This window comes from Haliotis rubra, unplaced genomic scaffold (genome assembly GCF_003918875.1).
Source record: "Haliotis rubra isolate DU_JTF1 unplaced genomic scaffold, ASM391887v1 Scf537, whole genome shotgun sequence".
In the NCBI taxonomy this organism is placed as follows: Eukaryota; Metazoa; Mollusca; class Gastropoda; order Lepetellida; family Haliotidae; genus Haliotis; species Haliotis rubra.
Genome location: NW_025767232.1, coordinates 246,633 through 366,639, shown reverse-complemented (window position 1 = coordinate 366,639; position 120,007 = coordinate 246,633). Strand labels below are relative to the sequence as shown.

At 42.3% G+C, this 120,007-nt stretch overlaps 6 protein-coding genes across 10 annotated transcripts; 2 read left to right on the top strand and 4 right to left on the bottom strand.

The window, feature by feature from the left end:
* Nucleotides 1-9,731: 9,731 nt before the first annotated feature.
* On the bottom strand, nt 9,732-31,693 carry LOC124253275 (probable imidazolonepropionase). 4 transcript variants are annotated; one of them, XM_046687015.1, is made up of 11 exons: nt 31,617-31,689; nt 23,937-24,006; nt 21,350-21,496; nt 20,891-21,040; nt 19,543-19,649; nt 17,796-17,860; nt 15,200-15,477; nt 13,888-14,113; nt 12,926-13,144; nt 11,790-11,950; nt 9,732-10,791 (listed from the first exon to the last, which is right to left on the bottom strand). In XM_046687015.1, exons 4-11 carry the CDS (start codon nt 21,025-21,027, stop codon nt 10,689-10,691), a joined length of 1,296 nt encoding a protein of 431 aa, XP_046542971.1. In that variant the 5' UTR covers nt 21,028-21,040; nt 21,350-21,496; nt 23,937-24,006; nt 31,617-31,689; the 3' UTR covers nt 9,732-10,688. The 4 variants fall into 4 exon arrangements, with proteins under 4 accessions (XP_046542971.1, XP_046542973.1, XP_046542972.1 ...); XM_046687017.1 differs by having other exon boundaries at nt 21,350-21,375; XM_046687016.1 differs by lacking the exon at nt 21,350-21,496.
* A 37-nt stretch (nt 31,694-31,730) lies between these two features.
* On the top strand, nt 31,731-58,484 carry LOC124253274 (histidine ammonia-lyase-like). Of its 2 annotated transcripts, XR_006892152.1 has the most exons (23): nt 31,731-32,044; nt 36,900-36,966; nt 38,108-38,138; nt 41,064-41,138; nt 43,922-43,994; nt 44,717-44,783; nt 46,049-46,086; nt 46,730-46,855; nt 47,019-47,158; nt 47,917-47,964; nt 48,064-48,115; nt 48,543-48,638; nt 49,110-49,205; nt 49,659-49,717; nt 50,793-50,873; nt 53,794-53,859; nt 54,428-54,506; nt 54,617-54,703; nt 55,144-55,278; nt 56,211-56,319; nt 56,987-57,056; nt 57,909-58,111; nt 58,321-58,484. XR_006892152.1 is itself a non-coding variant. In XM_046687014.1 (22 exons), the coding sequence occupies exons 1-22, from the start codon at nt 31,813-31,815 to the stop codon at nt 58,047-58,049; spliced, it is 1,968 nt and encodes a 655-aa protein (XP_046542970.1). In that variant the 5' UTR covers nt 31,732-31,812; the 3' UTR covers nt 58,050-58,170. The 2 variants fall into 2 exon arrangements, 1 of the variants encoding a protein (XP_046542970.1); XM_046687014.1 differs by lacking the exon at nt 58,321-58,484 and having other exon boundaries at nt 31,732-32,044; nt 57,909-58,170.
* A 9,416-nt stretch (nt 58,485-67,900) lies between these two features.
* On the bottom strand, nt 67,901-69,603 carry LOC124253251. Its single transcript, XM_046686991.1, has 4 exons — nt 69,524-69,603; nt 68,986-69,065; nt 67,977-68,185; nt 67,901-67,927 (listed from the first exon to the last, which is right to left on the bottom strand). Exons 2-4 carry the CDS (start codon nt 69,050-69,052, stop codon nt 67,901-67,903), a joined length of 303 nt encoding a protein of 100 aa, XP_046542947.1. The 5' UTR covers nt 69,053-69,065; nt 69,524-69,603.
* Nucleotides 69,604-80,569: 10,966 nt separating this feature from the next.
* On the bottom strand, nt 80,570-81,918 carry LOC124253250. Its single transcript, XM_046686990.1, has 3 exons — nt 81,686-81,918; nt 81,021-81,500; nt 80,570-80,698 (listed from the first exon to the last, which is right to left on the bottom strand). The coding sequence occupies exons 1-3, from the start codon at nt 81,836-81,838 to the stop codon at nt 80,570-80,572; spliced, it is 762 nt and encodes a 253-aa protein (XP_046542946.1). The 5' UTR covers nt 81,839-81,918.
* A 1,642-nt stretch (nt 81,919-83,560) lies between these two features.
* Nucleotides 83,561-84,340, top strand: LOC124253248 (tigger transposable element-derived protein 6-like). Its single transcript, XM_046686989.1, has one exon. The coding sequence runs from the start codon at nt 83,561-83,563 to the stop codon at nt 84,338-84,340; it is 780 nt and encodes a 259-aa protein (XP_046542945.1).
* Nucleotides 84,341-87,508: 3,168 nt separating this feature from the next.
* LOC124253256 lies at nt 87,509-89,804 on the bottom strand. Its single transcript, XM_046686997.1, has 3 exons — nt 89,723-89,804; nt 88,198-88,341; nt 87,509-87,888 (listed from the first exon to the last, which is right to left on the bottom strand). The coding sequence occupies exons 1-3, from the start codon at nt 89,784-89,786 to the stop codon at nt 87,695-87,697; spliced, it is 402 nt and encodes a 133-aa protein (XP_046542953.1). The 5' UTR covers nt 89,787-89,804; the 3' UTR covers nt 87,509-87,694.
* Nucleotides 89,805-120,007: the final 30,203 nt, after the last annotated feature.

Genomic DNA, 120,007 nt, shown 5'->3' with positions numbered 1-120,007 from the left:
AACACATACCTGTGTAAGATGTAAATGTACCCTATAACACATACCTGTGTAAGACGTAAATGTACCCAAGAACACATACCTGTGTAAGATGTAAATGTACCCTATAACACATACCTGTGTAAGACGTAAATGTACCCAAGAACACATACCTGTGTAATATGTAAATGTACCCTATAACACATACCTGTGTAAGACGTAAATGTACCCAAGAACACATACCTGTGTAAGATGTAAATGTACCCTATAACACATACCTGTGTAAGATGTAAATGTACCCAAGAACACATACCTGTGTAAGATGTAAATGTACCCTATAACACATACCTGGGTAAGACGTAAATGTACCCAAGAACACATACCTGTGTAAGATGTAAATGTACCCTATAACACATACCTGTGTAAGATGTAAATGTACCCAAGAACACATACCTGCATGCATACCTTCTGTAATATGTAAATGTACCCTATGCCTCGTACCTGCAGGTATGGCTTCTGTATGATGTAAATGTACCCTATGACACGTACATATATGCATGCCTTCTGTAAGACACAAATGTACCCATGACACGTACCTGTATGCATGCATACATTCTGTAAGATGTAAATGTACCCCATGACACGTACCTATAATCATACCTTCTGTAAGATACAAATGTACCCATGACACGTACCTGCAGGCATACCTTCTGTATGATGTAAATGTACCCATGACACGTACCTGCAGGCATACCTTCTGTATGATGTAAATGTACCCATGACACGTACCTGCATGCATACCTTCTGTATGATGTAAATGTACCCATGACACGTACCTGCATGCATACCTGCATGCATGTATGATGTAAATGTACCCCATAACACGTACCTGCAGGCATACCTTCTGTATGATGTAAATGTACCCATGACACGTACCTGCATGCATACCTTCTGTAAGACGTAAATGTACCCTACAAGACATACCTGCATGCATACCTTCTGTATGATGTAAATGTACCCTATAACACATACCTACATGCACACCTTCTGTATGATATAAATGTACCCTATAACACATACCTGCATGCATACCTTCTGTAAGATGTAAATGTACCCTTTAACACATACCTGCATGCATACCTTCTGTATGATGTAAATGTACATTATAACACATACCTGCATGCATACCTTCTGTAATATGTAAATGTACCCTATGAAACATACTTGCACGCATACCTTCTGTAAGATGTTAATGTACCCTATAACACATACCTGCATGCATACCTTCTGTATAATGTAAATGTACCTTATAACACATACCTGTGTAAGATGTAAATGTACCCATGACACGTACCTGCATGCATACCTACTGTAAGACGTAAATGTACCCATTAACACATACCTGCAGGCATACCTTCTGTATGATGTAAATTTACCCTATAACACATACCTACATGCACACCTTCTGTATGATGTAAATGTACATTATAACACATACCTGCATGCATACCTTCTATAATATGCAAATGTACCCATGACACGTACCTGCATGCATACCTTCTGTAAGACGTAAATGTACCCTATAACACATACCTGTGTAAGATGTAAATGTACCCTATAACACATACCTGTGTAAGATGTAAATGTACCCAAGAACACATACCTGTGTAAGATGTAAATGTACCCTATAACACATACCTGTGTAAGACGTAAATGTACCCAAGAACACATACATGTGTAAGACGTAAATGTACCCTATAACACATACCTGTGTAAGACGTAAATGTACCCAAGAACACATACCTGTGTAATATGTAAATGTACCCTATAACACATACCTGTGTAAGACGTAAATGTACCCAAGAACACATACCTGTGTAAGATGTAAATGTACCCTATAACACATACCTGTGTAAGATGTAAATGTACCCAAGAACACATACCTGTGTAAGATGTAAATGTACCCTATAACACATACCTGGGTAAGACGTAAATGTACCCAAGAAAACATACTTGTGTAAGATGTAAATGTACCCTATAACACATACCTGTGTAAGATGTAAATGTACCCAAGAACACATACCTGCATGCATACCTTCTGTAATATGTAAATGTACCCTATGCCTCGTACCTGCAGGTATGGCTTCTGTATGATGTAAATGTACCCTATGACACGTACATATATGCATGCCTTCTGTAAGACACAAATGTACCCATGACACGTACCTGTATGCATGCATACATTCTGTAAGATGTAAATGTACCCCATGACACGTACCTATAATCATACCTTCTGTAAGATACAAATGTACCCATGACACGTACCTGCAGGCATACCTTCTGTATGATGTAAATGTACCCATGACACGTACCTGCATGCATACCTTCTGTATGATGTAAATGTACCCATGACACGTACCTGCATGCATACCTTCTGTATGATGTAAATGTACCCATGACACGTACCTGCATGCATACCTTCTGTATGATGTAAATGTACCCATGACACGTACCTGCATGCATACCTTCTGTATGATGTAAATGTACCCCATAACACGTACCTGCAGGCATACCTTCTGTATGATGTAAATGTACCCATGACACGTACCTGCATGCATACCTTCTGTAAGACGTAAATGTACCCTACAAGACATACCTGCATGCATACCTTCTGTATGATGTAAATGTACCCTATAACACATACCTACATGCACACCTTCTGTATGATATAAATGTACCCTATAACACATACCTGCATGCATACCTTCTGTAAGATGTAAATGTACCCTTTAACACATACCTGCATGCATACCTTCTGTATGATGTAAATGTACATTATAACACATACCTGCATGCATACCTTCTGTAATATGTAAATGTACCCTATGAAACATACTTGCACGCATACCTTCTGTAAGATGTTAATGTACCCTATAACACATAGCTACATGCATACCTTCTGTATGATGTAAATGTACCCTATAACACATACCTGCATGCATACCTTCTGTATAATGTAAATGTACCCTATAACACATACCTACATGCACACCTTCTGTATGATGTAAATGTACATTATAACACATACCTGCATGCATACCTTCTGTAATATGTAAATGTACCCATGACACGTACCTGCATGCATACCTTCTGTAAGATGTAAATGTACCCATGACACGTACCTGCATGCATGCCTTCTGTAAGATGTAAATGTACCCTATAACACATACCTGCATGCATATATATACCTTCTGTAAGATGTAAATGTACCCTATGACACGTACCTGCATGCATACCTTCTGTAATATGTAAATGTACCCTATAAGACATACCTACATGCATACCTTCTGAAAGATGTTAATGTACCCTATGACACGTACCTGCATGCATATCTTCTGTAAGATGTAATAACCCTACAATTACCCTATGCATAACACGTACCTGCATGCATACCTTCTGTAAGATGTAAATGTACCCTATGACACGTACCTGCATGCATACCTTCTGTAAGATGTAAATGTACCCTATAACACATACCTGCATGCATATATATACCTTCTGTAAGATGTAAATGTACCCTATGACACGTACCTGCATGCATACCTTCTGTAAGATGTAAATGTACCCTATAAGACGTACCTACATGCATACCTTCTGCAAGATGTAAATATACCCTATGACACGTACCTGCATGCATATCTTCTGTAAGATGTAATTTTACCCTACAACACGTCATGCATGCATGCCTAAGATGTAATTTTACCCCTATGTATCTGTATGCATGCCTTCTGTACTGCATGCATGTACCTGTATGCTTCTGCTATGCAAGATGTAAATTCTGTTACCTATGACACGTACCTGCATGCATGCCTTCTGCAAGATGTAATTTTACCCTATGACGCGTCACTGCATGCATGCCTTCTGTAAGATGTAATTTTACCCTATGACACATATCTGTATGCATGCCTTCTGCAAGATGTAAATTTACCCTATGACACGTACCTGTATGCATGCCTTCTGCAAGATGTAATTTTACCCTATGACACGTACCTGTATGCATGCCTTCTGCAAGATGTAATTTTACCCTATGACGCGTCACTGCATGCATGCCTTCTGTAAGATGTAATTTTACCCTATGACACATATCTGTATGCATGCCTTCTGCAAGATGTAAATTTACTCTATGACACGTACCTGTATGCATGCCTTCTGCAAGATGTAAATTTACTCTATGACACGTACCTGTATGCATGCCTTCTGCAAGATGTAATTTTACCCTATGACACGTAACTGTATGCATGCCTTCTGTAAGATGTAATTTTACCCTATGACACGTATCTGTATGCATGCCTTCTGTATGATGTAAATGTACCCCATGCCACGTACCTTCATGCATACCTTCTGTAACGTGTAGAGGTAACCCCTCACATGTACCTTCATGCATACCTTCGGTAACACACAGATGTACCCTATGACCCGACCCAGGCATGTACCTGTACCCGTAACACTCTCTGGAATGTGGATGTACAATCTGACCGATTCTTTACTCATTTGCCTTCCGACTTTGATGTTTTGTTATGATGCTGGTGTGTCGAATCTATATGTCACCTATGTTCCGATGCTCTTCGAGGCACACAAATTACAAAACATCCCTACACTCGATGTCAACCCCCTGAAAAATATCCCTCCTCTTTCATTGTGTCAGAGACCACCCGAACTGCGCTTAGTTAATAAAACCAGATACCTAGATATAGTGGTCCTTGCTTCACGAAGAACGTATGTCAAGCACTGGATAGTTCAAAGGGAAATGAAACCATAAAACTGACTGAACAAAAGGATGTATCTTTGTAAGCCTAACGTCAAAGACAGGCTGTATGTGACTTGTCTGAGGTCTGTTGTGGAGCATGTTCTGCATTGTTCATCAATATAAACCACCATTAGTTATAACACGATGCTGGTTATGGCACAATGTTAATCAAATACCTCTTCCAAACACACCGGTGTGTTGGATCAAGACCAGTGGACCGGACTATTGACTTGTGACATAAACCAGGTTCAAGAGCAACCAACTGTAATGATTCTGATGAAATTTCAGAGATAAAGCGAAAATTCAAATTCATGGTTTACTGCAATAAATCAGTTTTGACACAGAAAGCGCTTACTTAATGCAATAAATTGCGACAGTTTAAATCAGCTGGTGTTTAAGGGTTTATGGGAGTACACAAATTAAACTGTTATTTATTGGAGAAAATTGAAGATTATACAATGGGTTTCGGTTGTTAAGACGACAGATCAAGTTTGCCTTTTCATGTTCAAAGTATAAGTTAACAATGTAAAATGTAGAGTGTTCAACGAGGGGTGGGAATGGCTGTGAGGGGCGAGGTGGGTGGCGGGGAAGGAATGTTCAACACGATGTCGCTGCTCTCTGTATACTGTTCTCCCATGTCTAGCTGGAACGGAAGTGATGGGGCTGATATGTTGAATGTTCCAAGCTGCGTAAAATGAGCTTTCCTTTGCCCTCCGTTCTCTCCTTCATCCACCTTCTGTCGTCCCATCTCTCTCTTCATCACTGTTACTTCTCCTTTCATTCTGCTTTCATTTTTCTGTTGAGTGCTTGAAATTATATTTCTTAAAAAATATGGTATTCTTTTGTTTCACTAGTGTTAGGCAGAACAAGGAAGTTTCACAAACGGTGATATGATATGTTCTATGGTATGAAATAACATGAGTCAGTTTAGTTTTAGGCCGTATCATGTGGGGAATCGAACCAGGGTCTTCGGTGTGATTAGTGAACGCTTTAATCACTACGCTAACTCACGACCCCTGAAATAATATAAAGAATCATTCATTTTCTATTGAACCCACTGACATTTAAAACTGAACTGGGTGATATCAGGTGTAGATGTATACCGAATGTGTGCACTGTACGTAGTTGAGGTCTGTATCTCTGTGTGGCTGTATGGTTGTGTGGTTGTGTGGCTTACTGGTTGAAGCCTTCGTTCTCTCGTCACGCCCGTCCTCTTCCTCACATGGGTGTGTGGCAAAATGCAGCTTAAAAATGTCTTTTTTTCGTGAAATCTAAACACAGGCCAACGGCTCCTGACGCGACTAAGGGACAGAACTACGCACGACTTGAGTCATGGCGGTACACGCATCCCCGCACATCGTACCAACAGCTATATCAGATACCAGAAGTAATGAGTAAGTGAGTATAGCAATATTCAAGTCACGGCAGGGGACACCAGAAATGGGCTTCACACAATGCACCCTGGTGGGTGAGTGAGTTATAGACGCGGGGTCGGGATTAATAGAAATCCGGATTAGTGAGTGAGTGAGTGAATTTAGTTTCAGGTCGCACTCAGCAATATTCCAGCTATATGGCGGCGGTCTGTAAATAATCGAGTCTGGACCAGACAATCCAGTGATCAACAGCATGAGCATCGATCTGCGCAAATGGGAACCGATGACATGTGTCAACCAAGCCAGCGAGCCTGACCACCCGATCCCGTTAGTCGCCTCTTACGACAAGCATGGGTTACTGAAGATTCATTCCAACCCGGACCTTCACGGGTTGTACTCACGTGGGGAATCGAACCCGGGTCTTCGGCGTGACGAGCGAACGCTTTAACCACTAGTCTACCCCACCGCCCCTCAGATACCAGAGACCGTCTCCGTGGTGTAGTGGTTAGAGCGTCCGGCCGGAGAGCGGAAGGTCGCGGGTTCCATCCCCGATCGCGTCATACCAAAAGACGTTAAAATATGGTACTTGTTGGTCCCTGCCTGGCGCTCGGCACTAATGGGTACAACAAGGACTGGTCGGCTCGGAGTCAGTATAATGTGTCTGAGTGGGGTATTCATGCTTCACTGCGGCATGGTATCTCAGTGGGCTAGCACTATAAAACCAGCTTCAGTCTGGGCTAGTACAAGCAGCCGCACATACACATACACACGCATGCACGTCGTCATATGAGCGAAATATTAAACCCAATTTCACCTCACCACAGATACCAGAAGTAAGAGGTAGACTGAACATGGCACTGGGAGTTAAAACGGCCAGTGACATTTACGACTGAAAGGATTCTAAAAATTACATGTTGAATACATTTTCAAAAACATATCATGTGAAGTGAGTGAGTGAATATGGCTGCACGTTCTTTCAGCAGGATTACGATCATATTCACTGTGTACTCAATGAACGATTGACTCAACGCCATACCTGAGAATCGAACCCGAGTGTGACTAAACACATTAACAACACGCCTACTTCACTATGTTCATACTGGGGACCCATTCCGCCAAGGATTTACTGGCTGTATATTATAAACTTCTAAGTAAGCATCTATCTAAAATGCCTCTGTATCCCTCTAACAATACAAAACCTATCCCCGACACACGGCGCTGGGAGATCGTGACTGCTATGATCACCATTAGGCAGTAATGGTCCTAGAAGAAAACGAAAACTGTCTACACCATCAATACATCATACATAAAGATTAGCACAACTATTTCTCAACGGTCTCAAACAATATTTCAGTCGGAACAAAACCTGTTAAGCTATCACGATGACTTTCAAGTTGTCTCCAAATCATTTTATTCACTGTTAAACGCTACGCACTCATTTGACATGGACAATAAGCATTTCGTCAGACTTTGATATCATGGAGCGACGTCTACGGTAAGAGCAACGTTTCAATATTACCTTAAGCCCTCACGTCAGTTTGGGAGAGCCTACTAAATTAAGACATCTATTTTCAATGCTCAAGTATGATATATGAGGCGTGACGCTCACACAGCCTTTTATTTACAGCCGTTTTATTAAAACCCAAACTGAAAGCGAGGATATAGCTACTTTACAAACGGGGGAACGTCCATCATTGTGGCGTTTTATGGCGAACGGACGAGGTGTGATTTGTTCAAATGATGAAATCTGTGAATATCCTCCGCGACCTTGTCTTTCGGACAGGTCAGGGTGTACACCTACTTTGTACGTGGGCACGTGCTGCTCCACTGACCACCGTATAGCTGGACAATTGTCCTATACCGTAATTGAGCTGTCGCTACGACACTAGGTGTCGCTGTATCTTATCGCCGCCATCTTGTATTGAGAGCCAATGGGCGGTCATTAACATCTACTTTACGCTTCACAGTCGCTACATCAAAGGAAAATGAAATTGAAGGGAGAGCGAGGACGAATAAAGAAATTAGTGGCAGTTAGTGGAAAGTGTTTAATGGCACTTACAGCCCAAAATACTCATAAACGCCGCCATGCCGCCATTTCATTTCATTCCAGGCCGAAAATATTGACCAAGGTTTGATACCTAGCAGACGGCGGCATACATCGCTACAGCTCATGCGCAATGACCTTCACCGCGGGACCGAACTATGATCGGTAGTCCCGCTGGGGTGACAGCGTGCATATGGTGGACTGTGACGCCGAAAACTATTCACCGTCCTGTGTGAAAACCATGTAAAGACCATGGGTCATTTGATTTGCTTTACATAAACTGCTACAAGTGAAAGAATTTTCTCTGAAGGCGAATAAGTCAAATATCATGGTAAAACAGGATTAGTAGAAGATTGAGTTGTCATCCGTTTTGGATGCTCTGGCTGACTTGAAGTGACACATGTTATACGTGTGTGTTGAGTGACGTGAAAACGGATTCAATGTATTGTAAGGAATTTTGGGAAAGGTTCAATCGTCTGGAAACCATTCCGGGGTTTGGAATGGAGGAAAGTTGTCTTGGTTCGAGGTCGTGTATACAACAACTGATCCATTAGACAAAATGTCCATTGTTAAAATGGAAAACTGATCCGCGACAGATTTTGATGAGATTTTGACTATATTCTAAGCATATTTTAGCGTGTGCGTATATGTAAATAAATGCAGGGGTCTGGCAGTGCGGTCTCAGACGCATGGGCGAGTACACGTTGAAGTCTTATACAACTTTTCCTATACATACTACACCAAAGAGAACCTCCGTGCAAGAATATCAGACTCAAGCGTTCTGTACAGATATCTAATAGCTCAACACTAACGTCACAACAACATAAAACTCAGTTAATTGAAAACAGAAGTGTTTCCATAATGTTTTTCAGAATCAGAAATTTTAATTTTGGCTTGGAAAATGAAGGTCGTACCAAGGTTTGAAAGTGCTTTAACGAAGACTTATATCGAAGATCTTAGTACATACATTGCTTTGTGTAAAACTGGACTTGTCTTTAAGTAAACTGGTCTATCCTATTCCACAAAGCGACCGTAGGGCTACGAGTATCGTAAGCCAATGTTAAACCATGAGAGATACGATGATGTTAGCCCCAGGTACACATTGAGTAACAGGGCCCAAATAGGTACCAGGATTACAGAGAGTTCTATTCGACTTCGGAAAGTGGAGATCTGATAGGCCTTGTATGGCAATCCAGCTTCAAGCTACCTGGCGGAACTTACGTATTCCATGCAAAACGAAATTCTGACATCATCGAAAGAAAACACAAGAAAATGTGACTACGTATATCTCCCACATGAGAATCAGTCATAGATCACAGGATCCACGGGCACAAACGAGTGAATATATTTTATAATATATATTGGTACATTTGGGAAACTAAACGGATTTGAGATGGTCCCAGTCTCCAGGAAAAACCCATTGCATAACAAAAAAGAAAGAAAAGGTAATGAAATAGGCTGATGTTTCAAAGACCTCTTGGAATTTAAATGACATGCTCTCTTATCCCCGAGTCTTAAGAAGAAGAGTGAGAACAAGATAGAGCCTGATTTATTGACGGAATTGATACACATCATTAGATCTAATTTGCCCATGTCGCCTCCGCCTTGTGTGCACGTGGGGGGACAAATGAGACCACGAGCCTTCATTCTGAGTGTTGAACATATCCGCCGACAGGTAGTTTATGATCGACGGTGATAAGAGTGATGGATGGCGCGAGATCTGGGCGACTATGGACGCCCGTGGCACGTGCTCCCTTCACGGAGTCTCAGCACCGATGCTGGTGACGATACCCGTGATTTATAATCTCCGCCGTGGTCATCACTGGACATCGAGCGGCCATAAAGTGATTCAAATTGTCTGGCTGCTTTTTTGATGTTTCAGATTTCAAAAGAGACTGACAAATGAGAGAGTTGCCCACCAATGATTACAAATAGCTGATGCGTCTTAATTATCTGCCGGCTGTCGGGTCCCCCTTAAAACTATTGAACGCATACAATGGGTTGGACATCCAACAGGATGCATTAGAAATAAAGATACTTTTATTTTTGCGTTTTCGGCAAAGCCACAAAAGAATAAGTATTGTTCTCAAGGACTATGGTATTGGAACATCGGTTAAACTGATGACATGAAACTACTCATGGACGAACAGGGAGTGAGTCAATGAGCTGGTTTTAGCGCCGTATTCCAGTTACATCACGGGGGGTCTGCTTAATGTGGGAGAAACGCCCGAAGAGATGCATGTCTCTTACCACTTTTGTGAAACCCATGACCATGTGTATGGAGCTGACAAACATTGAAACGTAACTGGGATTCCAACCTAAGATCATGGGTTTTCGGCGAACCCAAGGGTAGCTACTCTGCACAGCGATTCACACAGGTCAAGCATATAAGTAACGTTAAATTAACATTCAAAATCTGTTCCGTAAGAAGTCAACAAGCAAGCCAATCTTTGGCAAACAATACATCAAACAAACAAAACGTAGCGGATTATGACGTTGCGGATGTTGTCTTGCTGTGGACCACGTCACCGTGCCAGATGACGTGCTGAATGACGTCACTACAACCAAACTGGTAGATCAGATGTTCCCACCTGAAAAGGAAGAATACAACATGTCGGAATCACCAATTACAAACGTCGCAGTCTAGAGCTGTAAACCATGACGTCACTATCAAACCCATGAAGCGGCCAGGCTGAGTAACTGTTCTCATTGCTCTTTAGTGGCGGTGGGGTAGCCTAGTGGTTTAAGCGTTCGCTCGTCACGCCGAATCCGGGTTCGATTCCCCACATGGGTACAATGTGTGAAGCCCATTTCTGGCGTCCATCGCCTTGATATTGAAGGAATCCGCTAAAAGCGGCGTAAAACTAAACCCACTCATTCACTCACTCTTGGCACTTAAGAAAAAGACTGGACCCCGTTTCACAAAGCTTTCGTAGCGCTACGACTGTCGTACTTCCTATACTGTAACATAAACTTACGACAGTCGTAGCACAACGATAGCCAACGTTCCTCCAAGCGATCGTAGCGCTACGACAGTCGTAAGTCTATGTTAAAGTATGGGAGTTACGAACATCTTAGCGCTACGATTGCTTTGTGGAAGGGACCTTATTTACAGGCTGCAAGAGTGTCATTGGATGAAAAATTGCATCTTACCGCCGTGTCATTTAATATTAAATATATCAAAACAAATCGGAAAGATAAAATTGATAGCAAAATTTTCGAGAGCGAAATTCTCTCTCTCTCTCTCTCTCTCTCTCTCTCCATGCTGTGTTTAATGTTTAAAGTTAAATATTAAAAGTTAATTGGTGCATTTAGGTTTGGCTGAATTCTCTTCTGAAATAGGGTCCACTGTATTTCATAAAGGTGGGGACGTTTAGTAATTGAGCCAAAACGTACTTATTCGTAGATAACCAAAGAGTATTCCAAAGAATAGATCTGGAAGAATACACTGATCGTGCCACGTCCGTGTACCTAGTTGCTCGTGGTATCAACCATGGCCTTACTTCGACGAAACTGGATTTGTTTCAGGCCGCCGTGACATATCTTGTTTATTGCTGACTGCTATGTTACCCAGTGTTCATCACTGTACCTGTGTGCGTCCAAGACGAGAAGATTGGCCACTTTCCCCACTTCTATAGAACCGTGGCTGGACGACATGCCGAGAGCTGCGGCCGAGTTGATTGTACTGGCGCATAGCACTTCCGGCATGGACATGCGCAGATTGACACAAGCAAGATGCATCACCATCGGCTGCAAGAAACGAACGAACAAAATCATTACTGTAATATAAGTGAGTGAGTGAGTGAGTGAGTTTAGTTTTACGCCGCATTCAGCAGTATTCCAGCTATATGGCGGCGGTCTGTAAATAATCGAGTCTGGACCTGACAATCCAGTGATCAACAGCATGAGCATCGATCGATCTGCGCAATTGGAAACCGATGACATGTATCAACCAAGCCAGCGAGCCTGACCACCCGATCCCGTTAGTCGCCTCTTACGACAAGCATGGGTTACTGAAGGTTCATTCTAACCCGGACCTTCACGGGTTGTAATGTAAGTGTAAGTACAAACAAAACCTGACATCAGGCTGAATCAAGAGTACAGTATGCAGAAACAGGTTTACACAAAAATCAATTAGATAATTTTGACAATGTAACATTCTGGAACATGACCGTCCCATCTTGTCCAGAGTCTTTCAGTCAAGAAGGCAAATTTTTATTCGTGTAATTTCAGTACTTTTCGAGAAAACATTTCCTCACCCCAGGGCCTTAAATCTGTAGAAATGATTTTCGGACAAACACGGTTCCAATACTTCACACCAACGTCATGGCGGTAGATGATAATGCTTATATGGGAGTATTAAATTGCATTTTACTATAGGATTAATTAACTAATCTTGTGGCTTGTAGGCCAGTTCGAATCTCTGGCTTGGCTACCTTATTTAAACCACATCTAAAATGTTCCTCGGCTGTCACGAACATCGCAACCTGACAACTCATCTTTCCCATAGTTTACATTATTATAATGAAGAATATAAACACACACATTCCATGTTTGGTAGACTGTCGTAAAATGACCATCTAATTCGTCAAATTATATAATGTTCTACCAATAAAATGACCATTTGGTATTCTCTTCTTCAAACCAATGATCGAATAGTAATTTCTCTGAATGCCGTCCACGTGCTTTACATTATAAGCGTGACCTGAGGGCTTCTGTTCCTACCATTGATAAGCAATATGCATTCGGGTTGAAATCCGACCCCAGTGCAACTGCCACGCCTTCCGTGATCATCTGACGGACGGGAGGGGGAGATAACCGCAGTATATAGGCCGTCGTAGGCAGAATAACTGCCACAGTACCACTCCTTGCCATGGCACTGATACCGTCACGTGACACCTCTTCAAGATGGCTGATGGCAAGGGCACCGATATCAGCTCCCATCTACAACACAGTTGAACGTGATTGGTTTCCTTGATGAAAGCCTTACCTGACGATACACGATGGGCTGACCGTATTCCATCTGTTAGACTTCCGGGTGACTATTTATTTTGCACAACGCCTACACCAGTGTAGGAAAGATAACCCGTCCCAACGTCCGAGACGGGTGAATTTTGTGGAGGACGGGTTAAAAATAAATCTAGTCCGTCCTCATGTCAGGTCAGTTTTAGCAAACCAATGACATATATATAATGATAATAACCTTTTTGAATATTTTTATGTTTTATTTATATTTGGAGGACAGGCTAGATTTTGGCAGGACTGGTAAAAAATTTGACCAGCCAGTCCTGTGGACAGGCTAGATTTTCTGCATCTTTCCTACACTGCCTACACCCGGTATTTGTAAGAGGTTTCAATTCTGCTAAATGCCGGTACGTGGGCAAACCCCTAACTTACCGAATCCCCAATTCTACAGGCACAGAATGGGTATGCAGGAAACCGTCATTGATAAGTGGTAGGAGAAATATGTTAGCATGATGATCGAAGACCATAACTTCCCTTCCCACATGCATACAGTGGACGACATCCCCGCCCGGTGCCACACTGTTGGCGACTGCGACAAAACCACACTCACTCACTCCAACAAACTAGTAGCCATTGTATCCACACAATCCCCAAGTTAGTCGCTCTTATAAGACAAAAGTATGACGCTGGTGACCTAGTGGTCAATGTGAAGAGTTCCGTACCTCGGCGGAGTTCAGACAGTGCAACTCATCACCATGGAAGTTGACCTGTAACCCCGCAGCTTTCCCCGCCAAGAGTATATCACGTGACTGTGTGACGTCAAACACCCCTTTCTCACAGAACACGTCGATGTTGTCTACGTGGAGCTCGCCTGACGTCATCAGTTTCTGTATGGCAGGGAGCTGCCTCTTGATGACGTCATCCGTAGCCTCTGCCGCGGTTCGACCTCTGATAATAAAAAAACCCAAAAAATTTTCAAGGTGATCACAACATATGTACTTGGTCTGAAACATGAAATTATTTCTAAGAAAGAGAGGAGTTATATCTGAGAAATATCTCAAAGCTCCATTTGGAATGCCACTGTCAGTGTCCCAGTCACATTTGTCGTTTAACGTCAACTTGGGGGCAGCTTTCAAAAGCTATATATTCAATAACATTGTCTGGGCCTATTTTTGAAGTTTTCTTAGTAGTACGTGTCATACATTAACCTTAACTTACGACTATCTTGGCGCTAAGAGAGTTTCGAACATGGGATGAACTAACTTATACATGTTAACAGAGGGCACCTGGTGGAAGACAGCAGAGCGAAGATTGAAGGACAAAGAAGGAAAGTCTACGACTGATCCTAAAGCGCCCGATTACGAAGTAGTTCTATTGTAATTCATCAAATAACCAAGGAGTTGTTGAATTGTTACAGTTCGTGCGTTCACTTTGAAAGATAGTTTTCTTTTACTTCAGAACACACCTGCCCCACCTTAGAACATGGTGTATCTATTGTTGAAAATCGCTTGCCTATTTTAGAATTCCTCCGCTCAGTTGAGAAATTGTCTGTTTTTACTTGAGAGTCTCTCCTACGTCTGCTTTAACTAAACATCGTCTACAGGAACGATGTTTTTATGGATAGACAACTTCTTTATCGCAATTGATGCGACGTTGAGGTGTAGATGCTACCTCCGTTATCAAGCAGCACCGTTCATGTTCATCATACCAGGGGCGGTGGGGTAGCCTAGTGGTCAAAGCGTTGGCTCGTCACGCCGAAGACCCGGGTTCGACTTCCCCACTCTCTACAAAGTGTGATACCATTTCTGTGTCCCCGCCGTGATGTTGCTGGAATATAGATGCTTAAAGCGGAGGTTTTACCAAACTCAGTCAGGGTCACTCATCATACCAGCTTCTTAATCCACTCAAAGAAGATACACATCGTCTGGTTTTACTTCATCTCTTCGTGATACCATACTTCGCTTTATACTATATAGAAGGTCTTACTTCGGGACAGCGTGAGGTTTTACTATGGGACTATATAGATGGTCTTACTTCGGGACAGCGTGTGCGCCACAGTATGTACTGGACACGTCAATACTGACGCTCTTTCTTCCCTCGTCTATCACTCTCAACATCTTCAATTCGTTGTCCGTGTCCAGACCATATCCACTTTTACATTCAACCAGCGTGGTACCAAACCGGACCATGGCCCGGAGCCGACCACAGAACGATTCCAGTAGCTCCTCTTGCGTTGCCCGCCGGGTGTGGTCCACGGTGTAGTGTATACCACCGCCGGCGTTGTGCACGTCCATGTAGGACGCCCCGGCCAACTGTACACACATGACATAAACGTTCAGTTATAAACAAACAAACAAACAAACAAACAAACAAACAAACAGGGCCCCACTTCACAAAGCTGTCGTACCGCAACGACTGTCGTAAGTCTATATATGAAAGTATGGGAGTTTAATTTACGATCATCTTAGCGCTCAGTTCGCTTTGTTGAACGGGGCCAGGAAAATAAATCCCCCAAACACCCCTCCTATTCTTTTCTGACATCGAGCGAGCTAAGGGCAATCTCAGCTTATTACATATTCATCGAAAGAGGAACTGAGAATTCATAAAGGTGACGCAGCGTTAGCACAGGCGGAACAAGTCTTTGAATTTTCACAGAACGGCGTGACGCATTCGTTACGACTGAGATGGATCGGTGTATATATGAAAACGCACTTACATTTTTAAGAGGTGTGCATGTTAATTATATATACCTATTCTGTTCGTGATGCCATAGGTTACATAAAACATTAAACAGTTCAAAGGCAATAATATGTATTGTATAACACACACACAATGGCAGTTTTATCCTTGTCGCCGGTGTACGAAAACCCACTAAATCTACCAGGGTGGAGTGAGTGAGTTAGTGTAGTTTTACGCCCTTTTAGCAATATTCCAGCAATATCACGGCTGGGAACACCAGAATTGGGCTTCACTCATTGTACCCATATGGGGAATCGAACCCGGGTCTTACGCGTGACAAGCGAACGCTTTAACCACTAGGCTACCCCACTGACCCAGGGTCACGGAAGGAGGAAGAGGAGGGCACATAACACTCACTCACTCTGTCATTACCGCAATAAAACTCATTACATTTTAATGTGATATTCATATTGTCAGCCCGACTGCTTCACCAGCAAACACCACGTGGTGTCATTTCCATGAAGCATTCACGGATAAAGAAGCTATTTTGTGTTTTCTTGTTTATAAGCTTGATGAACATATCAAAATACACAGTGGTGAGAAGAATAACACAATCAGCAGGTGGCGAAGACAAGTTTGTGAGATGTGAAATTGACCATTCTAAATCTGTTACTGATCAGTGACCGCCATTGTAAAAACAGATGGAAACAGACAAGTGGATCACATCAGTCGACTATTCTGGGGTACATATGCTTGAACTCTTGGTTTTTTAAAATATAAATACATATAGTGCCTTCCCCTCATTAATGAAATCTTTAAATTTTGATAAAGCGATTTTTGTGTCCTGACACAATTACAAACTCTCGTTTCCCCAGCATCACAGATGAGTTGAATTTGTGATTTTACTCGATCGTTAGTTTTTCTAAATAGAGTTAGAATTAAAGAATAACTATATCTGTGCTTAACAACCTTTGACATTAGTTGACGAGACAGACTGAGTTTTTGAACAAATCTCAGTTTGCAGAAACAAATGTGATACTTTTAATCGACATACAGATGTGAATATCGCTGAAAGTACAAACTCGTTAACACATACTATAGCGTTACCATTAAATCGTCCACATTAACAAATGTCCGGATAAACGAGTCATGGGTAGTGAGTATTGACTCTGTCAGTGAGTGAGTTAATATTTAGCGTCACATCGGCAATATTTCAGCCATATCGTGACGAGAATAATTCAATTTACATCAATATTAAAATCAATAAATTTAGAACGTAAAGACCTGTCACCGAAAGACAGTAAAAAACTAGAGTATCACAGATAAAAATGTAAAACTAGTACGTTATCATAAAATTAAATCACTATAGACGATACAAAATACTACGGTCCTTGGGGACTTACAGTACTTTTGATACCTGCATGGACCCTAGCTGGATATTGACTCTGTCAACTGAAAACGCCCCTGTCATACGCCATCCGGATAAATAGATATCTGGATAAGCGAATAGTGGTTAGAGAGTATAGACGCGGGGTCGGGATTAGTGAGTGGGTGAGTGAGTTTAGTTTTAGGTCGCACTCTGCAATATTCCAGCTATATGACGGCTGTCTGTAAATAATCAAGTCTGGACCAGACAATCCAGTGATCAACAGCATGAACATCGATCTACGCATTTGGGATACGATGACACGTGTCAACCAAGTCAGCGAGCCTGACCACCCGATCCCGTTAGTCGTACGACAAACATGGGTTAGTGAAAATCAATTCTACCCCGGATCTTCACGGGTCCCGGAGTAGCGAGTTATTGGTAAGGAGTGTAGACGCTGAAATAGTTAACGTCCTGTCTAAAGGGGTCTTGATTGAACAGGTTTGGCTGTAAACGAGACCAGTTGTTGAACTGTGAATGCCACTCCCCCTGTCCAACCCACCATACAGACATACGTATTGTTACCTTCATAGCGAACTCATGCACCCGGTCCCCGGCCCACACAGGGTGGGTGTGGGCGTCCACTAAACCTGGAACAGAGGGGACACAGACACTACATACACTGAATCTAGTCGTTAAGACGAAAGGGTATGTCGTTACAACGATATAGTTTAAACAAAGGCGCACCTCATTTAAATGAGACAGTTTTCCGTTAAACCAGACAGCATGTTTCTTAAACGAGATTTCAAAATAAAGAGTGAGTGAGTATGGTTTTACGCCGCTTTTGGTAATATCCCAGCAACATCTCGGAGAGGGACACCAAAAATGGGCTTCACACACGACTTCGAACGCTATAGTAACTAGGCTTTCCCATCGCCCTCTAAATAAAGATTACTAAACGAGAAAATATTAAATATTAATTTTCTTTTTCAAATTTGGTCCTACATTGTATTTGGTTTTCATTCTGTACGACGTAGGTATCTTCAGTCGCTATTTCTTCTGCGGGTTTAGCTTCTGCCAACCAGTCCAACATCGTTTAACTTTATATTTCTTGAATTATTTCTCGCTCCATGGTTTGTTTGTGCTTCCGTGCAGATTCTAAACTAGCTACCATACACCACACCGGCTATGCTTTCGAAGTGTTCTAAGTTATTGCAAAAAGAATACATTAAATATATTTATTTCGTGTTTGTAAAATTACCATAATTTAATAGACTTGCATCTGAATGAAATGCCACTTAGATAGTGGTCAAATGTAACATGTTATATTTGGGATTACACTTTCTTAATAAAGTAGGCCTACGGATTATAGTAATTTTTCTGATTCGGGATTCGAATCCACACTCGTTTAGAATCGCCAGCACACAAAGTCAGCGGCCATGTGCGTTAGATCGCTGATGAACTGGCGATTAGGATCCCGGATGGTTCACAACCCACAAAGAGTACTAGAATATGGAATATACTGAGAAAGTGTTAATCCCAAATATCACATATGCTACAACTTCTATACAGCTGAAAGAAATATCTCAGCGCTCCTCAACACGAGCTCGAGAACTCGTGGCGCACGTGTGGATTTAGTCGCCGTCTACATGTGTGCAGGCTGTATCAGTATTAGATATGTTGTACAGTCAGATCGTACAGAAAGTTAAACGTTGTTTTACTCCGCTCTCCCCGAGTACCAGGCAACTTTCACTCCGTCGCATTGCTCATCCCTGAATCCCTAATACCACGTAAGAAGTGTCTTACATTGATACATTGGTGTGATTTGAAGTTAAATTACTGAAATAATATAAAAAATGTAAAATGTATAAAGAACCGTGAATGTACAAAGGACATATCTATAATTTTTTAAACCTTGTATTAGCGCACAAAATACGTTTACCACGTTAATAATATCCTCTAATACAGCGTACCAAGAAGGTTTGTCAGCCTGAATTCTGCGCTAGTTAAATATTTTTGTGCTTAAGTTGTATATTTAATCACAGTTTAAACACACCTGACTTCTCGGGCCCTGGTGTTTGACATGGATAACACTGAACGCAGTGTCTTTGGCATAAACACTACAAGACAGGACATATTCACTCACTCACTCATCAAGGAAGAAAACGTCTATGATCAGCTTTATGTCCGGCTTCTCTCCCGCATCACGCCGTGATGTAACTGACAAGCTGTTCAAAACGGCTCCAAAAACCCTCCTCACTCACTTACTCACTCACTCACTCTATCAGTAACACCACCACAACGAACACATAACACAACTGCGACTTGTCACCTGGCATCACACATCTCCGGCTAGCGTTGATGATGGTGGTGAAATCCTCCTCCCTGTACCTGTCTAGTATCTCGCTGTCGGGACCAATGTCGCGGATTTTACCGTCCCTGAAAAAAGCACAAATAAGTCTTTGGTAAGTCTTGGGTGTGCGGTTACTGCACAAATTGATTATGTCAAACTAAACCAACAACAACAATAACAATATTTTTATAAATAAATATATTTATGAAAAATACAATTTACAGATTCTCTCATGGATTGGTCTGTTGTTCCGTCATCCTGTTTCAAACGGGAAGCGGTACACCGATACTGGAAACACTTAAGTTTGATAACTTACTCCAGTTTTACATCCTAATTCAGCAGATGATAAGAAATGTTTTTGAAAGAAATTCACATGTGGGCATAAGCATCAAGGACAGTGCTAGAAACCGTCTACTTTGACCAGGAAGTGATATTTTGATCTGAGTTGACTGAAGTATAACCTGGAATATTACGTAAAACGACAGCGAATAAGATTTCATCTCTAAACATCATGGATAGTACAATATATGACAAGTTAGGCATGTATGCAAGACTTTGGACCCAAACAAAACCATCCTCGTTTATATATCCAGAAGATATTTTTTCTGCTAAGCTCCCCAAGCATGATGAAAACGGGAGTACTCTCCGCAACTGTTTATTATTCTTTCCCATGTGTTTTTGTTTTCAAAACCCAAGATCTCAAATCCGTAAAATTAGTTTAACTAAAGCATCAAACAGCGGACATTAATTTGATAGAACATATGCATGTACTTTATAACAATAACGCTTTGATTTGTGATTACTTTGATGGGTTCTGAAAAGGAATTATACACCTTCGAAAATGATTTCCATTGTAGGTATCAACATTTTCAAGTGATAAGTAACTGAAAGTTACCTTCATTCTCTTGACAGTTTTGGTACCCCCCAAAATCCAATTATTGTCTTTTAAAACCTAATCATTAATTTCTTTACCAATATGCCACAAATTCATTTAGGGTTTTGGCAAGTCGCTGATGATCAGTGTCGTATAAAACATACAGTGTACTTAAATAAATAGTACAGAATGCACCGATAACAATGTGGGCATAAAACCGGTCGAGTTTCGCGCAGTGTCGATGACGGATTGCACAGTATAGGGGGAGTAACTCTAAATTTCCACCTGGCAAAGCTAAGCAGGTATTTTATGACTGCTTCACCCACCCATTTCCGGAAACAAAACATCTAGAAATTCGGTAATTTCTGGTTCCAAGAATCGGAGATCCGGTGATGTTATAACATATCTGGCATTACAGCTGAACCTATATGAGTGAATAGTTGGAACACTTACAGCCCTACCACGATGCTATGGCCCCCTTCCAGTACCGCCACGTGTTGCATGTCCGTGCCATATAGTGCACGTGCACCTGTGTCTGTAACCTGCACGACCTGTCGAGCTGACCTGATCAGGAGTTTGTACCTCGCCATTCCTCACGCTGACCTGAAGGTTTAAGAAACACCGTATGTCACAACTAAAACAGACAACACGCTGGATCTATCTCCCATGTAAGTCGGGCCGTCACAGATACATGCCTGCGCATTATTATTACTACAGGTCATGACCCTCTTTGTTATTACTACAGGTCATGGACGTCAGTTACAGTTTATCATAACATAGGTAACTTTTTAATGCGATCTGTTTAATTACGTGAAAGTTTCTAATTAGGGATGAACCGGTTTCAGCAGGATGGGTATCTCTGACTGGCGACATTCTCACTGTACATGTGAGCGAGATTTCAAACTGACCTACCGTAAAACCCAAAACAGACGCCCGACCTGAAATGACGCCTGTAGTGATTGACTCGCGAGTGAGTGAGTGAGGGTTGGAGCAGTCTTCCAGTTACATCAACACGTGTCAGTTGGGAGGAAAGTGAGAGTCACGTTTTCAGATTAGAACCTATTCATTCAATGCAAAAAAACGCATGTTTTAATCAAAATACACGTTCCATTGTTATGGAAACTAAAAATGTTTACGGTAATTTGAAACGGTATGCACCGACTGTATGGTGTCTGTAATAAAGACGCCAGTCCGTCTATTCCAATTACTTTAGTCTTTATTCATGTAAATGTAGGCCATCGGCCCATGGTACAACGTTATACATTGGCAGCCTTCAAGCTGCAGCGACGACGATTGTTAGCATAGAAGATGAACATGGCAAGATTTCTTAACACAAGAGGAGTAGCATTACTCATCAGTCGATTAAATTTACGCAAGGTTGGATGGGTGAAAACACCGACAGGGATAAAACGTTTACGTAGATCATCATAGACAGTACAAATCAGTAAAAAGTGGTACTCATTTTCTACATAATTACAGGATCTACGGTAACCTATGTTGACCTGAAGTAGGTTATCTCCAGCTGTGTCCGTCCCAGGCCCATAAAGGGCACAGACTCCAGAGGCACAGATTACGTCCAGCCATAGGTTATCTGTTGTGTTTGTCAGATACTACTGCGTCTCTCCCAAATGTTCATAAACAGTTTTATATAAACTCACCAAAATGGTTTAAATAATATTCTATTACTGCTTTTTGCAGATGATGTTACCTTACTTGATGACACTGTTATTGGTTTACAAAGAAAACTTGATACATTGTATCGTTTTTGCTCAAAATGGGGTTTAGAAGTCAATCTTGACAAATCTTGTATAGTAGTATTTAGAAATGGTGGATATATCAAGAAATCAGAAAAATGGTTCTATAATGGAAACCAAATGAATGTTGTATCACACTATAAATATCTAGGTGTTGTTTTTTACCACAAAATTGATATGGTCGAGGACATGTGAAACACTAAGTCTTCAAGCCAAAAAAGCCTCGTTCCCTATATTTAAAATGTTTAAAGATCTTCCACATATATCTTTGAAAGTTGCTTCAGCAATATTTGATAGTAAGATATCCCCAATATTATTGTACGGTAGTGAAATCTGGGGGGCATTCATATCGTCCTCACATTGAGAAAATCCAATGTTTCTTTTTCAAACGTTTTCTGTGTGTTAATAAAAATGTTTCTTCCAATGCTGTACTTGGTGAAATTGGCAGGACCCAATTATGCGTTAAATATTACGGCAGATGTATCAAATATTGGTGCAGAATATTACATATGGACAATAATCGACATCCCAAATCATGTTATGAAATGTTAAAGCTGCAAAACGATAGTGGCAGCTGCAACTGGGTTACGTCTACTTTTATTCCGAACTGGATTTTCTTACGTTTGGATTACACAGGAATGTGGGAATATAGAAACGTTTATAAGTGAATTTAGACAAAGATGTCAAGATATTGAAATTCAAAATTGGCACTCTAGGATAACATCATCTTTTCTAAAAGACTATGGAGCAATCAAGTCCGCCCTCGAACCTGAAAAATACATATTGGAACTTTGTCATAACAAGGACCTTATACGCATTTTATGCAAATTCCGCTGTTTAAGCCATTAGTTAAATGTTCAACAACAACGTTATAATAATAATATAAATTCCAATGTATTGATATGTGACAAATGTGATTTTAATGTTACACAGGATGAATTTCATTTTTTACTTGTGTGTCCATTCTATTCTGTACAAAGAAAACTGTACTTACCTAGTTATTACCATACGTTTCCATCAAGATTAAAATTTAAACAACTTTTAACAACAACAAATGCACATCTATTGAAGTCAATAGCATTTTTTCTAAAGCGTAACTTGCCTGTAAGAAAATGAACTAATTACATTGTTTTTGTCTGTCCATCCGCACAATATTGTTCTTATATGTTTGTACTCTTGGCCATGTGGCCTCAAATACTGAATAAACTTCTTCTTCTTCTTCAAAACGGCACTGTCGGTGATAAAATATACATAAGTATACTTTTTAAACGCTTCTGGAAAGATTTGGTTTATTTTGGCTGTTGTTTAACGCCGCACTCAGCAGTTTTCCACCTATATGGCGGCGGTCTGTAAATAATCGAGTCTGGACCAGACAATCCAGTGATCAACAGCATGAGCATCAGCCTACGCAGTTGAAATACGATGACATGTATCAACCAAGTCAGCGAGCCTGACCACCCAATCCCCTTAGTCGCCTCTTACGGCACAACGTGGGTTGCTGAAGATCAATTCTAGCCCGAATCTTCACGGGTGCTTCTGGAAAGAACAGTCTTAATGTGAAATGGAGAAACAGATGGAGACAGACATTAGATATTCATGAACATACATTCTCACAGAACACCCTCAGACAGAGAAGTGTGTGGTGCTAGGGACAGAATACTGCCCCGGATCCTGCTCAAATACCCATGGAAGCACATTGCTGCTATAGTCTAAACATGTTCATCATCTACGTAGATAATACTTACATCTACATAGAAAACACTTTCAGATCGTGGGTGGTAGATGGAATATTGTGATGTGAAGTTCCGACCTTAGCTGAATAAAGATGAAACAAACTTTGGATATAAACTGACGAGCAAAAGAAAGTACACAGGTGTAATTGTTGCTGCAATTCCAAATTTGCGTTCTGACTAGTAAAATTATTGAAGACCACTGATAGTATAGAACGCAACCATCATGTTTCATTTGCCAAAATGCAACCAAAAACATCTGTGCGTGTTTTGCACGAATTTTCGCACGAGCACTTTTCTTACAGAGGGTATAAAACCTGTTTGTCTTGAAGACTGAACAATCACTTGACAAAAATCCCACGAGAAAAATGCCAAGATTGACGTCGGCGCAACGAGAACGGGCCACACGAATGTGGCAAATGGGTGCTTCCAATAGCCATATTGCAAGGACATTGGGTTGCACAGGACAAGCCATAATTCGGCTGTTTAACCGTACGGGCCTACCGACCGCTGCGTGGAATGGCCTTGACCTTCCAACAAGACGTAGGAACCGTCTGCAGTGGTCATCACTGCATCGCTGTTTATTGTTTCAATGTCATTTTGCTGATAAAACACGTGTATTGTAGTGTGCTTCAGCATAATTTTCCATTTCATCAATAGGTTTTGTTATTTTTATCTTATTAAAGAAACACAACCTGTGTACTTTCTTTTGCTCGTCAGTTTAGTTTATACAAATATCTATGCGATATATAATTATGTAAGTCTATTTACATTTGCCTATTTTCTGTATTTTCACAACTTTCTGAAATCATTTGGAATTTCACAATGTCAGCGTGAAAATGAAACAATAAACTAAACTAATCCTTTATCAAAACTTCGACACATTCAAGATTTACTTCATATAATCTTCAGACTTAATGAAGCCAGTATACCATGGTAAACCCGGAAATATAGTCGATTACTGAAGCAAACATGATCGTACTATACACCACTTTTCATCATTGTAACATCGGATTTTATAAAGCAGAGAATCTGATATCTGAACCGATCATACTTGTCTTATAATTGTGTTTACAAACCCCAATAAGTAAGAAAATATGCAATTGTTGTTGGGATTTCCTACAAAATTCATGAATTTGAAGTGTTTTTGAAATTATCAAGCATGTTCATGTGACCTTCAACTTGACCTTGAGCTTTAAACAACTTTCATGTCTCTGTTTGTAAACAGTTGAGTTGTATGTTAAACAAGCAATCACTGAACATATGCATAAAGCAAAATGTAAATGTGATCTTTGATTTATTCACATACAGACTGTCATTGAAAGTCCTGGCCGCCATATAGCTGCACGATATACCGAACATCATTGAAAAACGCACCAGTCTAAAATTGTCCATATTTTCATCAAGATGGATTTCAAATGCATGACAATTGCCTAGATCAATGAATATAACTAACATGAAGTCGAAGGGCATGTCCAGTTGAAAAAAATGCTTTTTCAGAAACAAATTCCTGTCCAACATGAATGAAGGGCATGTCTTGAATTCCAAAATGCTCTTTATCAACATGCATCCACATGCAGCCACGCCATGAAAAAAAGCGCGAATTTCATTCTGAAATCATACTGACTGTGACATTAAAAGCAGGTGTATGAGAACCGATTCTCATTGCTTCACTAACGATTGTGAAACGAGGACAGAGATGCCGAGGTTAACACCTCACGAAAGAGAACGTGCACTAGGCATGATTCAGGTTGGCACCAGCAGCAGGGATATTGCTCGACAACTTGGACTTGGCCACTCCACCATCGTTAGGCTTCATAGACGACATCAGTAGACATGCAGCACCCGTGACCTATAATGACCTTGGCAACAACGTGTTACGACGCTCCATCAGGATCGCCATATTGACCTTGTCCATATCAGTGATTGAACACTGCCGACTGCCAGGACTGCTGCACTAGTTCAAGGTTGACGTGGGGGTCATCAGCGCTGACTCCATGCGACGCCGTCTACACGCTACAGGGCTCCATGCTCGACGTCCTTACGTTGGACCAATTCTGACTGACAGACACCGTAATGAGCGTATACATTGGGCAAGCAGGCATTTTCAGTAAAGGTTACAACAATGGCATGGTGTCGTAGTCACTGACGAGTCACGTCTTCATCTACGTAATGATGACGGTCGATTACGTGTTTGGCGTAGACGTGGTGAACGTTATGCTGATGAGTGTGTGGTTCAGACAGACCTTTGGGTGGTGGGAGTATCATGGTCTGGGGTGGAATAAATTACAATCACAGGACAGCCTTCATGTCTGTCAAGGGAGAGTTAATGCCCTTTATTACCGTGAGCAGATTCTTCAGAACCACATCGTATCTGTCTTCAATCACCACCAAGATGTCCATACTTTTCAACAGGACAACGCACGGGCACACACAACAAGACTTTCCATGCAGTATCTGGCCCAGCAACACATCCAGGTTATTCATTGGCCAGCACAGTCGCCAGATGTATCCCCCATGGAGCACATGTTGGACGAAATGGGTCAAAGTCTTTCGCGGCGACAACAGATGCAAAACATCCGGGAACTTGTGGCTGGACTACTGCAGAAGTGGAATGTCATCCTCAAGAACTCTATTCGGACGCTTATTGACTCAATGTTGAACTGCATGTGTCAATGCAAATGGCGGTCACACGCGATATTGACTTTTCGATTTGACGCCACGTGTGTGATCCTTTCTGACTGTGGAACATTTCAATGAATGAGCGTCTTTTCTGTGTTGTTGTTTTTGTCAGTCGTCCATCTGTTATTATCAACTCAAAAAATATCTATTCCTTACACATGCTTTTAATAATCTGAACTTTTATAAGTGGTGCGTTTTCAATGATGTTCAGTATATAATGCATGATATAAATTAAATACATTTCTGTGATACAATCTAAAATGCATGGTAACCATGGAAACGCCCTAAATCCCACGTGTCCCACAATTACTGGTCTCAAATGTATTTTGTGAGAAAGCTGAGTCTGTGAGGTGTCTTAGATACATGGTGCTGTTCTTATACCATACTCAGTAGTTAAGAAAGATGCGAGGTAAAGCATAGAATTTCAAGCATGACTAGCAACGCAACCTTTGACCTTGACCTTCTAGCTTTTCTAGCACATAAAGAAACTGTGCATTGTCAAAATATTATCCCAGTTGATATGTACGATAACAATGTCAAAGGTACATATAAACTTTAATGGAGGGATCATGAGACCATAACAAGTCGGGAGAATTTCAATTGAAAAGTCAATCACAATGACGTCACGAGTCCACAAGCGGGACAGGGGTCAAACGACCATGTCACAAGCTAAATAACGGGTATGTCCACCATCGGCATTGAGAACAGCAGTGCATCGACGACGCATAGAGCCTATCAAACGTGCAAGGAAGGCTTGTGGGATGTCACGCCAGATTCTGCCAAGTTCTGTTGCAAGGTCAAGGACGTTATCTGGCGGATGAGCCCACACCAGTTAAGTTGCCCTGAACAATCACCAAAGGAGTTCTTTGGCGTGCTGTTATTCCACCCCAAATCATCACGGAACCACCACCAAAGCGATTCCTCTCCAAGACACAGGCCTGTGCATAACGTTCTCCCACGCGTCTATAGGCACGTTGACGTCCATCACTATGGGAAATGTTAAACCTGGACTCATCTGTAAAAAACAACATTTGTCCACCAAAACAAGGGTCTGCGGACATGATTTCGGCACCACATTCGGCGAGCTTGTCGATGACGTTGTGTCAGGATAGGCCGTATGGCGGGACGTCGTGGTCTGATCCCGTGATGACGTAAACGTTGTCGAACTGTGTTGGGGTGGATACGGCGAAGTCCTGGGATGGTTCGGGCAGTCATCACTGCAGTCTGAAACCTGTGGCGAAGATGTGTCACCCTTATCCATCTGTCCTGTCTTGGCGTTGTTACACGTGGACGTCCAGAACGTGGCCGATCGATGACGTCATTTGTGTTCTGGTAGCGTCTCACCAGTGCAGAAATGGTGTTCCGGTGGCAGTGGAAATGTGCAGCCACTTGTCGTTGAGACATTCCCCCACGGACCATCCCAGTGGCCTCATGACGTTGTGCAGACGTGAGCCTTGGCATGCTATGCGTTTCAATAGCCGTTTAATTTTTTGAACGATCGCAAGGGCAGGGGTTGAGCTTCCAAAGTGACAGTATTGTATGGCATTCATTTGCTCTGTTTCTCTTCCCCGGAATGCACGTGCAACAACGTATTGCACGTCTCAAGGACGAACCCACTGACGTCACGGAACGTGGCATGTGCATGCATGTTAGATACATGTCACTAATCTCTCAGTTTAAATCCTTATCTGTCTACACAGGTTTGATAAATTTAGATTTTCAATTTTTGTATGCACAGTTTCTTTATGTGCCTTGTATATATAGCAGTTATGTTCTGAATAATAGCATGATTGCCATGGAAATGTCCTTAACGTTAAAAGACAAGTTGCCTGACACTTTCAAGTCTGGAAACATTGCAATTGGTTTTGGGAAACTGGAGATTCCAAGCTTTCCAACCATACCAAATACATCTTGCTATACCGGTAGACCCATCTGCTTTACTTTGCCAGCAAGCTGGAGATTGCCACTGGTATTAAATTCCGTACCTGTTAAGAGGAGGCCGAGCTACACCCCTAAAAGGGGTGGTGGGTCGGGGTGGGTGGTTGGGGTGGTGGGGATATTGGGAGTGATGATAGCTGAAATGACCGTTTCAAACATGGGTTTCTCCCCTTGTTGCAAAACTGAATTATCTGCTTCTATCATTTAACATTTTCGAAAAGATATTAATGATCCCATTTGCGTCCAGCAACGTATGTATACATGATGACAATATGGGTTGCTTTTTGTAGTGAGTAACTTATGTTTAACGTAACAGTGTTATCCAGTGAGTGAGCTAGTTTAGATTTACGCCGCACCCAGCAATATTCCAGCTATATGGCGGCGGTCTGTAAATAATCGAGTCTGGACCAGACAATCCAGTGATCAAAAGCATAAGCATCGATCTGCGCAATTTGGAACCGATGACATGTCATCCAAGCCAGCGAGCCTGACCACCCGATCCCGTTAGTCGCCTCTTACGACATGCATGGGTTACTGAAGGTTCATTCTAACCCGGACCTTCACGGGTTGTTATCCAGCATTATCGCCCTGGACAGAAAATCGACGAGTCATGATCAGAGATAACAGACACGGAAGAAAGCATGACCAACGAGCATGTCATCGGTGAAGGGTGACACGTGATCATGCAAGCTTTGTTTGTTTAATGACACAGTCTGCCGTATTCCTGCTATGTGGCGGTGGTGTGCAAGCTGTCAAGTCTGGACCAGACAAACCAGTGACTAATATCATGAGCATCGATCTACGCATTTAGGTATGATGGCAAGCATCAGCTAGGACAGCGAGCCTGTCCATCCGACTCCATCAGTCGACTGTCACAGGCATGAACATACATTTAACAAACAGTTGACCTACTCCTTATCGCAGTCGACTCTTATAAACATGAGATACTGAGTACCTCTTCATACCCGAAACGTGTCGGTTGGGTAGCCTTGTGGTTAAGCGTTCGCTCGTCACGCCGAAGATTCAGGTTCGATTCCCCACATGAACCGACATTACTGGTGTTCCCCGCCGTGAGATTGCTGGAGTGATGCTATAAGCTTATTGGTTGTAAAACTATACTCATTCACAAATTATTACTATTACTGTTTCCGGTCATGTAACGTTTGGTGTAGGTATTACCATCCTCTTTTGTCGTTACGTTCAAGGTCATGATACAAGATCAAGGTCACAAGTCAGTAATGACAGCACAGTCATCACATGGAGCCTGTTTTCCAGTGGATCGGAACTTAAAACTTTTTTATCATTTAAACTTGAAATTCATAATCGATTTAGATTAATTATTACTCGCCAAATGTGTATTATCACCAAGTTTAAAGCTATACAGACATACACTAAATCAAGTGGACAAGTTCGACTGGGTCTGAACCGACGCCAGTCCAACCAGCTCATGTCTACAAAGTAATTATATACCACTGTTCATCAAGATATGCTTTTGGTATATGAACTGCACACGCCAATTTAAGCTGCGTCATCGACTACCCTTCAATTTTTTCAGTTAATATTGGTTTAGAACAGATACGCGTTTTTGGATAACTGTTTAGTGAGGATGCATTTTAATATTTTGTCTTCAGGCAACAAACTTCGCACTTGGGTGTAATCGGTTATGGAATCGCTGTGTACAGTCTTGCAAAGTTTTCGGGATATTAACTGATAGTACTATTTTTGTGAAGTGTTTCGACTTCAACTGTTGTAATACTAATCTACAAATACAAATTACCTTGCTGGAAAGCCATTGCCGTGAATTTAAGCTTAATGTAAATGCAAATAAAACAAAGGTTATTGTCTTTAAGAATGGCGGTAAACTGTCCAAATCAGAAAAATGGCTTTATAACGGAGACTACTTAGAAGGTGTTAAAGGATATAAATATCTAGGGGTATTTGCCAATACGTTGTCATGGTATCATCATGGTAATAGTGCTGCTTTACAGGGACGAAAGGTTTTTATGGGCATTTACAGTAATTTAAAGAAATTGGGCAATGTAAATTTCAAAACATATTTCAAAATATTTGATACAAAAATTAAACCAATTTTGCTATATGGGGCAGAAGTTTGGGGGTTTTCTCGGTGAAGCATTGGAAAAGGTTCACTTGTACGCCTGTAAAAAAGTCTTAGGTGTTAAATTAAATACCCCAAATGTGATGATCTATGGTGAATGCGGTCGCTTCCCACTTCATCTAGAAGCACAGATAAAGGTTATCAAATACTGGGTATATCTCTTGAATATGCCTGCATCAAGATTTCCTAAGAAATGTTATAACATGAAGTATTTGTTTGACACCTACGGAAAATCAAATTGGGTAACGAATGTTAGAAATTTACTGCCCAAAGTCATTTTATAATGCTTTATCGCAAAGATTAAAAGATATGTACATTCAGACCTGGAACTCATCTTTAATACAGTCGCCCAAATCCACTTTTTACAGTACTTTTAAATCTTTTTACCATACAGAGAAATACCTACACGATATTAATCTTAGAAAATTCCACGTTTCATTATCCAGATTTAGATGCTCTTCACATGATCTTATGATCGAGAAGGGCAGATATTATAATATTCCAAGAGAAAACAGATTGTGCAAATTTTGTGCACTAAATGTAATTGAAGATGAGTTCCACTTTTTGCTGGTATGTCCTTACTATGCTGATTTAAGGACAAAATATCTACCACAATATTACTATTTACATCCTACCATGTTTAAATTTAATTTTGATAATGAACTCTAATAATACAACTTATATTCGTAAACTTGGTATGTATATCCACCATGCTTTTGAACATAGAAAATAACGTTTGCAAACATTGTGATTGTATGCCATTATTGTTTTATATTTTGTACTATAGGCCTGTGGCCTCTTCAGTAATGGAATAAAGAGAGTTGACAATACTAATCTTTATGTTTCATATCAAATTAGTCACTGGTGGATATAAAACCGTCAACAAAATCCAAACGTTTGTTGTAATTCCACTATGAAATATATCCAATGTAATTTGTGACCGACATAAACATACTTACAATGGTTATTCTGTGTGGTGCCTGATCTGGATCGCGCGGTGTTTCCAACACAGCCCTTATCTGTCCACCACTGTGACGTAGGCATTGACGATAGGCTTTATAAGACAACATCTTGCCGATGGCAGCCATTGACAGAACACTGTTTGAACACTGATCGTCAACGTTATACTCTTGCGTGGGAGATCCGTAGTTTACGATGAAGCTTTCCCTGAGGATTAGGGGGGAATGGTTGGCGCTTCCTTGTAATGGCAAGGAGAAGATCTCCTGGCTTGGAGGCGAGGGGCTGAAGCGGTACTACAAGACGAAGAGCAATGTTGGTCATGCAGAGGAGACTGTGTATGAGATTCGCAAAGCTAAGGGTGGGGCTATACTGGACCCCGACGACGCCGTGAGGGACGTCCTGGATGACAACGACTTCGTCACTGTTGGTAGGTAACGACGGTAGACCGAAACTCTGTAAATGTTGTACAGTATGTATAATTTACGGCTGATTGAAAATCAAAATATCGATAATCGAGATGATGCGTATCTTGAGACTATATCGATACCCACGGGAGTGCGGAGTGAGCCTCTTTGAACAGTTTTTCAATCCTATCACGACAGTAACATACATTTAATAACTTCAGCTACCCCGTTATTATGAATTATATTCATAATATTTTGGAGGGAACGAAGTGTAATTTTAGAATGCTAATTCACGTAAAGGTATGTACGAATTAGATAAATTGAATCACGTAATTAATGACAAGGTATGAATTAAGCCAGGTCAAAGAATAGCCATAATGGCTTTCTTGTAAGGAAGCGTAACTATGATCTAGGGGCGGTGGAGTAGTCTAGTGGTTCAAACGTCCGCTCGCCGCGCCAGAGACCCGGGTTCGATTCCCCACATGGGTAGAATGTGTGAAGCCCATTTCTGGTGTCGTTCGCGGTGATATTGCTTGAATATTGCTAAAAGCGTCATAAAACCATACTCACTTCTACTACATTGGAGGAATGTTATGGGGTTCAGCTCTGTTGCCGTCTTACACCTCCTACTCCTGCGGTAAGTGAGATCTAAGTGGTAGCACAAATAACCTCTACCAGCCCTTGTCCAATAGGGAGGGAGGGGTTTGGAAAGACGAATTTGACTGACATTCTAGTCATGCGATCCATCCCCTCACTAACTTTATGCGCCTGTCTTAAGATATACAGGAATATAGAATAGCAGGTGTCGGCCCAGGAAAGCGAAATTTCAATATTCCCTGTTCCCAGTAAAGCGAAAACCAAAGTTTTGTTAGAAGTGCCGCGAATTGCTATGAAAACATCTTAACTGAGATGAAACTTCAAGTGATTCAAGTTTCAGCATGTACGTGACCCTACTTGTGAAAGGAATACGAGTGGCACGTGCAGGTCATAGTGACCCAACCACCGCAATCGACAATACTGTTAGAGATATCAGTGATATGTTCAGAGGTTATTCAATAAATCTGTCCTGAAACTACGCTAGAGTACACCATCCTACATGCTCTATGGAGAGACTGGACCGTATACATTAAAAAGTGAATAATTGCAGTTAGGTTTAAACTTGCTAGTAATGTACATACAAAAACATTTCTACCATGACTACGGTATCAGACGACGACTCACAATTTGTTTGGTCTTGTGTATTGAGTGTCCCGGGAACGCTAAATTCAGTGTTCACTGTAGCTTGACCGTTCCCGCGAAAGCGACACCTAAATTGAGGAGGTTTGGTCCAGATTTCGCTTTCCCGGGCCATAACCGAATAGCCAGCAGATGTTTTGTGAAATCCTGAAATATATTTTCATTTTCAAAGCTTTGTGTCAGAGAAACTTTAATGTGAACAACTAGTCCTCTGATATCTTTTCATGTAAATATTTAACTAAATATTTGAATTCTAAGATGCTTAGTGTCCTCGTCTTTCAACTATAATATACTCATGCCAATAATGGTTGTCACCCCCTTCAATTATTTTAATTGGAGAAGGTGTGTGGGGGGTTGGGGTGGGCAGGGGGTGACAACCATTATTGGCATGAGTATAGTTGAAGGCACTGTACTCTTTAACACTATAGCGAACTGTATTTCTGTAATAATTGCACCTATTCACCTTTGTTGCATAAATAATTATATTTTCGTTTGAAAATATCAGTGCTGTTGTAATTAGAAAGCAAATTATTGTGAAGAGCTGTAATTTCATCCCTTTATCATGCTGCTTATCAATATCCCACTAAACATATTGAATTGTCAATATCAAATGTAATGTGAATGATGTATAGAACACAGACCCGTCAGATATAATGTATTTAAACAGCATCTCAGCTCAGCTTCACATGAAATGCATAAGACCAAAAAGGAATATTCTACAAATATATATTTCACATTTTCATTTGTCTGGCAATATTAATTAAACCAATATTATATTTTCATTATTTCTTCTTGTTCTTCTCATGTGTTTTTAAACCGGGTGGGCCATGTCTGATAATACCCCCAACATAAAAATGCTGTTTTCTTTCACACCCCACTATTCTTCAATGGTTGCAGTGGTACGTTTACGTTCCATTGTCAGTTCTTATTAGTAGTTCCATATTAATGTACCGAAATGAAACTAAACAGCCCAGGAAAACTTATATGTCCTTTCACTATTGATCAGGTGGATTGAGGCTCAGTATTGTCCTATTACCTCGGAACTTGAGTAAGAATCCCTGTCATCAATGAGCGTTTGATGGAAGTTTGAATTTTGTCTTTGATGACCTTTTGGTCTGTTGATGAAGCCATTGTTTTCAGCTGATGAAATATCTTTTCCAACAAAGGTGCGTGAGAGAAATAACTGGTGATTTGGATGATAATCTTCAACATAGAGCCAACATCAGCCAGAACATTTTCATCTGCTTTGTTTCATATATAAATATTTCTGTGTTACGTGTTCTGTATAGACTTGGGGCTTGTGTTTCACCTGAATTTTATGAAGAACAAAGGCTTGAGTCCAGATACGTTGTAAGCCAAATGTTTACCATTCTTCAGTTCATCATCATCATCATCATCATCATCGTCATCATCATCACACATCATAGTTTCAAATCGCTATTACTGGTTTGTATTACAAGGGGGTACGCACAGTAGTTGGAACAGTGAAACAAATGCACGTGCGGGGCGTGATGAGCGTTAACTTAGACTACCGTAGAAACCAACACTTCTTGTTCTCGGGGTTTCATTTAATGTGCATACCCCCTTGTAATAGAAACCAATAATACCGATTTGAAACTATGATCGTTTGTTAAACAACTTTTATCCTAAGTTGAATAGAATTCTGAGATTTTAATGTTCAGTTGGCAAGGTAAAGTTCACTCTATTTGATTTACTTTGTTTAAAGTGAAATTCATCGGTACGTTTTCACTGCAAACAGACTATAGGTACACGGCATTGTCAACTTCTTTGAAGCTGTCCTTTCCACAAGATTTCCTCACTCCCGTGACGAAGGTTCTGCTTCGTCCTTCACCCGACTCACACCCATTTATATTTTGATATAAATGGGATAAGTTGAGTGAGTCTAGCGACTGTTTGACACCGTTGTCGGGGATGCCTCCGACTGGTTACCGTCCAACAGACGTTTGACACTGGCGTTAGTCACATGTCAAGTTCGTCTAGTGTTTATTTGTAATCGTTCTGAAGGATGAGATGTCGCAGAAGATCTCAGTTAGTCCACAGGCAAACTGTAGCGCAAATAGGTTGCGCAACAGGGAGAAAATGACCTGTCTTTTTATATGCAAGCGAAGCGAAGGTTGGCAACGTACTTCCCTCACTTCGGTTCGAAAAATATTTTTAATGTCAAAATAAAATATCACTACCATCAAAGGTAGACAGCCATTTCGTCACAGGGTTGTGCTCTCAGATTTCCAACCTCATATTTAATCATTACTCACGTAAAATATATTTTATTCCACATTTTAAGCGTCACTCGTGGCATATCAGATCGTTCTTCGCCTCCATTACCCCTGGCAGATTCCGGTTCAACGGAGTGAAGGAACAGGGGGGTTAACTTTCATTATTCTTGTTGAATCACACGTCCTTGCCTTCATTCACCCGCGCGTCAGAAGTGGGTTTTATTAAAAATAAATATAACGACAATTCTAACAATGATGACGGCAGATAAGATCAATAATCTGCAACAGTTTACTGGTAATATTGGGCAATATGATATTTCTTTTTAAATTCTGCTCATTCTTGTTCCTTCATTCCGTTGAACCGGAATCTGCCAGGGGTAATGGAGGCGAAGAACGATCTGATATGCCCCGAGTGACGCTTAAAATGTGGAATAAAATATATTTACGTGAGTAATAATTAAATATGAGATTTGAAATCTGAGAACACAACCCTGTGAGGAAATGGCTGTCTACCTTTGATGGTAGCGATATTTTATTTTGGCATTAAAAATATTTTTCGAACCGAAGCGAGGGAAGTACGTTGCCAACCTTTGCTCGCTTCGCTCGCATATAGAAGACTGGTCATTTTCTCTATGTTGCGCAACCTATTTGCGCTACAGTTTGCCTATGATCTGGCTTACTTCATTCTTTAGCATTAATTACAGTTGCATATTAGTGAGTACATTATAATTTGTATATACCTTAACATATAGATTTAGTATTTTGAAATTGCAGTTGGTTATTAAAATATCATGATTAATAATTCATAGTATTGGGAGAGGACACTGTTTGAGTTGGGTTTAAAACCTTCTATCTATTACGGATTGATTTAACGACCTTCGGCAGACCAGCATCATTTGGACTCTTGGTAATTCTTTATACCGACAGTTGGATTAACACCTCTGAAATCAGATCTATTTTTCTACCAAATCAGTGTTTGACAAAGATAACATATCTGTTATGAATCTTACATGTCAACTTTCCTCGAGCCTAGGTCAGGCCAGAAGCCATCTGTGATTCTCCCAGGACGACATCAGGTGCCTCGCACCCTACTGTATGTCAGCGGGAACCACCTAGTCGTGTTGATAAGCATTATTGTGTATTTTAATGTTTGTCCCACTGAGAGAGAGAGAGAGAGAGAGAGAGAGAGAGAGAGAGAGAGAGAGAGAGAGAGAGAGAGAGAGAGAGAGAGAGAGAGAGAGAGACATCAAAATGTCCTTCCATCAGGCATATCATCATCGTGTTTACGTCTACCAGTACAGATGCTTCCCCTTTCGTGACATCCAGTGTCCAAATTGTCTGAACTCGGAGTCGAAACGTTTTATCGTTAACAGGCGGAAAATGTCATATGTATTCTCTCTTGCAGTTCTGGACAGTGACATGTCAAGTCCGGTAACCGGACCGGCTGAGATCGTGTACATGGAGGAGAAAGTGTATCCTTTGGTTAGATCTAATATGGTCAAAGTCAAAGTCAAAGATATTTATTGTACTTAAGTCCTCCGGCCCATATACAAGTATTACAAGTATATATACAGCACATGTTACAGACATTTTACAAAAGAAATTACAGTTCAGTTAAGATATTGCTTCTAAGGATAACAGCATGTTTTACATAAAGCGCTAGATTACGTATTACATTTTCATTTTTGGAGGATAGAATGGAAACAAAGGCAGATGAAGGATATTTTAATAGGTGTATAGAATATTAGTCAACTGAAATATCCCATTCTACACATGACTGGTCAGGTCGGTGTGTACACTGTGGCATGGTATATCAGTGGGCTTCCTTTACTAAACCGGAATAAACCTGGACTACAAGTAGTCTCACAATCACACACGCATGCCTATGAACATTGCTGTATAAGTGCAGTGATATGGAAGGCAGCGTTAAATCCCATTCCCATTCACGTCGCCGTACAAGCAAAGTTTGACTATCCATCTAAATGATCATACATGTTTACACAAGATTACGCCATGAAACGTTTGTTTGGCTGTTGTTTAATGCCGTACTCAGCAATATTCCAGCCTGTAAATAATCGTCTGGACCAGACAATCCATTGATAACATCAAGAACATCGATCTATGCAATTGGGATACGATGACATGTGTCAACCATGTCAGCGAGGCTGACCACCCGATCCCGTTGGTCGCCTCTTACGACAAGCATGGGTTACTGAAGATCAATTCTAACCCGGATCTTCACGGGTTCACGTCATGAGACTTAATCCTCGCCGCATTACCTGTAGGTATTGAGGAGTTACCTTTGCTCACGAACAGAAAGTAAATCTAAAATCTAATAACTCTCATATAGAATGAATTGTACAGTACCTTTGAATGACCAATTATAAAACGGATGGTGGGATATGCCCCCTAACCCTCGCAAATTTGTTTTATCCAATTTCATCATATGATAACGGATGCGACGTTTATAAGCCGGTATCATTCGTAACTACTCGTGTCATTCCGGCAAGCGTGTAGGTCACGGAAAGAGGCGAGTAGTTACGATTGAGCCGATCTGACTGGGCAACACTACATTGTTTAAACTTCTGTTGACTCCTTGACCTGTATACTCAGACCTAAAGCCAGTGTGAAGACGGCATCAGATGTGAGTAGATTCCTATTACGTGAGTGAGTGAGTGAGTGAGTTTAACGCCGATCTGGAACAGTAATCCACTTATACCTAAACTTGGAGGAAAGCCCAAGTGATGCAGGTCTCAGGAATTTTGGTGAAACGGTCGAGGTGGCACACCAAGAAACACAATCAGCTCGAAAAGAAATCAGGACGAACGATCATAGGTTTCTGGCACGTCTCTGTAGATCGAATAGTACAGCCTGGTTCCCCTGCTCTGCTGCGCTACGCTTCAACACTGACCCCGGCAATCACTACCCAATGGCGGCCAATGGCGGCCTTCAATACCGGGATTTTTTCATAGCATTTTCATCGATACAGTGGCAAAGTATACGTCACCAGAACAACGGCCATCGTTACTTTTAGAGCTCGAAAAGGTTATTTAAGCAGTTTCGAGACACGAAAGTCCTCGTTACATGGGCGAAATGTAAACTATGACACACACACATGCACGCGCGCACACACACACACACACACACACACACACACACCATTCTCAACACCGACATGTGCGTTGATATTTCATGTCAGCTCGCTATTGTCACGAAATCGTACACATAAAACATTTATCTGAACGACCACATTGATTACATATACGAGGGGCGTCCCAAAAGTAGTCGGCCTAACTATGTTCTCGATGTCCAGTGTTAGAAAAAGCCTCCATTTTATTTTGAAGGAATCATTACCAAAGCCATATCCAAAATTTCACATAAGTGGGTAATGATGTTAACGACATATTAGTCATCACAACACATTGGGGTATAATATTTCTTTAAAAATTGCAGAAAGTGTAAAACGATCTGTCATTTTGTATCTCCCATTTTGTATCATCCCCATTTTAATCTTTCCAAAACATTGTGTCCAGATATTCAAGCTGGCACCGTTTACAATATATTGAGTGCTGACACTAAATTATGTGCTTATGATTACGTCATCTGAAAGGGGTTGGGTAGTGTCTCCTAAACAAGCTCTTTCAGTAAACATCATGGGGGAGTCACTTTAACAAGCGATTGTAGTTTCAAATTGGATTTTTATGCACTTTAATATCTATGTTTGATTCAAGAGGATTTCTGCCTATCTCAAACACACAAAATGATGTCTTGCATATTTTGTATCCTAAAGTTTGTGATGCATTTTTTGCAGATTTTGCGGGTTTTTGGGTACCAAGATAAAGAGTCAAACAAAATGGGGATCATGAGGCTGAAACATGTCAAAAGCAATTTGCTTGAGGTTGACAGATAATATGTAGCAAAATAAAACATAAAAATGGTTGCATTTGTATAAAGTTTCTAGGTGAGGCCGAATACATTTGGGACGCCCCTCGTAGTTAGCATCTTTATTTTATCAAATTTGGTTACGTATGTTTCGATGGTGTGGGCCCATTTTCACCTGTTGGAAATAAACCGAACGCCCAGTAATAGTAACTAGAACATTGTACCTTTGATCTGTAGTAGTGATGTTCAGTGGTGGAGTCGGATATTTGTCCAACCGACTGTATTTATGTTGTTACCACCTTATAAAACTAATTATGAATAGATCTAAAACATGTGAAACACATAACTGATGAATTCAGCCATCTATTTTTTTAACAATGTAAAACAAATGTCATTGCTAAATGGAATAATAATAAAGAACATATTTATTATTAATTTTCATCTGGTAATGTCATAAATCATTTCAATATAACACCCATATTATCTACTCTTCCATTTTTCATCGGGTTGATAACCCAATAAGTGTTTTGTTATCTGGCTGAATAATTGCTGATAACAAACTGCATGATTATGGACTTGTAGCAGATGTATTCTAATTACAAGAATTCAAAATGATGTATATATACTCATGCCAATAATGGTTGTCACCCTCTCCCCACCCCAACCCCCCACACACCCTCTCCAATTAATAAAATTGAAGGGGGGTGACAACCATTATTGGCATGAGTATATATAGCAAATGCATACTCTAATAATGGCTCCATGCCATTAAAATTACAGTACTCAGGACGGGTTTCATTGGTAAGAATTACCTTTAATTAACAAGCTCACAAATAATGGAATGTACATCTGTCTAGAAAGTTATTTTATATGTATTTTTATGGTAATGTATGTATTTTTATGGTAATGTATCTAATTTCATGGTAATGTTTTAACTTCATCAAACTGTGTATTTTTATATATTCAATTAATTAGTCCAATAATGTGTCAAAATCATTGCATTGGCCAGTGTATATGTGTGTATCTTTGTATACAGGTAATATCATTCACCATGATTATTACAATCATAAACATTTCTGAATAATGTTGGTATGTAACCTTCTTGCTTTGATGCTAGCTATATATAATCAATGTGGTCGTTCAGATACATGTTTTATGCATACGATTTCGTGACGAAATATCAACGCACATGTCAGTGTTGAGAATGGTGTGTGTGTCGCCTATGTAACGAGGACGTTCGTGTCTCCAAACTGCTCAATTAACGTGTTCGTGGGATGGGCATTGTTCTGGTGACATATACTTTGCCATAGTATCGATGAAAATGATAAATTATGAAAAGTTTCTAACCACCCGTTCTCGGATATTTCTGCAGTAAATATATGGCGTGTCGCCAAATAGTGAAGGCCGCCATTCTGTCGTCTTTGCCGGGGTCAGTGTTGAAGCGTAGCGCAGCAGACCCCGGGAACCAGGCTGCAAATAGTGGCGCATTAAGCGACTGGGCTAACCATATTCCATATTTTCCTTTAAGGTCAACGGACATATCGCAAATTCTAGATTCTATATGGACATGATTTAATAAATAACTACAGTGATGTCAACTAAAAATGACCGCCTCGCACTACATCCACATCCATTGATGTGGCGGTACACCTCGTCATGTAACAAGCAACGTTTCTAATGCCTTCAGTATATCTCGCTGGATGGAAACAGCTTAGCCGCGGACGATCTCGTGAGACTTGGGAAAGGAGAGTTTCTTGTGAAGGTGAGCAGGGCAGTGGAGGCGTGGTAGTGAGTTGAGGTGAAATGGGGTTTTACGTCGTGCTTGAGAATATTTCGCTCATATGACGACGTGCATGCGTGTGTGTGTGTATGTGCGGCTGCTTGTACTAGCCCAGACTTAAGCTGGTTTAATAGTGCTAGCCCACTGAGATACCATGCCGCAGTGAAGCATGAATACCCCACTCAGACACATTATACTGACTCCGAGCCGACCAGTCCTTGTTGTACCCATTAAAGCCGAGCGCCAGGCAGGGACCAACAAGTACCATATTTTAACGTATTTTGGTAACGCGATTGGGGATCGAACCCACGACCTTCCGCTCTCCGGGCGGACGCTCTAACCACTACACCACAGGAGGCGGTCTGGAGGCGTGGTAGTGGTAGTGGTAGTGGAAGGAGTAGTAGAAGTGGCAGAATAGTACAAATTGTATTGGTGGTGGTGGTGGTAATAGTAATAGTAGTAGTAGTAGTAGTAGTTTGTTGTTGTAGTAGTAGTTGTAGTAGTAGTAGTTGTAGTAGAAGTAGTAGTAGTTGTAGTAGTTGTAGTGATAGTAGTAGTAGTTGTAGTGATAGTAGTAGTAGTAGTGATAGTAGTAGTAGTTGTAGTGGTAGTATTTGCAGTATCAGTTATACAGTAGTGTTAGCGCAGCAACAGCAGAAGCAGCAGCAGTAGTAGCAGTACTAGCGGTAAGTGTAGTAGTAGTACTAGCGGTAAGTATTGTAGCAGAACTAGCGGTAAGTGTAGTAGCAGTACTAGCAGTAAGTGTAGTAGCAGTACTAACGGTAAGTGTTGTAGCAGTAGTAGCGGTAAGTGTAGTAGCAGTAGTAACGGTAAGTGTAGTAGTAGTACTAGCGGTAAGTGTAGTAGCAGTACTAGCGGTAAGTGTAGTAGCAGTACTAGCGGTAAGTGTAGTAGCAGTACTAGCGGTAAGTGTAGTAGCAGTACTAGCGGTAAGTGTAGTAGCAGTACTAGCGGTAAGTGTTGTAGCAGTACTAGCGGTAAGTGTAGTAGTAGTACTAGTGGTAAGTAGTAGTAGTACTAGCGGTAGTGTTGTTGTAGCAGTACTAGCGGTAAGTAGTTGTACTAGTGGTAAGTGTAGTAGCAATAATAGCGGTAATTGTAGTAGTAGTACTAGCGGTAAGTGTTGTAGCAGTACTAGCGGTAAGTGTTGTAGCAGTAGTAGCGGTAATTGTAGTAGTAGTACTAGCGGTAAGTGTTGTAGCAGTACTAGCGGTAAGTGTTGTAGCAGTACTAGCGGTAAGTGTAGTAGTAGTACTAGCGGTAAGTGTTGTAGCAGTACTAGCGGTAAATGTTGTAGCAGTACTAGCTGGCGTAAGTGTTGTAGCAGTAATAGCGGTAATTGTAGTAGTAGTACTAGCGGTAAGTGTTGTAGCAGTACTAGCGGTAAGTGTTGTAGCAGTACTAGCGGTAAGTGTTGTAGCAGTACTAGCGGTAAGTGTTGTAGCAGTACTAGCGGTAAGTGTTGTAGCAGTACTAGCGGTAATTGTAGTAGTAGTACTAGCGGTAAGTGTTGTAGCAGTACTAGCGGTAAGTGTTGTAGCAGTAGTAGCGGTAATAGTGTAGTAGTAGTACTAGCGGTAAGTGTTGTAGTACTGGCGGTAAGTGTAGTAGCAGTACTAGCGGTAGAGTGTAGTAGTAGTACTAGCGGTAAGTGTTGTAGCAGTACTAGCGGTAAACTAGCGGTAAGTGTTGTAGCAGTACTAGCGGTAAGTGTTGTAGCAGTAATAGCGGTAATTGTAGTAGCAGTACTAGCGGTAAGTGTTGTAGCAGTACTAGCGGTAAGTGTTGTAGCAGTAATAGCGGTAAGTGTAGTAGTAGTACTAGCGGTAAGTGTTGTAGCAGTACTAGCGGTAAGTGTTGTAGCAGTACTAGCGGTAAGTGTTGTAGCAGTACTAGCGGTAAGTGTTGTAGCAGTACTAGCGGTAAGTGTTGTAGCAGTACTAGCGGTAAGTGTTGTAGCAGTACTAGCGGTAAGTGTTGTAGCAGTACTAGCGGTAAGTGTAGTAGTAGTACTAGCGGTAAGTGTAGTAGCAGTAATAGCGGTAATTGTAGTAGTAGTAGCAGCAGTACTAGCGGTAAGTGTTGTAGCAGTACTAGCGGTAAGTGTTGTAGCAGTACTAGCGGTAGCGGTAAAGAAGTAGTAGTAGTAGTAAGTGCGCGGTAGCAGTAGTAGCGTAGCGTAGTAGCAGTACTCTAGCGGTAAGTAGTGTGTAGCAGTACTAGCGGTAAGTAAAGTTTGTAGCAGTACTAGCGGTAAGTGTTGTAGCAGTACTAGCGGTAAGTGTTGTAGCAGTAGTAGCGGTAAGTGTTGTAGTAGTACTAGCGGTAAGTGTTGTAGCAGTACTAGCGGTAAGTGTTGTAGCAGTACTAGCGGTAAGTGTTGTAGCAGTAGTAGTAGTAGAAGAAATGGATGTTGTGGTGGTAGTGGTGCTAGTAGTAGTAGTAGTAGTAGTAGTAGTAGTAGTAGTAGTAGTAGTAGTGGTGGTGTAGTAATAGTCGCACTATGTATGTGTTAAGGTGTTTAAAATGATAAATAGACCAGTGACATGTAAGACAACATCCGGTAATAGTTGCATCACGCCACAGTACTAGAAACAATATTTGCCGGAGATACGGACAATGTTCAACTTGATTGTCCACTTTAACACCTGTGTATTTATCCAATGTCAATGTAGTTCAACATAATATCGACACATTGTGGATGACAGTCATTAAGACAATCGTTAATGACCTTCCTTCCCCAGTTAACAACCGAGGCCGAACAAAACGTACAGAAGTCACGTGACCTTGTGGATGAGATACTCGCTAGTAATAAAGGTAATTTATGACATCACATCGCGATCATTGCAAAAAAAAGTGTCGAAGGAAACAGTTCACGCATTATCAATTACACACTTATCATTGATGGATATTAAAATGCAAAGTCTTTTTCAAAATTCGCCTAAAAATACGAATGAGTACATACGGTGTTCTATACCATGGCCCGGATTCGTAAAGCGATCTTATTTCCAGAATTGTCTGAAAAAGAATGAATTACCACCATCGACATGTTGCAATCGCTTTGTGGAAATTGTTCTAAGTCCATGTACATAACACGATTAAAGACTTTTAAAAAGTCAGTACCAGTGTTTATGGACCCAAGAGTGAGTGAGTGAGTATGGTTTTACGCCGCTTTTAGCAATATGGACCAAAGAAGAGTGAATGAGGTAGTTTTACGCCTCTTTTGCAATATTGCACGGCGGGGCCAAGTAGGACAATATTGACCGATGTCACGTTCATATAATTACTACACGGCCAATGAAAATGTGAACATTTGCATTTATGCAATGCAATGATATATATGAACTTTGATGAATATTGAAATTGGTTATTTGCTGCCCAGGGTGTTAAAAAGGTAAACAATGGTTACTAAACATCATCGAGTTCTGAGATACATTGCTCGGTCTCTGTCCGTCGTCTTGAGTCACGGGTAACTGCCGCTGGTGTCTACCAATCTAGCTTTTCATTTAGATTACAGACTGTGTTTCCTATTTTTCCAGTTGTCTATGGAATCACAACAGGATTTGGTAAATTTGCTCGGACTACCATACCTAAAGATAAACTTGTGTAAGTACATCAACACATCTTCTTTTACACAAAGTATAAATAAATAAAAGGAAATTGGAATAGTAAATAGCAAATACATCTGTTAGAGTCTCCTTAAAATACCGTTTATATTACAGTGTGTGTGAATTTAAAAAAGTATCTGAAGTGAATTAGTTACAATTGAGATACACCAGTACGTAATATATTTTTTACTAATATGAAAGTTGGACACGTCTACAATGCTTGCCCTACCACAGTACAAAAACAAGGGTCTCATGCTCATCTACAAAAGTTTGTTTGCGCGTTCTGCCACAGACCACAGACTTGACAATAGTTTTGAGATACATCCATCTTGTGTGTGCAAGCGTTACTGGTGTTTCGTGAAAAACAGGACCCGTGAAGATCCGGGTTAGAATATTGGCCTTCAGTAACCCATGCTTGTCGTAAGAAGCGACTAACGGGATCGGTGGTCAGGCTCGCTGACTTGATTGACACATGTCATCGGTTCCCAATTGCGCAGATCGATGCTCATGTTGTTGATCACTGGACTGTCTGGTCCAGACTCGATTATTTTCAGACCTCCGCCATATAGCTGGGATATTGCTGGGTGCGGATTAAAACTAAACTTGCTCACTCACTCGTGAAAAACAGACCTTCATGCCGGCCCGAGAGCCGAGGGTGAGAGGGCTGAGTGAGTGAGTATTGTTTTACGCCACTTTTTACAATATTCCAGCAATATGATGACGTGGACACGAGAAATGGGCCTCATACATTGCACCATGTGGGGAATCGAACCCGGGTCATCAGCGTGTATGATATGAAATTTAAAAAATAACACCTGTTTGAAATTACACGAAGTATTTAGGCAAAGGCGGCCAAAGCAGTTTCCCCGAGGTGCAGCAATTACATTTTGTTAGTTGTAGCAGGATCCGCTGATTTGTTCAAATGTCATATCGTCCTGACTATGGATCCTGATTTTCAGCAAATGCAATATTCGTGATCGTAGGTTTTAGCAACGGGACAAACATGGACGACCTGTGAAAGTCTCTTGTCATCACGCATTTAGCCACGTCATATTCTCACTGAAATGTTGTACAAGGAGACATAAAACCGTCACTCACTCATAAAGTGATCATCAAATCTTGAGTGTGTTAGTGTGCTTACGACGATTCTGACAGCATTTGAAAGAAGTTGCTTATTGACGATGTGTGAAATTGAATAGATTTCGTCTGTTTCAATAAAAATATGCAATGTTTAAACATGCTAATGTTTGGATTGTGTTGTAGAGAACTCCAAGAAAACCTCATCCGCTCCCATGCAGCAGGTATAGGACTTTCAGATTTTCTTCATAAGTGAGTGAGTGAGTGGGTGGGTGGGTGGTTCAGTGAGTTGGGTTTAACGCCGCCTTGAAGAATAATTGATTGTCCAGTTGTTCCGGGAAGAGTGAATGAGTGAATTTGGTTTTACGCTACTTTGCGCATTATTTCAGCAACCACCAGACACCAGAAATGAGCTTCACATATTGTATCCATGTAGGGAATCGAACCCCGGCTTTCGGTGTGACGAGCGAACGCTTTAACTACTAGGCTGCCCAACCGCCCAAGATGCGGGAAGAATAATCCAAAGTTTTGCATGTATTTGACGTTAACCACTTATAACACCCACGAACACGTGTATAAATTCGGCTGTTCCTGGAACGCCAAGGGTAGGTAACCCTGCATACAGAGCTGTAGTGCCCCAGACGCTGGGATTACGACAGGGTGAACGTACCTTCTAACTGGGCCTTAGAGAGCAACTATGTGAAGGATTGGGTTATTTTACATATGGTCCTATTGTAGGAATACAATAAAGTCACATGTACTTGCAGACGTGTCCAAAAAATACAACTATGTTTTTGAAAAATTTGGAAAAGAATGACCTCCTAAACATTAAGAACTGGTTTACAACTTTGTGCTTCTACCCCGTAGGTGTTGGTCCCCCGTTGTCCCCCGAGAGGACCCGGATGTTGCTGGCTCTGCGTATCAATGTCCTCGCCAAGGGCTACAGTGGCATCTCCTTGGAAACTCTGGGACAGTATATGGCAGCGTTTAATGGTAAGTGCACTCACAAATCAAATGTATTATTCGTTTAGAATGAATATTTGTTCACAATTACAATGCACAAATCATTGACAAAAATGTAGAAAACGACTATTTTTGTTGTATTTACGGAGATCTGTTGGTATTTCTGCTAGTGTGATTTCTCCCAATCTTTCAGCATCCTGCCTTCCATGGGTTCCCCAGAAGGGATCGGTGGGGGCTAGCGGAGACCTTGCACCTCTCTCTCATCTCGCGCTAGGCATGATGGGAGAGGGGAAGATGTGGTCGCCGAAGAGTGGATGGGCTGATGCTAAATATGTAAGAACATAATAATTATAGGAAGATTAACATGGAGGCTCCATTCTGCCATGGTAAACAGATATGTATAGCATACCCTCGCTAAAATCTTCGGGTTCCCTCTCAATAACACTATTGTTGTCTCGCAATACTATCCCATCCCTCGCAAACATTTCCCTCGCTGAAATGTTTTAGCGCACTATGTCACCCGTGTTCGGTATATATTGCAACCCGTTGGGAATTCCACGTCAGAGTATCTCTCCGTCATCGTGATACTGGTTGTAAGAGGCTACAGATGGATCGGCGTGGATTCATGTCATCCTTATCAGTTGATGTACTGTCTGGGTTATTTACAGCCTGTCCCCGCGTAAATGGAATATTGCTGAGAAACAACAAACAATACAGCCGCCGACATACAGCTGAAGTTTTACCGTGTGTGGCATTCAACAAAAACAATAGAAAGTATAACACATACATAAAGGAATGTTATCGGCTGATGACCCTTGCCAAAGTGAGAAATATTCCAATCGCATAAAATAGACCTATATACAAGTCTTGAAAGTAGTACGGGCCAGACAAAAACAAACCAAGTATGATGGACCTGGGGCCTATCTTGGCACGGAACTGTCAGTGCATGCATATTCGTGCCAAGGGTGTATGTGTCAGATTACATGGTATTGTCGGAGATATATTACGACCGCGAAATCGGCACTACCGGATGTGCTGGAAGACCCTCCAACTTCCTCATTCTCATCATAGACTTGTCTGTTGTGTTGCAGGTACTCGAGTCTCATAACCTCACTCCGATAAAGCCCAAGCCTAAAGAGGTAACAGAATTTGATTGGCTTGCAAAATGTACATTAATCCGACAAAATATTCATTGGTATGAATTCGAGACACTACGTAATGTTTGCTATCTTTTGCAGGGCCTTGCAATGATAAATGGAACACAACTTATAACATCTTTAGGAGTTGAAGGTAGGCATGTGCAGGGTTACTGCGTGTGCGAGAGTGAGTGAGTGAGTTAGTGAGTGGGCAATGTTACTTTTGAGTGAGTGACCTAGCCGCAGTTCATTTTCACCCATTTTCTCGAGAGTTTCAATGGCCAGTTAATAAAAGTGCAGGACAAAAGGGTTTGGGAGTGGGTTGGGGTGGAGGCGGGTGGGTGCGCACCCCTGCAAAAAACACAACAACAACACCCCCCACCCCACGCACACATAATACCCAACCCCGAACCTGCCTATGTTAAAGAGCTCAAAGGCCCAGCATCTGCGACAGATTCACTGTACATAGTCATATGAAAGACAATCCCTTACCTTCTTTTGTGTAGTATATTACTGTTGGCCAGTCGAGAAAACATTGTTGAACGTTGATTCACATTGTACAACACTGATTGTTCTACCAGCTAGCGAGAGGTCGGAGTCCATTACCAGACAGGCAGACATTGTCGCGGCCATGACCTTGGAGGTACTGAAGGGTTCAACAAGGGCATTCGATAGCAGTAAGTACTTGCATTACGTCAGATACTCAGATGACTGGGATTTCACTGGGATGGTATGAAGTTAAACCCACTGTTTATCCTATATATATGAGGGTATTATTTACCCGACCACAGTGGAATGTTGCTGGTTACTTGTTTCTGGGAGTTTGTTTGACAAGGACCAGGTTACATACATCATTTTGATAATATTGATCACACATTCTCACAGATATCTGGTAAACATGAGAGTGGAAAATAGAATAGAAATAAATATTTCCTGGCAGTATAAAAAAGCCAATATGGCATGAGACCTGGACGACGGTTCAACAACATATTCAGAAACCTTTAAAAATGAATGTTACCTTTTGAATATTTTTATAAGGTTGTGTAGTTCAATAAAGTTCAATAACTGTGTTGTACTTGTTTCTGCGCATTCGCCTTCAAAATATGACTAAACTACCGTGGTCATTGTTTCCAATTTTCTGTTTTCAGATATTCAGAAAGTGCGACCACACAAAGGCCAAGGTCTGGTTGCTAGGCGACTAAGATCACTCCTTCATTCTGAAACACATCCATCTCAGATAGCAGGTAAGAACTGATTCTTGTTTCAGAAGAAAGATTAAGATGAAGGTTCACTCGTTCCAGATTGGTTAGCGCCGCCATATTGGTTTGTACAGTTTGTTTATATACTGTGCAAATCACAACTGAACCAGAGCTATACTTATATATATACATATATAAGCTAAGGTGCTGTTTCACTGGACCCGTGAAGGTCCGGGTTAGAATATTGATCTTCAGTAACCCATGCTTGTCGTAAGAGACGACTAACGGAATCGGGTGGTCAGGCTCGCTGACTTGGTTGACACATGTCATCGGTTCCCAAATGCGCAGATCGATGCTCATGCTGTTGATCACTGGGTTGTCTGGTCCAGACTCGATCATTTACAGACCGCCTACATATAGCTGGAATATTGCTGAGTGCGGCGTAAAACTAAACTCACTCACTATTTCACTGTTTAAACTGAGCTTTGTCTGTTGTAGAGAGCCACAGGTTCTGTGACCGGGTTCAAGACGCGTACACGCTAAGGTGCTGTCCGCAGGTAAGATGGGTCTGCAGGGTATGATCAGGGGATCAGAAGGACAGACTCAGTGACTTGACCGTGTCGCTGTCATCATGTCCCGGATTCCCTCAGATTAAATCAATGCGCTTGCTTTCAGTCACTTAGTTTCAGCATGTTTAGTTCTCAACTCTGTTATTTACTGGTCGCTGTAGAATATACGCTAGAATATTGCTTACTGCTGCTGTAAACAACACTCACTCACTCTTTCTGAGATGAAGGGTGTTTAGCGGACGCAGACCAGTGGCTGACATTAATGGACGTCGTTAGGGTACAAACATGGGCAATCAGCGGGTCACACATTAAATTTTGTAGCTAGGTACCTACTTGAATATACAGCCCGGTGTAAGTGCTATAGTCTTGACGGCGATGTTAAACCGCATTTCAAGACCACTAAAATATGAGTTGTTTAATATAGGTATCAGGATTACGCCTTGACCTGTATGTTAATTCCAATGTCAGTGACACATGGAGGTTACACATGGTATTGACCATGAATCGTGTAAGACACACAAAATGACATATTGAATGTTCACATTCACCAATAAATTCAACATTAAACATTCCAGGGCCATACTTGTGGAGATATGGTTTTGAATGAAAATCAGTGTAACTATATTTTTCAAATGAGCAATATCATCTTAAAATCAACATCGATTCCAATCGTTTTGTCGTCAAAGTCAAAGGATCATACGGGTCAGAAACTCTCGTGTTATTCCATCGTGGTCACCACGAGAAGTTTATGTACGTGTTGAAAACCTATCATTGCAAAAATACAGGGTGTGCTCGATTCAGTTCTTTGTGTATAATATTACTCCATTTTCCATTCTTTGGTATCATTTTCTGTTACTGGTTTTGGAAAACTAGGCTTTTCCACAGTGTCATTTGGACCGGGTTGATACAGGCAAGGCCAACTTGATACTTGACTGATAATGGTGGTGTTGAAATCGTAAACTTAACATAAATCACCTATTCCAAAAGGGTCCGCTTACAAATACGTTTTAAATCAAACATGACAACAGATACCCTGTACATATACCATTGCTTGTTATTACAGGTGCACGGCATCGTGAACGACACTGTGGCCTTCGTCAGGGGCATCCTGGTCACCGAGATGAACAGCGCCACAGACAACCCTGTATCCTTCACAAGTATGAGTGAGTGAGTGAGTTGGTTTAACTCCGCTTTGAACATTACTCCAGGTATATTACGGCAGGTCACTTGTGGAGTATGTGAAAAAGGCCCAAAGTGGTGCAGTCGAAGAGGTTTATCCCTTGGGGATACTACAAACAAATCAGGGATTCTAACATATTATCACGATCAATGTAGTACCAAGGGACGCAACTCTTGATATTTCATTTGACGTTGAAGTGTCAAGCGTAAGCTATAAGCCCTCTTTCTCGACAAGACTCCCATGGTCTACCGGATAGGGTGTTTGTTCGGAAAGCGGAGTTCAGTAGTTTCATTCCCGGCCACTTGAAACCAAAATACAGCAAAAGATGGACTAGACTAGCGCACGCACGCACGGACGCACACATGCCGCTATAAAAATAAGACACTATGAATGTCCTACTTGACACCAATATCTCTGAATGATGTGTAAGGAAATAGCCATTGTGGAATCTGCTGTCTAGTATATCAGTGGTTTATCACTATAAACCTGCATGATTTCGAACTCGTACAAGCTGACACATACGCACGCACGCACGCATGCACGCATGCACTCGCGTGTTGCTATATAGATGCGACATTAATACTCTTTTTTCTAGACACTAATTTTGATATGAATGATGAAATGATAACACTACAAACACTATGGGAATACCCCAAAATTTGATAGTGATATAAACGTCAGCGTGGTGAGGTCATTTATACTCTGAGGTAAATGCAACTTTGTGTGTGCTTAATGGGTACTTTAAACGACATGTTGGGACAAGCCGTAAAGCAACTGATTCATTATTCGTTGAGTTTGAGTGAAATGAAACATTGTCAAAAAGAACGAAAAACAAGGGTGCTGAAACACACCAGCACCATGCTTGATTTAAACGTCCAAACACAACAACCTAGTGCATGTGGAAGACAGACTTCCCATGCAGCTTATGGCAACGTTTCCTTTAAAAGAAGCTACAGACAGTATTGCAGCCTCACATCTTCTTCACCATGCCACAGCCCAGACCGTAAAGCGCCCACCACAGAAGCAGGGCCATTGCTTGTTTCAGGATGGTAAATCCATAAGATTGAGGGACAGGTTCCAGGACACTGGTAGAGTACAGGACAGACCTCGCTCTGGAAGACCCAGAAAAAACCCAAGACCAGATGACCGATATGTTGTGCTCCAAGTCCTTCGGAACCGATTCACAACTCCCAGTGCACAGTTGCCACAAGATGCATGTGAAGTGTGTCTTCCACATGCACTAGGCTGTTGTGTTTAGGTTTTTTAATCAAACATGGCGCTGGTGTGTTTCAGCACCCTTGTTTTTGGATGTTCTTGACAATGTTTCATTTCGCTCAAACTCAGCGAGTATTGAATCAGTTGCTTCACTGCATGTTCCAACATGTCGTTTAAAGTGCCCATTAAGCACACAATAAGAGAATAAATGACCTCACCACGTTTAAGTTTATATATGACTATCAAATTTTAGGGTATTCTCATACTTTTTGTTTGCATAGTATGACCAGAAATTATTGAGAATTTTAGGAATATGTTTAATTGGATTTCCAGTATAAACAACCTTGACCAGCTATCAAGCGTTTGGTTTCATTCAAGAGAGACAACTCTGTTAATCCTTTTTCATTAGTTTGTGAAGAGTTATCCCCCTTTGTTTACCTGCTAGCAGACGACATTTTCAGTGATCATCAGTATGGATGATTTAGAGAAGAGGAAGTTGATTTTAAAGTATTATAACAAGGACATCAGATCAGGTAAAGTGATTGCAAGTAGAACAGGCATCCCTTTGTCCACTGTTTATCGTGTTTTGAAAAATACTGCAAATGGATATGGCACTGGGCACCAGGGAGGCGCAGGTAGGCTCAGAAAATTGACTGTCGGTGACAGGAGGCGGCTTGGTATTCTTGTTTCTAAAAACAAACGAAGGAGTTTAGGACCTTAAGGCTGGATATGATTGATAGAGGAACTGTGGCTGTCTGTAAGGAGACAATTAGAACTGAGCTGCATGCAATGGGTTGGCAGAAAAGTCGAGGAATTCCATCACCGATCATGAAACCTGAACAAAAGGAGCGAAGGTTGAACTGGTGCTTACAGCATAGAAATTTTAACTGGGACAATGTGATTTTCTCAGATGAAAGTTCTGTGTGGCTGTTTCCTAATACACTGAAATTCTGGACTGAAACTGAAAAACCTTTGTATCAGCGCATATCTGTGTTAGGGGCAACGCCCCTCTCTGTATTTGAAGGGAATATGAATAGTGAGCGGTACACAGATATTCTCGAGGGACATTTACTTCCTTCTGCTCACGTGTTGTATGGAAATGTTTGGATTTTCCAGCAGGACAACGACCCAAAACATCGTTCAAAGCATTCACAGGCCTGGTTTCGGACCCAAAATATGACATTTTAGATTGGCCAAGCTATAGCTCTCACCTAAATCCAATAGAAAATGTTTGGGGTCTTATGAAGGAAAGTGTCAATAAGAAAGATCTGACAAATATTGCTGAAATGAAAGAAGAGGTGGTCCGATATTGGGACAGCATGGACCACGACTTCCTAGCTTCTTTGATCAGTAGTATGCCCCGCCGCATTGAAGCCTGCATTGCTGCCCATGGTGACTTGACAAAATACTAACTGTTCACCTGTCTTTGAATCTGGAGTTATGTTCTGCTAATATTCACATGTAATACGTAAGTAATGAGTGAAAAAAATAACACAATTTTACAATTTTAAATTCTCAATAATTCTGGTTGTACTGTAGTATATAATGCTCGACGTTGTCAATGACGTCACAATAATGGACGTCGCAGACCCAAAGAAAGTTTGCACGTAAGGATGACAAACAATCACCATAGCAACTGTTTGTACGACTGTTCCTCAACCCGACAAAGATGGTGTTTGCTGAGACTGGCGAGATTCTGTCAGGGGGGAACTTCCACGGGGAGTACCCGGCCAAGGTGAGACATTGGGTCAGCCCAGTATCTCGGGGGTCAGCTCAAGCTGTTTGAAAAGTAAAGTTTATCATCCCTATTCCGCCATAATATTCATTAAGTACAATTATAAATCTCTGTAAAAGGTTTCGTCTTGCACTGTCAAAATATGATCAGATCCTAAACAGAAACCTCAGTGTCCATTGTTAAAAAGTGTGACCTGTTTATACGTCTGAACATGATTAAGGATGTTTTAAACAACCAGCCGTCTGTTTAATTTCCCTAAGATCAACTAGCACAAAATGATCATAAAGTCGACACTGTCGTAAGTCTATGTTTTGTTTATTTGTTGTTATTCTTAATATTCCAGCTATATGGCGGCGGTCTGTAAATAATCGAGTTCGTAAATAATTTCCGTAAAGCTGCAATATCGTTGAGTGAACAACAAATAAACATATATTGCGGCGAAACCCCTGTTTAGGAAAGTAAAGTGTAAATAATGTCATCTTCGGAAAAGGGCGAAAGTTGCCGGCCTACACTATCGATATAGGACGCCAGACTTTGGTAAATATCTGAATATATATTGTCTGCCCAGGCTCTGGACTACCTTGCTATCGGGGTGCACGAGCTGGCCAACATGAGCGAGCGACGGATAGAGAGACTTGTTAATCCGGGTAGGTGAAACTATAGTTATAAGGATGTAGAAGATGTGTTCTATCAGGGTGGGGATTAGGTTGCCTATCAGCACAGACACCTGACTGCACGAATTCCTGCACTGTTTCAGCTCTGAGTGAACTCCCAGCCTTCCTGACTAAAGAGGGCGGACTCAACTCGGGCTTCATGATCGCCCACTGTACAGCAGCATCTCTAGGTACGGTCGGTCTCCTCTTCCTTCAACCTTCGTCCTCCTTTCTCCGTCCTACACCCGGCGTCCTCTATGCCTTTCATCCTCCCGCCTTGGAAATGATCTAATCAGTTGTTTTTTTTGTGTTTTTGTTTTGTTTCACGTCACACTCAGCAATATTCCAGCTATATGGCGGCGTCTGTAAATAATCAAGTCTGAAACAAATATTCCAGTGATCAACATCATGAGCATCAATCTATGCAATTGGGATACGTTGACATGTGTCAGCCAAGTCAGCAAGTCTCTTACAACAAGCATGGTTTGCTGGAGACCATTTCTTACCCGGTTCTTCTCGGATCATAAGCTAATCAAGCTAGGAGACCACTACCTTTTCAATGGGGAATAACGGTATCCCAAGGCGTGTTTCTCTATATGACTGATGTTTATGGTATTCTGTGTCCGGACAGTGTCCGAGAACAAGGTGCTGTGTCACCCATCGTCAGTGGACTCGCTGACCACCAGCGCTGGGACGGAGGACCACGTGTCTATGGGGGCCTTCTCCGCCAGGAAGTGTCTCAGGGTCGTGGAACACGTGGAACAAGGTGGGGACAATGTATTAACTGTAATATAACTAGAGACGCACGTTCTACAATAAAACAAAATAGTATAGTTGTATCTGTAGTCATCCCATTGCATTACTTTTAGAGCGAAAGCGCTGGGCTCCCCCTGAATTGCTCAAAGTTCAACTATTGCAGTTACGTACTGACATTTCATTATGACGATGAGGTGAGGTGAAAGTGGGTTTTACGTCGTGCTTGAGAATATTTCGCTCATATGACGACGTGCATGCGTGTCTATGTGTATGTGCGGCTGCTGGTACTAGCCCAGACTTAGGCTGGTTTTATACTGCTAGCCCACTGAGATACCATGCCGCAGTGAAGCATAAATACCCCACTCAGACACATTATACTGACTCCGATCCGACCAGTCCTTGTTGTACCCATTAATGCCGAGCGCCAGGCAGGGACCAACAAGTACCATATTTTAACGTCTTTTGGTATGACGCGGTCGGGGATCGAACCCGCAACCTTCCGCTTTCCGGGCGGACGCTCTAACCACTACACCACGGAGGCGGTCTTATGACGATAATGATCCTATGGATTATTAATCATCAAACTGTGTAAACCACTTATAAACTGTGTAAACCACAAGTATATAGTCAATCAACTCCAAGTTTCTATGGGTAGGTACTGCGTATTACATATTGTGTTTGTCGTTTTCGGTGCAAATCTATGGAATCCTAGAAGGGCCACTGTAGCTTTCGGAAATTGTTCCGTTTAGTATAGGTAACATATTTTTTAAAGCTCTGCAAATGGTCAATATGTTGCGTTGTCGTACTTTTGTTACCTTTTTGCTTGATTATATAAGAGCTGCAATACGATAAGAGGAAGAAGTCACATCTAGGATTCACATTTGTTGGAATAAACATCCATTACAGATTTGTTAACTCATTAAATGATGAACATTATTCCAGTCTTGGCAATCGAGTTACTGGCAGCCTGCCAGGCGATGGAGTTTCTGCGACCCCTGACGACGACGCCGCCCCTGGAAGAGGTGCACAAGCTGGTCCGGTCAGTCGTCGGGTAAATATCGTGTTAGGTGTCCTCTGCAAGCTATAGTTAACTCGACATATTTTCAGGGGTGTTTACTCGACATGATTTCAGTGGTGTTTACTCGGCATATTTTCAGGGGTGTTTACTCGACATGATTTCAGGGGTGTTTACTCGACATGATTTCAGGGGTGTTTACTCGACATGATTTCAGGGGTGTTTACTCGACATGATTTCAGGGGTGTTTACTCGACATATTTTCAGGGGTGTTTACTCGACATATTTTCAGGGGTATTTACTCGACATGATTTAAGGGGTGTTTACTCGACATGATTTCCGTTGTGTTTAGGCGACATGATTTCGGTGGTCGAGGTCGTCATTGTGTCAGTTCCAAAAACGCCCTCCAGCTTTATGTGGGAGGGAATACCATAAACTCGGTGTGCAGGGGCGGATTCCCCCCCAACAATGTTTTCCCTGAGGATCATTTCCCCATAGCTTTTGGACTGAATAAAGTGGTGTGATGCAGAGAAACAGTAATCAAGGCGAATCTCGGATTAGAACTCGCGAGCATCGGGTTCCAGTTCCATGATTGTCTTTGATATTATGTAATTGTCTTGGAGGGTTTCTTATTGGTACTTGAGGTCAGGTGTTAGGTAGGCTTGTACTCACCCGCTGACTCGGTGTTGTATTCTGCCTGCAGCCCCTGGAACAGAGACAGGTTCATGGCTCCGGACATCGAGGCAGTCACCAAGCTTCTACAGGAGGAAAAGGTAGGCTAGAGCGACCAGAAGGTGTGGGACTGCCCTTCCCACCCTAACACACACACGGACACACACACGGACACGCACAGACACACACCTTTTGAAGTATACCCAACAATACATTCTATTCCTGTGTTGCTACCTAACTCAATTTATGTAATCATTTCCAAACGAACAAAAACTATTCACGGATTCCGGTTGTCTGTTGTGGTAGTAGTCGTAATGGGGATGTGGTAGGAGTGGCAGGTGTATGGTGGTGGTTAGTAGTAGCTGTTGTGGCCAAATGGTAGTTGTAGTTGTCAGGAATGTCGTTGGTGGTGGTAGTTGTGGCCGGGGAAGACGTCATGGCGCTAGTTATGTTTGTGTATGGTTTTCTAAAGCCACAGTCGGGGGTATTTCTGCTATGTGATGGCGGTCTTCAAACCCACAACAACGTATGGTATGGATTTACAACTTCTTTGTTATTTACAACAAGACGTTTCAGGGCTAGTTCTTGCCCCTTCATCGGGTGAAATACAAGCAAGATATAGTACGTACAGGCGGCCAGTGATATGGAATTAAAGATTAAGTTCTATGTTTTGATTGAAATGTACAGAGTTCAAAGACATTAAGTGCTATGTTTATGCAATAGATTGGTATTGAGATATTATAGACTGGTGTGTGAAGAGTGTTTGTACAACGAAAAGGATATATCTTGATTGGATAAACATTGATTGATACCATTGATTGATACGTTACCTTCCAACTTCTAAATGGCCATCAAGCATCTGGTCATCAAATACTTGGTAGCCCAGGTAGAGAGGGTACTTGTGGTGATAGTGTTGGGTCACAGCATTGATACAGGTATCTGTCTTGTTCCAGATCTGGAGGAAGGTGAAGCCGATGATGGACAACTACCACTCCGTACAGACAATCGAAACCAGGGTGTTCTCTCCCACCACCGCCAGACTGGACGGACCACCCCCCAAACGCCGGAGATACAACAGCAAGACCGTGAAATAACTCCTAGATACAACAGCAAGACTGTGAAGTAACTGCCAAATACAACAGCAAGACAGTGAAATAACCCTCAAATACAACAGCAAGACAGTGAAATAACTCCCAGATACAACAGCAAGACCGTGAAACACCCCAACACCATCAGCAAGACCGTGATATAACTCCTAGATGCAGCAACTCATCACAATTACACACACACACGCACACACACACGCACGCACGCACGCACGCACACACACACACACACACACACACACACACACACACACTGCTGAATATAGGGCAGACAGGTGACCTCCGCATAAGCAAGGTCGAGCATCAGTTTGATCACCCTGGTGTTATTGACTAAAGAAGTAGTTGAATGATGCTCATACGAACTTTAACACACATGCTGGTGACAGGTGTCTTAACTTGGTTTGTAATAAAGAAGAAATTGTTGGCGTAGTGTTTCGTTGATGGATTGTCAGGTCCTGACAGACCGCGATATCTTGCCGCCTTAAACAACTTCCATACCCGTGGGTGAGACCAAGTATGACTGAGTCTGGCGGCGGTCTGTAAATAATCAAGCCTGGACCAGACAATCCAGTGATCAACAGCATCAACATCGATCTACCCAACTGGGATACGATGACATGTGTCAACCAAGTAAGCGAGCCTGACCAGCCGATCCCGTTAGTCGCCTCTTACGACAAGCATGGGTTACTGAAGACCAATTCCTACCCGGACCTTCACGGGTCTCCATATACGCGTGGGTGAGACCGAGTGTGAGGCAGTATCAGACACCATATAAGTGAGCCGTTTACGTTTTAATGTCGCTTTGAACATTATTTCACGTTTCATATCGTCTCATATAGGCACCCGCCTGTCTAGTTGCATACTGAAAACCCGCTACGTCTTGTACTGTTCACAGGTTGCTATTATTATGTTAATATTTGTATAGCGCCAATATCCAGCTCAGCTGCTCAAAGGCGCTTTGTTTTTCCCCTCGATGTCAGTCTCAAACGGCACATCGTATTGTCAATCTCAACTCCTTGGGGTCATACAACTCTTGCAGCCACTAGGCGCACCTGGGTGGACACATAGTCACACTACTTTGTCCAAGTTTACTGCACGTTGCTGTACCCGCGACTTGGTGTTTGCACGTATTTGACCAAATATTTAGTACTATGACCTTGTGCCAGGTTGATGTGCGAGGAAACAAAAGGGTTTGTTTGTTGGACTAGACAATACATGACACGAACACGAAGTGACATAATTACATGCCATTAACCAAATGCACAGGCCTTACCTTCCGGCCTGTTTAGTCTTCCCATAAACCAAACAGCATCATATGACATTTTAACATGGAGGCTAATCCAACTTGGTTCACCACTGCCTTATGAATTATGTTGAGTAAAAAAAACAACATGATTCTGACAAAGGTAGCGAACTTTGTGTACGGTAGTAGAAATTGAATTTAAAAACTACTAGATTCTGTACACAGGGACACGTTGTGAATATGTTGAACGCACATGTGCTGAGACCTACCGTGATATCCCGCAAACAAACACGGTAACATGCAGACGTTAACGTTTCTAACGCTGTAGTAATGCATATTTTAAGGACATCAGTGACCCTTAGCACCGACAGGTGTATACAACACCACAGACAGAAAGTAACTGACGGTTGACGCTCTCGTGTGAAGGGACATTTATTTCAAGGTTTGGACCTATGCTCACCCTAGTTCAAACACCACTGAATGTGTGAAGCCCATTTCTGGTGTCCCCCGTCGTGATATTGCTGGATTGTTGCTAAAAGCTGCGTAAAACCAAAATCACTCACTCACTCAAACACCACTGTGTAAGTTTCTACATATATACTGTAGTCCGTTTGGACCAAAAGCGGACCGATGAATTGCAATCTAACTCGAAAACTACTAAACATAGATAACGACGAGTTAGATTGCAATTCATCGGTCCGCTTTTTGATCCAAACGGACTATATGTAAAGTGACGTGAGGTGAGGTGAGGTAAAATTGGGTGCTTGAGAATATTTCGCTCATATGACGACGTGCATGCGTGTGTATGTGTATGTGCGGCTGCTTGTACTAGCCCAGACTTAAACTGTTTTTTTTAATAGTGCTAGCCCACTGAGATACCATGCCGCAGTGAAGCATGAATACCTCACTCAGACACATTATACTGACTCCAAGCCGACCAGTCCTTGTGGTACCCATTAATGTCGAGCGCCAGGCAGGGACCAACAAGTACCATATTTTAACGTCTTTTGGTATGACTCGGTCGGGGATCGAACCCGCGACCTTCCGCTCTCCGGGCGGACGCTCTAACCACTACACCACGGAGGCGGTCTCTATATGTAAAGTACACATTAGAGGAAAACGGTAGTTTGGGCTGCTGTTCCCAAGGGGGCACCTGTCCACCAGCCTATTGCACCAAACATTCTGCAGCCATTTAGCAAGAGCAGTTGCAGGCTGTATACCCTCGTGCACAGGAATATATGTTATGAGTGAGTGAGTTAAAATTAAAGTCATATTGGTAGTATTTCAGCCATATCGTGACTATGAGTGTTGTATATTAAAAATACACTTAAATATATTTTATGAAGCTTGCAAACAATGAAAGAAAAATTAGCTGAAACAACTTACGATGGTATTTCGAAGTTAGCTATTAGAACGTGTTAAAACTATTTCTGCGGGACTATTCAGTATCGGTATGGAATTCCAACACAACTACTAACAGACAGGGAAGTGAGAGCCTCATAGTATAAAAAGAAACTTGTTAGGGAAACAATATCAGGACGATGATGCAATGACATCCGCCTGGCTCTTTTCAAAACAACTTCTAAGCTACAATAGAGCTGTGAGGTAGCCTGGTGGTTAAACCGTTCGCTTGTCATGCCGGAGACCCGGGTTCGATTCCCCAAGGCCTCAATTGGTGTACTAGACCATAACATTGCTGGAATGTTACTAAAAGCGTAAAATCATACTCATCCACTCACTCCAACCTGCAAGTGTAATTGTGCAGAACTACACAATCACATTGAACAATCTGATACGTTACAAATACAAGAATCACATCTTTATTGCATTTGACTTTTGCCAACATTAGAAAGCATTGAAACAATACGGATTGTGTAGATCGAACTCTTTAACATCAGTTAAACATGCAAAAAATGCGATTTATAGTACCAGTCAAAGGTGCCGATTCTCAAAGTACTCAGGGGCGGTGGGGTAGCCTAATGGTTGAAGCATTGGCTCGTCACGCCAAAGACCCGAGCTCGATTCCACACATGGGCACAATGTGTGAAGCCCATTTCTAGTGTACCCCGCCGTGATATTGCTGGAATATTGCTAAAAGCGGTGTAAAAGCATACTCACTCACTCACTCAAAGTATTGACAGTTTGCCGCGCATATCCAGATGTTCTTTCAAAGAGCAACGTATGCAAGGAACATGAATACTAAACTTCTCCGGTAGCGCCGCTGCTCTGAAACGTTTACATCACTAAATTTGAAGAATCATACACATGTGGTCCGAGCTATCGTGTGAGTGAGTGAGTGAGTCTAGTTTGGTGCTAGGTGGTTGAGAGAATAGTAAGTAAGCGAGTGTAGGTTGGTGAGTGTGTGAGTGAGTGATTTTGCGAAGGATCAGAACAGAAAAACGCCAAGCAGATAGAAAACTATTCACATTTATTTCACAAATTGCAACCACACATACTGAACTAGCAGATCAATAACAAGTCAACATCATAATCACAATAGAGGCTGATGGGTAAGTAAAACCATATTGTCAAGGTCATCGTTCTAGCCTAAAGCCGTTATCTAAATAGCTTACCGAACTAAGTGAAAGAAACCTGTGATAGTGACATATCTGGGAGCAGGGAGGCTTGACGGGAATGGACTGGGAGAGTGGGGTGTGCTGGTGACAGCTAGGAGTTGTTGCAGGTTCGAATCCTGGTGGTACGTATAAGCAATGTCCAGGCATATTTTATTGCCGTTGTTGCCGGTGGAATGTATATTTCAGTGGAGACCTTTGCGCGACCTGATGCTGGATCTGTAGAGGATCAGCACAGGTGTATGTGTAGAAAAGCTGGAGAGCTGAAGGAATTGTGCAACGCAAGTGACTGACTGAGTTTGGTTTTACGCCGCTTTTAGCAATATTCCAGCAACATCACGGCGGGGGACACCAGAAATGGGCTTCACACATTGTACCCATGTGGGGATTCGAACCCGGGTCTTCGGCGTGACGAGCCAACGCTTTAACCACTAGGCTACCCCACCGCCCCGCAACGCAAGTGAGTCGACATTGGGGTATTCAAACACCAAAATATAAGGTCGACCAAATCTACTACAAAGGAACATATTTGAGACCCTCTTCTAGAGCTGGTGTCGATGGAACAACCACAGAGTAAATGGTACGATCTCTGGATAGGAAACAGAGAAGTGGCCTCTGTGTCTTTGGATCGCGGAGAGGTAGCACCCATTCGTTTGGAACAATACTGTCGGGCACACCCGTGTCTTTGGAACCTTAACCGTGTACTGGAGAGGCGGGGCTAGTGTCTATGGAATCCATCACTAGAGAATTAATTGTCTTTGGAACTGATCAGAATACAAAGAGATACATGTAGTCTAGATTACCTCTTGATAGATCCAAGGTCGAGACTGAAACCTTATTCCAGGGAGGTGATTCTGGTGTCTTTATAACACAAGACTACAGAGGTGACATTGGTGTATTTGGAACAGAACGCTAGAGATGTGACACTGGGATATTTGGGACACAACACTACAAAGATGAAACTGGTGTATTTGGAACACAACACTAGAGATGTGACACTGGGATATTTGGGCCACAACACTACAAAGATGAAACTGGTGTCTTTGGAACAGAACGCTAGAGAGGTGACACTGGGATATTTGGGACACAAAACTAGCGAGGTGACACTGGGGTGTTTGGAACACAACACTAGAGAGGTGACACTTGTGTCTTTGGGACACAGTACTACAGAGGTGAACCTGGTGTCGTTGGACCACAACACTAGAGAGGTGACACTGGTGCCTTTAGAACACAACACTAGAGAGGTGCCATTGGTGTCTTTGGAACACAACACTAGAGAGGTGACATTGGTGTCTTTGGGACACAGTACTACAGAGGTGAACCTGGTGTCGTTGGACCACAACACTAGAGAGGTGACACTGGCGTAATTGTTACACTGTGGTATTTAGGATACAACATAAGATAGAGGTGATACTGATGTCTTTGGGACACAACACTAGAGAGGTGATACTGGTGTCTCTGGACACAGCACTAGAGAGGTGATACTGGTGTCTTTGGGACACAAGACTAGAGAGGTGACACTGGTGTATTTAGGACACAACACTGTAGGTTTAGGACACAAGACTAGAGAGGTGACACTGGTAGATATTTGAGACACAAGACTAGAGAGGTGACACTGGGGTACTTGGGGACACAACACTAGAGAGGTAACACTGGGGTACTTGGGACACAACACTAGAGAGTTGACAATGTGGTATTCGGAATACAAAAATTGAGAGGTGAGACTTGGGTCTTTGGGACACAACACTATAGAGGTGACACTGGGGTCTTTGGGACACAACACTAGAGATATGATACTGGGATATTTGGAACACAACACTAGAGACGTGACACTGGTGTCTTTGGGACACAGTACTACAGAGGTGAACCTGGTGTCGTTGGACCACAATACTAGAGAGGTTACACTGGCGTAATTGTTACACTGTGGTATTTAGGATACAACATAAGATAGAGGTGATACTGATGTCTTTGGGACACAACACTAGAGAGGTGACACTGGTGCCTTTAGAACACAACACTAGAGAGGTGCCATTGGTGTCTTTGGAACACAACACTAGAGAGGTGACACTGGTGTCTCTGGAACACAACACTAGAGAGGTGATACACTGGTGTCTCTGGACACAGCACTAGAGAGGTGACACTGGTGTCTTTGGGACACAAGACTAGAGAGGTGACACTGGTGTCTTTGGGACACAAGACTAGAGAGGTGACACTGGGGTATTTGGACACAACACTAGAGAGGTGACACTGGTGTCTTTGGACACAACACTAGAGAGGTGACACTGGTGTCTCTGGACACAGCACTAGAGAAGTGACATTGGTGTCTCTGGACACAGCACTAGAGAGGTGACACTGGGATATTTGGAACACAAGACTAGAGAGGTGACACTGGTGTCTTTGGGACACAGTACTAGAGAGGTGAACACTGGGGTATTTGGACCACAACACTAGAGAGTTGACAATGTGGTATTTGGAATACAACAATTGAGAGGTGATACTGGGATCTTTGGGACACAACACTAGAGAGGTGACACTGGGGTCTTTGGGACACAACACTAGAGAGGTGATACTGGGGTGTTTGGACACAACACTAGAGAGGTGACACTGGGGTCTTTGGAACACAACACTAGAGAGGGTGACACTGGTGTCTTTGGACACAAATACTAGAGAGGTGACACTGGCGTAATTGTTACACTGTGGCATTTAGGACACAACACTAGAGATAGAGGTGATACTGGATGTCTTTGGGACACAACACTAGAGAGGTGACACTGGGGTACTTGGGAACACAACACTAGAGAGGTGATACTGGGGAACATTTAGAGAACACAAGACTGAGAGGTGAGACTTGGGTCTTTGGGACAAACAATACTAGAGAGGTGACACTGGTGTATTTGGAACACAACACTAGAGAGGTGACACTGGTGTCTTTGGAACACAACACTAGAGAGGTGACACTGGGATTGTCTCTGGTCTTTGGGACACAACACTAGAGAGGTGACACTGGTGTCTTTGGACACAATACTAGAGAGGTTACACTGGCGTAATTGTTACAACACTAGGTATTTACACTGATACATTTAGGACATAAGATAGGAGGTGACACTGGGGTGTTTGAGACACAACTAGAGGTGATACTGGGGTACTTGGGACACAACACTAGAGAGTTGACAATGTGGTATTCGGAATACAAAAAATTGAGAGGTGAGACTTGGGTCTTTGGGACACAACACTATAGAGGTGACACTGGGGTCTTTGGGACACAACACTAGAGATATGATACTGGGATATTTGGAACACAACTCTAGAGACGTGACACTGGTGTCTTTGGAACACAACACTAGAGAGGTGACACTGGTGCTTTCGGAACACAGAACTAGAGAGAGGTAAAACTGATGTCTTTGGAACAATACTAGAGAGGTGACACTGGTGTCTTTGGGACATCATATTAGAGAGGTGACACTGGTGCTTGTGGAACACAACACTAGAGAGGTGACACTGGTGCTTTTGGAACACAACACTAGAGAGGTGACACTGGTGTCTTCATAACACAACACTACATAGGTGACACTGGTGGTTTTGGAACACAACACTAGAGAGGTGACACTGGTGCCTTTAGAACACAACACTAGAGAGGTGCCATTGGTGTCTTTGGAACACAACACTAGAGAGGTGACATTGGTGTCTTTGGAACACAACACTAGAGAGGTGACACCGGTGGTTTCGGAACACAGCACTTGAGAGGTGACATTGGTGTCTTTGGAACACAGCACTAGAGAGGTAAAACTGGTGTCTTTGGAACACAGCACGAGAGAGGTGACACTGAAGTCTTTCACCGACCTCTACTGCAACACAGTCACCCATCTGGCATCTCACTGGCCACCTCTCTTACACCTACCCCGCCATACATATCAACCAATATCAACACCTCACTCACCACCTCCCTAACATCTCACTCACTACCGCTTGAACATCCAACTCACCACCTCTTGATCACCTCAACAGCCACCTTTTGAGTGAGTGAGTGAGTTACAATTTATCGTCACATCGGCAATATTGCAGCCATATCGTGACGAGAACAATTAATTTTGTTCATAGCAATTAATGGTAAATTGTAAAAACACATTTTTTGAACATGGAACCCACCACCTTTTAAACACCTCACTCACCACCTCTTGAACACCCTAACAAGCACCTCTTGAATATCTCGACAAGCACAACTTGAACACCTCACCCACCACCTCTTGAACACCCCAACAAGCACAAATTGAACACCTCACTCACCACCTCTTGAACACCTCACCCACTTCTTGAACACCTCACACCACCTCTTGAACCCTCTTGAACACCTCACCCCTCTTGAACCACCTCTTGAACACCTCACCCACCCCAACAAGCACAAACTTGAACACACCACCACCTCTTGAACACCTCACCCACCACCTCTTGAACACCTCACCCACCACCTCTTGAACACCTCACCCACCACCTCTTGAACACCTCACCCACCACCACCTCTTGAACACCTCACCACCTCAACACCTCACCCACCACCTCTTGAACACCTCACCCACCACCTCTTGAACACCCCAACAACACCTCACCACCACCTCTTGAACACCACCCACCACCTCACCTCACCACCTCCACCTTGAACACCTCACACACCACCACCTCTCTTGAACACCTCACTCACCACATCACCCACCTCTTGAACACCCCCCAAGCACACCTCTTGAACACCTCACACCTCACCACACCACCTCTTGAACACCCCACTCACCACCTCTTGAACACCTCACCCCACCTCTTGACCTCTTGAACACCTCACCCACCACCTCTTGAACACCTCACCCACCACCTCTTGAACACCACACCACCTCTTGAACACCTCACCCACCACCTCTTGAACACCTCACTCACCACCTCTTGAACACCTCACCCACCACCTCTTGAACACCTCACCCACCACCTCTTGAACACCTCACCCACCACCTCTTGAACACCTCACTCACCACCTCTTGAACACCTCACCCACCACCTCTTGAACACCTCACCCACCACCTCTTGAACACCTCACCCACCACCTCTTGAACACCTCACCCACCACCTCTTGAACACCTCACCCACCACCTCTTGAACACCTCACCTACCACCTCTTGAAGACCACACCCACCACCTCTTGAACACCTCACCCACCACCTTTTGAACAGCTCACTCACAGACAAACATCAGCCTGTCTGGCCGACTGCCACTATCCACCCTGACCTATCTGTTTACCAGTGGTATTGAAAGACACGGTTAGGGTAACTTTGACTTAACACCTTTAAGTCCGACCTGGGCTGTCATCAACACATCGACATCGTGACACAACACACCCGCACTCTCCCGTCATAATATGTCAACGTGCTTGCTGCACACGTCTTCAGTTAGAATCACCTTACAGTCCTGAAATTGGTACCTGCTGTTAATCAGTACACATCCATTGAAACGTTAATTACATATATATCAATATCCAAATTACATATTTAACTCTTCACCCATCAGACCCTAATTTTACGCATCTCTGCAGAAGTTGATCAGACCGCTGTGTGTACAGCAAAATAGTTCATCGGGAATTGATTGAATCAGGGTCAAGGTCGTTAGTGGAGGACATGCGCGTGGGTCATGAAAGGATGAGGTAGACTGCCGAGGACCAATCAGAAAGCAGCATTTACAGCATGAAGCCAGTCTTCATGCCTCCGAAGATGCCTTTCTTCTTGGGTTTGTCCTGTTTGGCTGAAGGGAAATAAGCGGATTTTAGCCACTGTCGTGATACAACATAATTGAAGAAATATTTGCGACCATGTTGAAAAGCACTGACATTCAAGAAAATATCTAACGGTTTCTATCGTGTATACCAAATCCACATTTCCTACCTGGAACGGTCTCGTCTTTGGAGGCTGCAACAACAGCTGCAGCGTCGTCAGCACCGGGGAGGTCAGTAACAGCTGCAGCAGACTGGGCCTTCTCCACTGCAACAGCTACAGCTGCTCTGACCTCCTCCAGGGCTGCGTAAGAATAGGCCTTTTCCAAAGCTGCTGCCTCTAACTTCTTCACCTCCAACGTTTCAGGTGACCCAGCGTTCCTCGTGGAATAAGCCGACACTCTCTCGGCCTCCAGAGCTGCAAAAATCATGGCGTCTTTCCAGGCAGCATATCCAGCGTCTGCTGCAGCAGTAGCAGCCTCGGCCTTCTCGACAGCGGTGGCGGCGTACGTCTCAGCGGCTTGCTGATCTGCCTCCCGCTTCTGCATCTCTTGTTTCTGATCTGTTGGGGGAACGACTGCAGGTCAGGCGACCACGTACACAGATTCTTAAGTTCCATATGAAACCGTAACTCTCCGGGATATTTATAAAATTTGCAAATCCAGATATATTTTTAATGAAAATAGGATCATAAATATTGAAGGCCAAAACATGAAGGAGTAAGAATCTACTCCGAAACGTAGTGTTCTTCAAAATAAACACCAAACCCATCAAGTATCTCGCCTTAATGTGTATCTCTTCTAAATGCCGTCCACAAACATCATAAATATTGCTTATTATTTCTTGCAGTTATGTATTATTTGAGCAACCAGTTTCTTTTTCTCTCAGGAGTATTTGTTTCAAGCATTCTGGGACATTATATTTCACGTGCAGCGTTCGGGTCTTAGAGGCCACCGGTAACGTATAGCTGTAGAAGGCAGATGAATGGCCAGGTCACTAGGTTGGCAACATGTCAGCCATGCTCATGAAGTCAATCACCGCATTGTCTGGTCCAGTCTCGAGTATTCACAGACTACCATTATATAGCGGGAGCATGTGGCGTAAAGCATGTGGAATATGACAAACAAGTCATACAAAATAAACTAACAAAACTTAATTCACCTTAACAAACATCCTGTATAGATATTTTACAGACAGCCTTCATGTAGCGCGCGCACACACACACACACGCACGCACGACCACCACACACACACACACACACACACACAATCGAACAAACAAAGCCATAAGCTTAATTAAACCAAGAAATAAAACATTCATGGATCATTATGATTTATGCCATGTTTGTACCTAATACCTACCATCGCGGTATTTGAGGTATCTCTGAAATTCATATACGGCTAACGCCAGACCGTGCAGAAAAATCATCTTGTTTTCTGTGCTGTCGAGAAATAAAACAAAATATGTATCTTATCATATCCAAAGTGATACACTGTATCTGTCACCGTCCGACATCATTTTAATTCAGTATACAATCAGTTAAAACACAGAAGTTTTCAACGAACCGTATTTCGTTGATTGTATCCTCGTTAACCTGAAATAGTGTGTATGTGATAAAGTTTTACATGTCCCACATTTTGGAACTAATACGACCTATCAAGACAAGACAAGATATAAATTATTAGACGCTTTGTTTCAGTAAGATGACACCGAAAATGAGTCGTTTTATAAGATCTCCTGGTAGAACGGGAAAATCGATTTGTACGTCACAGCAGGGTCCCTGTTCGACTCCCGATTTTAAGCGTAACCTGCAGCTGCACATTTGTAAAACTTGCGTAGTAATATACTGAATCGTCTACACTCTGGCATTACACATTTATTACGATACTTGTCACCTACCTCGTATCGAACGACCAATAGAGATAACAGCGTCTAAAACGACGTGGAACAACAGCGGCAGCAACAAGACGTCCGACCAAGGCGGCGATGCGCTGACAATGAAGGTGTAACCATGCGGAGCCGTCTATGACGTCACTTCCCATGTAAGAGTCTTACGTCATACCGAGTTGGGTCTAGCATGACGCTGAAAAGTGTATTTAGAGAAAACGAAACAGTTCTCGTACGGTCAGCTCTTTATCAAGGGGTCGGTATTGGGGACCGGAAGCGGAGGGACACCCATGATCAATGTTTACACGTGTTTTATTACTATTAGTTCTTGTTCAAAAAGCTGCGAGCTGTAAATATTCAGTGTTCTGATCGACTGCTGTGTTCATCCTTAGAAAGTTCAAAATGTACTGTACAGTAGGAAGTTATTTTTGTGTTAAATATATATGATCAAAATTTTGGAAACGTGTTCAAGGAGTGAAGTGCTGTGATGGATCCTCTTGTCATTCAAGGACCAGGACAAGGACTATATTTGCCTGTGTGACCGATCAAGCGTCTAACATTCAGATTCAGTACAGAACTGCATTTATGTCGTTTAACATTTGGATGGAACGGTTGACTTGATGACTTTATTTTGTGCTTACCATGTTGGTCAGAAATATATGCAGAGATAAATAGTTTTAAATACTATGTCAGAACAATATTGATAAATAGTTAAACAAACAACAATCCCTTCGTCCTCTTTGTGAAACAATGTTGTGCGCTATGTGTAACAATGTATAATACATGTAACGCTATGCTCGTTACGTTGTAGAGTACTGTGTTTTTATGCCTGTAATAAGAACCAAGTTTTTTGCGGTTTCATTTATTGGACCTAGGTTTCACTTGCTGGAAACTTACTTTCTATGTTCTCGTCACGATATGGCTGAAATATTGCCGATGTGACGTTAAATATTAACTCACTCACTCATTCCAGCCAGTTGGCTATTCCATCTCAAACGCGCCTGCCTATGACGTGGTGTTAGTGTTGGACGAACTGCAGGACGCCTACGCCTTAAACGTCGACGACCGGTGCTCCTGGATATCTTTACATTGTTAAGTGTTCTGAAGATCTGCTGCGTTAATGAATCTGTTACGTAACGCAGTGTTAATCATGTGCCTATCATCTCGGACTGTTGTGACTCTGGGGCGACCTGGTCGACGGGCATATTCCACGGACCCAATGGCTTGAAATCTTTGCCACAGTCTACCAGTAGCACTCTCACTGACATTAAAGCGGACAGCAACCTGCCGCTGATTTTGACTGATTCCAAAAGGGCTATAGCCTGACCCCTTTCAGCGTGTCAAAAACGTCTCATTTTAAGCTGCGATTTCCAACAGGTATCCAGGACAGTGTACGGCAGTGAAAAAGCATCATTACATGTGAATTATCCTCCTCTTTCAATGGATAGAGCGACTTGCACGTGCAAATCATTGACATTAAGTGGCAGGTGGATTTCAATATTGACAATTAGAATAAAAGATTGTGCCATTTGTAACAGAATGTATCGAACGTTAAAGAACGCAATAATGACATTTCAAAGGCCTGATGTGCTTTTTCCATACTGTTAAGAAAGTGTGTAAAACATTAATGTGAGTAGCATATATAATGGGGGTATGAGATCAAGTCCAACAAAAGCCTCTGCAAAGCCTTATTTCACAAATAAAGCTTTTGTCAGGCCCTTAGATCCCGCCCCAGTATATCTACTACTTTTGAGCCCCCAGTTAACTTCCCGGCCACACGTGGCACTACTGTGTCGCTATGACGTGTTGACAGGAGGTAACATTGTACGGTACGGTACGATCAATAATTTCATCTCTAACGAGCCCTCTCCCTGGCCCATCTCTCAAGTAGTACAAGTTCGGCTCGTCGGCTTTGATGTCCACTTTATCTATGTTGTAAGTTTTGACTGACCATATCGGATCGGTTGCTCGCCTACGGCTATCACCCTCGTGTTCCCCCCGGCTGGTATAGGTACCTCACTAGGGCCCTATCTGGTATCTGTTTCTCCTTCCCACGCAATGGTGCAGCCGACTCTGCCACTATTGATTTTAGTTTGATAGCGTCTGCTGGTTTCTTGCCAGTGAGCCAAGTGGCTGTTTAGGAGCCTTAAAATCTGTGGCATACCACCTCCTACTGGAAAATAACGTGGGAAACAATCTTCTCCCGGACATTGCCCGTGTAGACTATCTCGATGGCCATCTCGGCAAAACAAACCTCCAACCACTGGAAGGCCTACCTTCATTTGTGGACGATATGTACGTATTTGGCTATCTTCGGCGAAAAGACTGTGTCTATAGAAAAGGAGCCGTGTATTGCACTATCGGAGAAAAAGGAACAGCATCTATTGTAGTTTCCAATATCGCGGGAAAAGTACGCGAATCTTTCGAGCAAGAGGAAGGCTACGTGCAAACCAAAATCAGACATACGCTACAATATGCCATAGATGCCCCTCTGCAATACGGAGCACTGTACGAAGAATCGAGAAAGAAACCAATTCTGCGGCAAAGATAGAATGGGAATCTCTACACGTAGACGACCCGATATTTGGAATATTCGTGGCAAAAGTAGATGTCTCGGAAATACCTATGGAACAAATACAAGACAATATTTCCAAATTCGAACGATTTCTATTGGCACATGGCTATGGCCTGTATTCTATCGACTATACGAGGGATTTCTCCGGCACCCTAGATAGAAAGTGTCTCTTGGAATACCTCCAAAGGATACACGACTTTCGAAACCAAAGAGATCTTGCAACTACCATGGATCGCGAGGGACCCACCATCCTGGACAATACAAGAAGTGTAGGCAACCACGTCTGTACATGGGTTGGAACCTAGAATGGCTATACCATGCGAACAAAAATCTACAACAAAGTAGTTTCCAATTTCGAAGCGGGAGAAGTACGAGAACACATCGGTGGCCATTTGGCCGACTATGCCGATTGTTCCAACGAACACCTGTGGAAAACCTTTCTCCATCCAGATGTCCAGGCTAGAGGTTGTACTCGCATAGAGGTCTCTTTGTACGCGCATAGAACCAACACCACAATGGCCAACGATTTGGTGGACGAAGCACTAGAGTTGTTCTCGGGGGAAAACCTATTCGTAGTACAACCACCAGCAAAACAGTGGGAGAATCTATCGAAATGTCTAGACCGTTGCATGGTGCTTGCAGACAGACCCCAGGGGACCATCTTCGTGGGCTGGTATGCACACACGGGCACGGGAAGAGTATCCGGAATCCAAGTACAACCAACCATAGCCAACGTGGAAGACGATGCTAGATGGGACCACGCTGTAGAATGGGCTACAGCCGATTTCGGATTCCGAGCGTGTCCTCTATTCCGAGTAGACATTTTGGCTGCCACAGCTACAGGAGTGGAAATAGGCCCACTACGATGCTACACAAAAGCTCCCAATACGAGAACTATACTATCTCGAAGTGTAGGCCAACACAGCTACATCCCCAAGGTCCAAATCCAGATACGATGCTACCCCCGAACAAACGTGTTGCTTTCGAATGGCGCGAAAAAAAGACCAAAAACGCCATCGGCATAGAAACTTCGAAATACGAGATAGAGGAGGTACCGGAAATCGTAGTAGGTCGCACTATGCTGTGCGGGTCGACGAGAGATCGCGAAAGACGATTGGAAGAGATTTTGCATGCTGCCAATGCAGAAGAATGGCGTATTAAGACAAGCAACCAGTTTGTGAGAACCCGTCGGACGCGAACCCGCGACCCACGGATTGTTAGCTCGACAGCTAACCGACTGAGCTACGTCCACACTGTTGCACAATGTGCAAACTTATCAAGTCATTCCTGTGACGTCAAGGAAATGAACGGAAAGAGTCGAATAGGTCACGGACAATTACGAATGCTACGGGTAGACTTGGTGTCACGTGATTTTATTCTACGGACAATTGCCGAATGGATGCGATGCCATTTGGCACACTCGTCCCATTCCGTAATCTACAAATTAACGTGTGGCGTGGAATGAGCCGATATGCCTCAAACTGAAAAGGGTTGTTGACGTCAGGCGTCAGACGTATATTTCACGGTGCATGCATGAATGACGCGCTTTTATATAAATCGGTGATTTTGTGACAGAAAAGTGATGTAGGGAAAACTGTAAGGATAATGTGGATCGCACTAAGGAACGAGGGAGACATGAGCCTGTGTAGTGACGGCACGAGGGTGAGTTAGCCTTCGAATCATTACTTTACAAAATTTCTGTTGCGTGTGAAAGAGGCTTGAGTGCTGCAAATTCCAGGCCAATTTCCATTAGCCCAAAATTTTTCTACATTAACCCATTTCATAATGTAGTTCCGACGTTTTTGGTTTCCCGTTTTTGTGTGAAAAAAAAGTATTAAAATGCAAAAAGGAAAAACAACAAATGGTACTCACGTATTACACCGGACATGTACCTGCTATATTGGATTAGGTCCCTGTCCCTAACCCTAACCCCTAAACTCTCAGCCCTAACCCTAACCCTAACCCTTTGAAATAATCCTAATAAATAGAATGCATTGACGGAACCACCGGACATGTACCTACTATATTGCATTAGGTCCCCAACCCGAACCCTAACCCCTAACCCTAGTCCTAACCACTTGAATGAATCCTAACCCTAATCCTAATCCCTTGAATTAATCCTAATAGATAGAATGCATTGACCGAACCGGCACAAACACGACTGACGTGTCTAGTGTAATGCATTATTACCGCTTTGAAAAATAAAATACTAATGAAACACTTTTCTATGTTATGGTGCAAATTGCTGAATGGCAAAACTATATATGTAAATTTAAAAAATTACAAAATACAAAATACACAAAACATAACACCTCAGCAGCCCGTAATACAAATAAATATGAGCGTATTAGTGAAAAAGGAAAAATATTTCAAACTGGTGCTTGCAAAATATTGCGCATCCGCCGGTATACAACTACTGGAAACTCTCAACATCGTTGGGCTTATGCAATGACATAGCTCGTAGAGATGAAACACCAGTGAGCGGAGCTTATACGCACTCGCTGAGCCAGACAACCGTGTTGCCATGCGGGCGTCATAGGGCATTGTTTCGAGAACGTGCTTTCGAACAAAATCACATTACATTACGTAAAAGGGTATTATGACGTATTTTAAAGTTTGTGGTGTTGTATTCTAAAGGTAGGCCAGTATCTCGGAGCTGGAAGTGGGTCTTTATCATGTGTATCAGTACAAAATGTCATCTTCATCAATGCATCAAAGAAACAACGAGTCAAATCGATCTCACAATGGACAGGCACTCACGTTATCGTGTCAGGTATTTTTGCAAGACGACAATTGACATTTGTCGCATCTCTCCAGTAAAAGTACCAGTGTTATACATTTTGAATATTCAAAGGGAATCAAGGGCTTTATCTCTAACGGTGATTTCACATAATTGTTTACACAGGTATCACTGATTGTTGGAGCCATTTTGAATTCATGACTAGGAATCAAAATTTTAATAAAAGGAATTAGAAAATATATAGATTCGTGTTATATTTATTCTACTTGTGACTCATTGTATAAATACGTGTTTATGTTGCAATGGCGAAAATAACAGGTAGGTGTAAAGGGGTATATTTGCACGAGTAACAGGTTTCTGTTCGATTGAAGCACGAGTAACTTATCAATGAATTTTAATCAGGAAAGTAGTCCGTCATAACCTTACCCTAGGTCATCACCATGGAGTAGCCAATCACGGGATTAGAAATCGATCTCACACATATGTGTGATCTAGGGGAGAAATTAGGGCTCACTGACTTTGCCCACAGTAGTGGATGGGTGACCAGATTTAAGCAGCGACATGGAATTAAGACGCACAAAATTCATGGTGAATCAGCCTCAGCCCCACAGAGTTCTGTAGACGCAGGTAGAGAAGAATGGGGTTCGCCGGCGACTTTTTCGCACCAGGTGGCGTGCGTGTACTATCGGTTATAGGCGGGAAACCGGAAGTTGAATACTTCATAGCGCTACGCTTTTAACATCACTGACACTGTATAGATTAGTACAATTTTCCGTCGAAAATGCCGCAGTATTGTTCTGTACCTGGTTGTACCAACTCTGGAGGACACAGATACCCATCTGATTCTGATCTACGACTGAAGTGGCGAGTGGCTGTGCGGCGAGTCGATCCAAAGACTAGGAACTTTGGCAACCCGGAAAAACTGACGTAGTGTGTCAGTCCACTTCACAGCAGATGACTTCACGGTGACATTATTAGGTATGGATCAATAATTTAAATGCAGAATATTTGAAAATTATTGCAATTATTGTTATTCATTTTTTCAGTTCATTCCAATTTGCGTAAATGCTGGATTTATTGGCCGAAGTTTGGATGTTGATGTGATGCACAGATCAAATGAAAACGATGTTTATTATAATATTATTATTCGAAACCGACATTTAGTAGATCAAAATACAAGAATTTCAATTTCATCCTGCTTGATTAATTTGAGAAAGATACATTGTAATCACTTATTGACACTATTATTTAGCAAAGTAATTCATATCAATCAAATATTAATTGCAACATATTTTATTAAAAATTGTTCAATTTATTTCTCAATAATCGCCTGTGGAAATGTTAATGAGATACTGAATTTTATTGCAAGGTAATAATGTTTCAGTGTTAAAATTTGAATTTTCTCATTGTCTTGTTGTTGTTGCATGAGTTCTTCATTGAGCTTTTATCTTTGCAATGTGTTGGTTTTTCTTTATTTAGGAAGTTTCTTTCCCAGAACTGGACCCAAGAACACAAAAAGTGGCACACAGGTGCTTTGAGTAACAGATATGTAAATGGTTTTCATGTATTTAATTCTTCATTTTTATTACTTATTCATATTATTTATATATATCTTAAGTTTTAAATGTGAAGATTTTTTAGTATGTCACACAGTTTATTCATAGTAAAATTTACTGAATAAACCAAAAATATTACCTATGATTTTAACCCATATTCAATGTCAGTTTCCAAGTATTTTCAATTAAATAAACAATCAATTTTGTTTGATTTTCTTCCTACAAAATGATGCTATTACACAATAAGTGACAATCAATATTTAACATGTTTATCATTCATTAACATTCAATGAACTGGGAACAATTAAATTCAGCACTTATTTATCTTTTAGGAGAGAGGAGACGGTTGAAGCTGGACGCTGTCCCTTCCATCTTCACTCACACGACGCGGACATCATGTCGACCCAAGAGGAAACACCAGCAGAGGGAGACAGAAGCCAGTGATGCCACGGAAGATGTTCAGATGGAAGTGGTTGTGGACTCATCTGATTCTATTGTTTCTACCAGTACCACTAATGATCCATTGTGTGACAGTGACCTTTGTGGTAATACATTTCAGGATGAGCAAGTTCAGTGTAACCGTTTGGGTAAATATAGCATTGACATGTATATAAATAATTCTAAGGCTGTCCATTATTATACTGGTTTTCAGAACTATGATCATTTCATGTACTTTTTTCACTCACTTGGGCCAGCTGCTTATGAGCTCAATTATCAATGTGTATCTTTGTCACCTAAAGACCAACTGTTTTTAACTTTGATGAAGTTGCGTCAGGCAAAGGAAGATGTAGAATTGAGTTTGTTTTTCAATATATCAGAGTCCACAGTATCACAAGTTGTTATCACATGGATAAATTTTTTGTATTTTCAATTAAAAGAAGTTAAAATATGGCCATCAAGAGAGACTGTTGATCACCATATGCCTGAAGATTTTGGTAAAAAGTTTGGTACAAGAGTAATATTAGATGCCACTGAAAACCCTATCCAAAAACCATCTGATGTAGATGCTCAGAGTGTAACATGGTCTAGCTATAAGCACCATAATACCATTAAGACTATGATAGGTTGTACACCTAGAGGTACTGTTTCCTTCATAAGTGATTCATTTGGGGGCTCGTCAAGTGACCGTCAAATAATTGAAAAATCTCCCTTAATAGACCCCTCGGTCGGCATGTTTGATAAGAAAGATAGCATAATGGCAGATAGGGGTATATTGGTCCAAGATCTTTTTGCAGCTCAGGATGTACATGTCAATACACCCACAACACTTAAAGGTAGATCCCAACTTGAGCCTCATGAGATTTTAAAAGATCGCAGAATTGCATCTAAAAGAATTCATGTTGAAAGAATAATTGGTCTCAGCAAAACTTTCAAGATTCTGAAAGTAAATCTCCCACCTAGCAAAGTAATGCTTGGATCTAGAATTGTGTATGTCTCCTTTGCCATTTCAAATTTCAGAAATTCCATTGTACTGACTGAGAGTTTAGTTTTACGCCGCTTTTAGCATTATTCCAGCAATATCACGGCGGGGGACACCAGAAAGGGAGAAATTCTATTGTAAATGAGTCTGCTTAGTTTGATTTGTATATACATTGCATTAGTAATGTGACGAAAAATATACCTTTTCATGACCATATTTATGAAGGACCATTTGAAATGGCAGTGCTGTTGAAAACTGAAAACTCTGTTGTTAGAGATATATCAAATATCTGGAGATTCATGTATAAATGTATATCATATATCACTATGATCACATCATTGAAAAGTAGGACAAATAATTGATGCCTTCCTTTTTCAGATAACTGAAACAAAACCACAACAAAATTGATAAAAATATAAGACGACTTTATTACAATATTTACACCAATAATCCAGGTATTGAGCATGATGACATGCAATTGTGAATCCCGCCCCCAATATTACCACCAACCAATATGGTGCCACTGACCAGTTTAATAAGTAAAACTTGAACAAGTGATAACTTCAAAGAAAGGATTGTGATATTCAACATATCAACTTCAAAATGAGGCATCATGGTAGCATTAATGATACAGATTTATGTTAGATTTGTTTATTGCATGCGATCATGATCCTCACCTATCATAGGCAGGGATTTTCCTTCAGTCCTGTATTGGTGTATTCTCTGTCTGCCTGCACTTTAATTGGCTATAAGCAGATTAGGATTAACAGTCTAGTGCCTGCACAATCAGAGTCTGTTCAAGTAAGTGGAGTTCACTTCCCACTCACCTCCAGGCTCACTAACCCACCACACTGAACACAGTTCATAATGATTAGTTAACTCAGTCATTAAAAGTAATCAAATATGACATGTGGCATGGGGTTATAAAACAGTAATTTAGTTTACCAGAAGTCATTCTACAATGACAGGCACATGTTCACTTTGTTCCCAATTCCTGGGGTGCCCAGAGTTAAGTATGCAAGTTTAGAGTCTTAACTGGTACCATCTCACCACTAGTTTATGGTGATGACGTTTCTCATCAGGTGGGATTGTGACTGAGTGTGGTTATTGTCGTATGAAACAAATTATACAATGGTATGTATTTACGTATACTGCTCAGTGCACATAAATATCTATTTCTGGTGTGACATCTATGTCACCGTATTTTCAAAAGACTCATATTTGTATATGAAATGTAAATTGCTGATTAAAAAATTCATCATATTTATTTGTCAGATGATTCATTTTCAAATATTTGTATAAATGCAATATTGTGTATGCATATGATGTTACATGCAATATCAGTAAAATTCGTGTATGGCCATATGCATTAAACAAGATGTGATAAACGTTACTGTTTAATACCTGCAATTGCTGGCATACTTGCATTTCTACTAGAGACGATAGCTTTAATCCCAAGTGTTGTAAGGGTAAGTAATTTTAATCCAGTAATTTTCATCCCTAAACAATATGCGCATGCAAAAAGAGAACACCGCCCTGTATTTGAAGGTCCCTGGTACTCATACTCTTAAATTTTCAGGGGTCCTGGACAACAAAATGGGGGTACCAGACACCTAAATATTATTATCAATGCTATTATTAATGTTGTAATATTGTTGTAATTCAGTTACTGTTATTGCATTGTGCATCTTGGTCATCACATTTTTACAGTACATTAAATTGCAAATAATACATAACCCGGCTAGTAGCAGACTCTGTAATAACTTCTTGTTACTTGATTGAAATTTTACAAAAAGTATTAGGACTCTTTCTGCTTCCCCTTGGAAGCGATATTAATTTTCGTTGCATCCTTTGTCATTTTTATGCTCATAGGATGCAGGAATCTGCATCCAGTAAATCCTGGATAGGTTATGGACCTGAAGTATGTCAGAGGCACAGTCTACTCTGTTACTACTGAATCTGTCAGTGTTAAGTTTTGTAAGTATGTGTTCAAACTTGGGAAATTTACATGTAAAATCATGTATTTATACAACAAAATGTAATGAAGTGCAACACTTAATGTAGGCTTTGTGCAGTTACTGAATAAATATTGTTTGTTAAGATCCTTAAGTCTGAACTACTATACTTAACTGTGTAAATAGAGATATCATGTCAAGAGCATGTCAATAAAGTCAATAATACAGAATGACCAAGATTATTTGTTTTTGTTTTATGACACTAGCAGTGTATCAAAACGTGTGTGGATACAGGATTTACAAGACTGATGCAATGTAAGGTCTAAGATGCTGTTGGTAAAAAAGGTCTAGTTTTGGGAGCATAGAAAGCTGAAAATAGTCATGGTCAAGATCAATCCTTTGAACAAACATATCACAGAGAGTATACACAACAAAAAAACAACATTTTCGTTTGGCAATGTACAATTGTCCTTGAATCTGAGGATAATAATTACTTCTTTGATTCAAACAAATCTTCCCTGTGGAATCATACAAAAGATATGGAAATTTCTTGCCTGGTTTGATCATATCATCACGCCCAGCATAAGGACATTTCACTTCAACCAAACAATTGTCATCTATGATTGCATCTGGAGTTGCACCCAAGAAAGGTATGTCTCTATCAATATAAAATCCAGCTTTCTTAGTCTTTATCCCATGCAATTTTTCAAAATGTTTAATAACTTTTTTTCTCATACTGTTTACCATGTATCATAGGTCTTGAACATGTTTGGCCATATAAAAGTGAATGACATAGTTTCTTTTTATTTCTTTTACTTGTCATTTTGGTGACTTCTCCGAACCGTGATGCTGTTAGTCGCCACTTCCTCCCTATGCCATCTTTGATTATTGCCTTGGTCCCTGGTACTCTTCTCTATCTGGACAGCATCATCTTTTGTGACCTGAAGAAACAAAAAATCAATTTAGTAAACACTATTGTTAAAGTTGTAAGGATAGCTTCATACAATTTAAGGCTATATCAATTACTTATGATAACCATCAAAGTTCACATCACTTAGTAGCTTTATAACATGCTGCTGCTTGTGCAAACATAAACTATTTAAGTTTTCAGTTAGCATGATAGTGGCTTTAAATGCGAAATAACATTCTCAAATTTAATCTGGTTGACATTCAATTTACAAAAAAAATGAACTTTATCAGTGCTAATTCCAGTTTCTGATCATGTCTGGAGTAATTACTGTTGGTTACAAGTGTTATGTTTACCTGCAATGCCCTATCAACCCAGTACTCTGAAAAGGGCTTGTCCAGATAGTCATGGTCCTTCACTGCAGTCTGTAGGTCAGCCTTTGGATGTAAATATCTCAGTGCAAGGTCTTCAGAAGTTGCTGAGCAAAAGTTTACCATCATATTACGAACATGGTCATCAAAGCCAGCCATCCTTCTGTATTTTGGTGGACGCAGGTCTTCCAACATCTTGTCTGACCACTTCCGCTTTGAAGGTAGAGACTCTGCTTTCACTGGGGAACCTTTGTAAGTGGATTTTGGTTTGTGGAAAGTCTGAAGATTCTCTGTGCAGCTCTTCTCCACATGAAGACTGCCTGTTGCAACAAAGTGCTCTGCCATGATCAGGACTGCTGCTATGTGCTTGCAAGTAGCATGGCGACCCTTCCCTGCAGGACATTCACAGTGGGAGATAACGGGAGCACCTGTCTTGTCCACCTTTATTTTATAGTTGTAGCTGACCTTTCAAAAAAGTTTTAGGAGCGGTGACAAAGATGATTTAGGATTAATAATGGTGATAGTTACATACTTAATAACAAAATAGCTTTGATCAAAAGTTGACCTCTGTTTATAAATTTATGCTTAGACATTCACTGTGGAGTTACACTTTTATATTGGAGATTTTTAGTAATGTGGAAAATAATTGCCTTATTCTTCATAGAAGCGCCAACAATTCCACTGAAGTAAGTGGATGATCCCTCAAAATACACGCTGCAAGCGAGGACCCTGTTGGCTGAGAACATCCTTGCCCCTTTCTCCATAGACTTTAAGTCACTGACAGCCTGATTATCTTCAGCCATGCGGAAAACAAAGTATCCCTCCGTCAGCTCCTTGGAGATTGGAGGTAGGATGCTTTGATGCTTAGGGAGAAGCTGCCTAAATCCTGGTGATGGCCACCTTGCATCAAGTGGCTCAGGAAGATGGATGACAGTGCCACGGAAATCATCATTCCGATCCTATGCCTTCAGTCTACAAATCAAATATCTTGTGTTGAAGAAAAAGTTTATCATGATTGATGATGTCACTGCATCAATTAAATTACTGATGAAATATTATTGTCTGACAGAACAATATCTCATTTAATTATTGAATGAAGATGTTTAGATACATACAAATACAAATTTCTTTCAAAAGTTTGTTTATTCTGGAATTCAGCTAGGACTAAGAAATAGCTTTTATAAATGCTGAAACTGCATGGGATATTACTTTCCACAAATATTTTTAAATTGGTATTTGTTTAAACAATACACAAGTAATTTACTGAGGAGTTTTCGACTATTCATGTTTATGTAAACGTTCGATTGTGTTCAATGTTGCTCAATGCGTAGGAAAGCAAAAATGATGTTATTCTCGTATATTAAAGACGAAGTGCAGAAATGACAGTTTCATCTCAATATGGATTGTGAACGGCTTCATGATTGGCTGACAACAAAACGTCGACCAATCAGAAAGCTTAAAAGACCCTGCATGGCTCCGCACATCAACAAACATTCTCACAGTGCGTCAAGCTATCGATGAAAAAGAATATTCATTACCCTCAATACGAATAATATTGAGTTATCGGTTTTCTGAAATTGATTCCGTGATGTATTGACCTAAGACAATGAGTCGTAGAAAATATATGTTTCATACAATGAATAAGGACATTTCTCTACCTTTGCCCCGTGTTCAAAGTGCCAAGTGCCAAGGTTGTACAGTGCACACACCCTACCGTTTGAGTGACATGGCAGTAATGTGTGACAATGCAACTATGTTCGAAAAAATCGCCAATATATTAGGTCTGTATCTATCAAACACATACAAATATCACCGTTACATATATGATCTAGCGTACAAAAATCTGAGTGGAAGACATGATATACGACGGCCGACATTGACAAGTCAGCAGTGAGACACAAATGGAATAAGAAACGCTTTCTAGGTCTGTTGTATTGTTGTTACACTTTTCAAAGCAAATAAATACCTTTCGACAAGATCAGTCTTTCTGCCAGTGGTTGCTGCCTGTCTCCTGATCAGCTCCTGCTTTAACTTCTGAACTGTGAGCGCTTCGTAAGTTGCAGCCATATCGCGTCAGTAGTAACCGAGCTTGGTTTCCGCTCTCGATTCCTCTGAGTTCTGCACGGTGACTGGCGCAACGTTGGCGCAGCGCATAGGCCATAATGAACCAGTACAACAAGATCAGCGCCACAATAACCGATAGTACACCCGCGCCCCCAAGCGGATTAGTGTGGCGGCGAACCCCATTGCAGCAAATCCTGGCTGAATACAATCCGTGTGACGTCTACAACTGTGATGAAACTGGCTTGTTTTACAAAATTGAACCCAATACCACACTGAGCACTTGTCCTGTGTCTGGCAAGAAACAAGCAAAAGATCGTCTTACTGTTATGCTTGTGGTGAACGCATCAGGCACTGAACAACCTAAACCACTGGTAATATGGAAATTTAACAGACCCAGATGTTTTGGTAGAACTTTTGATCCTAATTCTGTGTGCCACTGGTATTCAAACAAGAAGGCTTGGATGACAGCACTGATCTTCAAAGACTGGCTTGTGAAGTTTGATAGGCACATGCGCACACAGCGACGACAAGTGATATTGCTGATTGACAACGCCCCTTCCCATGCCTCGGTAGATCTCACCAACGTAAAGCTTCACTATCTGCCTCCCAATACAACATCCCACATTCAGCCCCTAGATGCAGGAATAATAAAGAATTTCAAACTTCTGTACAAGAAGCAGCAGATGAAACTTCATCTTGACAACGCCAGCGCAGACACGCCAGTACCACTTGATATCAAGCAAGCCCTACTGTTTATCCGATCAGCGTGGAGAGATGTGAAGCAACCAACAATCATCAACTGCTGGCGTCATACGAAAATCCTGCCACCTACTGACAGCCAGATCGAGCCCGATAATGAACCGATTGAAGACGTCCGAGATTTACAGGAAACTCTTGACAAGCTATACCCAGATGCACCCGCACCTGTCAGTGAATTCATAGAATTTGACGCAAATCTGCCATGTGAGGAAGCCATGACTGAAGATGAAATCATCGAGACTGTCCGACCTACTGCCGAAAAAGAAATCAACACTGAAGAAGACCAGACAACCGAGCCAGTCATTCCCAAGCTACCTGAGGTCAAAACATTGTTGAACACTTTACAGACATTTGTGACACACAACTTAGACGTGTTTGATGGGAGTGACCTCGACTTCATCGACACTTTGAAAACTAAAATGCAGAAGACCTCAGAAAAAAATGAACAACAAAAAACCCTCAAAGACTATTTCAAGTTTTAAATTATTGTTCACCAGACATCCATATGTTACTGTGGAACTAGTTGTATGTAAACAGTGACTCATTCAACATCCGGGTCATAATGGCTGCTGAGAGTGAAATAGCGACAATGGTAAAAACAAACGTGAGTTTTGTGCCAATGTGATTTTGAAATCGATACGAAACTGATTGATTATGTGATTTTATATGTACATGTATGTTATGCCATCTATGATTGTTAATAAATGATATCAAGGATGTATTGTTATATTTTTTATTACTGAATGTTTTTACAAACGAAGACGATAACCAGATCTACAATTTCTGATATTTTCCGACATTTTCATTAATCCGACATTTTCGTTAATCCGACATATTTCTCTGCAACCACAAGTGTCGGATTAACGAGAGTTGACTGTATGTGTGATACCAGTTTTCTCACATGGGTTTCTCACCCACGGGTGTGTAAGAAATAACATTCAACGTGAGTAGATTGTCTCTCCAACAACATCATTATTCAGCAAATCCAAAACGTATAAATCATGACAAGTAAATTCTTCTTTGATCTGCATGAAATTCAAACAAATGCAAAATACACTTTCTTATGTTTATGGGCATGTGCCATTTATGTCAAACTACATTCACTGCAGGTAAAAAGTCCTAATAAAATTGCCAGCATTATTGACGTCAAAACAAAAGCTAATGATTAGTTCATACGCAGACTGCAGATATTCTTCAAATACCACACAGTTTGCATATACAGTTTGATGAAAATCCGGTTACGCAAACAATGGTTGTAGTATCAGACTTGGGGATCGAGAGGTCAGGCTCGCTGACTTGGTTGACACCAGTACTGTTGTCTGGTCCATACTCGATTATCTACGGCGTTAAACAACAAACAAACAAACAAACATAAAAATTAGATCAAAAGTAAGAAATGCGTAAATATAAATTAGATCTACTTGGATGAATGTATTGTTCACTGTATTACCTGTTCACGGTAGCAAATCTTATATAATTTAACTGTATCACTGTCACCTTGTATTTCGTAATTAGAAAAAAAAAAGATTTCGTGGCCATTTCGATAATAATTTCTCATGTTTTTTATGGATCATGGCTAAAAGATGACGAGAATCGCGGTAACCTCTTCACTAATGACGCAATTTCGGAAACCGTTGCTATGTGAATTCCATTTTGCATAATCAGTGTTTGGCATGTTAATTTATGTGCAAAAACGGACAATTTCCCGGGACCATACACGGTTCCATGCCTCTAAGAGGGACCATATTTGGCCCGTGTCATGAAGCATGTTGACATAAAGGGGAACGTTTTCTAAGTTGAAAACCTGATAAGATATACTTAAATCAATGCTTATCACCACGTAAAGGCAGGGTTGTGTGGACTTCTTAAAATTAATTGAGTGAGAAAATACAAATTCAAGTTCTGAATGTAGGAATTTATAACATTAATTGACTTTCCTTTAAAATGACCATTTTGTATACATCGATGTCGGTCCACCCCTTCTTTACATACTATTTACTCCAAATTAACCGACAGTTTTCATTCTTTACTGATTTTTTTCCAGATAGTTCATGAAACACCGATGATCACCGCTACAAATTATGGTTAAGTTGTCATTCTACCATTGCTGTGTGAAATGCTCGAATTTGATTGGTCAATCAATAAAATCAGACTGTATCAATTTTGGATTGAAAATGCTGATTTCACTGCGCTTCACTGCGCACATATACAACACTGCCACACTACTTCAGCTTGACCACCAACATGGCTAATATCAACACAACAGTCGTAATGTAAATGTTTACAAAACAATTATTAAAACTCGAAAAATACAATTATATGATTTTTCCTCCACAATTATTAGGGAAACTCACTATCATATTACCTTCTATTATACACACATTCAACCTCAAGTACAATACACAGCCCCAAACATAAACAATATCTAACGGTCTATCTCCATATCTAACTCCCAGTTGTGAGACTCCCAGTTGTGAGACTCCCAGCTATGAGACAGTGGAGTAGGTAATTACTGACTGACTGAGTTTAGTTTTACGCCGCTTTTAGCAATATTCCAGCAATATCACGGCGGGGAACACCAGAAATGGGCTTAACACATTGTGCCCATGTGGGGAATCGAACCCGGGGTCTTCGGCGTGACGAGCCAACGCTTGAACCACTACGCTACCCCACCGCCCCTAGAGTAGGTAATTAACAACGAAAACACACCATACTCCCCTGTCTGATAGAATGGATTCACCCTAGCTAATTACTTATTTGCTATGGAACTGAATCTTGTGGAGGTAACTGAAATGAAACTTTATAAGATAAATTGATTAACATACTCAGGTAAATGTCTTTAATAATCAAACACTTTGTGTAGATAACTTCAAGATCAAAGAGGAATTAATTTACCTACTTAGATCTACTCCGTCTCCGAAACTACAAGTTATAGTTTAAGAAATAACTCTGAAATAACTCTGAAATTTACAGTCGAAATGCCCTTTATGCCAACCCTTTCTACCCGACACAATAAATTTATGGAGTGCCCTACCAAATTCCAAAGATTCATGCAGTCTCAAAGAATTTTAAAACCTAATTACAAAAACCGAAAACAAGATTTAAATTGATCTTCTAAATGGCATTGTGTAATCATACTTAGAGAATAGAGAAACCCAATTTCACCTAACCTCACTTCACCTCTTCTGAAAAAATAAAATATTCAATGAACTATTTCTTCTTTGTAAATATAATCTTTGATAATCTATTTCATTAATCAACTCATCAATGAACTATGCCTCCTGTGGGTACTGGGTTGGGCTGATCCCACTTTCATTGTAGGGATGGGGCACACACCACCTATGTGCACTGAACCATTAATTAATGTGTCTCACAACTGGGAGTTCTCACAAATGGGAGGACACCATATCTAACTTATAAATCAGAAAGCCTTGTAAAAATACACCCTTATATTTACAAAATGTGCAGAAAAACGTTAGTAAACATTTGCCTACCTGGTAAATGGTACATTTGTTTCCGTTTAGAATGGGAAATTCACAAAATAACGGCCGGGCGAAACACCAAATTTATGCCACTCATAGTCCATCATGACCTGTTGCATCGTTCAAAACTAGATGCCAAAACGTGAACTACCAGAAATCTGCTCCCAACATGGGTATACTGCGCGAAGCCCATTTCTGATATCCCCCGCCATGCCATTTCTGGAATATTGCTAATAGCCAACTCACTACTCACTCAATGAAGAAATGCCCTTCTTTGGCATCTGTGTTATGCACAGTTTCTCACAGAAAAGATCCAGTCGTTGTACCCCGTGCATCTCATGGATGGTGGCACGTCTAGATACCCGGATTTTGAAAGGTGGCACGATGGATGCCCGATAAATTTCTCGAAGGTGATACAAGAAACCTCTTCTCTCTAAAGCACATTTCAGAACATTTCTTTACATTTTTAGTCAATTTTATTCTGTCATTGTTGTCAACCATAGCCAGGCCTCGGTATGTCGTGAATCCTCTACCATATGTGTTGCAGCCTGTGGAATAGATTGAAAAATTATATGAAAAGGGATTGTGTTCATAGGACATACAAACTCTCTTCCTGCAAAGCTCTTCGTTGTTATATTTTAAGTAAACCACGGTTATCAGAAAATTTAGCCAATCATTTCACAAGAATCCCGGTATTTCAGTGAGCTAAATGTCACTAATACAAACATTATGTGCGCTGAAACAAAATGTAATTACAGTTCTTGTCACCCGTCAATATCCAGTACGTGGTTTCCGAAGACCGAAGCCCGAAGCCACAGAGAGTTGCTTTATAACCTCTCGTTTAGAAACTGACTTACGTCTCACACAGCTGTTGTTGGCAGGGTTGAAGCTGTACCCTGGTATACATTTGCAGGTCTTCGTGAAGCAGACAAACTTCCTGACCGCTGAACAGTCGGAGTCCGTGAAGCAGCTCGACTCCAGGGTACTGCTGACAGTGGGACCTGTGAATGTTGGGCTGCATTTTGTTAGAAAGTTACATGGCATGGTTAAACTGTACAGTTTAACAGTTTGTATTGTGACGTGGTATAATTTTGTAGTCGGGCAAAACTTTTATTGTTGTCTGTTCAGTGCTTTTTGTAACGGCAATGTCGAACACATATGAAATATGCAATGTCGAACACATATGAAATATACATTTCCAACATGCCACATGCTTTTGTTGAACTTACTCAAACTCATCTACCCGCTCTCCCTCTTCTAAACCATGTCCTGCTTGACTTGACACAAGGGACAAGTACTTCAAAGTAATAGCGATGAAGGATCTTTTTAATAATGTACATGTTTATTTAATCATTGAGTGTTTAATGAAATTGAATTACTTGATAAATATTGATTGTTATTAGCATATCAATTTTAATTTGTGAGAATGAATAAATAATTTCGATTATAAGAGGCTATACCTTCAAAGGGGGTTGAAGTAGCGTAAAATTATTGTCCCCCAGAGAGGGTATGTAAGTCCCATTTCATTCACAGTATTTTTCATTGTCCGTGATTTTAATCGTAGTATATATGTATTTTTAAATGTATGGTTAAATTGTGCAAAAATCACCAACATCTGTAGGAATTATGTAAATCCAGTTAGGGTCCATGTAGGTGGCAGAGCTACTGTAAGTCCCCATGGTCCCTAGTATTGCGAGCTACCTTCAGTTGATGGCGATCTATAGCCCGGTTTTTATATTGTATTGTTCTGTATTGTAATAAATGTTTTATGCTTACATGCTAGTTTAACTTTCTATCTCTGATAGCTTATTTGTTTTACTGTCCTTTGTTGATTTTACAAAATAACTTATATGTATTATTACAGTATATATTGTTATGGTCCCGATATGGCTGCAATATGGCCGATGTGACTCTAAATCTTAACTCACTCACTCACTCACTAACTCACCTTCATCTACAACCTACTTTACACCTGGTTGTGGCGGTGCAGCCTAATGGTTAAAGCGTCTGCTCGTCACGCACAAGACCTGGGTTTGATTCCCTATATGTGTACAATGAGTGAAACCCATTTTTGGGTGTCTCCAGCTGTGATATGCTGGAATTTTGCTAAAAGCGGCGTAAAACATACTCACTCACTTCTTTACACCTTCATCCTCAGCTACGTCTTCACCCTCTTGTACATCATGACCCTCATCTCCACACGCTCACCCTCGTGTACATCTTTAGCCTCTTCTACACCCTCATCAACATCTACGTCTACACCTCATTTACAGCATCACTTTCATCTCTACACCACTAACATCAAGGCTATACGTGTGTTATATGGCAATCATCAAACAAGGTCTTGTTGCAGCTGCATGTCGGCCATAAAAGGAGTCTTACCTTCCACACAGACTGCACCACCGCCACGTCTTTCCACACAACGTGTGTTCAATTGACAGTCCATCGTGGAGCACGCACCTCCTGAAATCTAAAACAAACATACCCAAGGGTTACTCTTGTCAAGGGTGTGATGTAAAGCAAAGTACTGAGTGTGAAAATCAGTTTCTTTATTATAACTACTTTAATTTCTCAGAACTACTTTACCATAGCTAGTAGTATATATAATGGGGGTATGAGATCAAGTCCAACAAAAGCCTCTGCAAAGCCTTATTTCACAAATAAAGCTTTTGTCAGGCCCTTAGATCCCGCCTTAGATCTACTACTTTTGAGCCCCCAGTTAACTTCCCGGCCACACATGGCAGTACTGTACCGCTATGACGTGTGAAACAGTTTAATGTTTGTACCCCTTGTTCTATGTACTTTTTTTTCTTGTCTTCGCCGATAGCAGACTTACAAGATTTGAGCCGGATTTCTTGTTTCATCTTACGGTATTTGTCGAGTTCAGAGAGGATTGAGCGAGATTCCTCCTCTGAGATCTTACTGTCAGTGAGTGCTGTGGAAATACGCTCACTTACCGTGTTCAGCTTTGCTTCAGCCAGAATCCTGATCTCGTCGTGTTTCAATGCCTTCCGGTGCAGTCTGCGTGACACAAACTTAAACACCAATCCAGCCAACCCTGACACCCCAGCTGTTATTTCGATGCCTAGCACTGCGGGTGCGGCTATGATGGTGGCCAACAACCCCATACCTACTGCCCCTAAACCCATACTGGGCGGCCATAAGGGCGGTATCAACATCATCCACGACATTGAAAGCTCTATGGTACTTCTTATACAATGCTGCCCGTGTGTCGCGGTCTTGTTCTAGTTGGCGTTTTATGTCACATAACTGTTTCAAGCGGAACTCCTCTATGGTTTCCAGTGGCTTCGGGGCTTCCTCCTCGACTGGGTACAGCCCCATCTTGTGTGCCTATAATATATCTTACCAGATATTTTTTAATTGGGCTTTTGTTAATAGTCGGTCAATGTACTTGAGGCTTATAAGGTTTAGATCCGGGTGTACGAAGATACTGGAAACTATAATAGGGGACTTTTGGGCTATACCAAGCCCGGGCAGGTCTATCGAATAGAGAAGTAATGACCGTTGGGCCCCCAATTGTATGACGATACGGCAACGTATGGGGGACGATACGGTGTCATCCCAATATACTGACACCCCAGGTAAAAGTTGCAGGCCTGAATCCCTAACAGTACTACCCTTTAGCATGACTTCTATCATGAGTGTGGCGCCTGATGCCATAACTATTAAGTTATCGGACTTCAACTCTGACTCCATGGGTGCAATTAGCAGGTTGCCCGGGTGTTGGAAGTTTGGGAAAACTTGCACCTCTCCATAACTCAGTATGAAAGACATGAGGGTGTAGCCGGTGTTCTTAATTTCGGTGACATGCCCCTCTTTATTTAAAGAGATATAAGGTGAGGATTATGTTGATCATCCATTTGGTTTCTTTAAAATCTGATAACGACACCCGCCTATACACGTTGTCTTTCAAGTGTAGGACGTACAAGGTGTCTTCCTCACCAAGCTGATCGAATCTCTCCGTGTCCCCTAGGTCGTTAAGTGTAGCGTTGGGGTGATGACTGGTCATTGCTATAATGCTATTACGAGATAATTTCCAACTGTTTTTCTGATAATAGTTCAGGGGTGCACTTCACTCCCATAAAGTGTATGTTGTCGGGTAGGAAGATCTTGGTTAGTGATATCGTGTCTTCCACGATAACGGTGACTCCCTGCAGACTGGTTTTGGAGTCGACACCCATCCGCACGTAAACGGTGCAAACGTGATACTGATGTCGTTTCCCCCACCCGAGTTTGATCCCCTTCACGATTTCGACTTCACCCTGCGATGGTTCCCCTAGGTATACTTTGATGATCAGAGCGGCATTCTCCAGTAGGCTCGCCAGGACGTTGACCACGCCAGCGAATTCAGACACAAACTGCAATGTCACGTCTTGCACTCCCGGTTTACTTGATAGCATGTGGGCTGCCATACTGGCGACTGGGCTGATGACTACGCTGCGCCTCTGAGTCGGGACGTAAGCCACGAGCAGGGTTCCGTTGTTCACGACTTTGTTTAGGTAGTTGTCTTTGTTATCCGTGAACACGTAGGGGGAGCAGAGCCTAATATTGAGAAACCAGTCGCCTTTATCGGGTAACAACACCCACTTGTCATCTTCGGTGAAGACGAGCGTATATGGCTTGTTTCGGGCGACGGTAGTGCTCTCAACATCTTCTAAGTCGAACAGTTTGCCCCCGAACGAATGGTATATTATCCATTTATCATCACCCGTGTTGACTAGGGTGTACCGAGTGTTGACGACCGCTCTTGAGGTATCTACGATATCACCTAGGGCTCCACCGGAGGGGACTTCAACGCATTTGTAAATGTTGTTTTTCAGTTGCAAGGCGTACAATTTACCATCTATTCAGGGGTCGTCTAAACCGCGTGTGTCCCCGAGGTCGGAGATCCCCGTATTGATACATTTTTTCAACCTCATCCCGGGGCCTTGTGCGCTGGTCATTTTATGTAAAGCATTATGCTGAGGTATCCTATATTCACAGGATTATGATTTATATCTAACACTGATATTATCAGCTCAAGGATGTTGCCCTGGGTTAACCTCTTATACTGCCACGGTGAAAACGACTCGGTTCTACCGTCGTTGTATTTCTCCGTTTTCATCGGTACTGCTCTCAGTATCGTGGAAGGGTGACCCCCTTGAATGTTGTCCGTTGTGCTCACCTGGCCGAGATGAATGCACAGCTCTCGGTACGGTACTAGGTCGGGTAACTTCGTGCCTGTGATGGTAGTCGTTGATTTCATCTCGTCAGGCGACATACCAAGTGTCCTCGCCAATGGTCGGCCGAGCCTCAAAGAGTTTCTTCCGTTGTTGATTAACACCACTGTGCCGTTTGAGTCATTCATCTTGAGTTCGGCTCCCAGGGGCTTGAAGACCTCGTCGCTTAGCGAGCACACGCTGTAGTAACCGTCAGTTATCTGGTTGCGAGCTCCACTGACGAACAGCTTATTGTTGTTGGCGTTGATGTTAGTCCATCGCGGTAGGTAGGTGATATCGCAGAGTGCGACTTCGAGTTGACCCGACGTGTTATCGATCGCATGCATCAGCTGAACGTTCGCCCCTCGTTATTCCTGGAAGTGTTATGTACATGTTAGAGTATATATGCTCATTATATAATAGTATTAAAATGTACTCCCCTGGGGTGTTTTACCCTAAACTGGACATAGATTTTCCGCACAAGATCGTGGTCGCTAATGGGCTGTATTTCGACGCCCAGTTCATAGATGTATTCGACCGGTATAGGTTTTCAGTGACTAACGCCAAGGTAGTTCATGCTTGGTTCAACAAACCGATGCAGTTCTGGCAGAATCAACTCAACTTCGTCGTGGTGCGCTACAACGGGTTGTGGTGTGACTTGGACCGACACTAGGCGTGGACCGCTTAGTCAGTCTGTGTTCACGTTTCACGTGTACTACCAGATCAGACGTATCCTCAATGAGATCAGCGCCCTGCTCCCACAGGACAAGGCATGGAACGCAGTAAATAACCAGTACGATAGACGGGCCTACGAACGTATTTGCAACGAATTCGAACTAAACCCGAAGACGGATTGGCGTTTGCCGGGACCGAACCACGGGTTGGGTATCCCCATCGTTCACAACATGCCTCTTGTGGATGCCAGCGAGAAGATGAAAGAATGGGGTTACAAGTCGTATCATCACCTCACAACAAACGAGTGGGATGACCGTTACTGTTCGACAACAGCAAGGATTACCGAGTCTGGAGGTTCAAGCAGGGGGCAGCGGATGACTGGAAAAAGTTCATGTTGGACACATCGAGAGGGTTCACTCTTGCCGGCGTAATCAGGTGGGCGCTGTTGGGTGCGCAGACGCAAACGCGTTCCAACATCCTCGGTAAGGGGACTGCTTACGACGCTCAGAAACAGTTCGTTGTTAAAGTTGAGGATGCTATCAATGCTCCAGTTGATCTCCCGAGTGCCATCAAACGCTACCAAGACGTGTTGGAATACGCCGGTCGAAAGTCGACTACGTCTTTGACGTGGGACTGTACATGGCTCCGAGCGATATGCAACTGAGAGTAAAAAAAGTGGTGGGCTACAACAAGGAAATAGTCATAGCCACGGCAGACCAACAGTTGGGCGTCAACCCCGATGTCAACGTCCCCCACATCCCACCACCCACGACCGGTGAAACGGGTATAGTGGCGCCACCCCCGGAGTCCAGGGTTCAACACACACCCCCACAGCCCCAGCCTGCACACGTTCAGGCGCCCAATCAGCAGCACATGGATCGTAAAACAGCCCTGGTGGTTGGTGGGGTTGCGGTCGGGGGTGGGGCTTATTTGGTTAAAAATTCCTTAGCCGCTACGTACACCAAACCCGCCACGGTGACGATGGCTGCCCACAGGTTTTGACCGAGCCACGTGACAGTTTTAGTCAGAGCGCTCAGCAGCCACGAGACGATGCTACCCAGGATGCCGGGCAGGGCTTCGGCGGCCTTACCAGCCAGTTTAGCCAGGGCCTCCCCGAGGGATTTCAGGTGTTTTTTTATCCAGTCTTTGACGCCCCCACCACTTGGTGGTGTTGCTGTGCCACTGCCGCCGGCAAGCGTCAATGACACCACCAGGGTTGATATGATGAAGCCCAATGCAGTCAGAATGCTGGCGATGGTAATCCCTTGCTCTTGGAATAGGATTTGGATCCTGTTGGCCAACGTGGTGTCCTCATTTAGGACTCGATCGATGGTTTCCCGTACGCGACTGATCTGGGATCGGAGGGCTTCCCGGTTCGAGGAAATACAACGTTTCATATCATCGTCCTCCGTTTCGGTGAGTTTTATTTTCTCACGAGCGATGTGCTCGTCGACTTCGTTCAGTTTCCCCATGTTGTTCACGAGTTCTCCACGTACATGTTTCAAGTCTTCGTCTAGGCCTCGCAGTTCCCTAAGGGTAAATTCGAGACCCGGCAAGGGGTGGGCATGGTACGTGGCCAATATTTTGTCGAGACTGTCCGACGTTTCTTTAGCACGTTGGGGTATGTCCCCGGTATTACTGAGTTCGGGCCTGGCTGCTTGCAGATCTTAGACGACCTTCAGGGAAAGCTTAGGCCGTGCGCCCCCGTAATCTATCCAGCCTCGTTCATCACGGAGCAGTTGACTCCCACCAGGTCGACTGGTTAGTGTTGACAAGCATACGGTCCTTTCCCGTCTTTTTTCATGATATCGACCCCCGGGTGAGCCTTCAATCGCAGCGTGCCCTTCTTATCGATGGTAAACTTGGCATAGTCTCGCCCCAACGGCTTCATGTTGTCTCTCTTTTCAACTGCATCGTAATTATCGTCGACGGCCTGCTGCACAAGTTCAGCACTTAAGGGGTTGTTCGTGAATGTGGTGTCATCCCACACACTATCATCCCACATATCATCCATCGGGATGTACTCATGACCGCCTTAAGCCATTATTTAATATTAAAACTTATATATTACATTTATATAACAATGTATGGTAGGAAACTAGATCCTTTTCGAAGATCAAGAGAGCCTCCAGGTGTCAGAGCTGTGCGCCAGTTGGTTACCATCACCAACAATCCCAGCAAGATAGACCAGAATCAAACGCTGCTGGTTAGATTCCCAAACCTGGGCGAGAATGACCTCATTGTACCAGGCACGGTTCGACTGACGTTCAACCTCATGCTGACCTCCGACAAACGCGAGCTAGTGCGGAACGTTGGTCGGGCCATCATCAAGAAAACCACCATCAAGATCAGTGGTAACGAGGTGTTGAGCATCGACGACAGCGACGTGTTTCACTGCTACGGGGACCTCTGGAAAAGCGAGGGAGAAAGCGTCAATGACGTTTACCAGGGCATCAGCAAATCGACCCGGTTGCGCGTGGGATACGGCTTCACGGCAGACCAGCTAGACAAGATCTCGGACGGTGAAAAGGCCATCGCCCAAGCGTGTGGGAACAGGTTCTGCGTGCCGCTCGACTTCGAGTTGCTCACGGGACACGCGCCGTTTTACCTGGCCGCGCTGGGTGATAGGCTTGAATACGAGCTAACGTTTAACGACTACAGCAAAGTCGTGCGTACGCCGAACGGTGATGAGGCCAGTTACACCATAGACAACATCTCTCTGGAGTTTGACATGGTCACTAGCCCGGAGCTGGCCAGGCAGGTTCGAAGCCAGTACTCTGGGAAGGTGGCCATCCTGTACGATCGCATACTGAGGCATAGATCAGTTGTGCGGAATAAGAGCGACACTGTGTGGAATATCAACCTGAACGTGCCGGCGCGATCAATGAAAGGCATCCTGGTCATCCCCGTGGAGGATTACGAGCCGCTCCGGAGGGACAGCGAGAAGTTTTTCAACCCCGAGATTGAAAAGGTGGAAGTGACCATCGAGGGCGTGCCCAACCAGCTGTTCAGTCATGGTATGAGGCCATACCAGCAGTGGGATGAGATAAAAAACACACCGGCCATCAAACAACACCCATACATAACCAGAGACCTGGACCTATCCTCCGTGCAGATCGGTGAAAACCTGACCACCAAGTACGCGCTGTGGTTGGACATGCAATCCACGGATGACGATAAACTGCACGGCAGCGGTCGCCGCATCGACAACGGCAGTGAGGGGATAACAATCCAGATCACCAAGAAGGCTCAACCCGCGGGCAAGTTGAAATTATATCTGTACGTGATTATGGACGCGCAACTTAATATAGACAATGGGAGATTCGTGCAAGCCTTCTACTGATGGCAGCAAGCCATCTACTAGGCCACTGCCTGCTGATTTGCCCCGTGGCCCACACTGCGCCATAGTGTGCGGGCAGACTGGTTGTGGGAAGACCGTTTTCGTGCTGGATATGTTGGAGGGGTACTACAGGGATGTGTTCGACAACATCGTTATCATGTGCCCTACTCTGCGCATGAATAGAACATACACGGAAAGACCTTGGGTGATGACAGACCCGGACGTACACAGAGTCGACCCGGGGACACGTCTGTAGGACTGGTTGAAAGCTTATCACAACAAATTTAAAGAGGAGTCGACGCTGTTCATACTGGACGACTGCAGCGCTAATCGCGAGATAACAAAAAAGAGAGACATGCTATCGTACCTGGCCTTCTCTGGCCGGCACGCAAATCACAGCGTCTGGGTGCTAACGCAGAAGTTCAACTCGGTGTTGAAAGACCTCAGGGAGCAGACGCGATGGGTGGCCTTATTTCACTGCAAGGACAGGGATTCGTTTGAGGAGTGTTTGAGAGAGAACGATGTGATGAGCAAATATGATAGGGAACGGGTGAAGAAACAGCTCGCTGAAACTAAACATGCTAAGCTAGTGCTCAAGACCGACCAACCCGTGGCCTGTAGGGTGTTTTAGCTTAGCAAAGCTTAGCAATGCTTAGCAAATGCTTAGCAAAGCTTAGCAATGCTTAGCAAATGCTTAGCGTTTAGCTCTTATCAGTTATTGTTATAGTTATGGTTGTTTTTAAAGTGTTCGTCGTGTGCAACTTAACCTTCATTTCTCTGTGTTTCGCCTACACCGTGTATTATATTGTTAAAACTAAAACTTGCTTGTTACATTATAAGATGGAGTGTGATGAACTGCTCGAACAACTGTTGGTGCCAGGGGAGCGAGGGGACAATGATAAGCGAGAGAGACTGGTGGCGTTGGCAGTCGGTGGCAAAGCCAAACATTACTTTGGGGACTACACTCCCGATAAAATTCACAAAATGTCAGCCGAAGAAATCGATAAGCTGTACGCTAGATACGAGGCTAGACTCGGGGCCGAGATGACAAAGACTATAGGATCGGCTATGACCCAGATATACACTGGTATTGCGTCATACTTCCTTCACATTCTCCAGGAACGCCGACTTTACCTGTGGGAGGCCCTTGAAAAAGACCCTTTGATTGAACACACCTTGAGCTCTATCAGCTGTGTGCTGTACCACAAATACGGTATGTTGTTAGCCCCGGTGACGGCGGCGATTATCACGGCAAAGCATTGCCAATTTAAGGAGGGGAAAAATAATAATAATAGTATAGATGGATACTGCATAGGAGGAGACCCCCACTTTGGGGAAACCCCAAATGGAGGAGACCCCACCCCAACCCCAACCCCAACCCCAGACCCCAAGGGAGGTGAACCCTCCTGAGGTGAACCCTCCTACAGTCACCAGGCAGAAGAACCCTAAGAGAGTAGCTGCCGGTAAAAAATGGTGGTGTAATCAAAACAAGTATCAAGTATCAAGTGGAGCCCGGCTCCACTCCTGTTGATTGCAGGCGCAACTGCTGCCGTGGCTTTCTCATGGTTATATACACGACCCCGGGAGCCCCGGGAGGAACCCCTGCAATTAGAGGTCAACCCACATATCATGTTATAAAATATATATTTTTATGTCATATACATAATGTCTGAGGGGAAAACGTTCGTCAACGACGCATACCACGCCACCGTGGTCGCGAGTCTAGCTGTAGGGTACACTTTGTTGACCAAAATGGTACTTAAACAACTAGATTTCAACCTGCAGGATATGGATATGCTCATAATGAACCTTGGTATGGCGATGGCCACCAAGGACATCCTAGTAAAACAAGGGATCCTACCGGAAAATATTATGAAGTAAATGTAATTATATATAGGATGGCTACGATCGCCATGATGGTCGGCGGGGCGTTAGTAAATGCCCTGTCATTTTCCGGGAGTAATTTCCTCTTCTCAAAACTACGAGAGTCACACGCGACTGAGATTCAGGCAGAGAGGAAGCGGCATGACCTTGCTGTTGAGAAATTACAAGCTGCACAATTCGAGTACACGAAAAAACGTGTCCAGAGGATCGATTACATTAACGAACAACTCAGGCGTGAGAACCATGCCGTTAAAACATTCCACGATGTCGACGACGCAGCGAGAGAATACTACCTACTAACAGGTAAACAGCTAGAACCACTACATAAGCCCACACTCGCTCAGTACTACACACCATCCCCGTGGCAAATGGACTGGGAACTGGTCTTTATCGCGCTTGGCCTAGCAGCGACTGCGTTGGTTGCAAACCAATTAGACTAAGTACTCATATGGGTATACCAAAGATGAGACCTGCTCCGTAGCGATGCGAATACATACTTATGGGGAAGACAGAAGCCTGCGGTAGGAGATGCAGGACTGAGGGGTACTGTTGTTTCCACATGGGAAGTCCGAACTACACGTGTTCTGTGTGTGGTATCGGGGTGAAAGGGCACTACTGCCTATGCAAAGCTCACGGGGCGAACGTAGTCAGACATCATCTCATCTACGAGAATAAAAAGGACTACATAAAAGAACATAGGCGCCTCCTCAGGATAGCAGTGTAAGGCTGGTCCCTTTGCCAGTGGCCCAATTAGAGACTGTGCACACACCTAGGTATAACTATGTTTGTGGAAATTGAGCCCAGGGAAAGTTGCCTGAGAAGCTGGCAGATGGATGGTGGGGAAAGTATAGATATCAGTGTCCTCAAACCCATGATTGTTAGCGAACTATATAAGGGGTGCTCATTTACAATCATGGTGAAAGTAGGGTTTGATGTACCGTGGGCTGGGCACACTTGGAATTACTTTGATGGTGGACGAGTAGATGTGCTTGGAGAGATAGATATACTTGTTGACGACTCGTTGCAAGTAATACAAAACAACCTACTATGCTGCGCATGTTCCGGGTGGGTTGAGGGTATAATCGATAAGGTCTATCTAGATATTTACTAAAGGATTTTATGGGCGCCTCACTATTTTTTAATCAAGGTTGGAAGAGTTACCTGCCTTGCCGGCAGTCCAATTAGAGATTGATATACTTAGGTGTGTACACAATGTCTACTACTCGGGACCTCAAGCAGATCGCGAGCCAGCGGGGTGTAATTGGTTATTCTCGAATGACCAAACCACAGTTGTTGAGATTACTTAACATACAAGCATCTCCCACGGTAAAACAACTAAAACTACGAGCAAAAGAGCTAGGCTTGACGGGTTATTCCCGCCTGGGGAGAGCCGTTATTAAACGACCCCGTAGCAAAGCCTCCCACTGTAAAACAACTAAAAGTTCAGGCACGCGATTTGGGTTTAGGCGGTTATTCCCGTATGAGGAAGCCACAGCTTGTAGAACTATTACGGCAGAATAGAGCTATTGACCTACAGTTCATACCCACTGAGCGACCTGTAGGTAACTATTTGAGAGGCTGGCGCATGCATGTTGATAGGAACATAGACATCGCCGATATCAAGCCTCTAATCGCTGATAAAGTCAATCAGGAACTAAACAATCTGGGAAGTATAAAGTTTCAAATCACAGTGAAAATGTCACTCGATAAACAGGTGGGGGGAACCCCCGCTGGGGTCACTGAGTACGTTCAGCCTTACTTCCGAGCTAAACAGGAGGTCGTTACTCATACAGAGACCATAGACGCATCAATCGATACCAGTTTTCAGCAGATACGAGAATACCTAGAACGCTACACACACATGGGGTCCGGGTGGGTTGTTGATAAAATCGATAATGTCTATCTAGACATAGCTAACTATAGGGCTGGGACGGATACTCGGGTACTCGAATCCGGGTCGGGTACAGCTGAAATCGAGTCCTATTTCAAGGAATCGAGTACCCGGAAAGGGAGAGAACTCAGTAATGACAAGGGCAGGTAACTCTAACCTAGAGCAATATGGACGACACGCATGTTAAGTTGAGTGTTTGGGCTCATTTTGAGCTTGATGCAAATGGCAAGAGAACCAAATGCCGACTCTGTGGTATCATGTCTGAAATTGATAGTACAGTCTGCTTATGGTTTTGAGATTTATCAGTGTTAGACCCTGCTGGTGAATTCTACTGAAGTGGTGAAGGTGTGGGACCTGCGCTACTCCTGGGCTTCATCCCTTATGAAGCTGACACGCCAAGATCAGGATATACTTAATCTCATAATTTAACACAGTTACAAATTTGAAGACCCATACGGTTTTTCAATGTAATATGTCAATCTACTGCGGAAGCTGTACAAGGTCAATGCAAAAACATCTTGCACCTAAACACAACCTAAACAATAAACGTGTTCATTACATTGTGTATTTGTGTTCACTGCTAATCAAGCTTTTAAGATTACATGTACATTGAATTTTGTCTTTAGTTTCTATTTTATTTCAATTTCATGAAACACAGCTTTTACATTTGCATTTAACATGAATACATTGACTATTAAAGAGATTGCAATTAAATGATTGTATGTGTTGGGAATATCAATTAAAACTAAGGAATTAACATTCTGATTTGCAAATACAATGTTCGACTGGTTATCATTACAATAAGAAGAAAGATGATCAGAAATAGAAGCAGAACTCACGTAACATATACATTTTATAGTTTAAAAAATAATAATCAGCATACAGTTATTCCAATAAAGATAGATACAATTTTAGAATATCGATTTAACAATAGTTTTGTTTTTCATTTAATAGGGAAACTGTAATGCAACTGAGTTGCGCAACAGAGCAAAATGACCAGCCTTCCCAGATGCGAGCCAAGCATTTTGCTATATTGCTTAACTCAGTTGCATTACAGTTTGCCTGTCTGTATATCTCGTACAGAATTCTCCAGTAAGTAAATACATCAATCAAATTGTATTCTATGCAAGTTTACATAAAGTCTGCATGTAAAACATTATAGGTTCAGTTAGAATATCACACACGAACGTAGTTGTCTACTGGCTGAATGAATAACTGGTCTTTTTCATTATTAACGTAACACACATTTTTGGCATTGTCCAGTTAATGGAGGTTATTATCAACGACGGTAATTTATCTGCGCATGAGCAGTGAGTAGTCAAATCACAGTAACAGCGGGAATGAAAAGTTCTGTCTTTTAACAAATGTTCTGTGTTTTAAGAAACAATGTAAGTAATGGTGTTACTCTCTATATTAGTTATAAACAGACGTAAATCAAATAGCCTAAGATCAGTTTCAATGTCTCATTGCCATCCTTTGAGGTTTTCTGTTATAATATCTGTCAAATCGTGATTGAATATTCAGAAAGTTGACTGAAGCTATGTATTCCTTACATTTCCTAGTACTCGATTCCGATTCGGGTAAGTACATGCGGGTACTCGATTCCAATTTTTCCTACCCGTCCCAGCCTTAGCTAACTACGTGCCGTTCAGAGGCGGGTCATACCTAGACTTGCCCCCCTACTATAAGAAAAAACAGGCCATGGTCAACGTCAAGAATAGAGGAGACGATTGCCTGAGGTTAGCTATCAGGTCAGCCTTGTTTCCAGCTGACACTAATTCGAACAGGCCTTCTAGTTATCCCCAAGACGATGGGCTCAACTGGGATGGTATAGATGAACCCACCCCCATATCCCAGATAACTAAAATAGAAAAACAGAATGATATAGCCATAAACGTCTTTGGGCACGAAGGTAACACAACAATAGTACACAGGGTAAGTCCGTTGGGGGGAGCCCACCGCGTTATCAATATATTCATGATCCAGCGAGGTGATAAGTACCACTACGCGTGGATAAAACATTTTAGCAGGCTGTTGTACGACCAATCGGCACACCGAGAAAAGAGTCACTTCTGCGAACGATGCCTACACGGCTTCACACGAGCTGATTTATTAGAATCCCACCGGGAAGATTGCCAAGGTGTGGGACAGACGGCCATACGAGTCGACATGACTAAGGAAGGTGACAATATCCTAAAATTAGGCAACCACAAGAACCAAATGTCTGTGCCTTATGTCATATACGCCGACTTTGAAGCCTTGGTCAAACCTGTTGAGGTTGCCGGTACCCCCACAGGCGAGAGCTTCACACACAAAACACAAGAGCATGAGGCCTGTGGGTTTGGATACGTGGTCGTCCGTTGTGATGGGGAAACGAAAGCTCCCGTAGTGTATAGGGGCCCCGACGCAGCTGAAAAGTTTCTAAAGTGTTTGCAGGAGGAAGAAAAAATTATTAGGAATGCACTGTATACAGTCGCTCCCATGCGTATGACCCAAGCCGACCGGCTAGCTCACGCCTGTAGCACTAACTGTCACGTGTGCGACTCACCACTGAACGGTGATTCTGTGAGAGATCACTGCCACGTCACCGGTAAGTAAAGAGGTGCCGCTCACAGCACGTGTAACCTCACGCTTAGAATCACCCCCAAGACAATAAACATCCCCGTGGTCTTCCACAACTTGAGAGGGTACGACTCTCAATTGATCATGCATGCCATCGCCAAAGTCGACGGCAACCTGACGTGCATCCCCAACAACATGGAGAGATACATCTCCTTCAGCTTGAATGGCCTGAGGTTCATCGAATCGACTCGGTTCAGTTCCTCCTGTCGTCACTCGACAGTCTTGTCAAGGCCAACGATACCTTCCCCATCACTGATCGATATACTGACGCCAAGACTCGACCCCTGCTGATGAGGAAGGGTGTGTACCCCAACGAGTACATGGATGGCTGGGTCAAGTTCGCGAGACCCGACTACCCCCATCAGAGAATTTTACAGCAACCTGACCCCCGATCAGAGTATGGAATTTTACAGCTAACCCTGAGGACCGACTTTGAGACGACAATATCCTCGAAGACGATTACACCAGCCCAAGTCTGTCGTGGGATGCATTGTTGAAAAGACCGATTAAGTTGGAATGGAATAAACTGGGCTGTGGGATTTCCATGAATCGATGGCAAATAATCAATACGTGAAGGGCTATCACGACAAGCTCATATTCTCTACCTCGTACAACCCGTACGGCTGGGCCATGAGCCAGTATCTCAGAGGGTGATTCGAATGGGCATCGCTCGATGTTATGAGCATCGCGGAAGATTCAAACAAAGTTTTTATCCTCGAGGTTGACTTGGAATACCCCAAGGCACGTCACACAACAGTTTGGCCCCCCGAACGTATGAGGGTTAACCCAGACTGGATGTCTGAGTACCAACATAACTTGTTAGGTGGGCGGGTGACAGACGTTGAAAAACTCGTGCCCAACTTAATGAATAAGACCAAGTACATCGTTCACTATCGCAACCTACAGCTGTACCTGTCGTTGGGTATAAGGCTGACCAAAATACACAGGTGTGGATGGAGCCATACATCAGAATGAACACATACCTCCGAAAGCTTGCCACCAGTGACTCTGAGAAAAACCTCTACAAACTCATGAACAACTCGGTGTTTGGTAAGACTATGGAGAACCTGAGGAAACGCGTGACCGTGAAGCTGGTTCGGTCAAATGAGGAAGACAAGCTCAGGAGGCTGATAGCCAGCCCGGCATTCAACCGTAGCAAAATATTCACCGACGACCTGGTTGCCCTACACATGAAGAAAAGCCACATCAAATTCAACCGGCCTGTTTACGTGGGGATGAGCATCCTCGATTTATCCGAACACCTGATGTACGACTTTTACTACAACGAGCTGAAGAAACAGTACGACGACAGGTGTGAAGTGATGTACACTGACACGGATTCCCTGCTGATGGAGATTCTAACCGAGGATGTGTACGAGGACATGAAGAAACGCCTCGATTTGTATGACACCAGTGACTACCCCAAGGACCATGCAATACACAGCACGGTAAATAAAAAGGTGCTAGGTAAGATGAAGGATGAGTGTGCTGGCACGCCCATAGCCAAGTACATAGGCTTGAGGCCTAAGATGTACTCCATCCTGAAGGCCGACAATGGTGAGATTCGGAAGGCGAACGGTGTTAAGAAGTACGTGGTGAAACAACACATCAAACACGCCAGATTCAAGGAAGCCCTGTTCAAGACCCGTACCTTTAGACATAAAATGAACACACTTAGAAGTGATGGGCATAGGATATACGGACTGACGATAAACAAGACGTCCCCGTCGCCAATGGACACTTAGCGTTGGATAGCTATTGATGGGATCAACACGTACGCGTACGGGCATGAGAAAATTGAACCAAGAACATAGGTGTACATAAACATGATACCCTGTTGGGGCGACGACGATGTCAGGGAACCAAAGAAAGTTTGAGGCTATTACTACACCCCACGTGGGTACTGGAAAGGAGCTAGCGCTGTACATAAGCTGGCTAAAATGGCGTGAGTACCCCCGGAGGAGTCCCAAAGCGTGGCTTGAAAAACAAGCCCTGTGGCAGATCTATTTACCGGCACCACGCTACGTGCCTAGAAGGAAGTTCGGCATTAACATACCCAATAGCGTTCACCAGGCCGACCTCCTGTTCCTACCCCACGATAAGAGGTACAAGTATGCCTTAACCATCGTGGACGTGGCCAGTCCCTACAAGGAAGCCGAACCCTTAACCACGAAAGACTCGGCCCAGGTAGCCCGCGGATTTGAACGCATATACAAACGCAGTCCACTGACATGGCCAACAGAGCTGCAAGTCGACCCCGGGCGGGAGTTCATGGGTGTCGTGTCACACCTGCTGGACAAACACGATACCAAGGTCAGGCGTGGCACGGCCGGAGCCCATCGCAGCCAAGCCATAGTTGAGAGATTCAATAGGACTTTGGCTGAGCCCTTATTCGGGCATCAGTATGCGAGAGAGATGGCCAACCCGGGGAAACGATCGACTGAATGGGTAGCGCGGCTACCTCAGGTGGTGTCGGCCATCAACCATGAAGCCACTCGGCTCACTGGTAAGAAACCGGCAGACGCTATCAAACTAAAATCAATAGTGTCAGAGTCGGCTGCACCATTGCGTGGGAAGGAGAAACAGATACCAGATAGGGCCCTAGTGAGGTACCTTTACCAGCCGGGGGGAACACGAGGGTGATAGCCACCGATCCGATTTGGTCAGTCAAAACTTACAACATAGATAAAGTGGACATCAAAGCCAACGAGCCAAACTTGTACTACTTGAGGGACAGGCCAGGTAGACGGTTCGTTAGAGAGGAATTATTGATCGTACCGTACGGCACAATGTTACCTCCTGTCAACACGTCCTAGTGGTACAGTACTGCCACGTGTGGCCGGGAAGTTAACTGGGGGCTCAAAAGTAGTAGATATACTGGGGGCGGGATCTAAGGGCCTGACAAAAGCTTTATTTGTGAAATAAGGCTTTGCAGAGGCTTTTGTTGGACTTGATCTCATACCCCCCATTATATATACTACTTAGCTTGTGAGTTGGGATACCTGCATGTGGGTCTACGTTTGTCGTGGTATCATCTAAGACAGAGCATGCTGTCCCTCGGACATATCGGAGGTGGACATTACAGAGCTGGAAGACCAGGGTGTTTCAGCAGTGAAACGTACCATTAAAAGAGGGAATCATTACGAAAATAAACACACATCTATTGATGTTTGCTGGCTCCTCGCTTCCAAAGTCAATCAAACGGGTTAATTTAACATTGTAGTGTATGCGTATGTCCCAGATCCATTCAGATGTTACAAATCACAGTCGGCCACACTTCACAATCTTGCCGTAACTGGAGAGTTCAAGGTCGGATGCAGTTGTTAACGAATCAAAACAATATGTTGAAACATGTGATCAAGATCAATTTAGGCTCGAACCATTTAAATAGATACCTTTAACACTAATAGGTTGGTGCACGCTTTTCAATTCACGGAAGCCAGTCCACGTCACTCTTTTCGCAATGTGATACAAGCCTACCCTGTCTAAAGTACTGTCGGAAGTACTGCCTTAATATCTTTATAAAGGTGATAAATGTACTATGTTGTCAATATATCAACTCGCCTATTGTCTACCTAATTTTTATTTCAATCGATTTAACATTCCCATGCATTTAAAGGGCAGTTTACAGGAGCGAATTTGGTACCAAAACAGCAACTTAAGATTTTTTCAGAGTTCAACAACGGAAATCTGAAATAGTCTTTACATTTATGCTAATAATACAGGTGGTGTAAAAAATATGAATAAACGTTTTTCCTAAACAAATAAATTTTCAATGTTTGTGTTACTTTACTTAATTATCGTTTCTTTATTGAAGAAATATTATTATAAATGTTAAGTCTTGATAAATAAGTTTCCCATCATGCATGCACATCTTTATCACAGCGTCCACTATGGCCAACGATTTGCAGTCGATTGTTGCAAAGGTTTATAGGTTTTTTCTGCTTAAAAAAGACAGAGGTAAACCTTTCATTAGTTTAGAAAGGGTTTATTACAGAACATGTAGAGCTGTTGGCATGTCTTAACAACAAGTTTACAATATTGTAAACAAATCAGACAAGACAGGGACCGTCTCAAATGCAAAACCGGGACGTAAAACCATCCTTGGCAACTTTGGAGTGCTTAGACGGGCGGTCTACAAACTTTATGAGAAGAAAAATATACATATTCTAAAGAAGTTACACCAGTGACTTCGTTAAATCTTTGGCCAATGTTCACAACTAGATTAAACTGACCGAATTACATCCATATGTTTTCAATGAAATATACTGTTGACATGCAAAACATTTATTAAAACGTTGCACATTTCTACAATCAATCGATAAGATAACACAAGTGATTGGACTCTTTCCAATGTACAGTAATTCGTATGTTCATTTCAAAACAAACACACATACACAAATGATCCCTTACATAACCGATACGTATACTATACGTACACATATTCAACATTTTGCAGAAAACATCTATTGAGATGACCCCTCGCCCGAGCGTGTGCTCAGGTGTCAATTTCACCTGTCGATACCGTGGATGCTGATGACGTAACACAGGCAATTAATGTTTGTATCAAATAACGTCCCACTACCCCTTATTTTTCTAAGTTTTTGGTATTTTCATCAGTAAAAACACATTTTAGGGCATGTCTCAAAATTTATTCTCTCGGTCTACATTAGGTAGATGTTTCTTGAAGTGATATTTGTTATTTAAGTAACTGTAATACCTCTGAATTTTAAATATAAGTAAAAAAGCATTTTTCTAGCATTTCCGACAGTACTTTAGTGCTGAAGTTGTAGTAAGAGAGTTGGTCAGAGGCAAAGTAAACCTATGTGAGTATAGAGCCTGGTGTTGCGTTTATCTTTGAATGTATGTGTGCCAGTACATAAATGTAAAGTGGTTAGTTAGGAAGTCAATGTGGTCACTTCTTGACTTATCACCCCTCGACTGATCAGGCGAATGTAGAGACCAGAGTTGAAAGCACGTCATTTAAAGCATTTACATGACTTTGATTTGAAAGGTCGTTTACCTCAGCTTATGTCACAGATTTTAACAGTGAGGTACGTTCAAGACCGAGTGGGTCCATCGTTGTCTGATCATTATAATCAGGATCAGGGTGTTCTACGAGGCAGTATTTTCTCTCTCACGTTGTTTAACATTAAAATAAATAGTCTATCAAAGGTTTCAATTGATTCAGTAGATGGATCACCTTTCGTTGTAATGTTTCTTGTGGTAATGATATGCAAAATATTGAGAGGCAGTTACAAATCTGTTCCCATAAAATTCACAAATGCTCACTTGAAAATGGTTTCCCTTTTTCTAAATCCAAAACTAATGTATACATTTCTGCCGCAAACATAAAGTTGTAAACGAGGCCAATTTCCTGGGTCATAATTTTGACCCCCTCTGACCATTTTTACCGCATATTAAATACATGAAAGCTAAATGCCTGATGGCACCAGGTTTGTTGAAAGTCGCTTCTAAGTGGGGAGGGAACAGTACTACCCTCCTACATTTACATAGATCACGGGTCCCTTAAAAACTTGATTATGGCAACATCAATCATGGTGCAGCCTGTAAAAGCATGATAAAACTGATTGATTGTATTCATCACCAAGATCTAAGGCATGGATCTTTCCGAACTTCTATTGACATTCCTTACGTTGAAGCAGACGAGCCTTACAAAACTTTATTCAAATGATTCCAACCCTGAATACAAATGTGTGTTTAATCCCCTCTATGAGGATCTATATAATACAAAATGACAATTCTTGGAATACGAATTACCTATATATTCTGCTGCCAATATTGAGCTCGAAAATATGTATACTTTCCACTTGCTTTCGTTTCCTTGGCCATTGATCAGGCCCAAAGTATAATTTAACCACATTTAAGAAGTCAAAAACAATTACAGTATAATGAAGAAGTTACTCAACTGAGAAGTAAATATCATTCACAAAAAAATCTATTTTTACAGATGGATCCAAGATGGTGGCCCAGTTGCTTGTGCAACTGTTAGATCCAGAAAAGTATCTTCTCGAGTAGCAGCTCCATTTTTGCAGCAGAAGCAAACGCCACAATAGAACCCCGCAAATCTATATTATTAAACATCCTAAATATAATGTATGAATAAACAACAACTTACTTGGTCTTTTTTCTTCGGGTGTACAACTGATCTCCCCATAGTCCAATGTCTTGCATCCTTGTGAGATAGATGGCACGCTAGTCTGTCAATGTCGTATGCAAAACTCATACATGAGCCTCTCTGGATACATAAAACGTTGCATAGCTTGATTCCAACACCATTCACTACTTCTTGTTCTGCTAACTGTCCATGGGGAAGAAACATGTAACAGATTAGCAGAATTAGCAGTGACATCCTCTCAGTGATTCTAACGTTCACGTTGACCACAGTCTCAGAATATGTCAGAACTCTCCAGAAAACTCTCTTCAGTTTGAGCACGAAGCCGCCGTTCTCAGATTATATCATAGTCCTCTGGATGGCTCATTATAAATAATATATACCTCAAGCCGACGTTAATGGGTCTCAGCCCAACTATACCAATTATATTAAGGTACAAGACACCACTCTGCTCGTTAACAGTTTTACAGAGACATAGGGTTGCTGATATTACATGCCACATTACAAGTAAAATTATGTCAGCTTTAAGAACCCGAGGAGGTCGTTTTGATATAGTTTCCAAAAAATTTAGAATTGCTTTTAAAATGACAACCGTATCTGAACATTATACTCTCACTCAGTATCTCCATAATTCTTACTCCAGTATTTTGCATAGATACAGTTGTCTTTTTAAAAGCACTTCCAAACCGTTCTCGAAAATAAATCAATAATGTACTGTCACCAGTTAGTCAATCTTGTAAATGATACAGCCAGCTAACCAACTATCAAGATTTTAATGATTCTTGTTGATGCATAAGAGCGTTACAGATGAGTGATGATCTTTAGTTGACATATTCATGTGGTAGTACTTGATAGTATATGGTGGAAAGACTGAAACGGACATAAAAAGATCGAATTAGTTCTACAATAGTTCTGTCAGTTCAAACGGTCATTGAAATTAATCTGTACAAAGTCTTTTAGCTTAGAGCGGTGTCGGGTATTACCGAACAGCTAACACATCCCGCCTAATTCCTACTGTGTTTCATCACACGTAACAGTAATTAATACACACAACGAACCTCTCAATGTGTATCATATTCACGTTTGAAGACGAGTTAATCCCGTCCAGTAAACCTGTTTCATGCAAATACTTGACACGATCTAATTTTCAGATTTTGCACTCTTGTCGGCTCAACCGAACAGTCACGTCGGGCTATTCCGAACACTCTCGTCGGGCATTTCCGAACACTGTGTCGGGCTATTCCGAACAACGGCGCCGACTGACGACCTCTATGACGTGTGTTTATGGTGCGGTCATTTCGTACATATTATATACTCTGATGTCCAGCCTATTACTGAAATTTGTATAATTTAGTCCGTTCCAAAATATAGCTGGAATATTGTTGTGTGCAGCGTTGAACATCAAACCAACCAACCAATATTTGAAACGTGCGCGAGGTTTTTTTTCACTCGACATTATGGATAAAAGGAATTCATGTAGATTAATTACAATTTCAGGAAGTGTTAGTTCCGAATAAGGAATAAACGTCACTATACTGAAATTGTACAAAGAATGAAAAACAACAAGACGGCGTACTGTTTATAGTGGTGTGTTCTTATCTAAATATTTAAAAGTGTCCTCACTCAATATATTGATATACCAGTTCCACGCCCTATAACGGTATTGTAATAGTGTAACCATAACTCATATATTATATTAGAGAATACGTGACGTTGCTCACAAGGCCAGATATGTTATTGTTTGATATGGTATCTCAACATCCAGATAATCATGATAACTTTCTCCGGTAACCATGCAGGTAAAACAAGTCACATTCAAATACTGCCATGAACGCGTGCATCATATGAAGTAATACTTTTGCAATTTACGCATATCAGGATGTCAAAAACACTTCATGTGGTTAAAAGTTATTTATCAGGTGTGCTGAGCAGTTATATACCAGGTAACAACTCTTTCATATGTGCGTATGGCGGAGGGATTTTCTTATTCTCTGTGGTACAAAGCTGTCATGAACGATTCACCACGTGACAGTTCCATCTACAACTTTCAAAGACACTGGTTATTGCCACCAGCAACCCAAGCTAGGCCACCTCACTGGGGATCATGGGGACTTCGGTACCTCAACTTCCTGCACATACCCCAGTAGGATTTAAGTCGTCACTTTAGCTACTGGTGGTTGTGGACAATATCAGCCTATCTAAAGAAAGATCAAGAGTTTTTATGAAAGTTAAAGTTGGTGGGAATTACCAGTAGACAATAATGCACGACCTTTGGGGTAAACTATCACCAGTTATTGACAAATACAAAAATCCTTTGAGTACTGATCTTAACCTGATTAAGAATTCTGGATAAGCATTGATCAATACACTTTACTGAAACGTGAAACATATGTGAAAGAGCAATATGAAAGAACCACAAACTATAAATCACACCACACCGTGTCTCATTAAAGAAATATTGGTCCGTTTAGCCAGGTAACATGTTAACCATGAAAACACATGTGATTCCACTTACGTGTAATTTAACGTTGTCAATTCAGTAATTTGATAAACAGTAGGCCTAAACACAGATGAAATATTCCTTCATTTTTTTCAAAATACATGTATAGCAGTTTGAAGGTAAACATTCACTATTAAAATATTCACTAGAAAAAACACTCAAACGGAAAGTCCATGAAAAAGAGTGCTGTATTAATTATTAACAGTATCACTTGATTGATGTTTTGTTCAAAATGCAGTTCTTATATTTACTTGTAAATCATATAACTGCCAGGAATCAAACAGGTATTCCTGAACAGTGTCTGTACATACGCATTACAAATGTGTCCCAGTGTGTCGGGTATTACCGAGCAAGCGGCTATTACCGAACAAAATTCAATTTTCCCTTTCATAGCATGCATATAAAAGTTGCTGTCGCGATCGGCAACTTGAGAAAACAATGCGAAAATGGAATTTTGTTCGGTAATAGCCGCTTGCTCGGTAATACCCGACACCGCTCTATTTATAATTCTTACATTATACATTCTAACATGAGACAAAGAATGCATTTAACTCATGGAAATGATTCCTAGTAATTTCCTACATCAATAATCAATAAAGACAGAATTCAATCATATTTTCAGTGAAGTAAAATACTGTGACCTCTGCCAATGGAGCCAAAACAGCAAAAGTTCAAAACATTTAAAAGTACATTTAAAGCTCATTTCCTGACTAAACGTTATGCTGAAAGTGACAAAAAAAACTTACTTAGACTGTTAGATAAAAGAAACAAAACTTACACTGTGGGGACTGCATAATTGTCTGACTTTAGTTAACTAGTTCCTAAATAGAGCTGCTGGGTAGCAGACGACATCTTGTTGGTGAGGGCTCACAAATCTATCTCCACTGGGAAAGAGTTCTACTGACTGAAGTGTCCATATTTTTCTTCAATGGGTGTAACAGAACAATGACCTCTCGTGTTCTTAAAGCTGCCACAATTTGACATGTAATTTTTTAAACAAATACTTTTCTATTAAAAACTGAAATATATATCCCTTGTAAAGGAAACATTTCAAGAGCCAAGCAGGACATGATTGTATTGTATTGATAGAAAGAAAGTTTCAGATTTACAAACTAGATTTATTTTTATATCTGTGATCTTCCAGTGGTTTTACTGTCCTTCATTGACAGGCTTTTATCATGAACCTAGTTTGTTTAGTCACGCTCTGGCTGAGATATTGCTGATGTGACTTTAAAGTTTAACTCACTCACTCTACTGTATGATATCAGGGATGTAAGATCTAGTATGGTATTAGAAGCGTCGCCGGGTGTATTTCCTTATGAATGGCGTATCTCCTGCTTCACGTCTCTCTGCTTCTCTACTTGCCACTTCATGTCACACTACGGCCGAGGTGAGTTGTTACACCCCTCGGCCATACATCTTCTTCTACTGATGTTCTTCACCGTTACAGGTATGTACCTTTCCTACATAATTTCTTCGCTAAGACACGTATTATCATAAAGGTGCGAGATATCGTAATCATTAATAATATATCATTTTTCCTTATCCTGACTCAATCGTTATTGTTTTATCTTTCCTTTCTTCTGGAGTATAGTGGAAACCTCTGTCCTATTGTTCCTTAGTAAACATTTTGACGTAGAAAACTATTTTTGGACAATACAATGTGAAAATGGGCTATAGATCGCCAGCAACTGAAGGTAGATCACCATACTGGGGACCTTACCAGAAGAGGATATTCAGTTAGAGCAGCCAAGGCCGTCACCTTAGCTCTTAGACGTTCTACTAGGAATCTTTATGATGACAAGTGGAAGAGCTTTGACCAGTTTGCGGCTCGGAAAGGGTTGTAAGCAACCAGGGCTAGACGTCCTCAAGCGACGGAATAGTTATGTCATCTGAGGGTTACCAGACATCTTAAAGCCTCTACATTGTCTACGGACCTGGTAGCCAGAAGTTCGGTCCTCACCATGACCTCAGGGGTGAAACTTAACAAGGTCCGAGAACTCGTCGCACTGCTGAGAACAATATATGGCGGAGTGTCACATTCAACTACCAGCTGTTTCTTATGCAATTCTGCGATAGCTTGACAAACAAACTCTGCATGGTTCAGCGCCGACTTGTTATTTCGTAACTCCATCTTTGGAAACTGAGATGCACCGATATCCCGCCAAAATTGGATGCTAGATTGTAATCGGCCTTTAACCATGATTTCCGCGGAACCCTGTTCAGATTCATAATAGTCATTTGTAAGTTCAACACCATTGTCATCATACATAAGATTGTCTAAATGCACATTATCAAAAGTACACTTAACTGACACATCTGTATCCCGACTATGTGGCACTTGTTGTTGTGGCACTGGTTCCTCGTTACCTCTGCCCGTACCACCTGACCGGTGAGGACATTCCCGGATGTAGTGCGATAATTCTTCGCAAAAGTGACATGACCCTTGTCCACGACCTTTGACCCGAAAGGGGGTGCACAACTGCAACGTTGTGCACAGCAGGAGTAGAAACATACTGCACGTGCGGAAGCGCACTGGACCTGCGAGAAGCACGGGGACCATAACGATTCTGCTAAGCTTTCAGTTTCTTGATCGCCTTTGACTCCACCATCACTATTTTCTTCTCGCCGTCCGAATTATCGGCCAGCTCGTTTGAAACATAATGTTTCATGGTTTCGCATCCTCCATCCTATGAATCAGCGATCTTGATAAGCTTATTCCTCTTTTCTAATTTGGCGATCGCGTCCTCAACGCCCTTAGAAACATCTTCATAAGAGACGTTCTGAATCGCTTGTCTTACGTTAATTAAATCTTCTAAAACTTCCGAATTAACGTTGAATTGGATCCGGTTTTCTTGGACCACGTATATTCTGTTCTGACTTCACTTTCTTGAAACTCTTAGCCTTCTCAATAAATTCTTCACTCAAATTGGAGATTCTGTCATCAATCGTCCTCGCAAAATCTCCATTACGTCACTGTGTTTGATTTTTTTCCTTGTAAATATATTCTAAAATTAGATTGAGAAAAACTTTACTCCGTGCCATTTAAAATTAGTAGAAATATGATGCAATAAACAAATTTAGTGTCAATTTTTCGGACAATTTGACATTTCAATATCCGCACTCTAGTGTTAAATGCATTCTCTACTACAGTGACACATAACTATGATTGTTAGTTAAAAGTTCCTAGACAGTACACAGGTTTATCACCTTAAAATGGGGTGTAAAGTTAGAGCGGTGACAGACAGTTTAGGCTACTCTGAAGGGGACACCAGTCTTTACGCCCAGAGCAGTATTTATATTTCATTAAATCACTGATAATGAAATTATTAAAATATACAAATCCTCTGAGTTTTCTAGGTACAAATATGATGCAATAACCAAATTCCATATCATGTGGCAATTTATGTGGCATTTGTCCGCTCTCTGATGTTAAATACATTGACTACATCAACGACACACTCCTTTTTCTATCCTTCTCCTATCATTGTCTCCACTTCCATTCCTCAGTTCCATGTAATCAGCGTCCCTGTATTCGTACCAGACCTGGCCACATCTCTGTCTCGCCACCTCTTCCCTCATCCTGCCTGTATCTCATTCTGTCACCATCGCAGGTAGCACATTCCTTGATGACAACAGCTGACCCCATCTCTGTCTCGCCACCTCTTCCCTCATCCTGCCTGTATCTCATTCTGTCACCATCGCAGGTAGCACATCCCTGGATGACAACAGCTGACCACATCTCCGTCTCGCCACCCCTTCCCTCATCCTGCCTTTATCTCATTCTGTCACCATCGCAGGTAGCACATCCCTGGATGACAACAGCTGAACCCATCTCTGTCTCGCCACCTCTTCCCTCATCCTGCCTGTATCTCATTCTGTCACCATCGCAGGTAGCACATCCCTTGATGACCACACCTGACCACATCTCCGTCTCGCCACCTCTTCCCTCATCCTGCCTGTATGTGATTCTGTCACCATCGCAGGTAGCACATCCCTGGATGACAACAGCTGACCCCATCTCTCTCTCGCCACCTCTTCCCTCATCCTGCCTGTATGTGATTCTGTCACCATCGCAGGTAGCACATCCCTGGATGACAACAGCTGACCACATCTTCGTAGAAGATAACAACACCCAGACAAGTTGACGATTCAGTCTCTCTTGTGCGAGAATAGACATAGAATGGGGAAAGCAAAAGGTATTTCTGTTCGAAGCAAACGTTTCATTGTTAAAGGGTGCGGTGGGATAGCTAAGGGATTAAAGAGTTCGCTCATCACGCCGAAGACCCAGGTTCGATTCCCCACAAGGGTACAATGTGTGCAGCCTATTTCTGGTGTCCCCAGCCGTGACATTGCTGGAATATTGCTAACAACGGCTTAAACCCAGCTCAATCATTATAAAAGAAGCTACGCAGTTTGTTCTGTGTACAAAAATAGTTTCCTTAAAATAACAAGTCCGTACATTGACAGTCCTTCGTCCCGGCCTTGTAATTCCGATATATGTTGGTGCCATGGGCACTAAAGGATACTAGAGAAACAAGAAAACTAAAGTCATACAGATAGACATTTATTTTACATGGTTTGCAACCACACATCCAACAAAATGAAAACAAAACAACGTATGTGGTGCCCTAAAACCTACAATGGTCTTAGGTGCACAGTAATCATAAATAAACATGAGTGGGCGGAGCTTATGTGACCACGTCACACGTGTTTCGTACGCACTACTTCTCACTCGAACACGGAAGTGTCTCTACTTCTGCCTAGTCGTGTATACCATTGTAGTTGTGTTGAGTTGGGCTTTACGTCACATCGGCATTATTCCAGCCATATAGTGACGAGAACAAGTCTGCATTAATATACCATTGTAGGTTTTAGGGGACAACAAACGGATGATAAAAGAGGCTAATAGGTAAGGATTAAATATTGCCAAAGACATATTTTTCCTTAAAAGTATCATGTTAAAAGGGACATGCCAACCACACTAAAAGAAATGTGTGACATATCTGACGTAACCTGACAGGTATCGCCTGTGAGATGACTGGGAGAGTGGAGTGTGCTCATGTCAGTCAGGTTTTGGCACGGGTTCGAACAATGATGGTATGGGATCTGCCCAAATGAATTTGTGACGAATTATAGTTTGTATGACAGTAGTTTTGGCTTACCTTGTCTTGGATGTGCAGGGGATTATTTACAGTGTCGAAACAAATAATGTTTGGATCACAAAACTAGAGAGATGACACTGGTCTCTTTGGGACACAACATTACAGAGGGGACACTGGTGTCTTTGAGACACAACACTAGAAAGGTGACACTGGTGTCTTTGGAACACAACACTAGAGAGGTGACACTGGTGTCTTTGGGACACAACACTAGAGAGGTGACACTGGTGTCTTTGAGACACAACACTAGAGAGGTGACACTGGTGTCTTTGGGACACAACACTAGAGAGGTGACACTGGCGTCTTTGGAACACAACACTAGAGAGGTGACACTGGTGTCTTTGGGACACAACATTACAGGAGTGACACTGGTGTCTTTGGGACACAAGGAGGTGACACTAGAGTGGTGTCTTTGGGACACAACACTAGAGAGGTGACACTGGTGTCTTTGGGACACAACACTAGAGAGGTGACACTGGTGTCTTTGGGACACAACACTAGAGAGGTGACACTGGTGTCTTTGGGACACAACACTGGAGAGGTGACACTGGTGTCTTGGTGTCTTTGGGACACAACACTAGAGAGGTGACACTGGTGTCTTTGGGAACACAACACTGGAGAGGTGACACTGGTGTCTTTGGGACACAACACTAGAGAGGTGGGACCACAACACTAGAGGTGACACTGGTGTTTTGGACACAACACTAGAGAGGTGACACTGGTGTCTTGGGACACAACACTAGGAGGTGACACTGGTGTCTTTGGGAACACAACACTAGAGAGGTGACACTGGTGTTTTTGGGACACAACACTAGAGAGGTGACACTAGGTGTCTTTGGTGTCTTTGGAACACAACACTAGAGAGGTGACACTGGTGTCTTTGGACACAACAACACTAGAGAGGTGACACTGGTGTCTTTGGAACACAACACTAGAGAGGTGACACTGGTGTCTTTGGAACACAACACTAGAGAGGTGACACTGGTGTCTTTGGAACAACACTAGAGAGGAGGTGACATTGGTGTCTTTGGAACACAACACTAGAGAGGTGACACTGGTGTCTTTGGGAACACAACACTAGAGAGGTGACACTGGTGTCTTTGGTGACACAACACTAGAGAGGTGACACTGGTGTCTTTGGACACAACACTAGAGAGGTGACACTTGTGTCTTTGGAACACAACACTAGAGAGGTGACACTGGTGTCTTTGGAACACAACACTAGAGAGGTGACACACTGGTGTCTTTGGAACACAACACACTAGAGAGGTGACACTGGTGTCTTTGGAACACAACACTAGAGAGGTGACACTTGTGTCTTTGGAACACAACACTAGAGAGGTGCCACTGGTGTCTTTGGAACACAACACTAGAGAGGTGACACTGGTGTGTCTTTGGACAACACAACACTAGAGAGGTGACACTGGTGTCTTTGGAACACAACACTAGAGAGGTGACACTGGTGTCTTTGGGAACACAACACTAGAGAGGTGACACACTGGTGTCTTTGGGACACAACACTAGAGAGAGGTGACACTGGTGTCTTTGGAACACAACACTAGAGAGGTGACACTGGTGTCTTTGGAACACAACACTAGAGAGGTGACACTGGTGTCTTTGGAACACAACACTAGAGAGGTGACACTGGTGTCTTTGGAACACAACACTAGAGAGGTGACACTGGTGTCTTTGGGAACACAACACTAGAGAGGTGACACTGGTGTCTTTGGGACACAACACTAGAGAGGTGACACTGGTGTGTCTTTGGGAACACAACACTAGAGAGGTGACACTGGTGTCTTTGGAACACAACACTGGAGAGGTGCAACACTAGCACTGGTGTCTTGGCTTTGGAACACACACTAGAGAGGTGGGTGTCTTTGGGACACAACACTAGAGAGGTGACACTGGTGTCTTTGGAACACAACACTAGAGAGGTGACACTGGTGTCTTTGGAACACAACACTAGAGAGGTGACACTTGTGTCTTTGGAACACAACACTAGAGAGGTGACACTGGTGTCTTTGGGACACAACACTAGAGAGGTGACACTGGTGTCTTTGGAACACAACACTAGAGAGGTGACACTGGGGTATTTGGGACACAACACTAGAGACTCGTGACACTGGGGTATACGGGGACACAACACTAGAGAGGTGACACTGGTGTGGGATCACAACACTTTTTAGAGTTGACACTGGTTTATTTGGGACACACAACACTAGAGAGAGGTGACACTGGTGTCTTTGGTGTCAACACTAGAAGAGGAGCGACACTGGTGTGTTTGGGACACAACACTTCTAGAGAATTGACACTGGTGTGTCTTTTAAACTAGCTGTGACACTGGCAACACAACGAGATGTGGCGGCTTGGGTGTTGGCTTTGTGACAATGCGGAGCACAACACTAGAGAGGTAATATAATTATTTGGGACACAACACTAGAGAGGATGCACTCCAGGTCTTTGGGACAACAAGTGGAGGAGTGGTCGTCTTTGGAACACAACACTAGAGAGATACACTGGAGTGATGGGACACAGAGAGGTGAGAGAGGTGACACTGGTGTCTTTGGGACACAACACTAGAGAGGTGGCACTGGTGTCTTTGGAACACAACACTAGAGAGGTGACACTGGTGTCTTTGGAACACAACACTAGAGAGGTGACACTGGTGAATTTTGGGACACAACACTAGAGAGTGACACTGGTGTCTTTGGGACACAACACTAGAGAGGTGACACTGGTGTCTTTGGGACACAACACTAGAGAGGTGACACTGGTGTCTTTGGAACACAACACTAGAGAGGTGACACTGGTGTCTTTGGGACACAACACTAGAGAGGTGACACTGGTGTCTTTGGAACACACAACACTAGAGAGGTGGCAGCTGGTGTCTTTGGGACACAACACTAGAGAGGTGACACTGGTGTCTTTGGAACACAACACTAGAGAGGTGACACTGGGGTATTTGGGACACAACACTAGAGAGGTGACACTGGTGTCTTTGGAACACAACACTAGAGAGGTGACACTGGGTCTTTGGAACACAACACTAGAGAGGTGACACACTGGTGTCACTTGGACACAACACTAGAGAGGTGACACTGGTGTCTTTGGAACACAACACCAGAGAGGTGACACTGGTGTCTTTGGAACACAACACTAGAGAGGTGACACTGGTGTCTTTGGAACACAACACTAGAGAGGTGACACTGGTGTCTTTGGAACACAACACTAGAGA

Bases quoted from the DNA above. Each gene is read 5' to 3' on its own strand.
- LOC124253250 (XM_046686990.1), bottom strand. From the start codon at position 81,838: ATGGCTGAAGATAATCAGGCTGTCAGTGACTTAAAGTCTATGGAGAAA. The intron at 81,501-81,685 runs GCAATTATTTTC...CTTTTTTGAAAG, and splicing joins GCGCTTCTATGAAGAATAAG to GTCAGCTACAACTATAAAAT. The intron at 80,699-81,020 runs GTAAACATAACA...TTGTTTCTTCAG, and splicing joins GGGTTGATAGGGCATTGCAG to GTCACAAAAGATGATGCTGT.
- LOC124253256 (XM_046686997.1), bottom strand. From the start codon at position 89,786: ATGGACTGTCAATTGAACACACGTTGTGTGGAAAGACGTGGCGGTGGT. The intron at 88,342-89,722 runs GTAAGACTCCTT...CAACATTCACAG, and splicing joins TGGTGCAGTCTGTGTGGAAG to GTCCCACTGTCAGCAGTACC. The intron at 87,889-88,197 runs GTAAGTCAGTTT...TCTATTCCACAG, and splicing joins CAACAACAGCTGTGTGAGAC to GCTGCAACACATATGGTAGA.
- LOC124253248 (XM_046686989.1), top strand. From the start codon at position 83,561: ATGACAGCACTGATCTTCAAAGACTGGCTTGTGAAGTTTGATAGGCAC.
- LOC124253251 (XM_046686991.1), bottom strand. From the start codon at position 69,052: ATGATTTTTCTGCACGGTCTGGCGTTAGCCGTATATGAATTTCAGAGA. The intron at 68,186-68,985 runs GTAGGTATTAGG...TTCCCCCAACAG, and splicing joins ATACCTCAAATACCGCGATG to ATCAGAAACAAGAGATGCAG. The intron at 67,928-67,976 runs GTGAAGAAGTTA...ATTCTTACGCAG, and splicing joins GGTCACCTGAAACGTTGGAG to CCCTGGAGGAGGTCAGAGCA.
- LOC124253275 (XM_046687018.1), bottom strand. From the start codon at position 21,027: ATGGCGAGGTACAAACTCCTGATCAGGTCAGCTCGACAGGTCGTGCAG. The intron at 17,861-19,542 runs GTGACAAGTCGC...CCTCTGTTCCAG, and splicing joins CCGGAGATGTGTGATGCCAG to GTTTAGTGGACGCCCACACC. The intron at 11,951-12,925 runs GTAGGAACAGAA...CGTTTCTTGCAG, and splicing joins ATGCATATTGCTTATCAATG to CCGATGGTGATGCATCTTGC.
- LOC124253274 (XM_046687014.1), top strand. From the start codon at position 31,813: ATGAAGCTTTCCCTGAGGATTAGGGGGGAATGGTTGGCGCTTCCTTGT. The intron at 46,856-47,018 runs GTAAGTGCACTC...CCAATCTTTCAG, and splicing joins GTATATGGCAGCGTTTAATG to CATCCTGCCTTCCATGGGTT. The intron at 48,639-49,109 runs GTAAGTACTTGC...TTCTGTTTTCAG, and splicing joins AACAAGGGCATTCGATAGCA to ATATTCAGAAAGTGCGACCA.